At 50.6% G+C, this 107,348-nt stretch overlaps 1 long non-coding RNA gene across 1 annotated transcript; it reads right to left on the bottom strand.

Annotated features, from left to right (window-relative positions):
* Positions 1-28,833: 28,833 nt before the first annotated feature.
* LOC311188076 lies at positions 28,834-93,285 on the bottom strand. Its single transcript, XR_014617112.1, has 3 exons — positions 92,928-93,285; positions 51,706-51,791; positions 28,834-30,196 (listed from the first exon to the last, which is right to left on the bottom strand). It is a non-coding gene; the product is annotated as an uncharacterized lncRNA (long non-coding RNA).
* Positions 93,286-107,348: the final 14,063 nt, after the last annotated feature.

Here is a 107,348-nt window from a genome sequence, read left to right as displayed (position 1 = left end):
AGAATTCATTTGTAAATCCATCAGGTCCAGGGCTTTTGTTTTTGGGGAGGTTTTTGATTACCATTTCAATTTCGCTAATTGTAATTGGTCTGTTTAGGTGTTCTATTTCTTCTTTATCTAGCTTTGGGTGATTGTAGAGTTGTAGGAATTTGTCCATCTCCTCTAGATTGTTAAACTTGTTTCCATATAACTGTTCATAGTAGTTACTGATTATTCTTTTGATTTCTGCTGTGTCCGTTGTGATTTCTCCTCTTTCATTGATGATCCTGTTTATTTGTGCTTTCTCCCTTTTTTCCTTTGTGAGCCTGGCTAGGGGTTTGTCTATTTTATTGATTTTTTCAAAGAAGCAGCTCTTGGTTTCATTGATCTTTTGGATTGTGTTTTTAGTTTCAATTTCATTTATTTCTGCTTTGGTTTTTATTATTTCTTTTCTTCTACTGGTTTTGGGGTTTTTTTGTGTGTTCTTTTTCTAGATATTTGAGCTTCGAGATGAGGTTGTTTCTTTGCGTTCTTTCTTGTTTCTTGATGTGAGCTTCTATTGCTATATATTTTCCTCTTATTACTGCTTTTGCTGCATCCCATACATTTAGGATATTGGTGTCCTCCTTGTCGTTCAATTCAAAAAATTTTTTAATTTCTTCTTTGATCTCCTCATTAGTCCAATGGTCTTCCAGTAGTGTGGTTTTTAATCTCCATGAGGTAGGAAAGTTCCTTGCCTTCTTTTTATGGTTTATTTCTAGTTTGATGCCTTCATGGTCAGAAAAGATGGTTGATATGATTTCAATCTTGGTGTATCTGTTGATGTTTGTCTTGTGCCCCAGTATGTGATCGATCCTGGAGAATGATCCGTGTGCGCTTGAGAAAAATGTGTACTCCGTTTTTTTGGGGTTTAGTGTTCTATAGATGTCTGTTAAGCCTAATTGCTCTAGGTCCTTATTTAGAGCTTTGGTTTCTTTACTTATTTTTTGTCTTGTTGATCTATCCATTGTTGATAGTGGTGTGTTGAAGTCTCCCACTACGTATGTGTTTTCTCTGATGTCTGTTTTCAGAGAGGACAACAGTTGTCTGATATATTTTGGTGCTCCTTCGTTTGGTGAGTATATGTTAATGAGTGTTATTTCTTCTTGAAGTATTGTCCCCTTGATCATAATGTAGTGACCATTGGGGTCTCTTTTTATCTTTTTGAGTTTGAAATCTGTTTTATCTGATATAAGTATAGCTGTTCCTGCTTTCTTTTTTGGTCCATTTGCTTGTAGGATTGTTTTCCATCCTTTAACTTTGAGCCTATTTTTATCTTTTGTAGCTAAATGTGTTTCCTGGAGACAGCAAAAGGTTGGGTTTTGTTTCTTAATCCAGGCTGCAACTCTGTGTCTTTTTATTGAAGAGTTTAGTCCATTTACATTTAGAGTTAATTTTGATATGTTAACATCTGTATTTGCCATTGTGTTTGTCTTTCCTTTGATTTTATTTATTTATTCTTTTAATAACTTTTTTTTTTTTGGCCTTCTTTCATTGTTATTCGTCCCTCTGAGGTTCTGGCTTTAGGACTCCTTGTAGTACTTTTTGGAGTGGGGGTTTTGTTGCAATGAAATTCCGGAGTTTCTGTTTGTCTGGGAAGGTCCATATTCTTTCTTCAAAGAGGAAGGAGAGCTTTGCGGGATAGAGTATTCTTGGTTGGCATCTGTTTTCCTGGAGTCTGTTGACTATGTCCCTCCACTCTCTCCTTGCCCGTAGTGTTTCTTCGGAGAAGTCTGATGTCAGCCTGATTGGTTTTCCTTTGAATGTTATCTGTTTCTTCCCTCTTGCCAGCTTCATTATTTTTTCCTTGTCCTGGATTCTTGGGAGCTTTACTATTATGTGTCTTGCTGTATTTTTCCTTTCATCGTGGAAGTTTGGTGTTCTTCTTGCTTCTTGTATATCAATTTTCAGCTCCTTCTTCACATTTGGGAAGTTCTCTTCAATTATCTCTTTGAATATTTTCTCTGTTCCTACATCTCTCTCCTCTCCTTCTGGTATTCCTATAACTCTTATATTTCCTTTCCTCATGGAGTCAGATAGTTCCCGAAGTCTTTCCTCGTTCTTTTTCCTTCGTACTTCTCTTTCCTTTTCTGTTTTGGTTCTTTTTATTTCTGTGTCTTCAAGATTACTTATTCGTTCTTCCATTTCATCTATTCTGCTTTCATTGCTTTTAACAGAATTCTTTTGTTCTTCCATTAATTCTTTGATCTCCTGCATTTCTTTTACTTCCCTCTTTAGGGACTCAATTTCTTTCTTCTGACCATTGTTTTCCCTCTCTAGGGACTCAATTGCATTCTTCTGATCGTTGATTATTTTTCCCTTATCATTGTTTTCCTTTATGACTTCTGTCAGTTTTTTAATCACGGCAATTTTAAATTCTCTTTCTGGAAGGCTCAGAAATTCTTCCAAGTTATTGTCGTTGCAATCTGGGGGCTGGCTTTCTTTTTGTGGTGTGCTTTTTCTCTGGAGAGTTGCTAGGTTGCGTGTGGTTCTTCTCCTCCCTACTGTCTGTTTTCTAATTTGCCGTATGCGTTGGGACACTGTGTTGTTGGGACTGGCCGGCATCTTGGGTGGGCTTCTCTGTTCCCCTCTGGTTCTTCCAGGAGTCATCTGTCAGTTTCAAGCAGTCTTTACTGGAGAAAGGCCCCTGTTCTATAATGCCGATGTGGGGAAACACTCCCCTGTGCGTCTGGTCTGCCCCGGCGGTGGGTTCCTGCTCCCCTCTGGGCTTGGACTGCAGGCCAGAGGGGGTCTGGCGTGGGCGAACTTCCCCCGCTCACCGCTGGCTCCTGAGGAAGCCTTCTGCAAGTAGTCTTTACTGAAGAAATGTCCCTGTTCTAAAATGGTGATGTGGGACACACTCCCTGCACGTCTGGTCTCAGGCACACTCTTCTGCGCGCCTGGTCTGCCCCGGCTGTGGGTTCTCGCTCTCCCTGTGGGCTCAGACAACTTGTTCGGAAGGAGCCCGGTGTGGGCTAACTCCCCAGCTGGCCACTAGCTCCTTCAGTAGCCTGTGCTGGGGTCAAGTCGCTAGGTGGCGCCAGAGATCTCTCCTAGAGCCCTTGGGGAGCTGATTTTCCACCCCGTGGGACAGGGAGCAGAGCGGGGATGGTAGGGTACTCCTCAAAGGCTTTGGGGTGCTGTGTCTGCCTTGTGCCCCACCGTCGTGGGGAACCCACGCCCCTAATTTCGTGCTCCGGGTCTCAGTTCCAAAGCCCTCAGTTCCAGGACGCGGGCTGTAGCCCAGATCAGTGGCGCGGGAATGGAGCCTTTTGAATCCCGCTCCCCTGCCTGGGCGCCTTGTTCCTGCTCACTCAGGGAGGGCCTCCGCCGTCTCCCCGCAAGCCTAGGTCGCAGGCGCGGGGACCTTGGCAGCTGCGATCCGGTCCGGATCCGCGCCACTTTCCGCGCAAGCTTACCGGGCGGCCGGGTCTGTGTGCTGGTGCTGGTCTCCTCCTGGGGGGCTGGGCTCTCTTTAATGGCGCCTGGAGCTCACCTCCGCGGCGGATCCTGCAGGGTTCTCCACAGCTCCCGTTCACGGGGTGTGGTGGCTGAAATAGTTCCTTTCCACTCACAGTCCCACTTGCTGCGTCCGTTTTTCTTGTTGGCCGTTTTGGTTTGTTGTTTCCCTCCTCTCTGCCGGTCGGAGAGTGCCGACTTTGTGGGCGGGGGAGAGGAGCAGGGTTCTGCGCTTCCCTCCCTTCTGGTCCTCTTTTATGGCAACTTTCTTCTTCGGGTATTTTGCTGGAGTCACCCGTTTATCTTCCGTGTCCCAGTTCTCACTGGGACCTGCCGCTTTTCCTCCCTATTAACTTTTTTAATGGGAGATCTTACTCGACGCGTCTCTTCGCCGCCATCTTGCTCCGCCCCTCCTTCTTCTGTTATTTCTGCTTGTTCGTCTTATTCTTCTGTTATTTCTAATTTTTCCTCTTATTCTTCTGTTTCTTCCTTTTGTTCTTCTTGTTCTTCAAGTTCTTATAGTTCTTCTTGTAGTTCTACATCTCCTTCTTCTTCTTTTTCATCTTCTTCTGTTTCTTCTGCATTTTTTCTATTTCAAGTACTTCTTCTTCTGCTTCTTTTTCAGCTTATTCTTCTGTTATTTCTGCTGTTTCGGCTTATTCTTCTGATTTTACTTCTTGCTCTTCTTGTTCTTCTTGTTCTACTTGTAGTTCTATATATCCTTCTTCTTTTTCTTCATCTTCTTCTGTTTCTTCTGCATTTTTTGCTTTTCAATTTCTTCTTCTTCTTCTTCTTCTTCTTCTTCTTCTGCTGCTGCTGCTGCTTCTTCTGCTTCATTCAGCTTATTCTTCTGTTATTTCTGCTTTTTCTGCTTATTCTTCTGTTATTTCTGCTGTTTCGTCTTATTCTTCTGTTATTTCTGCATTTTGGGCTTTTCTTCTCTTATATGTGCTTTTTCCTCTTATTCTTCTGTTTCTTCTTGTTGTTCTTGTTCTTCTAGTTCTTGTTGTTCTACATCTCCTTCATCTTCTTCTTCATCTTCTTCTGCTTTTTTTTGCTTTTTCAATTACTTCCTCTTCTTCTGCTTCTTCTGTTTCTTCAGGTTATTCTTCTGTTATTTCTTCTTTTTCTGGTTTTTCTTCTGTTATTTCTGCTTTTTCGGCTTATTCTTCTCTAATTTCTGCTTTTTCCTATTATACTTATGTTTCTTCTTCTTGTTCCTTTCGTTCTTCTAGTTCTTCTTGTTCTTCTTGTAGTTCTACCTCACCCTTTTCTTCTTCTTCTTCATCTTCTTCTGTTTCTTCTGCACTTTTTGTTTTTTCAATTACTTGTTCTTCTTCTGCTTCTTCTGCTTCTTCCTCAGCTGAATCTTCTCTTATTTCTGTTATTTCGCTTATTCTTCTCTCATTTCTGCTTTTTCGGCTTATTATACTGTTATTTCTACTTTCTCATTTATTCTTCTCTTTCTACTTCTTGTTCTTCTTTTTCTTCTTGTTGTTTTGTTCTTCTTGTAGTTCTACATCCCCCTCTTCTTCTTCATCATCTTCTTCTGTTTTTACTGCATTTTCTGCTTTTTCAATTACTTCTTCTTCTGCTTCTTCATCTTATTCTTCTGTTATTTCTGCTTTTTCGGCTAATTCTTCTGTTATTTCTGCTTTTTCGTCTTATTGTTCTGATTCTACTTCTTGCTCTTCTTGTTCTTCTAGTTCTTGTAGTTCTTCTTGTTCTTCTTGAAGTTCTACATATCCTTCTTGCTCTTCTTCATCCTCCTCTGTTTCTTCTGCATATTTCTTTTTCAAGTACTTCTTTTTCTTCTACTTCTTCTGCTTCTTTTTCAGCTTATTCTTCTCTTATTTCTTCTGTTTCTTCTTATTCTTCTGATATTTCTGCATTTTGGGATTATTCTTCTGTTATATCTGCTTTTTCCTCTTATTCTTCTGTTTCTTATTGTTGTTTTCTGGTTCTTCTAGTTGTTGTTCTACATCTGCTTCTTCTTCTTCATCTTCTTCTGTTTCTTCTGCATTTTTTGCTTTTACAATTACTTCCTCTTCTTCTGCTTCTTCTTCAACTTATTCTGTTATTTCTGCTTTTTCGGGTTATTCTTCTGTAATCTCTGCTTTTTCGGCTTATTCTTCTGTAATTTCTCCTTTTTCCTATTATACTTATATTTCTCCTACTTGTTCTTCTAGTTCTTCTTGTTCTACTTGTATGTCTACATCTCCTTCTTCTTCTTCATCTTCTTCTGTTTGTCCTACATTTTTTGCTTTTTCAATTACTTCCTCTTCTTCTGCTTTTTTTGCTTCTTCCTCAGCTGAATCTTCTGTTATTTCTGCCTTTACGGCTTATTCTTCTGTTATTTCTGCTATTTCGTCATATTCTTCTGTTATTTCTGCTTTTACGGCTTATTCTTCTCATTCTACTTCTTGTTCTTCTAGTTCTTCGTATTATTCTTGTAGTTCTACATCACCCTCCTCTTCTTCTTCATCTTCATCTGTTTCTTCTACACTTTTTGTTTTTTCACTTGGTTCTTCTTATTCTGCTTCTTCTGCTTCTTCTTCCGTTGATTCTTATGTTATTTCTGCTTTTTCGGCTTAATCTTCTTTTATTTTTGCTTGTTCGTCTTATTCTGTTATATCTACTTTTTCGTCTTATTCATCTGTTTCTACTTCTTGTTCTTCTTCTTCATCTAGTTCTTCTTGTTCTTCTTGTAGTTCTACGACACCCTCTTCTTATCTTCTTCTGTTTCTAATGCTTTTTCTGCTTTTTCAATTCTTTCTACTTCTTCTGCTTCTTCTGCTTCTTCTTCAGCTTATTCTTCTGTTATTTCTGCTGTTTCGTCTTATTGTTCTGTTATTTCTGCTTTTGGGGATTTTTCTTCTGTTATAACTGCTTTTTCCTCTTATTCTTCTGTTTCTTCTTGTTGTTATTCTTGTTCTTCTAGTTCTTGTTGTTCTACATCTGCTTCCTCTTCTTCATTCTCTTCTGTTTCTTCTGCATTTTTTTCTTTTTCAATTACTTCCTCTTCTGCTTTTTCTGCTTCTTCCTTAGCTGAATCTTCTGTTAAGTCTGCTTCTTTTGGCTTATTCTTCTGATATTTCTGCTATTTCGTCTTATTCTTCTGTTATTTCTGCTTTTTGGGCTTATTCTTCTGTATTTACTTCTTGTTCCTTCATTCTTCTAGTTCTTCTTTTCTTCTTGTAGTTCGACACCACCCTCCTCTTATTCATCTTCTTCTGTTTCTTCTGCACTTTTTGTTTTTTCAATTACTTCTTCTTCATCTGCTTCTTCTGCTTCTTCCTCAGCTGAATCATCTGTTATTTCTGCTTTTTCGGTTTATTCTTCTGTTATTTCTCCTTTTTCGGCTTATTCTTTTGTTATTTCTACGTTTTCCTCTTATTCTTCTGTTTCTAATTCTTGTTCTTCTTGTTCTTCTAGTTCTTCTTGTTCTTCTCGTAGTTCTACATCACCTAAGCCAGGTGAGGACTCTTCTCCTTTGAGTGGTGCTGGCTTGCCCGGGGCTCTCCGTGCCGGCCTGTGTGCCTGCAGTTTTGGAAGAGGCTGCGGTCGCCGCTTGTCCCTTGCTTACAAGGGGTGCTCTCCACTGACAGGGATCCCGGCCCACCGTCTAGGGCGTCTGCGGGTGCACAGCCCCGCCGCTGGGGCTGTGAGTGCGAGAGGAGGGTGCAGGCGTGCCCCGGGAGGAAGATTTGGGCTTCCGTGAAGGGGAAGAGGGCCCCGTTCCCCCATGTGGGAAGACAATCCCGTACCACCATGGGTGCAAAGGGGGCCACAGCCCCGTGGGGGCTGAGGGTCCCCGAACCCCCACACCGCACATCCTAGCGGTGGCCCTAGGTAGTGCACCAGTGCGCATGCAGAATCGGGGGGTGTGGTGAGGCTCCGGCCATGGGCGGAGCCTGGGGCTCATCAGCGCTGTTGGGCCAGGTGAGGACTCTTCCCCTTTGAGTGGTGCTAGCTTCCCTGGGGCTTTCTGCGCCGACCTGTGTGCCTGCAGTTTTGGAAGAGTCCGCGTTCGCCGCTGTCCCTGGCATACAGGGGATGCCCTCCCATGGCAGGGACCCCGGCCCTCCGTCTAAGGCGTCTGCGTGCGCAGGCCCGCCATTGGGGCTCTGAGTCTGAGAGGAGGTTGCAGGAGTGCACCGGGAGGAAGATTTTGGCTTCCCCCGAGGGGAAGAGAGCCCCGCTCCCCCATGGGGGAGGAAAGTTCCATACCCCCAAGGGTGCAGAGGTCCCTCTAGCCCCGAGGGGGCTGAGGGTCCCAGAACCACCTCACCAGCGCCACCTAGCGGCGGCCCTAGGAAGTGCACCTGGGAGCAGCCAGAGTCCTGTGGGCGGGGTCACGCTCCGGCGAGGGACTGAGTCTGGGGCTCATGAGCGCTGCTGGGCCAGGTGAGGACTCTTCCCCTTTGAGTGGTGCTGGCTTCCCCGGAGCTTTCCGCGCCGTCCTGTGTGCCTGCAGTTTTGGAAGAGGCCGCGGTCGCCGCTTGTCCCTGTCTTACCGGGGTTGCCCTCCCCGGACAGGGACTCCGGCCCTCCGTCTAGAGCGTCTGCGGGCGTACAGACCCGCCGCTGGGGCTGTGAGTGCGAGAGGAGGGTGCAGGTGTGCCCCGGGAGGAATATTTGGTTTGCCGCGAAGGAGAAGAGGGCCCCGTTCCCCCATAGGGGAAGACAATCCCGTAACCCCATGGGTGCAGAGGTAACCCCAGCCCCGAGGGGCTGAGGGTCCGCGAACCCTCTCAGCAGCGCCCACTAGAATCCGCCCTAGGAAGTGCACCTATACGCAGGCAGAATCGGGTGGGTGGTGTCAGGCTCCGTCCAGGGGCAGAGCCTGGGATTCATCAGCGCTGCTGGCCAGTTGTGGACTCTTCCCCTTTGAGTGGTGCTGGCTTGGCTGGGGCTTTCCTCGCCAGCTTAACTGCCTGCTGTTTTGGAAGAGGCTGAGGTCGCCGCTTATCCCAGGCTTACAGGGGGTGCCCTCCCAGGTTAGGGACCCCGGCCCTACTTCTAGGGCGTCTGCGGGCGCATGGCGCCACCGCTGGGGCTTTGAGTGTAAGAGGAGTGTGCAGGCATGCCCTGGGAGTAATATTTGGGCTTCCGTGAGGGGGAAGAGAGACCCGTTCCCCCATGGGGGAACATAATCCCGTACCCCCATGGGTGCAGAGGTGGCCCCAGCCCCGTGGGGGCTTAGGGTCCTGGAACCCACTCACTAGCGTCCCTAGCGTCGGCCCTAGGAAATGCACCTCTGCAAAGGCATAGTCGGTTGGGCAGGGTCAGGCTCCAGCCAGGGGCGGAGCCTGGGGCTCATCAGCACTGCTGGGCCAGGTGAGGACTCTTCCCCTTTGAGTGGTGCTGGCTTGCCCGGGGCTTTCCAAGCTGGCCTGTGTGCCTGCAGTTTTGGAAGAGGACGCTGTCCTCGCTTGTCCCTGGCTTACAGGGGGTGCCCTCCCCTGACAGGGACCTCGGCCCACTGTCTAGGGCGTCTGCGGGTGCACGGCCCACCGCTGGGGCTCTCAGTGGAAGAGAAGGGTACAGGAGTGCCCCGGGAGGAAGATTTGGGCTTCCCCCGAGGTGAAGAGAGTACCGTTCCCCCATGGGGGAGGAAATTTCCATACCCCAATGGGTGCAGAGTTCCCCCTATCCCCGAGGGGGCTGAGGGTTCCCGAACCCCCTCAAGAGCGCACCCGAGCTGCGGACCTAGGAAGTGCACCTGTGTGCAGGCAGAGTCGGGTGGGCGGGGTCAGGCTCCTCCCAGGGGCGGAGCCTGGGGCTCTTCACCGCGGCAGGGTCAGGTGAGGACTTCTCCCCTTTGAGTAGAGCTGGCTTGGCAGGGGCTTTCGGCACCGGCCTGTGTGCCTGCAATTTTGGAAGAGGCTCGGTCTCCGCTTGTCCCTGGCTTACAGGGGGTGTCCTCACCTGACAGGGACCGCACCCTCCGTCTAGGGCGTCTGGGGGCACTCGGCCCGCCGTGGGGCTGTCAGTGCAAGAGGAGGGTGCAGGCGTTCCCCGGAAGGAAGGTTTGGGCTTCAGCGAGGGGGAACAGGGCCCCGTACGCCCATGGGGGAGGAAAGTTCTGTAACCCTTGGGGGCAGATGTGGCACCAGCCAGGTGGGGGCGGAGGGTCCACGAACCCCTCACCAGCGCACCCTATAGGAGGCCCTAGGAAGTGCACCTGTGCGCAGCCAGAGTCGGGTGGGCGGGGTAAGTCTCCGGCCAGGGGCGGAGCCTGGGGTTCATCAGCGCTGCTGGGACAGATGCAGACTCTTCCCCTTTGAGTGGTGCTGGCTTTCCCGGTGCTTTCCGCGCCGGCCTGTGTGCATGCAGTTTTGGAAGAGGCAGCGGTCGCAGCTTGTCCCTAGCTTACAGGGGGTGCCATCCCCTGACAGGGACCCCGGCCCTCTGTCTAGTGCATCTGCAGGTGCACGGCCCTGCCGCTGGGGTTGTGAATGCGAGAGGAGGGTGCAGGGGTGCCCCGGGAGAAAGATTTGGGCTTCCCCTGAGGGGAAGAGTGCCCCATTCCCGCAACGGGGAAGACAATCCCGTAACCCCATGGGTGCAGTGGTGGCCCCAGCCCCGTGGGTCTGCGGGTCCCCGCACCCCCTCACCAGCGCAACCTAGCGACGGTCCTAGGAAGTTCACTGGTGCGCAGCCAGAGTCGGGGTGGCGGGGTCAGGCTCCAGCCCGGGGCGGTGCCTGGAGCTCATCAGCGCAGCTGGGCCAGGTGGGGACTCTTCCCCTTTGATTGGTGCTGGCTTGTCTGTGGCTTTCCGTGCCGGCCTGTGTTCCTGCAGTTTTGGAAGAGGTCGCGGTCACCGCTTGTCCCTGGCTACCAGGGTGTGCCGTCCCCTGACCAGGACACCGGCCATCCGTCTAGGGCATCTGCGGGCGCTCGGCCCCGCCGCTGGGGCTGTGAGTGCGAGAGGAGGGTGCAGGCGTGTGCCGGGAGGAAGGTTTTGGCTTCCGGCAAGGGTAAGATGGCCCCGTTCCCCCATGGGGGAAGACAATCCCGTACTCAACGGGTGCAGAGGTGGCTCCAGCCCCGTGGGGGCTGAGGGTCCCCGAATTCCCTCACCAGCGCCCCCTAGCTGCGGCCCTAGGAAGTGCACCTAGAGTCGGGTGGGCGGGGTCAGGCTCCGGCCAGGGGCGGAGTCTGGGGCTCATCAGTGCTGCTGGGCCAAGTGCAGACTCTTCCCTTTTGAGTGGTGCTGGCTTGCCCGTGGCATTCCGCGCCAGCCTGTGTGCCTGCAGTTTTGGAAGAGGGCGCAGTCGCCGCTCGTCCCTGGCTTCCAGCTTGAGCCCTCCCCTGACCGGGTACCCGGCCCTCTGTCTAGAGCGTGTGCGGGTGCACGGCCCCGCCGCTGGGGCTGTGACTGCGAGAGGAGGGTGCAGGCGTGCCCCGGGAGGAAGGTTTGGGCTACCGCAAAGGGGAAGAGGGCCCCGTTCCCCCATGGGGGAGGACAATCCCGTACCCCCATGGGTGCAGGTGTGGCCCCAGCCCGTTGGGGGCTGATGGTCCCCAAAACCCCACACCAGGGCCCCTAGTGGCGGCCCTAGGAAGTGTACCTCTGCGCAGCCAGAGTCGGGTGGGCGGGGTCAGGCTCTGTCCAGAGGCGGAGCCTGGGGCTCATCATGGGCTATTGGGCCAAGTGCGGACTCTTCCCCTCCCTTTGACTGGTGCTGGCTTACCCGGGGATATTTTCCGCGCCGGCCTGTGGGCCTGCAGTTTTGGAAGACGCCGAGGTCGCCGCTTGTGCCTGGCTTCCGGGGGGTGCCCTCCCCTGACCGGGACACAGGCCCTCCGTCTCGGGCGTCTGAGGGCACAAGGCCCCGCCTCTGGGGCTGTGAGTGCGAGAGGAGGGTGCAGGCGTGCCCGAGGAGGAAAGATTGGGATACAGCGAAGGGGAAGAGGGCCCCGTTCCCCCATCGGGGAGGACAATCCCGTACCTCTATGGGTGCAGGGGTGGCCCCAGGCCGGTGGTGCCTGAGGGTCCCGAACCACCTCACCAGCGCCCCCTAGCGGCGGCCCTAGGAAGTGCACCTGTGTGCAGCCAGAGTCAGGTGGGCGGGGTCAGGCTCTGTCCAGAGGCGGAGCCTGGGGCTCATCATGGGCTATTGGGCCAAGTGCGGACTCTTCCCCTTTGACTGGTGCTGGCTTGCTCGGGGCTTTTTTCCGCGACGGCCTGTGTGCCTGCAGTTTTGGAAGAGGCCGCGTTCGCCGCTCGTCCCTGATTCCAGTGGGTGCCCTCCCCTGACCGGACCCCGGCCGTCCGTCTGAGGCGTCTGCGGGCACACGGCCCCGCCGCTGGGGCTGTGATTGCAAGAGGAGGGTGCAGGCGTGCCGCGGGAGGATGGTCTGGCTATCCGCGAAGGGGAAGAGGGCCCCGTTCCCCATGGGGGACGACAATCCCGAACGCCCATGGGTGCAGGTTTGGCCCCGGCCCTTGTGGGCTGAGGGTCCACGAACCCCCTAACGAGCGCCCCCTAGCGGCGGCCCTTGGAAGTGCAACTCTGCACAGCCAGAGTCGGGTGGGCGGGTCCAGGCTCCGGCCAGGGGCGGAGCCTGTGGCTCATCAGCCCTGCTGGGCCAGGTGAGGACTCTTCCCCTTTGAGTGGTGCTGGCTTGTCCGGGGCTTTTTTCCGCGCCGGCCTGTGTGCCTGTGTTTTGTAAGAGGCCGCAGTCGCCGCTTCTCCCTGGCTTCCAGGGGTGCCCTCGACTGACCGAGAACCCGGCCCTCCGTCTAGGGCGTCTGCGGGCTCACGGCCCCGCCGCTGGGACTGTGATTGCGAGAGAAGGGTGCAGGCGTGCCCCGGGAGGAAGTTCTGGCCTTCCGCGAAGGGGAAGAGGGACCCATTCCCCCATGGGGGAGGACAATCCCGTACCCCCATGGGTGCAGGTGTGGCCCCGGCCCTTTTGGGCTGAGGGTCCCCGAACCCCCTCACCAGCGCCCCCTAGGGGCGAACCTAGGAAGTGCACCTGTGCGCAGCCAGAGTCGGGTGGGCGGGGTAAGGCTCAGGCCAGGGTCGTGCCTGGGGCTCATTAGCGCTGCTGTGCCAGGTGCGGACTCTTCCACTTTGTGTGGTGCTGGCTTTCCCGGGGCTTTTTTCTGCGCCGGCCCGTGTGCCTGCAGTTTTGGAAGAGGCCGCGGTCGCCGCTTGTCCCTGGCTTCAAGGGGGTGCCCTCCCCTGACCGGGACTCTGACCCTCCGTCTAGGGCGTCTGTGGGCTTAAGGCCCCGCCGCTGGGGCTGTGAGTGTAGAGGAGGGTGCAGTCGTGTCCCAAAAGGAATTTCTCGCCTTCCGCGAAGGGTCAGAAGGCCCCGTTCCCCCATGGGGGAGGACAATCCCGTATCCCCATGGGTGCTTGTGTGGCCCGGGCCTTTGTGGGCTGAGGGTTCCCGAACGCCCTCACCAGCGCCCCCTAGCGGCGGCCCTAGGAAGTGCACCTGTGTGCAGCCAGAGTTGGATGGGTGGGGTCAGGTTCCGTACGTGGGAGGAGCCTGTGGCTCATCAGCGCTGCTCTGACAGGTGCGGACACTTCCCCTTTGAGTGGTGCTGGTTTGCACGGGGCTTTTTACCGTGCCGGCCTGTGTGCCTGCAGTTTTGGAAGAGGCCGCAGTCGCCGCTTGTCCCTGGCTTCCAGGGGGTGCCCTCCCGTCACCGGGACCCCGGCTCTCCGTCTAGGGCCTCTGCGGGCCCTCGGCCCTGCCGCTGGGGCTGTGAGTGCAAGAGGAGGGTGCATGCGTGCCCTGGGAGGAAGTTCTGGCCTTCCGCGAAGGGGAATAGGGTCCTGTTCCCCATGGGGGAGGACAATCCCATACCCCCATGGGTGCAGGTGTGGCCCCGGCCCTTATGGGCTGAGGGACCCCGAACCCGCCCCTCACAAGCGCCCCCTAGGAGCGGCCCTAGGAAGTGCACCTGTGCGCAGCCAAAGACGGGTGGATGGGGTCAGGCTCCGGCCAGGGGCGGAGCCTGGGGCTCATCAGCGCTGCTGGGCCAGGTGCGGACTCTTCCCCTTTGAGTGGTGCTGGCTTGCCCGGGGCGTTTTTCTGCGCCGGCCTGTGTGCCTGCAGTTTTGGTAGAGGCCGCGTTCGCCGCTTGTCCCTGATTCCAGGGGGTGCCCTCCCCTGACCGGACCCCGGCCGTCCGTCTAGGGCGTCTGCGGGCGCACGGCTCCGCCGCTGGGGCTGTGAGTGCAAGAGGAGGGTGCAGGCGTGCCGCGGGAACATGGTCTGGCTATCCGCGAAGGGGAAGAGGGCCCCGTTCCCCCATGGGGGACGACAATCCCGAACGCCCATGGGTGCAAGTGTGGCCCCGGCCCTGGTGGGCTGAGGGTCCCCGAACCCCCTAACGAGCGCCCCCTAGCGGCGGCCCTAGGAAGTGCAACTCTGCACAGCCAGAGTCGGGTGTGCGGGTCCAGGCTCCGGCCAGGGGCGGAGACAGGCTCATCAGCTCTGCTGGTCCAGGTGCGGACTCTTCCCCTTGAGTGGTGCTGGCTTGCCCGGGGCTTTATTCCGCGCCGGCCTGTGTGCCTGCAGTTTTGGAAGAGGCCGCAGTCGCCGCTTGTCCCTGGCTTCCAGGGGGTGCCCTCCCCTGACCGGGACCCTGGCCCACCGTCTAGGACTTCTGCAGGCGCACTGCCCCAACGCTGGGGCTGTGAGTTCGAGAGGAGTGTGCAGTCGTGCCCCGGGAGGAAGATCTGGCCTTCCGCGTAGGGAAAGAGGGCCCCGTTCCCCCATGGGAGGACAATCCCGTACCCCCATTTGTGCAGGTGTGGCCCCGGCCCTTGTGGGCTGAGAGTCCCCGAACCCACTCACCAGCGCCCCCTAGCGACGGCCCTAGGAAGTGCACCTGTGCGCAACCAGATTCGGGTGGGCGGGGTCAGGCTCTGGCCAGGGGCGGAGCCTGGGGCTCACCAGCGCTGCTGGGACAGGTGCGGACTCTTCCCCTTTGAGTGGTGCTGACTTGCCCGGGGCTTTTTTCCGCGCCGGCCTGTGTGCCTGCAGTTTTGGAAGAGGCCACGGTCGCCGCTTGTCCCTGGCTTCCAGGGTGTGCCCTCGCCTGACCGGGACCCGGCCCTCAGTCTAGGGCCTCTGCGGGCCCACGGCCCCGCCGCTGGGGCTGTGAGTGCGAGAGGAGGGTGCAGGCGTGCCCCGGGAGGATGTTCTGGCCTTCCGTGAAGGGGAATAGGGTCCTGTACCCATGGGGGAGGACAATCCCGTACCCCCATGGGTGCATGTGTGGCCCGTACTTTGTGGGCTGAGGCACCCCGAACCCCCTCACCAGCGACCCCTAGCGGCGGCCCAAGGAAGTGCAACAGTGCGAAGCCAGAGTCGGGTGGGTGGGGTCAGGCTCCGGGAAGGGGCGGAGCCTGGGGCTCATCAGCGCTGCTGGGCCAGGTGCGGACTCTTCCCCTTTGAGTGGTGCTGGCTTGCCCGGGTCTTTTTTCCGCGCCGGCCTGTGTGCCTGCAGTTTTGGTAGAGGCCGCGTTCGCCGCTCGTCCCTGATTCCAGCGGGTGCCCTCCCCTGACCGGACCCCGGCCGTCCGTCTAAGGCGTCTGCGGGCACACGGCCCCGCCGCTGGGGCTGTGATTGCAAGAGGAGGGTGCAGGCGTGCCGCGGGAGGATGGTCTGGCTATCCGCGAAGGGGAAGAGGGCCCCGTTCCCCATGGGGGACGACAATCCCGAACGCCCATGGGTGCAGGTTTGGCCCCGGCCCTTGTGGGCTGAGGGTCCACGAACCCCCTAACGAGCGCCCCCTAGCGGCGGCCCTTGGAAGTGCAACTCTGCACAGCCAGAGTCGGGTGGGCGGGTCCAGGCTCCGGCCAGGGGCGGAGCCTGTGGCTCATCAAACCTGCTGGGCCAGGTGCGGACTCTTCCCCTTTGAGTGGTGCTGGCTTGTCCGGGGCTTTTTTCCGCGCCGGCCTGTGTGCCTGTGTTTTGTAAGAGGCCGCAGTCGCCGCTTCTCCCTGGCTTCCAGGGGTGCCCTCGCCTGACCGGGAACCCGGCCCTCCGTCTAGGGCGTCTGCGGGCTCACGGCCCCGCCGCTGGGACTGTGATTGCGAGAGAAGGGTGCAGGCGTGCCCCGGGAGGAAGTTCTGGCCTTCCGCGAAGGGGAAGAGGGACCCGTTCCCCCATGGGGGAGGACAATCCCGTACCCCCATGGGTGCAGGTGTGGCCCCGGCCCTTTTGGGCTGAGGGACCTCGATCCCCCTCAACAGCGCCCCCTAGCGGCGGCCCTAGGAAGTGCACCTGGGCGCAGCCAGAGTCGGGTGGGTGGGGTCAGGCTCCGGCCACGGGCGGAGCCTGGGGCTCATGAGCGCTGCTGGGCCAGGTGCGGACTCTTCCCCTTTGAGTGGTGCTGGCTTACCCGGGGCTTTTTTCAGCGCAGGCCTGTGTGCTTGCAGTTTTGGAAGAGGCCGCGGTCGCCGCTTGTCCCTGGCTTCCAGGGGGTGCCCTCCCCTGATCGGGAACCCGGCCCTCCGTCTAGGGCATCTGCGGGCGCAAGGCCCTACCGCTGGGGCTGTGAGTGAGAGAGGAGGGTGCAGGCGTGCCCCGGGAGGATGTTCTGGCCTTCCGCGAAGGGGAAGAGGGCCCCGTTCCCCCATGGGGGAGGACAATTACGTACCCCCATGGGTGCCGGTGTGGCCCCTTCCCTTGTGGGCTGAGGTTCCCCGAACCGCTCACCAGCGCCCCCTAGCGGCGGCCCTAGGAAGTGCACCTGTGCGCAGCCAGAATCGGGTGGGCGGGGTCAGGCTCCGGCCCGGGCCGGAGCCTGGGGCTCATCAGCGCTGCTGGGCCAGGTGCAGACTCTTCCCCTTTGAGTGGTGCTGGCTTGCCAGGGGCTTTTTTCCGCGCCGGCCTTTGTGCCTGCAGTTTTAGAAGAGACCGCGTCTGCCGCTGTCCCTGGCTTCCAGGGGGTGCCCTCCCCTTACCGGGACCCTGTCCCTCCGTCTAGGGCGTCTGCGGGCGCACGGCCCCGCCGCTGGGGCTGTCAGTGCGAGAGGAGGGTGTAGGCGTGCCCCGGGGGAAATGTCTGGCCTTCCGCGAAGGGGAAGAGGGCCCCGTTCCCCCAATGGGGAAGATCATCCCGTACCCCGATGGGTGCGGGTGTGGTCCCGGCCCCTGTGGGCTAAGGGTCCCGAACCCCCTCACCAGCACCCCCTAGCGGCGGCCCTAGGAAGTGCACCTTTTCGCAGCCAGAGTCGTGTGGGCGGGTCAGGCTCGGCCAGGGGCGGAGCCTGGAGCTCATCAGCGCTGCTGTGCCAGGTGCGGACTCTTCCCCTTTGAGTGGTGCTGGCTTGCCAGGGGCTTTTTCCCGCGCCGGCATGTGTGCCTGCAGTTTTAGAAGAGGCCGCGTTCGCCGGTTGTCCCTGGCTTCCAGGGGGTGCCCTCCCCTGACCGAGACCCCGGCCCTCCGTCTAGGGCGTATGCAGGCACACGGCCCCGCCGCTGGGGCTGTGAGTGCGAGAGGAGGGTGCAGGCGTGCCGCGGGAGTAAGGTTGGCCGTCCCGAATGGGAAGAGGTCCCCGTTCCCCCATGGGGTCGACAATCCCGTATCCCCATGGGTGCATGTGTAGCCCCGGCCCTTGTGGGCTGAGGGTCCCCGAACCCCCTCACCAGCGCCGACTAGCGGCGTTCCCAGGAACTGCAACTCTGCGCAGCCAGAGTAGGGTGGGCGGGGTCAGGCTCCGGCCAGGGGCGGAGCCTGGGGCTCATTAGCGCTGCTGGGCCAGGTGCGGACTCTTCCCCTTTGAGTGGTGCTGGCTTGCCCGGGGCTTTTTTCCGCGCCGGCCTGTGTGCCTGCAATTTTGGAAGAGGCCACGGTCGCCGCTTTTCCCTGGCTTCCACGGGGTGCCCTCACATGACCGGGAACCCGGCCCTCCGTCTAGGGTGTCTGCAGACGCAAGGCCCCGCCGCTGGGGCTGTGAGTGCGATAGGAGGGTGCAGGCGTGCCCCGGGAGGAAGTTCTGGCCTTACGCGTAGGGGAAGAGAGCCCCGTTCCCCCATCGGGGAGGAAAATCCCGTACCCCCATGGGTGCAGGTGTGGGCCCGGCCCTTGTGGGCTGAGGGTCCCCGAACACCCTCACCAGCGCCACCTTGCGGCGGCCCTAGGAAGTGCACCTCCGCGCAGCCAGAGTCTGGTGGGCGGGGTAAGGCTCCGGCCAGGGGCGGAGCCTGGGGCCCATCAACGCTGCTGGGCCAGGTGCGGACTCTTCCCCTTTGAGTGGTGCTGGCTTGCCCGGGGCTTTTTTCCGCGCCGGCCTGTGTGCCTGCAGTTTTGGAAGAGGCCGCATTCGCTTCTTTTCCATGGCTTCCAGGGGGTGCCCTCCCCTGATCGGGACCCCGGACCTCCGTCTAGGACGTCTGTGGGCGCACGACCCCGCCGCTGGGGCTGTGAGTGCGAGAGGAGGGTGCAGCCGTGGGAGGAAGTTCTGGCCGTCCGTGAAGGGGAAGAGGGCCCCGTTCCCCATGGGGGACAAAAATCCCGAACCCCATGGGTGCAGGTGTGGCACCGGCCCTTGTGGGCTGAGGGTCCCCGAAGCCCCTCACACCGCCCCCTAGCGGCTGCCCTAGGAAGTGCACCTATGCGGAGCAAGAGTCGGGTGGGCGGGGTCAGGCTCCGGCCAGGGGCGGAGCGCTGGGCTCATCAGCGATGCTGGGCCAGGTGCGGCCTCTTCGCCTTGGAGTGGTGCTGGCTTGCCCGGGGCTTTTTTTCCGCGCCGGCCTGTGTGCCTGCAGTTTTGGAAGAGGCCGCAGTCGCCGCTTGTCCCTGGCTTCCAGGGGGTGCCCTCCCCTTACCGTGAACCCGGCCCTCCGTCTAGGGCTTCTGCGGGCGCACGGCCCCTCTGCTGGGGCTGTGAGTGCGAGAGGAGGGTGCAGGCGTGCCCCGGGGGAAATGTCATGCCTTCCGCGAAGGGGAAGAGGGTCCCGTTCCCCCATGGGGGAGGACAATCCCGTACCCCATGGGTGCAGGTGTGGCCCCGGCCCTTGTGGGCTGAGGGTCCCTGAACCCCGTCACCAGCGCTCCCTAGCGGCGGCCCTAGGAAGTGCAACTCTGCGCAGCCAGAGTAGGGTGGGCGGGGTCAGACTCCGGCCAGGGCGGGATCCTGGGGCTCATCAGCGCTGTTGGGCCAGGTGCGGACTTTTCCCCTTTGAGTGGTGCTGGCTTGCCCGGGGCTTTTTCCCGCGCCCGCCTGTGTGCCTGCAGTTTTGGAAGAGGCCGCGTTCACCGATTGTCCCTGTATTCCTGGGGGTGCCCTCCCCTGACCGAGACCCCGGCCCTCCGTATAGGGCGTCTCCGGGCGCACGGCCCTGCCGCTGAGGCTGTGACTGCGAGAGAAGGGTGCAGGCGTGCCCCGGGGGAAAGGTCTGTCCTTCCGCGAAGGGGAAGAGGGCCCCGTTCCCCAATGGAGGACGACAATCCCGAACCCCCATGGGTGCAGGTGTGGCATAGGCCCTTGTGGGCGCGAGGGTCCCAGAACCACCTCACCAGCGCCCCCTAGCGGCGGCCCAAGGAATTTTCCTGTGCGCAGCAAGAGTGGGTGGGCGGGGTCAGGCTCCAGCCTGAGGCGGAGCCTGGGGCTCATCAGCGCTGCTGGGCCAGGTGCGGACTCTTCCCCTTTGAGTGGTGCTGGTTTGCCCGAGGCTTTTTCCGCGACGGCCTGTGTGCATGCAGTTTTGGAAGACGCCTCGTCGCCGCTTGTCCCTGGCTTCCAGGGGGTGCCCTCCCCTGACCGGGAACCCATCCCTCCGTCTAGGGCGTCTGCGGGCGCACGACCCCGCCGCTGGGGCTGTTAGTGCGAGAAGAGGGTGCAGGCATGTCCCGGGAGGAACGTTTGGGCTTCCGCGAAGAGGAAGAGGGCCCCGTTCCCCGATGGGGCATGACAATCCCGTTCCCCCATGGGTGCAGGGGTGGCCCCAGCCCGGTGCCGGCTGAGGGTCCCCGAACCACCTCACCAGCGCCCCCTAGCCGCGGCCCTAAGAAGTGCACGTGTGCGCAGCCAGAGTCGGGTGGGCGGGGTCATGCTCCGGCCAGGGGCGGAGCCAGGGGCTCATCAGCGCAGCTGGGCCAGGTGCGGACTCTTCGCCTTTGAGGGGTGCCTGCTTGCCAGGGCCTTTTTTCAGCGCCGGCCTGTGTGCCTGCAGTTTTGGAAGAGGCCGCGGTCGCCGCTTGTCCCTGGCTTCCAGGGGGTGCCCTCCCCTGACCGGGAACCCGGCCCTCCGTCTAGCGCGTCTGTGGGCCCACGGCCCCACCGCTGGGGCTGTGAGTATGAGAGTAGAGTGCAGGCGTGCCCGTGGAGGATTGTTTCCACTTCCGCGAAGGGGAAGAGGGCCCCGTTCCCACATGGGGGAGTACAATCCCGTACCTCCATGGGTGCAGGGGTAGTCCCCGCCCGGTGGGGGCTGAGGGTCCCCGAACCCCCTCACCAGTGCCCCTAGCGGCGACCCTAGGAAGTGCACCTGTGTGCAGCCAGAGTTGGTTCCAAGGGGTCAGGCTCCATCCAGGCGCGGAGCCTGGGGCTCATCAAGCGCTGCTGGGCCTGTTGCGGACCCTTCCCCTCTGAGTGGTGCTGTCTTGCCCGGGATTTTTTCCGCGCCGGCCTGTGTGCCTGCCGTTTTGGAAGAGGCCGCGTTCGCCGCTTTTCCCTGGCTTCCAGGTTGTGCCCTCCCCTGACCGGGAGCCGGCCCTCTGTCTAGGGCGTCTGCGGGCGCACGGCCCTGCCGCTGGGGCTGTGAGTGTGAGAGGAGGGTGCAGGCGTGCCCCAGGAGGAATGTTTGGGCTTCCGTGAAGGGGAAGAGGGCCCCGCTCCCCCATGGGGGAGGACAATCGCGTACCCCCATGGGTGCAGGGTTGGCCCCAGCCCGGTGGCGCTGAGATTCCCCGAACCATCTCACCAGCGCCCCCTAGCGGCGGCCCTAGGAAGTGCACCTGTGCGCAGCCAGAGTCGGGTGGGCAGTGTCAGGCTCCAGCCAGGGGCGGAGCCTTGGGCTCATCAGCGCTGCTGGGCTAGGTGCGGACTCTTCCCCTTTGAGTTGTGCTGGCTTGCCCGGGGTTTTTTCCGCGCCGGCATGTGTTCCTCCAGTTTTGGTAGAGGCCGCGGTGGCCGCTTGTCCCTGGCTTCCAGGGGTTGCCCTCCCCTGACCGGGACACTGCCCTCTGTCTAGGGCGTCTGCGGGCTCATGGCCCCGCCGCTGTATCTGTGACTGCGGGAGGAGGGTGCAGACATGCCTCGGGAGGAAGGTTTGGGATTCCATGAAGGGGAAGAAGGCCCCGATCCCCCATGGGGTAGGACAATCCCGTACCCCCATGGGTGCAGGGGTGGCGCAAGCCCGGTGGGGGCTGAGGGTCCCCAAATCCCCTCACCAGCGCCCCCTAGCGGCGGCCCTAAGAAGTGCATCTGTGTTCATCCAGAGTCGGTGGGCGTGGTCAGTATCCGGCTAAGGATGGAGCATGTGGCTCATCAGCGCTGCTGGGCCAGGTGCGGACTCTTCCCCTTTGAGTGGTGCTGCCTTGCCCGGTGCGTTTTTCTCCGCCGACTTGTGGGCCTGCAGTTTTGAAGAGGCCGCTGTCGCCACTTATCCCTGGCTTCCATGGGGTGCCCTCCCCTGACCAGGACCCCTGCCCTCCATCTAGGGCGTCTCTGGGCGCACGGCCCCGCCATTGGGGCTGTGAGTGTGAGAGGAGGGTGCAGGCGTGCCCCAGGAGGAAGGTTTGGGCTTCCGCAAAGGGGAAGAGGGCCCCGTTCCCCCATGGGGGAGGACAATCCCGTACCCCCATGGGTGCAGTGGTGGCCCCATCCCAGTAGGGCCTGAGGGTCCCTGAACCACCTCACCAGCGCCACCTAGCGGCGGCCCTAGCAAGTGCACCTGTGCGCAGCCAGACTCGGGTGGGTGGGGCTCATCAGCGCTCCTGGGGCAGGTGCGGACTCTTCCCCTTTGAGTGGTGCTGACTTGCCCAGAGATATTTTCCGCGCCAGCCTGTGTGCCTGCAGTTTTGGAAGAGGCCGCGGTCGCCGCTTGTCCCTGGTGTCCAGGGGGTGCCCTCCCCTGTCCGGGACCTCAGCCCTCCGTTTAGGGCCTCTGCGGGCGCACGGCCCCACTGCTGTGGCTGTGAATGCGTGAAGAGTGTGCAGGCATATGCCGGGAGGAAGGTTTGGGCTTCCGCGAAGGGGAAGAGGGCCCCGTTCCCCCATGGGGTAGACAATCCCGTACCCCCATGGGTGCAGAGGTGGCCCCAGCACCGTGTGGGCTGGGGTCCCCGAACCCCCTCACCAGCGCAACCTTGCGGCTACTCTAGGAAGTACACCTGTGCGCTGGAAGTGTCGGGTGGTCGGGGTCAGGATCCGGCCAGGGGCGGAGCCGGGGCTCATCAGTGCTGCTGGGCCAGGTGCGGACTCTTCCCCTTTAAGTGGTGCTTGCTTTCCATGGGCTTTCCTTGCCGGCCGGTGTGCCTGCAATTTTGGAAGAGGCGGCGGTCGCCGCTTTTCCCTGGCTTACAGGGGGTGCACTCCCCTGACAGGGAACCCGGCCCTCCGTCGAGGGTGTCTGCTGCTGCACGTCCCCGTCACTGGGGCTGTGAGTGCGAGAGGAGGGTGCAGGCGTGCCTCCGGAGGTAGTTTTGGGCTTCCCCCGAGAGGAAGAGAGCCCGTTACCCCATGGGGGAGGAAAGTTCCGTACCCCCATGGATGCAGCGGAGGCCCCAGCTCAGTGGGTGCATAGGGTCCACAAACCCCCTCTCCAGTGCTCCGTAGCGGCCCCGCTGCTGGGGCTCTGAGTGCGAGAGGAGGGTGCAGGCGTACCCTGGGAGAAAGATTTGGGCTTCCCGCGATGGGAAGTGAGCCCCATTCCCCCATGGGGGGTGAAAGTTCCATACCGCGGTCGCCGCTTGTCCCTGGCTTACAGGGGGTGCCCTCCACTGACAGGGAACCTGGACTCCGTCTAGGGCATCAGCGGGCGCAAGGCCCCGTCGCTGGGGCTGTGTGTTGGAGAGGAGGGTGCGGCGTGCCCCGGGAGGAATATTTTGGCTTCCCCCGAGGGGAAGAGAGCCCCGTTCGCCCATTGGGGAGGAAAGTTCCGTTACCCCATGGGTGCAGAAGTGGCCCCAGCACGGTGGGGGCGGAGGGTCCCAGATCCCCCTCACCGGCGCCCCCTAGCGGCGGCCCTAGGAAGCGCAATAGTGCGCAGGCAGAGTCGGCTGGGCGGGGTCAGGCTCCGTCCAGGGGCGGAGCCTGGGGATCATCAGCGCTGCATGGCTAGGTGCTGACTCTTCCCCTTTGAGTGGTGTTGGCTTGCCCGGCGCTTTCCACGTCAGCCTGTGTGCCTGCAGTTTTGGAAGAGGCCGCGGTCGCCGCTTGTCCCTGGATTACAGGTGGTGCCCTCCCCAGGCAGGGACCCCGACCCTCTGTCTAGGGCGTCTGCTGGCGCACGGCCCCGCCGCTGGGCTGTGAGTGCGAGAGGATGGTGCAGGGGTGTGCCGGGAGGAAGATTTGGGCTTGTGGGAAGGGGAAGAGGGCCACGTTCCCCCATGGGGGAAGACAATCCCGTACCCCCATGGGTGCAGAGGTGGCCCCAGCCCCGTGGGGGCTGAGGGTCCCCGAACCCCTTCATGAGCGCCCCTTAGCGGCGGCCCTAGAATGTACTCCTGTGCGCAGGCAGAGTCGGGTCCCCAAACCCCTTCACCAGCGACCCTTAGCGGCGGCCGTAGGAAGTACACCTGTGCACAGGCAGAGACGGGTGGGCGGTGTCAGGCTCCGGCCAGGGGCGGAGCCTGGGGCTTATCACTGCAGCTGGGACAAGTGCGGACTCTTCCCCTTTGAGTGGTGATGGCTTGCCAGAGGCTCTCCGTGCTAGCCTGTGTGCCTGCAGTTTTGGAAAGAGGCCGCGGTCGCCGCTAGTCCCTGGCTTACAGGAGGTGCCCTCCCCAAAAAGGGACCCCGGCCATCCATCTAGGGCGTCTGCGTGTGCACGGACCCGCCGTTGGGGGCTGTGAATGTGAGAGTAGGTTGCAGGCGTGCCCCGGGGGATTTGGGCTTCCTCAGAGGGGAAGAGTGCCCCGATCGCCCATGGGGGAAGACAATCCGGTACCCCCATGGGTGCAGAAGTGGCCCCAGCCCTGTGGGGGCTGAGGGTCCCCAAACCGCCTCACCAGCGCCCCTTAGCGGCGGCCCTAAGAAGTGCACCTCTGCGCAGCCAGAGTCGGGTGGGCGGGGTCAGGCTCCGGCCAGGGGTGGAGCCCAGGGCTCATCAGCGCTGCTGGGCCAGGTGCGGACTCTTCCCCTTTGAGTGGTGATGGCTTGCCAGGGGCTATCCGCGCCGGCCTGTTTGCCTGCTTTTGGAAGAGGCCACGGTCGCCGCTTGTCCCTGGCTTACAGGGGGTGCCCTCCCCTGTTAGGGACCCCGGCCCTCCGTCTAGGGCTTCTGCGGGCGCACAGCCAGGCCGCTGGGGCTGTGCGTGTGAGAGGAGGGTGCAAGCGTTTGTCGGAGGAAGATTTGGGCTTCCCCCGGGGGGAAGAAGAAGAGAGAGTTCTTCTTGTTCTTCTTGTAGTTCTACATCTCCTTCTTCTTCTTCTTCAATTCCTCTCTTTCTTCAGCATTTTCTGCTTTTTCAATTACTTCTTCGTTTTCTGTTTCTTCTGTTTCTTCTTCAGCTAATTCTTCTGTCATTTCTGCCTTTTCGACTTATGCTTCTCTTATTTCTACCTTTTTTGGCTTATTCTGTTATTTCTACTTTTTCGTCTTATTATTCTGTTTCTACTTCTTGTTCTTCTTGTTCTTCTATTTCTTCTAGTTCTTCTTGTAGTTCTACAGCTCCTTCTTCTTCTACTTCATCTTCTTCTGTTCTGCATTTTCAGCTTTTTCGATTCCTTATGCTTCTTCTGCTTCTTATTCAGCTTATTCTTCTATTATTTCTGCTTTTTTGTCTTATTCTTCTGTTTCTCCTTCTTGTTCTTATTGTTCTGCCATTTCTTCTTGTTCTTCTTGTAGTTCTACATCTCCTTCTGCTTCTTCTACATCTTCCTGTGTTTTTTCAGAATTTCCTGCTTTTTCAATTACTTCTTCGTTTTCTACTACTTCTGTTTCTTCTTCCGCTTATTCTTCTGTCAATTCAGCTTTTCGGCTTATGCATCTGTTATTTCGACCTTTTTGGCTTCTTCTTCTGTTATTTCTACTTATTCAGCTTATTCTTCTGTTATTTCTGCTTTTTCGACTTATTCTTCTGTTTCTCCTTCTTATTCTTCTTGTTCTTTTAGTTCTTCTTTTTCTTCTTGTAGTTCTACATCTCCTTCTTCTTCTTCATCTTCCTCCGTTTCTTCTGCATTTTCTGGTTTTTCAATTACTTCTTCGTTTTTTGCTTCTGTTTCTTCTTCAGCTTATTTTTCTGTCATCTCTGCCTTTTCGGCTTATTCTTCTGTTATTTCTACCTTTTTGGCTTATTCTTCTGCTATTTCTACGTATTCAGCTTATTCTTCTCTTATTTCTGCTTTTTCGACTTATTCTTCAGTATCTCCTTCTTGCACTTCTAGTTCTTCTAGTTCTTCTTGTTATTCTTGTACTTCTACATATCCTTTTTCTTCATCTTCCTCTGTTTCATCTGCATTTTCTGCTTTTTCAGTATCTTCTTCGTTTTCTGCTTCTGTTTCTCTTCAGCTTATTCCTCTCTCATTTCTGTCTTGTCGGCTTCTTCTTCTGTTATTTCTACCTTTTTGGCTTATTCTTCTTTTATTTCTAGTTTTTCAGCTTATTCTTCTCTTATATCTCATTTTTCGTCTTATTCTTCTGTTTCTACTTCTTGTTCTTCTTGTTCTTCTAGTTCTTCTTGTTCTTCTTGTAGTTCTACATCTCCTTCCTCTCCTTCTTCATCTTCCTCTGTTTATTCTGCATTTTCTGGTTTATCAATTACTTCGTTTTCTGTGTCTTCTATTTCTTCTTCAGCTTATTCTTCTGTCATTTCTGCCTTTTCGGCTTATGCTTCTGTTATTTCTACCTTTTTGGCTTATTCTTCAGTTATTTCTGCTTTTTTGTCTTATTCTTCTGTTTCTCCTTCTGTTCTTCTTGTTCTTCTACTTCTTCTAGTTCTTCTTGTAGTTCTACATCCCCTTCTTCTTCTTCTTCATCTTCTTCTGTTCTGCATTTTCTGCTTTTTCAATTACTTCTGCTTCTTCTGCTTCTTATTCAGATTATTCTTCTATTATTTCTGCTTTTTCGTCTTATTCTTCTGTTTTTCCTCTTGTTCTTCATTTTCTGATAGTTCTTCTTGTTCTTCTTGAAGTTCTACATCTCCTTTTTCTTCTTCTTCATCTTCCTCTCTTTCCTCAGCATTTTCTGTTTTTTAATTACTTCTTCATTTTCTGCTTCTTCTGTTTCTTTTTCAGCTCATTCTTTTTCATTTCTGCCTTTTTGACTTATGCTTCTGTTATTTCTACTTTTTGGATCCTTCTTCTGTTATTTCTACATATTCAGCTTATTTTTCTGTTATTTCTGCTTTTTCATCGTATTCTTCTGATTCTCCTTCTTGTTCTTCTTGTTCTTCTAGTTTTTCTAGTTCTTCTCGTTCTACATCTCCTTCTTCCTCTTCTTCATCTTCCTCTGTTTCTTCTGTATTTTCTGCTTTTTCAATTACTCCTTCTTTTTCTGCTTCTTCTGTTTCTTCTTCAGCTTATTCTTCTGTATTTTTACCTTTGTTGCTTATTCTTCTGTTATTTCTTCTTTTTCAGCTTATTCTTCTGTTATTTCTGCTTTGTCGTCTTATTCTTTTGTTTCTCCTTCTTGTTTTTCTTGTTCTTCTAGTTCTTCTTGTTCTTCTTGTAGTTCTACATCTCCTTCTTCTTCTTCTTCCTCTTCTTCTGATTCTTCTGCATTTTCTGCTTTTACAATTACTTCGTTTTCTGCTTCTTCTGTTTCTTCTTCAGCTTATTCTTCTGTCACTTCTGCCTTTTCGGCTTACGCTTCTGTTATTTCTACCTTTTTCGCTTATTCTTCTTTTATTTCTTCTTATTCATCTTATTCTTCTGTTGTTTCTGCTTTTTCATCTTATTCTTCTGTTTCTCCTTCTTATTCTTCTTGTTCTTCAAGTTCTTCTTGTTCTTTCTAGTTCTACATCTCTTCTTCTTCTTCTTCATCCTCCTCTGTTTCTTCTGCAATTTTTCTTTTTCGATTCCTTCTTCGTTTTCTGCTTCTTCTGTTTATATTTCAGCTTATTCTTCTGGCATTTCTGCCTTTTCGGCTTATGCTGCTGTTATTTCTAATATTTTGGCTTATTCTTCTGTTATTTCTGCTTTTTCGTCTTATTCTTCTGTTTCTCTTTCTTGTTCATCTTGTTCTTCTAGTTCTTCTTGTTCTTCTTGTAGTTTTAAATCTCCTTTTTCTTCTTCTTCATCTACTTCTGTTCTGCATTTTCTGCTTTTTCAATTACTTATGCCTCTTCTGCTTCTTATTCAGCTTATTCTTCTGTTATTTCAGCTCTTTCGCCTTATTGTTCTGTTTCTACTTCTTGTTATTCTTGTTCTTCTAGTTATTCTTGTTCTTCTTGTAGTTCTGCATCTCCTTCTTCTTCATCTTCCTCTGTTTCTTCTGCATTTTCTGCTTTTTCAATTACTTCTTCGTTTTCTGCTTCTTCTCTTTCTTCTTCAGCTTATTCTTCTGTCACTTCTGCCTTTTCGGCTTATGCTTCTGTTATTTCTATCTTTTTGGCTTATTCTTCTGTTATTTCTACTTTTTCAGCTTATTCTTCTGTTTCACCTTGTTTTTCTTGTTCTTATAGTTCTTCTTTTGGCTTATTCTTCTGATATTTCTACTTTTTCGTCTTATTCTTCTGTTTCTACTTCTTTTTCTTCTTGTTCTTCTAGTTCTTCTTGTTCTTCTTGTAGTTCCTCATCTCCTTCTTCTTCTTCATCTTCTTCTGTTTCTTCTGCATTTTCTGGTTTTTCAATTACTTCTTCTTTTTTGCTTCTGTTTCTTCTTTAGCTTATTCTTCTGTCATTTCTGCCTTTTCGGCTTATTCTTCTGTTATTTCTATCTTTTTGGCTTATTCTTCTGTTATTTCTATATATTCAGCTTATTCTTCTGATATTACTGGTTTTTCGTCTTATTCTTCTGTTTCTCCTTTTTTTTCTTCAGTTCTTCTAGTTCTTCTTTTTCTTCCTGTAGTTCTACATCTCCTTCTTCTTCATCTTCCTCTGTTTTTTCTGCATTTTCTGCTTTTTCAATTACTTCTTCGTTTTCAGCTTCTTCTGTTTATTCCTCAGCTTAAACTTCTGTCATTTCTGCTTATTCGGCTTATGCTTCTGTTATTTCTACCTTTTTGGCTTATTCTTCTGTTATTTCTACTTTTTCAGCTTATTCTTCTGTTATTACTGCTTTTTCGTCTTATTCTTCTTTTTCTAATTATTTTTCTTTTTGCTCTTCTAATTATTCTGGTACTTCTTGTAGTTCTACATCTCCTTCTTCTTCTTCTTCTTCATCTTCTTCTGTTCTGCTTTTTCAATTACTGATGCATCTTCTGCTTCTTATTCAGGTTATTCTTCTGTTATTTCTACCTTTGTAGCTTATTTTTCTTTTATATCTACTTTTTCAGCTTATTCTTCTGTTATTTCTTCTTTTTCATCTTATTCTTCTGTTTCTACTTCTTGTTCTTCTTGTTCTTCTAGTTCTTCTTGTTCTTCTTGTAGTTCTACATCTCCTTCTTCTTCTTCATCATCTTCTTCTGTTTCTTCTGCATTTTCTGCTTTTTCAATTACTTCTTCGTTTTCTGCTTCTTCTGTTTCTTCTTCAACTTATTCTTCTGTCAGTTCTTCCTTTTTGTCTTATGCTTTTGTTATTTCTACCTTTTTGGATTATGCTTCTGTTATTTCTGCTTTTTCGTCTTATTCTTCTGTTTCTACTTCTTCTTCTTCTTGTTCTTCTAGTTCTTCTTGTTCTTCTTGAAGTCTCCATCTCCATCTTCTTCTTCTTCATCTTCATCTTTTCTGCATTTTCTGGTTTTTCAATTACTTAGGCTTCTTCTGCTTCTTATTCAGCTTATTCTTCTGTTATTTCTCCTTTTTCTTCTTATTATTCTCTTTCTACTTCTTGTTCTTCTTGTTCTTCTAGTTCTTCTTGTAGGACTACATCTCCTTTTCTTCTTCTTCATATTCCTCACTTTCTTCAGCATTTTTTGCTTTTTCAATTACTTCTTCTTTTTATGCTTCTTCTGTTTCCTCTTCAGCTTATTCTTCTGTCACTTCTGCCTTTTCGGATTATGCTTCTGTTATTTTTACCTTTTTGGCTTATTTTTCTGTTATTTCTAATTTTTCAGCTTATTCTTCTGTTACATCTGATTTTTCGTCCTATTCTTCTGTTTCTACTTCTTGTTCTTCCTGTTCTTCTAGTTCTACGTGGTCTTCTTTTAGTTCTACATCTCCATTTTCTCCTTCTGATTCTTCCTCTGTTTCCTCTGCATTGTCTGCTTTTTCAATTACTTCTTCTTTTTCTGCTTTTTCTGTTTCTTCTTCAGCTTATTCTTCTGTCATTTCAACCTTTTCGGCTTATGTTTCTGTTATTTCTACCTTTTTGGCTTATTCTTCTGTTATTTCTGTTTTTTCATTTTATTCTTCTATTTCTCCTTTTTCTTCTTGTTCTTCTAGTTCTTCTTATAGTTCTACATCTCCTTTTTCTTCTTCACCATGTTCTTCCGTTCCGTATTATATTTTTCAATTACGTATGTTTGTTCTGCTTCTTATTCAGCTTATACTTCTGTTTTTTCTGCTTTTACGGCTTATTCTTCTCATTCTACTTCTTGTTCCTCTTGTTTTTCTAGTTCTTCGTGTTCTTCTTGTAGTTCTACATGACCCTCCTCTTCATCTTCTTCATCTGTTTCTTCTGCCCTTTTTTCTTTTTTCACTTACTTCTTCTTCTTCTGCTTCTTCTGCTTCTTCTTCCGCAGATTCTTATGTTATTTCTGCTTTTTCGGCTTAATCTTCTGTTATTTTTGCTTGTTCGTCTTATTCTTCTGTTATTTCTACTTTTTCGTCTTATTCATCTGTTTCTACTTCTTGTTCTACTTGTTCTTCTAGTTCTCCTTGTTCTTCTTGTAGTTCTACATCACCCTCTTCTTCTTCATCTTCTTCTGTTTCTAATGCATTTTCTGCTTTTTCAATTACTTCTGCTTCTTCTGCTTCTTCTGCTTCTTCTTCAGCTTATTCTTCTGTTATTTCTGCTGTTTCGTCTTATTGTTTTTTTTTTTTTTTTGCTTTTGGGGATTTTTCTTCCGTTTTAACTGCTTTTTCCACTTATTCTTCTGTTTCTTCTTCTTGTTATTCTTGTTCTTCTAGTTCTTGTTGTTCTACATCTGCTTCCTCTTATTCATTTTCTTCTGTTTCTTCTGCATTTTTTTCTTTTTCGTTTACTTCCTCTTCTGCTTTTTCTGCTTCTTCCTCAGCTGAATCTTCTGTTAAGTCTGCTTTTTTTGGATTATTCTTCTGATATTTCTGCTATTTCGTCTTATTCTTCTGTTATTTCTGCTTTTTAGGCTTATTCTTCTGTTTCTAATTCTTGTTCCTTTCGTTTTTCTAGTTCTTCTTGTTCTTCTTGTAGTTCTACATCACCCTCCTCTTCTTCATCTTCTTCTTTTTCTTCTGCACTTTTTGTTTTTTCAATTACTTCTTAGTCTGAATCTTCTGCTTCTTCCTCAGCTGAATCTTCTGTTATTTCTGCTTTTTCAGTTTATTCTTCTGTTATTTCTGCTTTTTCGAAATATTCTTCTGTTATTTCTACTTTTTCGGCTTATTCTTCCATTTCTAATTCTTATTCTTCTTGTTCTTCTAGATCTTCTGTTCTTCTTGTAGTTCTACATCACCTGAGCCAGGTGAGGACTCTTCTCCTTTGAGTGGCGCTGGCTTGCCTGGGGCTATCCACGCCGGCCTGTGTGCCTGCAGTTTTGGAAGGGGTCGAGGTCGCTGCTTGTCCCTTGCTTACAAGGGGTGCTCTCCACTGACAAGGATGCCGGCCCACCGTCTAGGGCGTCTGCGGGCACACTGCCCCGACGCTGGGGCTGTGAGTGCGAGAGGAGGGTGCAGCCATTCCCCGGGAGGAAGATTTGGGCTTCCGTGAAGGGGAAGTGGGACCCGTTCCCCCAGTGGGAAGAAAATCCAGTACCCCCATGGGTGCAAAGGGGGCCACATCCCGTGGGGGCTGAGGGTCCCCGAACCCCCACATCAGCACATCCTAGCGGCGGCCCTAGGTAGTGCACCAGTGCGCATGCAGAATCGGGGGGTGTGGTGAGGCTCCGGCCATGGGCGGAGCCTGGGGCTCATCAGCGCTGTTGGGCCAGGTGAGGACTCTTCCACTTTGAGTGGTGCTTGCTTCCCCGGGGCTTTCTGCGCCGACCTGTGTGCCTGCATTTTTCGAAGAGTCCGCGGTCGCCGCTGTCCCTGGCATACGGGGGATGCCCTCCACTGACAGGTAACTCGACCCTCCCTCTAGGGCTTCTGCGGGCGCTGGGCCCGCCATTGGGGCTGTGAGTCTGAGAGGAGGGTGCAGTAGTGCACCAGGAGGAAGATTTGGTTTTCCACGAAGGAGAAGAGGGCCCCGTTCCCCCATAGGAGAAGACAATCCCGTAATCCCATGGGTGCAGATGTAACCCCAGCCCCGAGGGGCTGAGGGTCCCCGAACCCTCTCACCGCCCCCCCTACCTTCCACCCTAGGAAGTGCACCTCTGTGCAGGCAGAGTCGATTAGGCGTGGTCAGGCTCTGTCCAGGGGCGGAGCCTGGGGCTCATCAGCGCTGCTGGGCCAGGTGCGGACACTTCCCCTTTGAGTCGTGCTGGCTTGCCCGGGGCTTTTTTCCGCGCCGGCCTGTGTGCCTGCAGTTTTGGAAGAACCCCGGTCGCCGCTTGTCCCTGGCTTCCAAGGGGTGCGCTCCCCTGACCGGGACCCAGGCCCTCCGTCTAGGGCGTCTGCGGGCGCACGGCCCCGCCACTGGGGCTGTGAGTGCGAGAGGAGGGTGCAGGCGTGCCCCGGGAGGAAGTTCTGGCCTTCCCCGAAGGGGAAGAGGGCACCGTTCCCCCATGGGGGAGGACAATCCCGTATCCTCATGGGTGCAGGTGTGGCCCCAGGCCTTCTGGGCTGAGGGTCCCCGAACCCCCTCACCAGCGCCCCCTAGCGGCGGCCCTAGGAAGTGCAAATCTGCGCAGCCAGACTCGGGTAGGCGGGGTCAGGCTCCGGCCAGGGACGGAGCCTGGGCCTCCTCAGCGCTGCTGGGCCAGGGGCGGACTCTTCCCCTTTGAGTGGTGCTGGCTTGCCCGGGGCTTTTTTCCGCGCCGGTCTGTGTGCCTGCAGTTTTGGAAGAGGCCGCGGTCGCCGCTTGTCCATGGCTTCCAGGGGGTGCCCTCCCCTGACCAGGACCCCGGCCCTCCGTCTAGAGCATCTGCGGGCGCACGGCCCCACCGTTGGGGATGTGAGTACGAGAGGAACGTCCAGGCGTGCCCCGGGAGGATGTTCTGGCCTTCCGCGAAGGTGAAGAGGGCCCCGTTCCCCATGGTTGAGGACAATCCCGTACACCCATGGGTGCAGGTGTGCCCCGGCGCTTGTGGGCTGAGGGACCCGAACCCCCTCACCAGCGCTCCCTAGCGGCGGCCCTAGAAAGTGCACCTGAGCGCAGCCAGAGTCGGGTGGGCGGGGTCAGTCTCCGGCCAGGGCCGGAGCCTGGGGCTCATCAGCGCTGCTGGGCCAGGTGCGGAGACTTCCCCTGTGAGTGGTGCTGGCTTGCCCGGGGCTTTTTTCCGCGCAGGCCTGTGTGCCAGCAGTTTTGGAAGAGGCCGCGGTCGCCGCTTGTCCCTGGCTTCCAGTGGGTGCCCTCCCCTGACTGGGACCCCGGCCCTCCGTCTAGGGCGTCTGCCGGCGCACGACCGACCGCTGGGGCTTTGAGTGCGAGAGGAGGTTGCAGGAGTGCCCCGGGAGGATGTTCTGGCCTTCCGCGAAGGGGAAGAGGGCCCCGTTCCCCATGGGGGACGACAATCCCGAACCCCCATGGGTGCAGATGTGGCCCCAGCCATTGTGTGCTGAGGGTTCCCGAAAACCCTCACCAGCACCCCCTTGCGGCGGCCCTAGGAAGTGAAACTCTGCGCAGCCAGAGTCGGGTGGGCGGGGTCAGGCTCCGGCCAGGGGCGGAGCCTGGGGCTCATCAGCGCTGCTGGGCCAGGTGCGGAGACTTCCCCTGTGAGTGGTGCTGGCTTGCCCAGGGCTTTTTTCCGCGCCGGCCTGTGTGCCTGCAGTTTTGGAAGAGGCCGCGGTCTCCGCTTCTCCCTGGCTTTCAGGGGGTGCCCTCCCCTGACCGGGACCCCGGCCCTCGGTCTAGGGCGTCTGCGGGCGCACGGACCCGCCGCTGGGTCGGTGAGTGCGAGAGTAGGGTACAGGCGTGCCACGGGAGCAAGGTCTGGCCGTCCGCGGAGGGGAAGAGTGCACCGTTCCCACATGGTGGACGACAATCCCGAACCCCCAATGGTTAAGGAGTGGTCCGGCCCTTGTGGGCTGAGGGTCCCCGAACCCCATCACCAGCGCCCACTAGCTGCGGCCATAGGAAGTGCACCTATTCGCAGCCAGAGTTTGCTGGGCGGGGTCAGGCTCCGGCCAGGGGTGGAGCCTGGGGCTCATCAGCACTGCTGGGCCAGGTGTGGACTCTTACCCTTTGAGTCATGCTGGCTTGCCCGGGGCTTTTTTCCGCGCCGGCCTGTGTGCCAGCAGTTTTGGAAGCACCGCGGTCGCCGCTTGTCCATGGCTTCCAGGGGGTGCGCTCCCCTGACCGGGACCCAGGCCCTCCGTCTAGGGCGTCTGCGGGCACACGGCCCCGGCGCTGGGGCTGTGAGTGTGAGAGGAGGGTGCAGGCGTGCCCCGGGAGGAAGTTCTGGCCTTCCGCAAAGGGGAAGAGGGCCCCGTTCCCCCATGGGGGAGGACAATCCCGGACCCCCATGGGTGCAGATGTGGCTCCGGCCCTTGTGGGCTGAGGGTCCCCGAACCCCCTCACCAGCGCCCCCTAGCGGCGGCCCTAGGAAGTGCATCTGTGCGCAGCCTGAGTCGGGTGGGCTGGGTCAGGCTCCAGCCAGGGGCAGAGCCTGGGGCTCATTAGCGCTGCTGGCCAGGTGCGGACTCTTCCCCTTTGAGTGGTGCTGGCTTGCCCTGGGCTTTTTTCCGCTCCAGCCTGTGTGCCTGCAGTTTTGGAAGAGGCCGCGTTCGCGGCTTGTCCCTGGATTCCAGGGGGTGCCCTCCCCTGACTGAGACCCCGGCCCTCCGTCTAGGGCGTCTGCGGGCGCACGGCCCTGCCGCTGAGGCTGTTGTTGCGAGAGGAGGGTGCAGGCGTGCCCCGGGGGAAAGGTCTGTACTTCCGCGAATGGGAAGAGGGCCCCGTTCCCCAATGGGGGACGACAATCCCGTACCCCCATGCGAGCAGGTGTGGCCCAGGCCCTTGTGGGCTGAGGGTCCCCGATCCCACTCACCAGCGCACCCTAGCGGCGGCCCTAGGAAGTGCACCTGTGCGCAGCCAGAGTCGGGTGGGTGGGGTCAGGCTCCAGCCAGGGGCAGAGCCTGGGGCTCATCAGCGCTGCTGGGCCAGGTGCAAGACTCTTCCCCTTTGAGTCATGCTGGCTTGCCTGGGGCTTTTTTCCGCGCCGGCCTGTGTGCCTGCAGTTTTGGAAGAGGCCGCAGTCGCCGCTTGTCCCTGGCTTAAAGGGGGTGCCCTCCCCTGACTTTGGACCCCGGCCCTCCGTCTAGGGCGTCTGCCGGCGCACGACCGACCGCTGGGGCTGTGAGTGCGAGAGGAGGTTGCAGGCGTGCCCCGGGAGGATGTTCTGGCCTTCCGCGAAGGGGAAGAGGGCCCCGTTCCCCATGGGGGACGACAATCCCGAACCCCCATGGGTGCAGATATGGCCCCGGCCCTTGTGTGCTGAGGGTCCCCGAACACCCTCACCAGCGACCCCTAGCGGCGGCCCTAGGAAGTGCAACTCTGCCCAGCCAGAGTCGGGTGGGCGGGGCCAGGCTCCGGCCAGGGGCGGAGCCTGGGGCACATAAGCTATGCTGGGCCAGGTGCGGACTCTTCCCCTTTGAGTGGTGCTGGCTTGCCCGGGGCTTTTTTCCGCGCCGGCCTGTGTGCCTGCAGTTTTGGAAGAGGCCGTGGTCGCCGCTTGTCCCTGGCTTTCAGGGGGTGCCCTCCCTTGACCGGGACCCCGGCGCTCTGTCTAGTGCGTCTGCGGGCGCATGGACCCGCCGCTGGGTCTGTGAGTGCGAGAGTAGGGTGCAGGCGTGCCACAGGAGAAAGGTCTGGCCGTCCGCGGAGGGGAAGAGGGAACCGTTCCCACATGTTGGACGACAATCCCGAACCCCCAAAGGTGAAGGTGTGGCCCCGGCCCTTGTGGGCTGAGGGTCCCCGAACCCCATCACCAGCGCCCCCTATCGGCGGCCCTAAGAAGTGCACATGTGCGCAGCCAGAGTCGGGTGGGCGGGGTCAGGCTCCGGACAGGGTCGGAGCCTGGGGCTCATCAGCGCTGCAGGGCCAGGTGCGGACTCTTCCCCTTTGAGTCGTGCTGGCTTGCCCGGGGCTTTATTCCGCGCAGGCCTGTGTGCCTGCAGTTTAGGAAGAGCCGCGGTCGCCACTTGTCCCTGGCTTCCAGGTGGTGCCTCCCCTGACCGGGACCCCGGCCCTCCGTCTAGGGCGTCTGCGGGCGCACGGCCGTGCCGCTGGGGCTGTGAGTGCGAGAGGAGGGTGCAGGCGTGCCCTGGGAGGAAGTTCTGGCCTTCCGCGAAGGGGAAGAGGGCCCCGTTCCCCCATGGGGTAGGACAATCCCGTACCCACATGGGTGCAGGTGTGGCCCCGGACCTTGTGGGCTGAGTGTCCCCGAACCCCCTCACCAGCACCCACTAGCTGCGGCCGTAGGAAGTGCACCTATACGCAGCCAGAGTTTGCTGGGCGGGGTCAGGCTCCGGCCAGGGGCGGAGCCTGGGGCTCATCAGCGCTGCTGGGCCAGGTGCGGACTCTTCCCCTTTGAGTCATGCTTGCTAGCCCGGGGCTTTTTTCCGCGCCAGCCTGTGTGCCTGCAGTTTTGGAAGAACCCCGGTCGCCGCTTGTCCCTGGCTTCCAGGGGGTGCGCTCCCCTGACCGGGACCCAGGCCCTCCGTCTCCGGCTTCTGCGGGCGCACGGCCCCGCCGCTGGGGCTGTGAGTGTGAGAGGAGGGTGCAGGCGTGCCACGGGAGGAAGTTCTGGACTTCCGCGAAGGGGAAGAGGGCCCCGTTCCCCAATGGGGCTGGACAATCACGGTCCCCCATGGGTGCAGGTGTGGCTCCAGCCCTTGTGGGCTGAGGGTACCCGAATACCCTCATCGGCGCCCCCTAGCGGCGGCCCTAGGAAGTGCACCTGTGCGTGGCCTGAGTCGGGTGGGCTGGGTCAGGCTCCGGCCAGGGGCAGAGCCTGGGGCTCATCAGCGCTGCTGGGCCAGGTGCGGACTCTTCCCCTTTGAGTGGTGCTGGCTTGCCCTGGGCTTTTTTCCGCTCCAGCCTGTGTGCCTGCAGTTTTGGAAGAGGCCGCGTTCACGGCTTGTCCCTGGATTCCAGGGGGTGCCCTCCCCTGACCGAGACCCCGGCCCTCCGTCTAGGGCATCTGCGGGCACACGGCCCCGCCGCTGGGGCTGTGAGTTTGAGAGGAGGGTGCAGGCGTGCCCCGGTAGGAAGTTCTGGCCTTCCGCGAATGGGAAGAGGGCCCCGTTCCCCAATGGGGGACGACAATCCCGTACCCCCATGGGAGCAGGTGTGGCCCAGGCCCTTGTGGGCTGAGGGTCCCCGAACCCCCTCACCAGCGCACCCTAGCTGCGGCCCTAGGAAGTGCACCTGTGCGCAGCCAGAGTCGGGTGGGTGGGGTCAGGCTCCGGCCAGGATCGAAGCCTGGGGCTCATCAGCGCTGCTGGTACAGGTGCGGACTCTTCCCCTTTGAGTCATGCTGGCTTGCCCGGGGCTTTTTTCCGCGCCGGCCTGTGTGACTGCAGTTTTGGAAGAACCGCGGTCGCTGCTTGTCCCTGGGTTCCAGGGGGTGCGCTCCCCTGACTGGGACCCCGGCCCTCCGTCTAGGGCGTCTGCGGGCACACGGACCCGCCGCTGGGTCTGTGAGTGTGAGAGGAGGTTGCAGGCGTGCCCGGGAGGAAGTTCTGGCCTTCCGCGAAGGGGAAGAGGGCCCCGTTCCCCCATGGGGGAGGACAATCCCGGACCCCCATGGGTGCATATTTGGCCCCGGCCCTTGTTGGCTGAGGGTCCCCGAACCCCCTCAGCAGCGCCGCCTAGCGGCGGCCCTAGGAAGTGCACATGTGTGCAGCCAGATTCGGGTGCGTGGGGTCAGTCTCCGGCCAGGGTGGAGCCTGGAGCTCATCAGCCCTGCTGGGCCAGGTACGGACTCTTCCCCTTTGAGTGGTGCTGGCTTGCCCGGGGCTTTTTTCCGCGCCGGCCTGTGTGCCTGCAGTTTTGGAAGAGGCCGCGGTCGCCGCTTGTCCCTGGCTTCCAGGGGGTGCGCTCCCCTGACCGGGACCCGGGCCCTCCGTCTAGGCTGCCTACGGGCGCACAGCTCCGCCGCTGGGGCCGAGTGCGAGATGATTGTGCAGGCGTGCCCCGGGAGGCAGTTCTGGTCTTCCTCGAAGGGAAAGAGGGCCCCGTTCCCCCATGGGGGAGGAAAATCCCGTACCACCATGGGTGCAGGTGTGGCCAAGGCCCTTGTGGGCTGAGGGTCCCCGAACCCGCTCACGGCGCCCCCTAGCGGCGGCCTTTAGAATTGCACCTGTGCGCAGCCAGAGTGGGTAGGCGGGGTCAGGCTCCGGCCAGGGGCGGAGCCTGGGGCTCATCAGCGCTGCTGGGCCAGGTGCGGACTCTTCCCCTTTGAGTCGTGCTGGCTTGCCCAGGGATTTTTTCGCGCCGGCATGTGTGCCTGCAGTTTTGAAAGAGCCGCGGTCTCCGCTTGGCCCTGGCTTCCAGAGGGTGCCCTACCCTGACCTTGACCCCGGCCCTCCGTCTAGGCCGTCTGCGGGTGCTCGGCCCCGCCGCTGGGGCTGTGAATGTTAGAGGAGGGTGCAGGCGTTCCGCGGGAGGAAGTTCTGGCCTTCCGCGAAGGGGAAGAGGGACCTGTTCCCCCATGGGGGAGGACAATCCCGTACCCCCATGGGTGCAGATGTGGCCCCTTACTGTGTGGGCTGAGGGTCCCCGAACCCCTTCACCAGCGCCCCCTAGGGGGGCCCTAGGATGTGCACCTGTGCGCAGCCAGAGTCGGGTGGGTGGGGTCAGGCTCCGGCCAGGGGCGGAGCCTGGGGCTCATCAGCGGTGCTGGGCCAGATGCGGACTCTTCCCCTTTGAGTCGTGCTGCTTGCACGGGGCTTTTTTCCGCGCCGGCCTGTGTACCTGCAGTTTTGGAAGAGGCCGCGGTCGCCGCTTGTCCCCGGCTTCCAGGGGGAGCCCTCCCCTGACCGGGACCACGGACCTCCGTCAAGGGTGCCTGCGGACGCACCGCCCCTCCGCTGGGGCGCTGAGTGCGAGACGAGGGTACAGGCGTGCCCCGGGAGGAAGTTCTGGCCTTCTGCGAAAGGGAATAGGGACCCGTTCCCACATGGGGGAGGACAATCCCGTACCCCCATGGGTGCAGGTGTGGCCCAGGCCCTTGTGGGCTGAGGGTCCTCGAATCCCCTCACCAGCGCCCCCTAGCGGCGGAGGTACGAAGTGCACCTGAGTGCAGCCAGAGTTGGGTTGGTGGGGTCAGGCTCCGCCAGTGGCGGAGCCTGGGGCTTATCAGCGCTGCTGGGCCAGTTGCAGACTCTTCCCCTTTGAGTCGTGCTGGCTTGCCCAGGGATTTTTTCCGTGCCGGCCTGTGTGCCTGCATTTTTGGAAGAGGCCTAGTACGCCGCTTGTCACTGGCTTCCAGGCGGTGCCCTCCCCTGACCGGGACCACGGCCCTCCGTCTAGGGCGCCTGCGGGCGCACCGCCCCGCCGCTGGGGCGTTGATTGCGAGAGGAGGGTGCAGGCGTGCCCCGGGAGGAATTTCTGTCCTTCCGCTAAGGGGAAGAGGGACCCCTTCCCCCATGGGGGAGGACAATCCCGTATCCCATGGTTGCAGATGTGGCCCCGGCCCTTGTGGGTTGAGGGTCCCCGAACCCCCCTCACCAGCGCCCCCTAGCGGCGGCCGTACGAAGTGCACCTGTGTGCAGCCAGAGTTGGGTGGGTGGGGTCAGGCTCAGTCCAGGGGCGGAGCCTGGGGCTCATCAGCGCTGCTGGCCAGGTGCGGACTCTTCCCCTTTGAGTGATGCTGGCTTACCCTGGGCTTTTTTCCGCGCCGGACTGTGTGCCTGCAATTTTGGAAGAGCCGCGGTCGCCGCTTGTCCCTGGCTTCCAGGGGGTGTCCTCCCCTGACCGGGACCACGGCCCTCCGTCTAGGGCGTCTGCGGGCGCACGGCCCCGCCGCTGGGGCTGTGAGTGCGAGAGGAGGGTGCAGGCGTGCCCCGGGGGAAAGGTCTGGCCTTCCGCGAAGGGGAAGGGCGCCCCGTTCCCCCAAGGGGGACGACAATCCCGTACCTTCATGGGTAGAGGTGTGGGCCCGGCCCTTGTGGGCTGAGGTTCCCCGAACAACCTTACCAGCGCCCCCTAGCGGGCGCCATAGGAAGTACACCTGTGCGTAGCCAGAGTCGGGTGGGCAGTGTCAGGCTCCGGCCAGGGGCGGAGCCTGGGGCTCATCAGCGCTGCTGGGCCAGGTGCGGACTCTTCCCCTTTGAGTCGTGCTCGCTTGCCCAGGGATTTTTTTCCGCGACGGCCTGTGTGCCTGCAGTTTTGGAAGAGCCACGGTCGCCGCTTGTCCCTGGATTCCAGGGGGTGCCCTACCCTGACCGGGACCCCGTCCCTCCGTCTAGGGCGTCTTTGCGCGCACGGCCCAACCCCTGGGGCTGTGAGTGCGAGAGGAGAGTGCAGGCGTGCCCCAGGAGGAAGTTCTGGTCTTCCGCGAAGGGGAAGAGGGCCCCGTTCCCCCATGGGGGAGGACAATCCCGTACCCCCATGGGTGCAGGTGTGGCCCCGGCCCTTGTGGGCTGAGGGTCCCCGAACCCCCTCTCCAACGCTCCCTAGCGGCGGCCCTAGGAAGTGCACAGGTGCGAAGCCAGATCCCAGGGGCGGAGCCTTTGGCTCCTCAGCGCTGCTGGGCCAGGTGCGGACTCTTCCCCTTTGAGTGATGCTGGCTTGCCCGGGGCTTTTTTCCGCCCCGGCCTGTGTGCCTGCAGTTTTGAAAGAGGCCGCGGTCGCCGCTTGTCCCTGGCTTCAGGGGGTTCCCTCCCCTGACCGGGACCCCGGCCCTCCGTCTAGGGCATCTGCGGGCGGACGGCCCTGCCGCTGGGGCTGTGAGTGCGAGAGGACGGTGCAGGTGTGCCGCAGGAGGAAGGTCTGGCCGTCTGAGAAGGGGAAGAGGGCCCCGTTCCCCCATGGGGGCGATAATCCCGAAACCCCATGCGTGCAGGTGTGGCCCCAGCCCTTGTGGGCTGAAGGTCCACGAACCCCCTCACCAGCGCCCCCTAGCTGCGAACTTAGGAAGTGCACCTGTGCGCAGCCAGAGTCGTGTGGGCGGGGTAAGGCTCCGGCCAGGGGCGTGCCTGGGGCTCATTAGCGCTGCTGTGCCAGGTGCGGACTCTTCCACTTTGTGTGGTGCTGGCTTTCCCGGGGCTTTTTTCTGCGCCGGCCTGTGTGCCTGCAGTTTTGGAAGAGGCCGCGGTCGCCGCTTGTCCCTGGCTTCAAGGGGGTGCCCTCCCCTGACCGGGACTCTGGCCCTCCGTCTAGGGCGTCTGTGGGCTTAAGGCCCCGCCGCTGGGGCTCTGAGTGTAGAGGAGGGTGCAGTCGTTTCCCAAGAGGAAGTTCTCGCCTTCCGCGAAGGGTCAGAGGGCCCCGTTCCCCCATGGGGGAGGACAATCCCGTATCCCCATGGGTGCTTGTGTGGCCCGGGCCTTTGTGGGCTGAGGGTTCCCGAACGCCCTCACCAGCGCCCCCTAGCGGCGGCCCTAGGTAGTGCACCTGTGCGCAGCCAGAGTCGGGAGGGCGGGGTCAGGCTCCGGCCACGGGCGGAGACCGGGGCTCATCATCGTTGAGGTGCCAGGTGCGGACTCTTCCCCTTTGAATGGTGCTGGCTTGCCAGGGGCTTTTATCCCCGCCGGCCTGTGTGCCTGCAGTTTTAGTAGAGGCCGCGGTCGCCGCTTGTCCCTGGCTTCCAGGGGGTGCCCTCCCCTGAACGGGACCCCGGCCCTCCGTCTAGGGTGTCTGCGGGCGCACGGCTCCGCCGCTGGGGCTGTGATTGCGAGAGGAGGGTGCAGGCGTGCCACGGGAGGAAGTTCTGGCCTTCGGCGAAGGGACAGAGGGCCCCGTTCCCCCATGGGGGAGGACAATCCCGTACCCCCATGGGTGCAGGTGTGGCCCCGGCCCTTTTGGGCTGAGGGTCCGCAAACCCCCTCACCAGCGCCCCCTAGCGGCGGCCCTAGGAAGTGCACCTGTGCGCAGCAAGAGTCGGGTGTGCGGGGTAGGTCTCCGGCCCGGGGCGGAGCCTGGGGCTCATCAGCGCTGCTGGGACAGGTGCGGACTCTTCCCCTTTGAGTCGTGCTGGCTTGCCCGGGGCTTTTTTTCCGCGCCGGCCTGTGTGCCTGCAGTTTTAAAAGAGGCCACGGTCGCCGCTTGTCCCTGGCTTCCAGGGGGTGCCCTCCCCTGAACGGGACCCCGGCCCTCCGTCTAGGGTGTCTCCTGGCGCACGGCACCGCCGATGGGGCAGTGAGTGGGAGAGGAGTGTGCAGGCGTGCCCCGCGAGGAAGTTCTGGCCTTCAGCGAGGGGAAGAGGGCCCCGGTCCCCATGGGGTAGGACAATCCCGTACCCCAATGGGGGCATGTGTGGCCCCGGCCCTTTTGGGCTGAGGGTCCCCGAACCCACTCACCAGCGCCCCCTAGATGCGGCCCTAGGAAGTGCACCTGTGCGCAGCCAGAGTCAGGTGGGCGGGGTCAGGCTCAGGCCAGGGGTAGAGCCTGGGGCTCATCAGCGCTGCTGGGCCAGGTGCGCACTCTTCCCCTTTGAGTGGTGCTGGCTTGCCCGGGGCTTTTTTCCATGCCGGCCTGTGTGCCTGCTTTTTGGAAGTGTCCGTGGTCGCCACTAGTCCCTGGCTTCCAGGGGGTGCCCTCCCCTGAACGGGACCCAGGCCCTCTGTCTAGGGCGTCTGCGGGCGCACGGCCCCGCCGCTGGGGCTGTGAGTGCGAGAGGAGTGTGCAGGCGTGCCCCGGGAGGAAGTTCTGGCCTTCCACGAAGGGTCAGAGAGCCCCGTTCCCCCAATGGGGAGGACAATCCAGTACCCCCGTAGGAGCAGGTGTGGCCCCGGCCCTTGTCGGCTGAGGGACCCCGAACCCTCTCACCTGCGCCACCTAGCGGCGGCCCTAGGAAATGCAACTCTGCGCAACCAGAGTCAGGTGGGCGGGGACAGGCTGCGGCCATCGGTAGAGCCTGGGGCTCATCAGCGCTGCTGGGCCAGGTGCGGACTCTTCCCCTTTGAGTGGTGCTGGCTTGCCCGGGGCTTTTTTCGTGCCGGCCTATGTGCCTGCAGTTTTGGAAGAGGCTGCAGTCGCTGCTTGTACCTGGCTTCCAGGGGGTGCCCTCGTCTGACCGGGAACCCGGCCCTACGTCTAGGGCGTCTGCGGGCGCACGGACCCGCCGCTGGGGCTGTGAGTGCGAGAGGAGGGTGCAGGCGTGCCCCGGGAGGAAGTTCTGGCCTTCTGCGAAGGGGAAGAGGGCCCCGTTCCCCCATGGGGGAGGACAATACCGTACCCCCATGGGTGCAGTTGTGGCCCCGGCCCTTTTGGGCTGATGGTCCCCGAAACCCCCTCACCAGGGCCCCCTAGCGGCGGCCCTAGGAAGTGCACCAGTGGGCAGCCAGAGTGGGTGGGCGGGGTCAGGCTCCGGCTAGTGGCGGAGAATGGGGCTCATCAGCGCTGCTGGGCCAGGTGCGGACTCTTGCCCTTTGAGTGCTGCTGGCTTGCCTGGGGCATTTTTCCGCGCCGGCCTGTTTGCCTGCAGTTTTGGAAGATGCCGTGGTTGCCGCTTGTCCCTGGCTTCCAGGGGGTGCCCTCCCCTGACCGGGACCGCGGCCCTCCATCTAGGGCGTTTGCGGGCGCTCGGCCCCGCTGCTTGGGCGTTGAGTGCGTGAGTAGGGTTCAGGCGTGCCCCAAGAGGAAGTTCTGGACTTCTGCAAAGGGTCAGAGGACCCCGTTACCCCATGGTGGAGGACAATCCCATACAACCATGGGTGCAGGTGTGGCCCTAGCCCTTGTGGGCTGAGGGTCCCCGAACCCCCTCACTGCGCCGCCTAGCGGCGGCCCTAGGAAGTGCAACTCTGCGCAGCCAGAGTCGGGTGGGCGGGTTCAGGCTCCGGCCGGTGCGGAGCCTGGGGCTCATCAGCGCTGCTGGGTCAGGTGCGGACTCTTCCCCTTTGAGTGGTTTGCTGGCTTGCCCGGGGCTTTTTTCCGCGCCGGCCTGTGTCCCTGCAGTTTTGGAAGAGGCCACGGTTGCCGCTTGTCCCTGGCTTGCAGGGGGTGCCCTCCCCTGACCGGGACCGCGGCCCTCCATCTAGGGCGTCTGCGGGCGCACGGCCCCGCGCTGGGGCTGTGAGTGCGAGAGGAGTGTGCAGGCGTGCCCCGGGAGGAAGATCTGGCCTTCCGCGTACGGAAAGAGGGCCCCGTTCCCCCATGGGGGAGTACAATCCTGTACCCCCATTTGTGCAGTTGTGACCCCGGCCCTTGTGGGCTGAGGGTCCCCGAACCCCATCACCAGCCCCCCCTAGCGGCGGCCCTAGGAAGTGCACCTGTGCGCAGCCAGAGTCGGGTGGGTGGGGTCAGGCTCCGGCCAGGGGCGGAGCCTGGGGCTCATCAGCGCTGCTGGGCCAGGTGCGCACTCTTCCCCTTTGAGTGGTGCTGGCTTGCCCGGGGCTTTTTTCCATGCCGGCCTGTGTGCCTGCTTTTTGGAAGTGGCCGCGGTCGCCACTAGTCCCTGGCTTCCAGGGGGTGCCCTCCCCTGACCGGGACCCCGGCCCACCGACTAGGGCGTCTGCAGGCGCACGGCCAGGCCGCTGGGGCTGTGAGTGCGAGAGGAGGGTGCAGGCGTGCCCCGGGGGAAAGGTCTGGACTTCCGCGAAGGGGAAGAGGGCCCCATTCCCCCATGGGGGAGGGCAATCCCGTACCCCCATGGGTGCAGGTGTGGCCCCGGCCCTTGTGGGCTGAGGGTCCCCGAGCCCCATCACCAGCCCCCCCTAGCGGCGGCCCAAGTATGTGCACCTGTGCGCAGCCAGAGTCGGGTGGGCGGGGTCAGGCTCTGGCTAGGGGCGGAGAATGGGGCTCATCAGTCCTGCTGGGCCAGGTGCGGACTCTTGCCCTTTGAGTGGTGCTGGCTTGCCTGGGGCTTTTTTCCGCGCTGGCCTGTGTGCCTGCAGTTTTGGTAGAGGCCGCGGTCGCCGCTAGCCCTGGCTTCCAGGGGGTGCCCTCCACTGACCGGGACCCCGGCCCTCCGTCTAGGGCGTCTGCGGGTGCACCGCCCCGCTGCTGGGGCTGTGAGTGCGAGAGGAGGGTGTAGGCGTGCCCCGGAAGGAAGGTCTGGCCGTCCGCGAAGGGGAAGAGGGCACCGTTCTCCCATGGGGGAGGAAAATCCCGTACCCCCATGGGTGAAGGTGTGGCCCCGGCCCTTGTGGGCTGAGGGTCTCCGAACCCCCTAACGTGCGCCCCCTAGCGGCGGCCCTAGGAAGTGCAACTCTGCGCAGCCAGAGTCGGGTGTGCGGGTACAGGCTCCGACCAGGGGCGGAGCCCGTGGCTCATCAGCCCTGCTGGGCCAGGTGCGGACTATTCCCCTTTGAGTGGTGCTGGCTTGTCCTGGGCTTTTCTCGGCGCCGGCCTGTGTGCCTGTGTTTTGTAAGTGGCCGCAGTCGCCACTTCTCCATGGCTTCCAGGGGTGCCCTCGCCTGACCGGGACCCCGGCCTTCCTTAGGGCGTCTGCGGGCTCACGGCCCCGCCGCTGGGACTGTGAGTGCGAGAGAAGGGTGCAGGCGTGCCCCGGGAGGAAGTTCTGGCCTTCCGCGTAGGGGAAGAAGGCCCCTTTCCCCCATGGGGGAGGACAATCCCGTACCCCCATGGGTGCAGGTGTGGCCCCGGCCCTTTTCACTGAGGGTCCCGAACCCCCTCACCAGCGCCCCCTAGCGGCGGCCCTAGGAAGCGCACCTGTGCGCAGCCAGATTCGGGTGAGTGGGGTAAGGCTCCGGCCAGGGGCGTGCCTGGGGCTCATCAGCGCTGCTGTGCCAGGTGCGGACTCTTCCACTTTGTGTGGTGCTGGCTTTCCCCGGGCTTTTTTCCTCGCCGGCCTGTGTGCCTGCAGTGTTGGAAGAGGCCGCGGTCGCCGCTTGTCCCTGGCTTCAAGGGGGTGCCTTCCCCTGACCGGGACTCCGGCCCTCCGTCTAGGGCCTCTGTGGGCTTACGGCCCCGCCACTGGGGCTGTGAGTGTAGAGGAGGGTGCAGGCGTGTCCCAATAGGAAGTTCTAGCCTACCGCGAATGGTCAGAGGCCCCATTCCCCCATGGGGTAAGGATAATCCCGTACCCCCATGGGTGCAGGTCTGGCCCGAGCCCTTGTGGACTGAGGGTCCCCGAACCCCTTCACCAGCGCCACCAAGCGGCGGCCCTAGGTAGTGCACCTGTGCGCATCCAGTGTTGGGTGGGCAGGGTCAGGCTCCGGCCAGGGGCGGAGCCTGGGGCTCATCAAGCGCTGCTGGGCCAGGTGCGGACTCTTCCCCTTTGAGTGGTGCTGACTTGCCCGGGGTTTTTTCCGCGCCAGCCTTGTTCCTGCAGTTTTGGAAGAGGCCGCGGTCGCCGCTTGTCCCTGGCTTCCAGGGGGTGCCCTTCCCTAACCGGGAACCCGGCCCTCTGTCTAGGGCGTCTGCGGGCGCACGGCCCCGCCGCTGGGGCTGTGAGTATGAGAGTAGAGTGCAGGCGTGCCCCTGGAGGAATGTTTCCGCTTTCGCGAAGGGGAAGAGGTCCCCGTTCCCACATGGGGGAGGACAATCCCGTACCTCTATGGGTGCAGGGGTAGTCCCCGCCCGGTGGGGGCTGATGGTCCCCGAATCCCCTCACCAGTGCCCCTAGCGGCGACCCTAGGAAGTGCACCTGTGTGCAGCCAGAGTCGGTTCCAAGGGGTCAGGCTCCATCCAGGCGCGGAGCCTGGGGCTCATCAAGCGCTGCTGGGCCAGGTGCGGACCCTTCCCATGTGAGTGGTGCTGTCTTGCCCGGGATTTTTTCCGCGCCGGCCTGTGTGCCTGCAGTTTTGGAGAGGCCGCGTTCGCCGCTTTTCCCTGGCTTCCACGATGTGCCCTTCCCTGACCGGGTGCCGGCCCTCTGTCTAGGGCGTCTGCGGGCGCACGGCCCCGCCGCTGGGGCTGTGAGTGCGAGAGAAGGGTGCAGGCATGCCCCGGGAAGGAATATTTGTGATACCATGAAGGGGAAGAGGTCACTGTTCCCCCATGGGGGAGGATAATCCCGTACCCCCATGGGTGTAGGTTTGGCCCCAGCACGGAGGGGGCTGAGGGTCCCCGAACCCCCTCACCAGCGCCCCTAGCGGCGGCCCAGGAAGTGCACCTGTGCGCCGCCAGAGTCGGGTGCACGGGGTCAGGCTCCGGCCAAGGGCGGAGCCTGGGGCTCATCAAGCGCTGCTGGGCCAGGTGCAGACCCTTCCACTCTGAGTGATGCTGGCTTGCCCGGGGATTTTTTCTGCGCCGGAATGTGTGCAAGTAGTTTTGGAAGAGGCCGCGGTCGCTGCTTGTCCCTAGCTTCCAGGGGGTGCCCTCCCCTGACCGGGACACCTGCCCTCCGTCTAGGGCGTCTGCGGACGCACGGCCCTGCCCCTGGGGCTGTGAGTGTGAGAGGAGGGTACAGGCATGCCCCAGGAGGAAGGTTTGGGCTTCCGCGAAGGGGAAGAGGGCCCCGTTCCCCCATGGGGGAGGACAATCCCTTATCCCCAAGGGTGCAGTGGTGGCCCCATCCCAGTAGGGCCTGAGGGTCACCGAACCACCTCACCAGCGCCACCTAGCGGCGGCCCTAGCAAGTGCACCTGTGCGCAGCCAGACTCTGGTGGGCGGGGTCAGGCTACGGCCAGGGGCGGAGCCTGGGGCTCATCAGCGCTGCTGGGGCAGGTGCGGACACTTCCCCTTTGAGTGGTGCTGCCTTGCCGGGGATATTTTCCGCGCCAGCCTGTGTGCCTGCAGTTTTGGAAGAGGCCGCGGTCGCCGCTAGTCCCTGGTGTCCAGGGGGTGCCCTCCCCTGACCGGGACCTCGGCCCTCCGATTAAGGCCTCTGCGGGCGCACGGCCCCGCTGCTGTGGCTGTGAATGCGTGAAGAGTGTGCAGGCATATGCCGGGAGGAAGGTTTGGGCTTCCGCGAAGTGGAAGAGGGCCCCGTTCCCTCATGGGGTAGACAATCCCGTACCCCCATGGGTGCAGAGGTGGCCCCAGCATCGTGCGTGCTGGGGGTCCCCGAACCCCCTCACCAGCACAACCTTGCGGCTACTCTAGGAAGTACACCTGTGCGCAGGAAGAGTCGTGTGGGCGGGGTCAGGATCCGGCCAGGGGCGGAGCCGGTGTTCATCAGTGCTGCTGGGCCAGGTGCGGTCTCTTCCCCTTTGAGTGGTGCTCGCTTTCCATGGGCTTTCCTTGCGGCCGGTGTGCCTGCAATTTTGGAAGAGGCAGCGGTCGCCGCTTGTCCCTGGCTTACAGGGGGTGCCCTCCCCTGACCGGGAACCCGGCCCTCCCTCGAGGGCGTCTGCTGCTGCACGTCCCCGTCTCTGGGGCTGTGAGTGCGAGAGGAGGGTGCAGGCGTGCCTCCGGAGGTATTTTTGGGCTTCCCCCTAGAGGAAGAGAGCCCGTTACCCCATGGGGGAGGAAAGTTCCGTATCCCCATGGATGCAGCGGAGGCCCCAGCTTGGTGGGTGCATAGGGTCCATGAACCCCCTCTCCAGTGCTCCGTAGCGGCCCCGCTGCTGGGGCTCTGAGTGCGAGAGGAGGGTGCAGGCGTGCCTGGGGAGAAAGATTTGGGCTTCCAGCGAGGGGAAGTGAGCCCCATTCCCCCATGGGGGATGAAAGTTCCATACCGCGGTCGCCGCTTGTCCCTGGCTTACAGGGGGTGCCCTCCACTGACAGGGAACCTGGACTCCGTCTAGGGCATCAGCGGGCGCAAGGCCCCGTCGCTGGGGTTGTGTGTTGGAGAGGAGGGTGCGGCGTGCACCGGGAGGAATATTTTGGCTTCCCCCGAGGGGAAGAGAGCCCCGTTCCCCCATTGGGGAGGAAAGTTCCGTTACCCCAAGGGTGCAGAAATGGCCCCAGCACGGTGGGGGTGGAGGGTCCCAGAACCCCCTCACCGGTGGCCCTAGGAAGCGCAATAGTGCGCAGGCAGAGTCGGCTGGGCGGGGTCAGGCTCCGTCCAGTGGCGGAGCCTGGGGATCATCAGCGCTGCATGGCTAGGTGCTGACTCTTCCCCTTTGAGTGGTGTTGGCTTGCCCGGCGCTTTCCGCATCAGCCTGTGTGCCTGCAGTTTTGGAAGAGGCCGCGGTCGCCGCTTGTCCCTGGATTACAGGGGGTGGGTGCCCTCCCCAGACAGGGACCCCGACCCTCTGTCTAGGGCGTCTGCTGGCGCACGGCCCCGCCCCTGGGGCTGTGAGTGTGAGAGGAGGGTGCAGGGGTGTGCCGGGAGGAAGATTTGGGCTTGTGGGAAGGAGAAGAGGGCCACGTTCCCCCATGGGGGAAGACAATCCCGTACCCCCATGGGTGCAGAGGTGGCCCCAGCCCCGTGGGGGCTGAGGGTCCCGAATCCCTTCACGAGCACCCCTTAGAGGCGGCCCTAGAAAGTACTCCTGTGCGCAGGCAGAGTCGGGTCCCCAAACCCCTTCACCAGCGACCCTTAGTGGCGGCCCTAGGAAGTACACCTGTGCACAGGCAGAGACGGGTGTGCGGTGTCAGGCTCCGGCCAGGGGCGGAGCCTGGGGCTTCTCACTGCAGCTGGGACAGGTGCGGACTCTTCCCCTTTGAGTGGTGATGGCTTGCCAGAGGCTCTCCGTGCTGGCCTGTGTGCCTGCAGTTTTGGAAAGAGGCCGCGGTCGCCGCTAGTCCCTGGCTTACAGGAGGTGCCCTCCCCAAAAAGGGACCCCGGCCATCGGTCTAGGGCGTCTGCGTGTGCACGGACCCACCGTTGGGGGCTGTGAATGTGAGAGTAGGTTGCAGGCGTGCCCCGGGGGGATTTGGGCTTCCTCAGAGTGGAAGAGTGCCCCGATCGCCCATGGGGGAAGACAATCCGTTACCCCCATGGGTGCAGAAGTGGCCCCAGCCCTGTGGGGGCTGAGGGTCCCCAAACCGCCTCACCAGCGCCCCTTAGCGGCGGCCCTAAGAAGTGCACCTCTGCGCAGCCAGAGTCGGGTGGGCGGGGTCAGGCTCCGGCCAGGGGTGGAGCCCAGGGCTCATCAGCGCTGCTGGGCCAGGTGTGGACTCTTCCCCTTTGAGTGGTGATGGCTTGCCAGGGGCTATCCGCGCCGGCCTGTTTGCCTGCTTTTGGAAGAGGCCACGGTCGCCGCTTGTCCCTGGCTTACAGGGGGTGCCCTCCCCTGTTAGGGACCCCGGCCCTCCGTCTAGGGCGTCTGCGGGCGCATTTCCAGGCCGCTGGGGCTGTGAGTGCGAGAGGAGGGTGCAAGCGTGTCCCGGAGGAAGATTTGGGCTTCCCCCGAGGGGAAGAAGAAGAGAGAGTTCTTCTTGTTCTTCTTGTAGTTCTACATCTCCTTCTTCTTCTTCTTCAATTCCTCTCTTTCTTCAGCATTTTCTGCTTTTTCAATTACTTCTTCGTTTTCTGTTTCTCTGTTTCTTCTTCAGCTAATTCTTCTGTCATTTCTGCCTTTTCGACTTATGCTTCTCTTATTTCTACCTTTTTGGCTTATTCTGTTATTTCTACTTTTCATCTTATTATTCTGTTTCTACTTCTTGTTCTTCTTGTTCTTCTAGTTCTTCTTGTAGTTCTACATCTCCTTCTACTTTTACTTCATCTTCTTCTGTTCTGCATTTTCAGCTTTTTCGATTCCTTATGCTTCTTCTGCTTCTTATTCAGCTTATTCTATTATTTCTGCTTTTTCGTCTTATTCTTCTGTTTCTCCTTCTTGTTCTTATTGTTCTGCCAGTTCTTCTTGTTCTTCTTGTAGTTCTACATCTCCTTCTGCTTCTTCTTCATCTTCCTGTGTTTCTTCAGAATTTCCTGCTTTTTCAATTACTTCTTCGTTTTCTTCTTCTTCTGTTTCTTCTTCCGCTTATTCTTCTGTCACTTCAGCTTTTCGGCTTCTGTTATTTCGACCTTTTTGGCTTCTTCTTCTGTTATTTCTACTTATTCAGCTTATTCTTCTGTTATTTCTGCTTTTTTGACTTATTCTTCTGTTTCTGCTTCTTATTCTTCTTGTTCTTCTAGTTCTTCTTTTTCTTCTTCTTGTAGTTCTACATCTCCTTCTTTTCTTCTTCATCATCCTCCGTTTCTTCTGCATTTTCTGGTTTTTCAATTACTTGTTCGTTTTTTGCTTCTGTTTCTTCTTCAGCTTATTTTTCTGTCATCTCTGCCTTTTTGGCTTATTCTTCTGTTATTTCTACCTTTTTGGCTTATTCTTCTGTTATTTCTACGTATTCAGGTTATTCTTCTCTTATTTCTGCTTTTTCGTCTTATTCTTCTGTTTCTCCTTCTTGTTCTTCTAGTTCTTCATGTTCTTCTTGTAGTTCTACATCTCCTTCTTTTTCTTCTTCATCTTCCTCTGTTTCTACTGCATTTACTCTTTTTTCGATTACTTCTTCGTATTTTGATTCTGTTTCTTCTTTAGCTTATTCTTCTGTCATTTCTGCCTTTTCGGCTTATTCTTTTGTTACTTCTAACTTTTTGGCTTATTCTTCTGTTATTTCTACTTATTTAGCTTATTCTTCTGTTATTTCTGATTTTTCGTCTTATTCTTCAGTGTCTCCTTCTTGCACTTCTAGTTCTTCTAGTTCTTCTTGTTATTCTTGTACTTCTACATATCCTTTTTCTTCATCTTCCTCTGTTTAGTCTGCATTTTTTGGTTTTTCAATTACTTCTTCGTTTTCTGCGTCTTCTATTTCTTCTTCAGCTTATTCTTCTGTCAGTTCTGCCTTTTCGGCTTATGCTTCTGTTATTTCTACCTTTTTGGCTTATTCTTCATTTATTTCTGCTTTTTCGTCTTATTCTTCTGTTTCTACTTCTGTTCTTCTTGTTCTTCTACTTCTTCTAGTTCTTCTTGTAGTTCTACATCCCCTTCTTCTTCTTCTTCTGTTCTGCATTTTCTGCTTTTTCAATTACTTATGCTTCTTCTGCTTCTTATTCAGCTTATTCTTCTATTATTTCTGCTTTTTCGTCTTATTCTTCTGTTTCTCCTCTTGTTCTTCATTTTCTGCTAGTTCTTCTTGTTCTTCTTGAAGTTCTACATCTCCTTTTTCTTCTTCTTCATCTTCCTCTCTTTCCTGAGCATTTTCTGTTTTTTAATTACTTCTTCGTTTTCTGCTGCTCCTGTTTCTTTTTCAGCTCATTCTTTTTCATTTCTGCCTTTTCGACTTATGCTTCTGTTATTTCTACTTTTTGGATCCTTCTTCTGTTATTTCTACATATTCAGCTTATTTTTCTGTTATTTCTGCTTTTTCATCGTATTCTTCTGATTCTCCTTCTTGTTCTTCTTGTTCTTCTAGTTTTTCTAGTTCTTCTAGTTCTACATCTCCTTCTTCCTCTTCTTCATCTTCCTCTGTTTATTCTGCATTTTCTGCTTTTTCAATTACTCCTTCTTTTTCTGCTTCTTCTGTTTCTTCTTTAGCTTATTCTTATGTATTTCTACCTTTGTTGCTTATTCTTCTGTTATTTCTTCTTTTTTGGCTTATTCTTCTGTTATTTCTGCTTTGTCATCTTATTCTTTTGTTTCTCCTTCTTGTTTTTCTTGTTCTTCTAGTTCTTCTTGTTCTTCTTGTAGTTCTACATCTCCTTCTTCTTCTTCTTCCTCTTCTTCTGATTCTTCTGCATTTTCTGCTTTTACAATTACTTCGTTTTCTGCTTCTTCTGTTTCTTCTTCAGCTTATTCTTCTGTCACTTCTGCTTTTCGGCTTACGCTTCTGTTATTTCTACCTTTTTGGCTTATTCTTCTTTTATTTCTACTTATTCATCTTATTCTTCTGTTATTTCTGCTTTTTCGTCTTATTCTTCTGTTTCTCCTTCTTATTCTTCTTGTTCTTCAAGTTCTTCTTGTTCTTTCTAGTTCTACATCTCTTCTTCTTCTTCTTCATCCTCCTCTGTTTCTTCTGCACTTTTTCTTTTTCAATTACTTCTTCGTTTTCTGCTTCTTCTGTTTATTTTTCAGCTTATTCTTCTGGCATTTCTGCCTTTTCGGCTTATGCTTCTGTTATTTCTAACATTTTGGCTTATTCTTCTGTTATTTCTGCTTTTTCGTCTTTTCTTCTGTTTCTCTTTCTTGTTCATCTTGTTCTTCTAGTTCTTCTTGTTCTTCTTGTAGTTCTAAATCTCCTTTTTCTTCTTCTTCATCTACTTCTGTTCTGCATTTTCTGCTTTTTCAATTACTTATGCCTCTTCTGCTTCTTATTCAGCTTATTCTTCTGTTATTTCAGCTCTTTCGCCTTATTGTTCTGTTTCTACTTCTTGTTACTCTTGTTCTTCTAGTTATTCTTGTTCTTCTTGTAGTTCTGCATCTCCTTCTTCTTCATCTTCCTCTGTTTCTTCTGCATTTTCTGCTTTTTCAATTACTTCTTCGTTTTCTGCTTCTTCTCTTTCTTCTTCAGCTTATTCTTTTGTCACTTCTGCCTTTTTGGCTTATGCTTCTGTTATTTCTACCTTTTTGGCTTATTCTTCTGTTATTTCTACTTTTTCAGCTTATTCTTCTGTTTCACCTTGTTTTTCTTGTTCTTATATTTCTTCTTTTGGCTTATTCTTCTGTTATATCTACTTTTTCGTCTTATTCTTCTGTTTCTACTTCTTGTTCTTCTATTTCTTCTTGTAGTTCCTCATCTCGTTCTTCTTCTTCATCTTCCTCTGTTTCTTCTGCATTTTCTGGTTTTTCAATTACTTCTTCTTTTTTGCTTCTGTTTCTTCTTTAGCTTATTCTTCTGTCATTTCTGCCTTTTCGGCTTATTCTTCTGTTATTTCTAACTTTTTGGCTTATTCTTCTGTTATTTCTACTTATTCAGCTTATTCTTCTGATATTTCTGCTTTTTCGTCTTATTCTTCTGTTTCTCCTTTTTTTTCTTCAATTCTTCTCGTTCTTCTTGTTCTTCCTGTATTTCTACATCTCCTTCTTCTTCGTCTTCCTCTGTTTTTTCTGCATTTTCTGCTTTTTCAATTACTTCTTCGTTTTCAGCTTCTTCTGTTTATTCCTCAGCTTAATCTTCTGTCATTTCTGCTTTTTCGGCTTATGCTTCTGTTATTTCTACCTTTTTGGCTTATTCTTCTGTTATTTCTACTTTTTCAGCTTATTCTTCTGTTATTACTGCTTTTTCGTCTTATTCTTCTTTTTTTAATTATTGTTCTTTTTGTTGTTCTAATTATTCTGGTACTTCTTGTAGTTCTACATCTCCTTCTTCTTCTTCTTCTTCTTCATCTTCTTCTGTTCTGCATTTTCAATTACTGATGCATCTTCTGCTTCTTATTCAGGTTAATCTTCTGTTATTTCTACCTTTGTATCTTATTTTTCTTTTATGTCTACTTTTTCAGCTTATTCTTCTGTTATTTCTGCTTTTTCGTCTTATTCTTCTGTTTCTACTTCTTCTTCTTCTTGTTCTTCTAGTTCTTTTTGTTCTTCTTGAAGTCTCCATCTCCATCTTCTTCTTCTTCATCTTCATCTTTTCTGCATTTTCTGCTTTTTCAATTACTTATGGTTCTTGTGCTTCTTATTCAGCTTATTCTTCTGTTATTTCTGCTTTTTCGTCTTATTATTCTCTTTCTACTTCTTGTTATTCTTGTTCTTCTAGTTCTTCTTGTAGGACTACATCTCCTTTTCTTCTTCTTCATATTCCTCACTTTTTTCAGCATTTTTTGCTTTTTCAATTACTTCTTCTTTTTATGCTTCTTCTGTTTCCTCTTCAGCTTATTCTTCTGTCACTTCTGCGTTTTCGGATTATGCTTCTGTTATTTTTACCTTTTTGGCTTATTCTTCTGTTATTTCTAATTTTTCAGCTTATTCTTCTGTTATATCTGATTTTTCGTCCTATTCTTCTGTTTCTACTTCTTGTTCTTCCTGTTCTTCTAAATCTACGTGTTCTTCTTTTAGTTCTACATCTCCATTTTCTCCTTTTGATTCTTCCTCACCAGCTCCCCCTTGTGGCGGCCCCATAAGTGCACCTGTGAGCACCCAGATTCGGGTGGGCTCATCAGCGCTGCTGGGCCAGGTGCGGATTCGTCCCCTTTGAGTGGTTCTGCTTGCCTGGGGCATTTTTCATGCCGGCCCGTGTGCCTGCAGTTTTGGAACAGTTCGGGTCACCACTTCACCCGGCTTCCAGGGGGTGCCCTCACCTGACCGGGACCCCTGCCCTCCGTCAACGGCGTCTTTGGGCGCACGGCCCCGCCGCTGGGGCTGTGAGTGCAAGAGGAGGTTGCAGGCGTGCCCCGGGAGGAAGATTTGGGCTTCCGCGAATGGAAAGAGGGCCCCGTTCCCTCATGGGTTAGGACAATCCCGTACCCCCATGGGTGCAGGTGTGTCACCAGCCCGGTGAGGGCTGAGTGTCCCCGAACCTCCTCACCAGCGCCCCCTAGCGCCGGCCCTAAGAAGTGCACCTGTGTGCAGCCAGGTGCGGTCTCTTCCCCTTTGAGTGGTGCTGCCTTCCCGGGGCTTTTTTCCTCACCGGCCTGTGTGCCTGCAATTTTGGAAGATGCCGCGGTCGCCACTTGTCCATGGCTTCCGTCAAGCGTGTCTGCGGGAGCACGGCCCCGCCGCTGGGTTTGTGAGTGTGATAGGATGGTGCAGGCGTTTCCTGGGAGGAAGTTTTGGGCTTCCGCGAAAGGGAAGAAGGCCCAGTTCTCCCATGGTGGAGGATAATCCCGTACCCCCATGGGTGCAGTGGTGGCCCCAGCCCTGTGGGGGCTGAGGGTCCCAAAACCCCTAACAAGCGCCCCCTAGCGGCGGCCCTGGGAAGTGCACCTGTGCGCAGCCAGAGTCGGGTGGGCGGGGTCAGGCTCCGGCCAGGGGCTGAGCCTTGGCTCATCAGCGCTTCTGGGCCAGGTGCGTACTCTTCCCCTTTGAGTGATCCTGGCTTGCCCAGGGCTTTTTCCGCGCCGGACTGTGTGCCTGCAGTTTTCGAGAGGCCGCGGTCGCCGCTTGTCCTTGGCTTCCATCGGGTGCCCTCCCCTGACCGGGACCCCGGCCCTCCGTCTAGGGCGTCTGCGGGCGCACGGCCCCGCCGCTGGGGCTGTGAGTGCTAGAGGAGGGTGCAGGCATGCCCCGGGAGGAAGGATTGGTCTTTCGCAATGGAGAAGAGTGCCCCATTCCCCCTTGGGGGAGGACAATCCCGGACCCACATTGGTGCTGGGGTGGCTCCAGCCCTGGGCGGGCTGAGGGTCCCCAAGCCCCTTCACCCGCGCCCCCTAGCGGCTGCCCTAGGAAGCGCCCCTGTGCGCAGCCAGAGTCGGGTAGGCGGGGTCAGGCTCTGGCCCGGGGCGGAGCCTGGGGCTCATCAGCGCTGCTGGGCCAGGTGCGGACTCTTCCCCTTTGAGTGGTGCTGGCTTGCCCGGGGCTTTTTTCCGCGCCGGCCTGTGTGCCTGCAGTTTTGGAAGAGGCCGCGGTCGCCGCTTGTCCCTGGCTTCCTGGGGGTGCCCTCACCTGACCGGGACCCCGGCCCTCCGTCTAGGGCGTCTGTGGCCGCACGGCCCCGTCGTTGGGGCTGTGAGTGCGAAAGGAGTGTGCAGGCGTGCCCCGGGAGGAAGGTTTGGGCTTCCTTGAAGGGGAAGAAGGCCCCGTTCCCCCATGGGGGAGGACAATCCCGTACCGCCTTGGGTGCAGTGTTGGCCCCAGCCCGGTGGGTTCTGAGGGTCACCGAACCCCCTCACCAGTTCCCCCTAGCGTCCGCCCTAGGAATTGCACCTGTGCGCAGCCAGAGTCGGGTGGGCCTTGTCAGGCTCCAGACAGGGGCGGAGCCTGGGGCTCATCAGCGCTGCTGGGCCAGGTGCGGACTCTTCCCATTTGAGTTGTGCTGCCTTCCCGGGGCTTTTTTCCGCGCTGGCTGTGTGCCACCTATTTTGGAAGGGGCCGCGGTCGCCGCTTGTCCCTGGCTTCCAGGGTGTGCCCTCCCCTGACCGGGACCCCGGCCCTCCGTCTAGGGCGTCTGCGGGCGCACGGCCCCGCCGCTGGGGCTGTGAGTGCCAGAGGAGGGTGCAGGCATGCCCCGGGAAGAAGGTTTGGGATTCCGCGAAGGGGAAGAGGGCCCCGTTCCCCCATGGGTGAGGACAATCTCGTACCCTCATGGGTGCAGTGTTGGCCCCAGCCCGGTGGGGGCTGAGTGTCCCCGAAACCCCTCACCGGCGCCCTCTAGCGGCATCCCTAGGAAGTGCACCTTTGCACAGCCAGAGTCGAGTGGGCGGGGTAAGGCTCCGGCCAGGGGCGGAGACTGGGGCTCATCAGTCCTGCTGGGCCAGTTGCGGACTCTTCCCCTTTGAGTGGTGCTGCCTTCCCTGGGCTTTTTTCCGCGCCAGCCTTTGTGCCTGCAGTTTTGTAAGAGGCAGCGGTCGCCGCTTTTCCCTGGCTTCCAGGGTGTGCCCTCCCCTGACCGGGACCCCGGCCTCCGTCTAGCGCGTCTGCGGGCGCACGGCCCGCCGCTGGGGCTGTGAGTGCGAGAGGAGGGTTCAGGCGTGACCCGGGAGGAAGTTTTGGTCTTCCGCGAAGGGGAAGACAGCCAGTTCCCCCATGGGGGAGGACAATCCCATACCCCAATGGGTGCAGGGGTGGCCCCAGCCCGGTGGGGGCTGAGGGTCCCCGTACTCCCTCACAAGCGCCCCTAGCGGCGGCCATAGCAAGTGCACCTGTGCGCAGCTAGAGATCGGGAGGGCGGGGTCAGTCTCCGGCCAAGGGCGGAACCTGGTGCTCATCAGCGCTGCTAGGCCCGGTGCGGATCTTCCCCTTTGAGTTGTGCTGGCTTGCCGGGCGCTTTCCGCGCCGGCCTGTGTGCCCGCAGTTTTGGAAGTGGCCTCGGTCGCCGCTTCTCCAGGGCTTCCAACCGGAGCCCTCCGCTGACCGGGACCCCGGCCCTCCATCTAGGGCGTCTGCGGGCGCACGGCCCCGCCGCTGCAGCTGTGAGTGCGATAGGATGGTTCAGGCGTGCCCCGGGAGGAAGGTTTGGGCTTCCGTGAAGGGCATGTGGGCCCCGTACCCCCAATGTGTGCAGGGGAGGCCCCAGACCCGTGGGGGCAGTGGGTCCCCGAACCCCCTCACCGGCGCTCCCTAGCGGCGGACCTAGGAAGTTCCCTTGTGCGTAGTAGGGTGGGCGGAGTCAGGCTCCGACAGGGCCAGAGCCTGGGGCTCATCAGCGCTGCCGGGCCAGGCGCGGTTCTTCCCCTTTGAGTGGTGCTGGCTTGCGGGGGGCTTTTTTCCGCGCCGACCTGTGTGCCTGCAGTTTTAGAGGAGGTCCCGGTCGCCGCTTATCCCTGGTTTCCAGGGTGTGCCCTCCCCCGACCGGGACAACGGCCCTCCGTCTAGGGCTTCGGCGGGCGCACGGCCTCGCCGCTGGGGTTGTGAGTGCGAGAGGAGGGTGCTGGCCTGCCTCGGGAGGAAGGTTTGGGCTTCCCCCTAGGGAACGATGGCCCCGTTCCCTCATGGGGGAAGAAAGTTCCGTTCCCCCATTGGTGCAGATTTCCCCCTAGCCCCAAGGGGGCTGAGGGTCCACGAACATCCTCACCATCGTCCCCTAGCGGCGGCCCTAGGAAGTGCACCTGTGCGCATTTTTTTATTTCTGCATTTTTGGCTTACTCTTCTGTTATTTCTTTCTAACTTTGTGGCTTATTCTTCTGTTATTTCTGCTTTTTCGTCTTATTCTTCTGTTTCTCATTCTTGGTCTTCTAGTTCTTCTAGTTCTTCTAGTTCTTCTTGTAGTTCTATCTCTCCTTCTTCTTCATCTTCCTCTGTTTCCCCAGCATTTTCTGCTATTTCAATTACTTCTTCGCTTTCTGCTTCTTCTTTTCTTCTTCAGCTTATTCTTTTGTCATTTCTGCATTTTCGGCCTGTGCTTCTGTTATTTCTAACTTTTTGTCTTATTCTCCTGTTATTTCTACTTATTCAGCTTATTCTTCTGTTATTTCTGCTTTTTCGTCTTCTTCATCTGTTTCTCCTTCTTGTTCTTTTAGTTCTTCTTGTTATTCTTGTAGTTCTACATATCCTTCTTCTTCTTCTTCTTCTTCTTCTTCTTCTTCTTCATCTTCTACTATTTCCTCTGCATTTTCTGGTTTTTCAATTATTTCTTCGTTTTCTACTTCTTCTGTTTCTTCTTCAGCTTATTCTTCTGTCATTTCTGCCTTTTTGTCTTATGCTTCTGTTATCTCTACCTTTTTGGCTTATTCTTCTGTTAGTTCTGCTTTTTCATCTTATTCTTCTGTTTCTACTTCTTGTTCTTCTAGTTGTTCTTGATCTTCTGGTAGTTCTACATCTCCTTCTGCTCCTTTTTCATCTTCCTCTGTTTCTTCTGCATTTTCTGGTTTTTCAATTACTTCCTCGTTTTCTACTTCTTCTGTTTCTTCCTCAGCTTATTCTTTTGTCATTTCTGCCTTTTTGTCTTATGCTTCTGTTCTTTCTACCTTTTTGGCTTATTCTTCTGTTATTTCTGCTTTTTCATCTTATTCTTCTGTTTCTACTTCTTGTTCTTCTTGTTTTTCTAGTTCTTCGTGTTCTTCTTGTAGTTCTACATATCCTTCTGCCTCTTTTTCATCTTCCTCTGTTTCTTCTGAATTTTCTGGTTTTTCAATTACTTCTTCGTTTTCTACTTCTTCTGTTTCTTCTTCAGCTTATTCTTCTGTCATTTCTGCCTTTTTGTCTTATGCTTCTATTTTCTCTACCTTTTTGGCTTATTCTTCTGATATTTCTGCTTTTTCCATCTTATTCTTCTGTTTCTACTTCTTGGTCTTCTTGTTTTTCCAGTTCTTCGTGTTCTTCTTGTAGTTCTATATCCTTCTGCTCCTTTTTCATCTTCCTCTTTTTTTCTGCAATTTCTGTTTTTTCAATTACTTCTTCGTTTTCTACTTCTTCTGTTTCTCCTTCAGCTTATTCTTCTGTCATTTCTGATTTTTCGGCTTATGGTTCTGTTATTTCTAACTTTGTGGATTATTCTTCTGTTATTTCGGCTTTTTCGTCTTATTCTTCTGTTTCTCCTTCTTGTTCTTCTAGTTCTTCTAGTTCTTCTTGTAGTTCTACCTCTCCTTCTTCTTCATCTTCCTCTGTTTCCCCTGCATTTTCTGCTTTTTTAATTACTTCTTCATTCTCTGCGTCTTCCTTTTCTTCTTCAGCTTATTCTTTTGTCATTTCTGCATTTTCGGCTTGTGCTTCTGTTAATTCTACCTTTTGTCTTATTCTCCTGTTATTTCTACTTATTCAGCTTATTCTTCTGTTATTTCTGCTTTTTCGTCTTATTCTTCTGTTTTTCCTTCTTGTTCTTTTAGTTCTTCTTGTTCTTCTTGTAGTTCTACATCTCATTCTTCTTCCTGTTCTTCATCTTCTACTATTTCTTCTGCATTTTCTGGTTTTTCAATTACTTCTTCGTTTTCTACTTCTTCTGTTTCTTCTTCAGCTTATTCTTCTGTCATTTCTGCCTTTTTGTCTTCTGCTTCTGTTATTTCTACCCTTTTGGCTTATTCTTCTGTTATTTCTTCTTTTTCATCTTATTCTTCTGTTTCTACTTCTTGTTCTTCTTCTTTTCCTAGTTCTTCGTGTTCTTCTTGTAGTTCTACATATTCTTCTGCTCCTTTTTCATCTTCATCTTTTTTTCTGCATTTTCTGTTTTTTCAATTACATCTTCGTTTTCTGCTTCTTCTGTTTCTTCTTCAGCTTATTCTTCTGTCATTTCTGATTTTTCGGTTTATGATTCTGTTATTTCTAACTTTGTGGTTTATTCTTCTGTTATTTCTGCTTTTTCGTCTTATTCTTCTGTTTCTCTTTCTTGGTCTTCTAGTTCTTCTAGTTCTTCTTGTAGTTCTACCTCTTCTTCTTCATCTTCCTCTGTTTCCCCTGTATTTTCTGCTTTTTCAATTACTTCTTCGTTCTCTGCTTCTTCTTTTTCTTCGTCTGCTTATTCTCTTTTCATTTCTGCATTTTCTGCTTGTGCTTCTGTTATTTCTACCTTTTTGTCTTATTCTCCTGTTATTACTACATATTCAGCTTATTCTTCTGTTATTTCTGCTTTTTCGTCTTATTCTTCTGTTTCTCCTTCTTCTTCTTTTAGTTCTTCTTGTTCTTCTTATAGTTCTACATCTCCTTCTTCTTCTTCTTCTTCATCTTCTACTATTGCTTCTACATTTTCTGGTTTTTCAATTACTTCTTCGTTTTCTACTTCTTCTGTTTCTTCTTCAGCTTTTTCTTTGGTGATTTCTGCATTTTCGGTTTGTGCTTCAGTTTTTCTACCTTTTTGGCTTATTCTCCTGTTATCTACTTATTCAGCTTATTCTTCTGTTATTTCTGCTTTTTAGTCTTATTCTTCTTTTTCTCCTTCTTGTTCTTCTAGTTCTTTTTGTTCTTCTTGTAGTTCTACATATCCTTCTGCTCCTTTTTCATCTTCCTCTGTTTCTTCTGCATTGTATCGTTTTTCAATTTCTTCTTCCTTTTCTACTTCTTCTGTTTCTTCTTCAGCTTTTTCTTCTGTCATTTCTGCGTATCGGCTTTTGCTTCTGTTATTTCTAAATTTGTGGCTTATTCTTCTGTTATTTCTGCTTTTTCGTCTTATTCTTCTGTTTCTCCTTCTTGTTCTTCCAGTTCTTCTAGTTCTTCTCGTAGTTCTACATCTCCTTCTTCTTCATCTTCCTCTGTTTCCCCTGCATTTTCTGGTTTTTCAATTACTTCTTTGTTTTCTACTTCTTCTGTTTCTTCTTCAGCTTATTCTTCTGTCATTTCTGCATTTCCGACTTGTGCTTCTGTTATTTCTACCTATTTGGCTTATTCTCCTGTTATTTCTACTTATTCAGGTTATTCTTCTTTATTTCTGCTTTTTCGTCTTATTCATCTGTTTCTCCTTCTTGTTCTTTTAGTTCTTCTTATTCTTCTTGTAGTTCTGCATATCCTTCTTCTTCTTTTTCTTCATCTTCTACTATATCTTCTGCATTTTCTGGTTTTTCAATTACTTCTTCGTTTTCTACTTCTTCTGTTTCTTCTTCAGCTTATTCTTCTGTCATTTCTGCCTTTTTGTCTTATTTTTCTGATATTTCTAGCTTTTTGGCTTATTCTTCTGTTATTTCTGCTTTTTCATCTTATTCTTCTGTTTCTTCTTCTTGTTCTTCTTGTTTTTCTAGTTCTTCGTGTTCTTCTGTAGTTCTGCATATCCTTCTTTTTCTTCTTCCTCATCTTCTACTATTTCTTCTGCATTTTCTGGTTTTTCAATTACTTCTTCGTTTTCTACTTCTTCTGTTTCTTCTTCAGCTTATTTTTCTGTCATTTCTGCCTTTTTGTCTTCTGCTTCTGTTATTTCTACCTTTTTGGCTTATTCTTCTGTTATTTCTGCTTTTTCATCTTATTCTTCTGTTTCTTCTTCTTGTTCTTCTTGTTTTTCTAGTTCTTCGTGTTCTTCTTGTAGTTCTACATCTCCTTCTTCTTCATCTTCCTCTGTTTCCCCTGCATTTTCTGGTTTTTCAATTACTTCTTCGTTCTCTGCTTCTCCTTTTTCTTCTTCAGCTTATTCTTTTGTCATTTCTTCATTTTCGCCTTGTGCTTCTGTTATTTGTACCTTTTTGTCTTATTCTCCTGTTATTTCTACTTATTCAGCTTATTCTTCGGTTATTTCTTCTTTTTCGTCTTATTCTTCAGTTTCTCCTTCTCGTTCTTTTAGTTCTTCTTGTTCTTCTTGTAGTTCTACATCTCATTCTTCTTCCTCTTCTTCATCTTCTACTATTTCTTCTGCATTTTCTGGTTTTTCAATTACTTCTTCGTTTTCTACTTCTTCTGTTTCTTCTTCAGCTTATTCTTCTGTCATTTCTGCCTTTTTGTCTTCTGCTTCTGTTATTTCTACCTTTTTGGCTTATTCTTCTGTTATTTCTGCTTTTTCATCTTATTCTTCTGTTTCTTCTTCTTGTTCTTCTTGTTTTTCTAGTTCTTCGTGTTCTTCTGTAGTTCTGCATATACTTCTTTTTCTTCTTCCTCATCTTCTACTATTTCTTCTGCATTTTCTGGTTTTTCAATTACTTCTTCGTTTTCTACTTCTTCTGTTTCTTCTTCAGCTTATTCTTCTCTCATTTCTACCTTTTTGTCTTATGCTTCTGTTATTTCTAACTTTTTGGCTTGCTCTTCTGTTATTTCTGCTTTTTCGTCTTATTCTTCTGTTTCTCCTTCTTGTTCTTCTACTTCTTCTAGTTCTTCTTGTAGTTCTACCTCTCCTTCTTCTTCATCTTCTTCTGTTTCCCCTGCAATTTCTGCTTTTTCAATTACTTCTTCGTTCCCTGCTTCTTTTTTTTTTCTTCAGCTTACTCTTTTGTCATTTCTGCGTTTTCGATTGAGCTTCTGTTATTTCTACCTTTTTGTCTTATTCTCCTGTTATTTCTACTTATTCAGCTTATTCTTCTTTTATTTCTGCTTTTTCGTCTTATTCATCTGTTTCTCCATCTTTTTCTTTGAGTTCTTCTTGTTCTTGTAGTTCTCCATCTCCTTCTTCTTCTCCTTCTCCTTCTCCTTCTCCTTCTCCTTCTCCTTCTCCTTCTCCTTCTCCTTCTCCTTCTCCTTCTCCTTCTCCTTCTCCTTCTCCTTCTCCTTCTCCTTCTTCTTCTTCTTCTTCTTCTTCTTCTTCTTCTTCTTCTTCTTCTTCTTCTTCTTCTTCTTCTACTATTTCTTCTGCATTTTCTGGTTTTTCAATTATTTCTTCGTTTTCTACTTCTTCTGTTTCTTCTTCAGCTTTTTCTTTTGTCATTTCTGCATTTTCGGCTTGTGCTTCTCTTATTTCTACCTTTTTGGCTTATTCTCCTGTTATTTCTACATATTCAGCTTATTCCTCTGTTATTTCCGCTTTTTCGTCTTATTCTTCTGTTTCTCCTTCTTGTTCTTCTAGTTCTTTTTGTTCTTCTTGTAGTTCTACATATCCTTCTGCTCCTTTTTCATCTTCTCTTTCTTCTGCATTGTCTGGTTTTTCAATTACTTCTTCGTTTTCTACTTCTTCTGTTTCTTCTTCAGCTTATTCTTCTGTCATTTCTTCGTATCGGCTTTTGCTTCTGTTATTTCTAACTTTGTGGCTTATTCTTCTGTTATTTCTGCTTTTTCGTCTTATTCTTCTGTTTGTCCTTCTTGTTATTCCAGTTCTTCTAATTCTTCTTTCTTCTGTTATTTCTGCTTTTTCATCTTATTCTTCTGTTTCTACTTCTTCTTCTTCTTGTTTTTCTACTTCTTCATGTTCTTCTTGTTTTTCTCTATATCCTTCTGCTCCTTTTCCATCTTCCTCTGTTTCTTCTGCATTTCTGGTTTTTCAATTACTTCTTCGTTTTCTACTTCTTCTGTTTCTTCTTCAGCTTATTCTTCTGTCATTTCTGCCTTTGTGTCTTCTGCTTCTGTTATTTCTACCTTTTTGGCTTATTCTTCTGTTATTTCTGCTTTTTCATCTTATTCTTCTGTTTCTTCTTCTTGTTCTTCTTGTTTTTCTAGTTCTTCGTGTTCTTCTTGTAGTTCTGCATATCCTTCTTCTTCTTCTTCCTCATCTTCTACTATTTCTTCTGCATTTTCTGGTTTTTCAATTACTTCTTCGTTTTCTACTTCTTCTGTTTCTTCTTCAGCTTATTCTTTTGTCATTTCTGCCTTTTCGGATTATGCTTCTGTTATTTCTACCTTTTTGTGTTATTCTCCTGTTATTTCTACTTATTCAGCTTATTCTTCTGTTATTTCTGTTTTTCGTCTTATTCTTCTGTTTCTCCTTCTTGTTCTTTTAGTTCTTCTTGTTCTTCTTGTAGTTCTACATCTCCTTCTTCCTCTTCTTCTTCATCTTCTACTATTTCTTCTGCATTTTCTGGTTTTTCAATTACTTCTTCGTTTTCTACTTCTTCTGTTTCTTCTTCAGCTTATTCTTTTGTCAATTCTGCCTTTTTGTCTTATGCTTCTGTTATTTCTACCTTTTTCGCTTAGTCTTCTGTTATTTCTTCTTTTTCATCTTATTCTTCTGTTTCTACTTCTTGTTCTTCTTCTTTTCCTAGTTCTTCGTGTTCTTCTTGTTTTTCTACATATTCTTCTGCTCCTTTTTCTTCTTCCTCTTTTTTTCTGGATTCTGTTTTTTAAATTACTTCTTCGTTTTCTGCTTCTTGTGTTTCTTCTTCAGCTTATTCTTCTGTCATTTCTGATTTTTCAGCTTATGCTTCTGTTATTTCTTACTTTGTGGCTTATTCTTCTGTTATTTCTGCTTTTTCATCTTATTCTTCTGTTTCTCCTTCTTGGTCTTCCAGTTCTTCTAGTTCTTCTTGTAGTTCTACATCTTCTTCTTCATCTTCCTCTGTTTCCCCTGCATTTTCTGCTTTTTCAATTACTTCTTCGTTCTCTGCTTGTTCTTTTTCTTCGTCAGCTTATTATCTTGTCATTTCTGAATTTTCGGCTTGTGCTTCTGTTATTTCTACCTTTTTGTCTTATTCTCTTGTTATTTCTACATATTCAGCTTATTCATCTGTTGTTTCTGATTTTTCGTCTTATTCTTCTGATTCTCCTTCTTGTTCTTTTAGTTATTCTTATTCTTCTTGTAGTTCTACATCTCCTTCTTCTTCTTCTTCTTCATCTTCTACTATTTCTTCTGCATTTTCTGGTTTTAAAATTACTTCTTCCTTTTCTACTTCTTCTGTTTCTTCTTCAGCTTATTCTTTTGTCATTTCTGCCTTTTCGGCTTGTGCTTCTGTTATTTCTAACTTTTTGGCTTATTCTCCTTTCTGTTATTTCTACTTATTCAGCTTATTCTTCTGTTATTTCTGCTTTTTCGTCTTATTCTTCTGATTCTCCTTCTTGTTCTTCTAGTTCTTTTTGTTCTTCTTGTAGTTCTACATATCCTTCTGCTCCATTTTCATCTTCCTCTGTTTCTTCTGCATTGTCTGGTTTTACAATTACTTCTTCTTTTTCTACTTCTTCTGTTTGTTCTTCAGCTTATTCTTCTGTCATTTCTGCTTATCGGCTTTTGCTTCTGTTATTTCTAACTTTGTGGCTTATTCTTCTGTTATTTCTGCTTTTTCGTCTTATTCTTCTGTTTCTCCTTCTTGTTCTTCTAGTTCTTCTTGTAGTTCTACCTCTCCTTCTACTTCATCTTCCTCTGTTTCCCCTGCATTTTCTGCTTTTTCAATTACTTCTTCGTTCTCTGCTTCTTCTTTTTCTTCTTCAGCTTATTATTTTGTCATTTCTGCATTTTCGGCTTTTGCTTCTGTATTTGTACCTTTTTGTCTTATTCTCCTGTTTTTTCTACTTATTCAGCTTATTCTTCTGTTATTTCTGCTTTTTCGTCTTATTCTTCTGTTTCTCCTTCTTGTTCTTTTAGTTCTTCTTGTTCTTCTTGTAGTTCTACATCTCATTCTTCTTCCTCTTCTTCATCTTCTACTATTTCTTCTGCATTTTCTGGTTTTTCAATTACTTCTTCGTTTTCTACTTCTTCTGTTTCTTCTTCAGCTTATTCTTCTGTCATTTTTGCTTATCGGCTTTTGCTTCTGTTATTTCTAACTTTGTGGCTTATTCTTCTGTTATTTCTGCTTTTTCGTCTTATTCTTCTTTTTCTCCTTCTCGTTCTTCTAGTTCTTCTAGTTCTTCTTGTAGTTCTACCTCTCCTTCTTCATCTTCCTCTCTTTCCCCTGCATTTTCTGCTCTTTCAATTACTTCTTCGTTCTCTGCTTCTTTTTTTTCTTCAGCTTATTCTTTTGTCATTTCTGCATTTTCGGCTTGTGCTTCCTTTATTTCTACCTTTTTGTCTTATTCTCCTGTTATTTCTACTTATTCAGCTTATTCTTCTTTTATTTCTGCTTTTTCGTCTTCTTCATCTGTTTCTCCTTCTTGTTCTTTTAGTTCTTCTTGTTCTCTTGTAGTTCTCCATCTCCTTCTTCTTCTTAATCTTCTTCTTCATCTTCTACTGTTTCTTCTGCATTTTCTGGTTTTTCAAATACTTCTTCGTTTTCTACTCCTTCTGTTTCTTCTTCAGCTTTTTCTTCTGTCATTTCTGCTTTTTTGTCTTATGCTTCTGTTATTTCTACCCTTTTGGCTTATTCTTCTGTTATTTCTGCTTTTCATCTTATTCTTCTGTTTCTACTTCTTGTTCTTCTTGTTTTTCTAGTTCTTCGTGTTCTTCTTGTAGTTCTACATATCCTTCTGATCCTTTTTCATCTTCCTCTGTTTCTTCTGCATTTTCTGATTTTTCAATTACTTCTTCGTTTTCTACTTCTTCTGTTTCTTCTTCAGCTTATTCTTCTGTCATTTCTGCATTTTTGTTTTTTGCTTCTGTTATTTCTAGCTTTTTGTCTTATTCTTCTGTTATTTCTGCTTTTTCATCTTATTCTTCTGTTTCTACTTCTTGTTCTTTTTGTTTTTTAGTTCTTCGTGTTCTTCTTGTAGTTCTGCATATCCTTCTTCTTCTTCTTCTTCATCTTCTTCTATTACTTTTGCATTTTCAGGTTTTTCAATAACTTCTTAGTTTTCTACTTCTTCTGTTTCTTCTCCAGCTTATTCTTCTGACAATTCTGCCTTTTTGTCTTATGCTTCTGTTATTTCTACCTTTGTGGCTTAGTCTTCTGTTATTACTTCTTTTTCATCTTATTCTTCAGTTTCTACTTTTAGTTCTTCTTCTTTTCCTAGTTCTTCGTGCTCTTCTTGTAGTTCTACTTATTCTTCTGCTCCTTTTTCATCTTCCTCTTTTTTTCTGCATTTTCTGTTTTTTCAATTACTTCTTCGTTTTCTGCTTCTTCTGTTTCTTCTTCAGCTTACTCTTCTGTCATTTCTGATTTTTCAGCTTATGCTTCTGTTATTTCTAACTTTGTGGCTTATTCTTCTGTTATTTCTGCTTTTTCGTCTTATTCTTCTGTTTCTCCTTCTAGGTCTTCTAGTTCTTCTAGTTCTTCCTGTAGTTCTACCTCTTCTTCATCTTCCTCTGTTTCCCCTGCATTTTCTGCTTTTTCAAATACTTCTCTGTTCTCTGCTTCTTCTTTCTCTTCTTCAGTTTATTCTCTTGTCATTTCTGCATTTTCGGCTTTTGCTACTGTTATTACTACCTTTTTGTCTTATTCTCCTTTTATTTCTATATATTCAGCTTATTCTTCTGTTATTTCTGCTTTTTCGTCTTATTCTTCTGTTTCTCCTTCTTGTTCTTTTAGTTCTTCTCGTTCTTCTTGTAGTTCTACATCTCATTCTTCTTCCTCTTCTTCATCTTCTACTATTTCTTCTGCATTTTCTGGTTTTTCAATTACTTCTTCGTTTTCTACTTCTGTTTCTTCTTCAGCTTATTCTTCTGTCATTTCTCCTTTTTTCTTATGCTTCTGTTATTTCTACCTTTTGGCTTATTCTTCTGTTATCTTCTCTTTCCTATTATTCTTCTGTTTCTAACTCTTGTTCTTCTTCTTTTCCTAGTTCTTCGTATTCTTCTGTAGTTCTACATATTCTTCTGCTCCTTTTTCATCTTCCTCTTTTTTTCTGCATTTTCTGGTTTTTCAATTACTTCTTCGTTTTCTACTTCTTCTGTTTCTTCTTCAGCTTATTCTTCTGTCATTTCTGCCTTTTTGTCTTATGCTTCTGTTATTTCTACCTTTTTGGCATATTCTTCTGTTATTTCTGCTTTTTCATCTTATTCTTCTGTTTCTATTTCCTGTTCTTCTTCTTTTTCTAGCTCTTCGTATTTTTCTTGTAGTTCTGCTATCCTTCTTCTTCTTCTGCTTCATCTTCTACTATTTCTTCTGTATTTTCTGGTTTTTCAATTACTTCTTCATTTTCTACTTCTTCTGTTTCTTCTTCAGCTTTTTCTTTTGTCATTTCTGCATTTTCGGCTTGTTCTTCTGTTATTTCTAGCTTTTTGGCTTATTCTCCTGTTATTTCTACTTATTCAGCTTATTCTTCTGTTATTTCTGCTTTTTCGTCTTATTCTTCTGTTTCTCCTTCTTGTTCTTTTAGTTCTTCTTGTTCTTCTTGTAGTTCTACATCTCCTTCTTCCTCTTCTTCTTCATCTTCTACTATTTCTTCTGCATTTTCTGGTTTTTCAATTACTTCTTCGTTTTCTACTTCTTCTGTTTCTTCTTCAGCTTATTCTTTTGTCAATTCTGCCTTTTTGTCTTATGCTTCTGTTATTTCTACCTTTTTCGCTTAGTCTTCTGTTATTTCTTCTTTTTCATCTTATTCTTCTGTTTCTACTTCTTGTTCTTCTTCTTTTCCTAGTTCTTCGTGTTCTTCTTGTTTTTCTACATATTCTTCTGCTCCTTTTTCTTCTTCCTCTTTTTTTCTGCATTTCTGTTTTTTAAATTACTTCTTCGTTTTCTGCTTCTTTTGTTTCTTCTTCAGCTTATTCTTCTGTCATTTCTGATTTTTCAGCTTATGCTTCTGTTATTTCTTACTTTGTGGCTTATTCTTCTGTTATTTCTGCTTTTTCATCTTATTCTTCTGTTTCTCCTTCTTAGTCTTCTAGTTCTTCTTGTAGTTCTACCTCTTCTTCATCTTCCTCTGTTTCCCCTGCATTTTCTGCTTTTTCAATTAGTTCTTCGTTCTCTGCTTGTTCTTTTTCTTCGTCAGCTTATTATCTTGTCATTTCTGAATTTTCGGCTTGTGCTTCTGTTATTTCTACCTTTTTGTCTTATTTTCCTGTTATTTCTACATATTCAGCTTATTCATCTGTTGTTTCTGATTTTTCGTCTTATTCTTCTGTTTCTCCTTCTTGTTCTTTTAGTTATTCTTATTCTTCTTGTAGTTCTACATCTCCTTCTTCTTCTTCTTCTTCATCTTCTACTATTTCTTCTGCATTTTCTGGTTTTAAAATTACTTCTTCCTTTTCTAATTCTTCTGTTTCTTCTTCAGCTTATTCTTTTGTCATTTCTGCCTTTTCGGCTTGTGCTTCTGTTATTTCTAACTTTTTGGCTTATTCTCCTTTCTGTTATTTCTACTTATTCAGCTTATTCTTCTGTTATTTCTGCTTTTTCGTCTTATTCTTCTGATTCTCCTTCTTGTTCTTCTAGTTCTTTTTGTTCTTCTTGTAGTTCTACATATCCTTCTGCTCCATTTTCATCTTCCTCTGTTTCTTCTGCATTGTCTGGTTTTACAATTACTTCTTCTTTTTCTACTTCTTCTGTTTGTTCTTCAGCTTATTCTTCTGTCATTTCTGCTTATCGGCTTTTGCTTCTGTTATTTCTAAATTTGTGGCTTATTCTTCTGTTATTTCTGCTTTTTCGTCTTATTCTTCTGTTTCTCCTTCTTGTTCTTCTAGTTCTTCTTGTAGTTCTACCTCTCCTTCTACTTCATCTTCCTCTGTTTCCCCTGCATTTTCTGCTTTTTCAATTACTTCTTCGTTCTCTGCTTCTTCTTTTTCTTCTTCAGCTTATTATTTTGTCATTTCTGCATTTTCGGCTTTTGCTTCTGTATTTGTACCTTTTTGTCTTATTCTCCTGTTTTTTCTACTTATTCAGCTTATTCTTCTGTTATTTCTGCTTTTTCGTCTTATTCTTCTGTCTCCTTCTTGTTCTTTTAGTTCTTCTTGTTCTTCTTGTAGTTCTACATCTCATTCTTCTTCCTCTTCTTCATCTTCTACTATTTCTTCTGCATTTTCTGGTTTTTCAATTACTTCTTCGTTTTCTACTTCTTCTGTTTCTTCTTCAGCTTATTCTTCTGTCATTTCTGCCTTTTTGTTTTTTGCTTCTGTTATTTCTAGCTTTTTGTCTTATTCTTCTGTTATTTCTGCTTTTTCATCTTATTCTTCTGTTTCTACTTCTTGTTCTTTTTGTTTTTTAGTTTTTCGTGTTCTTCTTGTAGTTCTGCATATCCTTCTTCTTCTTCTTCTTCATCTTCTTCTATTACTTTTGCATTTTCAGGATTTTCAATAACTTCTTAGTTTCCTACTTCTTCTGTTTCTTCTCCAGCTTATTCTTCTGACAATTCTGCCTTTTTGTCTTATGCTTCTGTTATTTCTACCTTTTTGGCTTAGTCTTCTGTTATTACTTCTTTTTCATCTTATTCTTCAGTTTCTACTTTTAGTTCTTCTTCTTTTCCTAGTTCTTTGTGCTCTTCTTGTAGTTCTACATATTCTTCTGCTCCTTTTTCATCTTCCTCTTTTTTTCTGCATTTTCTGTTTTTTCAATTACTTCTTCGTTTTCTGCTTCTTCTGTTTCTTTTCAGCTTACTCTTCTGTCATTTCTGATTTTTCAGCTTATGCTTCTGTTATTTCTAACTTTGTGGCTTATTCTTCTGTTATTTCTGCTTTTTCGTCTTATTCTTCTGTTTCTCCTTCTTGTTCTTTTAGTTCTTCTTGTTCTTCTTGTAGTTCTACATATCCTTCTTCTTCTTGCTCTTCATCGTCTACTATTTCTTCTGCATTTTCTGGTTTGAAAATTACTTCTTCGTTTTCTACTTCTTCTGTTTCTTCGTCAGCTTATTCTTCTGTCATTTCTGCCTTTTTGTCTTATGCTTCTGTTATTTCTACCGTTTTGGCTTATTTCTGTTATTTCTGCTTTTCATCTTATTCTTCTGTTTCTACTTCTTGTTCTTCTTGTTTTTCTAGTTCTTCTTGTTCTTCTTGTAGTTCTACATATCCTTCTGCTCCTTTTTCATCTTCCTCTGTTTCTTCTGCATTGTCTGGTTTTTCAATTCTTCGTTTTCTACTTCTTCTGTTTCTTCTTCAGCTTATTCTTCTGTCATTTCGCCTTTTTGTCTTATGCTTCTGTTATTTCTACATTTTTGGCTTATTCTTCTGTTATTTCTGCTTTTTCGTCTTATTCTTCTGTTTCTCCTTCTTGTTCTTCTACTTCTTCTAGTTCTTCTTGTAGTTATAAGTCTCCTTCTTCTTCATCTTCCTCTGTTTCCCCTTCATTTTCTGCTTTTTCAATTACTTCTTCGTTCTCTGCTTCTTTTTTTATTCAGCTTATTCTTTTGTCATTTCTGCATTTTCGATTGTGCTTCTGTTATTTCTACCTTTTTGTCTTATTCTCCTGTTATTTCTACTTATTCAGCTTATTCTTCTTTTATTTCTGCTTCTTCGTCTTATTCATCTGTTTCTCCTTCTTGTTCTTTTAGTTCTTCTTGTTCTCTTGTAGTTCTCCATCTTCTTCTTCTTCTTCTTCTTCTTCTTCTTCTTCTTCTTCTTCTTCTTCTTCTTCTTCTTCTTCTTCTTCTTCTTCTTCTTCTTCTTCTTCTTCTACTATTTCTTCTGCATTTTCTGGTTTTTCAATTACTTCTTTGTTTTCTACTTCTTCTGTTTCTTCTTCAGCTTATTCTTCTGTCATTTCTGCATTTCCGACTTGTGCTTCTGTTATTTCTACCTATTTGGCTTATTCTCCTGTTATTTCTACTTATTCAGGTTATTCTTCTTTATTTCTGCTTTTTCGTCTTATTCATCTGTTTCTCCTTCTTGTTCTTTTAGTTCTTCTTATTCTTCTTGTAGTTCTGCATATCCTTCTTCTTCTTTTTCTTCATCTTCTACTATATCTTCTGCATTTTCTGGTTTTTCAATTACTTCTTCGTTTTCTACTTCTTCTGTTTCTTCTTCAGCTTATTCTTCTGTCATTTCTGCCTTTTTGTCTTATTTTTCTGATATTTCTAGCTTTTTGGCTTATTCTTCTGTTATTTCTGCTTTTTCACCTTATTCTTCTGTTTCTACTTCTTGTTCTTCTTGTTTTTCTAGTTCTTCGTGTTCTTCTTGTAGTTCTACATATCCTTCTGTTACTTTCATATTCCTCTGTTTCTTCTGCATTTTCTGGTTTTTCAATTACTTCTTCGTTTTCTACTTCTTCTGTTTCTTCTTCAGCTTATTCTTCTGTCATTTTTTCCTTTTTGTCTTATGCTTCTGTTATTTCTACCTTTTTGGCTTATTCTTCTGTTATTTCTGCTTTTTCATCTTTCTTCTGTTTCTACTTCTTGTTCTTCTTGTTTTTTTAGTTCTTCCTGTTCTTCTTGTAGTTCTACATATCCTTCTGCTCCTTTTTCTCTTCCTATGTTTCTTCTGCATTTTCTGTCTTTTCAAATACTTCTTCATTTTCTACTTCTTCTGTTTCTTCTTCAGCTTATTCTTCTCTCATTTCTGCAGAATAAACAGAAGAAGATGAAGAAGAAGAAGGAGATGTAGAACTACAAGAAGAATAAGAAGAACTTGAAAAACAAGAAGAACAAGAAGGAGAAACTGAAGAAAAAGACGGAAAAGCAGAAATAACAGAAGAATAAATTGGATAAGTAGAAATAACAGAAGAATAAGCCAAAAAGGTAGAAAAAACAGAAGCATAAGCCGAAAAGGTAAAAGTGACAGAAGAATAATCTGAAGAAGGAACAGAAGAAGCAGAAAAGGAAGATGTAATTGAAAAAGGAGAAAATGCTGCAGAAAGAGCGGAAGATGAAGAGGAAGAAGGACATGTAGAACTTCAAGAAGAACAAGAAGAACAAGAAAGAGAAACAGAAGAATAAGACGAAAAAGCAGAAATAATAGAAGAATACGCTGAATAAGAAGCAGAAGAAGCATAAGTAATTTAAAAAGCAGAAAATGCAGAAGAACATGATGAAGAAGTAGAAGGAGATGTAGAACTACACGAAGAACTAGAAGAACTAAAGAACAAGAAGAACAAGAAGGAGAAACAGAAGAATATGACGAAAAAGCAGAAATAACAGAAGAATAAGCTGAATAAGTAGAAATAAGAGAACACTAAGCAAAAAAGGGAGAAATAACAGAAGCAAAAGCCGAAAAGGCAGAAGTGACAGAAGAATAATCTGAAGAAGAAACAGAAGAAGCAAAAAACGAAGAAGTAATTGAAAAAGCAGAAAATGCAGAAGAAACAGAAGAAGAATAAGAAAAAGAAAAAGGAGATGTATAACTACAAGAAGAACAAGAAGAACTAGAAGAACAAGAAGGAGAAACAGAAGAAAAAGACGGAAAAGCAGAAATAACAGAAGAATAAGCTGAATAAGTAGAAATAACAGAACAATAAGACAAAAAGGTAGAAATAACAGAAGCAAAAGCCGGAAAGGCAGAAGTGACTAAAGAATAATCTGAAGAAGAAACAGAAGATGCAGAAAATGAAGAAGTAATTGAAAAAGCAGAGAATGCAGAAGAAACAGAAGAAGATGAAGAAGAAGGAGATGTAGAACTACAAGAGGAACTAGAAGAACAAGAAGAACAAGAAAGAGAAACAGAAGAATAAGACGAAAAAGCAGAAATAACAGAAGAATAAGCAAAAAGGTAGAAATAACTGAAGCCTAAGCCGAAAAGTCAGAAATGACAGAAGAATAAGCTGAAGCACAAAGAGAAGAAGCAGAAAACGAAGAAGTAATTGAAAAATCATAAAATGAAGAACAAACAGAAGAAGATGAAGATGAAGGAGATGTAGAACTACAAGAAGAACAAGAAAAACAAGAAGAACAAGAAGAAGAAACAGAAGAAAAAGACAGAAAAGCAGAAATATCAGAGGAATCAATTGGATAAGTAGAAATAACAGAAGAATAAGCCAAAAAGGCAGAAAAAAACAGAAGCATAAGCCGAAAAGGTAAAAGTGACGGAAAAATAATCTGAAGAAGAAACAGAAGAAGCAGAAAAGGAAGATGTACTTGAAAAATGAGAAAATGCTGCAGAAAGAGCGGAAGACGAAGAAGAAGAAGGAGATGTAGAACTTCAAGAAGAACAAGAACAAGTAGAACAAGAAAGAGAAACAGAAGAATAAGACGAAAAAGCAGAAATAACAGAAGAATAAGCAAAATGGTAGAAATAACAGAAGCAAAAGCCGAAAAGGCAGATGTGACAGAAGAATAATCTGAAGAAGAAACAGAAGAAGCAGAAAACGAAGAAGTAATTGAAAAAGCAGAAAATGCCGAAGAAACAGAAGAAGATGAAGAAGGAGATGTAGAACTACAAGAAGAACAAGAAGAACTAGAAGAAGAAGAACAAGAAGGAGAAACAGAAGAAAAAGATGGAAAAGCAGAAATAATAAAAAAAGAATAAGCTGAATAAGAATAAGCAGAAGGAATAAGCTGAATAAGAAGCAGAAGAAGCATAAGTAATTTAAAAAACAGAAAATGCAGAAAAGAAGATGATGAAGAAGAAGAAGGAGATGTAGAACTACACGAAGAAGTAGAAGAACTAAAGAACAAGAAGAACAAGAAGGAGAAACAGAAGATATGACGAAAAAGCAGAAAAAACAGAAGAATAAGCTGAATAAGTAGAAATAACAGGACAATAAGACAAAAAGGTAGAAATAACAGAAGCAAAAGCCGAAAAGGCAGATGTGACAGAAGAATATGCTGAAGAAGAAACAGAAGAAGCAAAAAACGAGAAATAATTGAAAAAGCAGTAAATGAAGAAGAAACAGAGGAATATGAATAAGAAAGAGATGCAGAAATAAGAACAAGAAAAACTGGAAGAACAAGAAGAACAAGAAGTAGATAAAGAATAATACGACGAAAAAGCAGAATTAACAGAAGACTAAGCTGAATGAGAAGCAGAACAAACATAAGTAATTGAAAACACATAATACAGAACAGAAACATGAAGAAGAAAAAAAGGAGATGTAGAACTACAAGAAGAACAAGAAGAACTAGAAGAACAAGAAGAAAAAGAAGGAGAAACAGAAAATAAGACGAAAAAGCAGAAATAACAGAAGAATAAGCCAAAAAGTTATAAATAACAGAAGCATAAGCCGATAAGGTAGAAATAACAGAAGAATAGCTGAAGAAGAAACAGAAGAAGCAGAAAACGAAGACATAAATGAAAAAGCAGAAAATGCAGAAGAAACAGAGGAAGATGAAGAAGGAGATGAAGGAGATGTAGAACTACAATAAGAACACGTAGTACTAGAAGAACAAGAAGAACAAGAAGAGGAAAGAGAAGAATAAGATGAAAAAGCAGAAATAACGGAAGTATAAGCCAAAAAGGTAGAAATAACAGAAGCATAAGCCGAAAGGCAGAAATGACAGAGGAATAAGCTGAATAAGAAACAGAAGAAGCAGAAAATGAAGAAGTAATTGTAAAAGCAGTAAAAGCAGAAGAAACAGAGGAAGATGATGAAGAAGAAGGAGATGTAGAAGAAAATGAAGAATTAGAAGAACTAGAAGAACAAGAAGAAACAGAAGGAGGAACAGAACAATAAGAAGAAAAATCAGAAATAACAAAAGAATAAGTGGAATAAGTAGAAATAACAGAAGAATGAGCCAAAGAGGTAGAAATAACAGACGCAAAAGCCGAAAAGGCAGAAGTGACAGAAGAATAAGCTGAAGAAGAAACAGAAGATGCAGAAAAAGAAGAAGTAATTGAGAAAGCAGAAAATGCAGAAGAAACAGAAGAACATGAAGAAGAAGGAGATGTAGAACTACAAGAAGAACAAGAAGAACTAGAAGAACAAGAAGAACAAGAAGGAGAAACAGAAGAATAAGACGAAAAAGCAGAAATAACAGAAGAATAAGCTGAAAAAGTAGAAATAACAGAAGAATAAGCTACAAAGGTAGAAATAACAGAAGAATAATCTGAATAAGAAGCACAAGAAGGATAAGTAATTGAAGAAGCAGAAAATGCACAACAGAAGAAGATGAAGAAGTAGAAGAAGGAGATGTAGAACTACAAGAAATACCAGAAATTAGAAGAACAAAAAGAACAAGAAGTAGAAAAAGAAGAATAAGACGAAAAAGCAGAAATAACAGAAGAATAAGCCAAAAAGTTAGAAATAACGAAGCATAAGCCGAAAAGGTAGAAATAGCAGAAGAATAGCTGAAGAAGAAACAGAAGAAACAGAAAACGAAGAAGTAAATGAAAAATCAGAAAATGCAGAAGAAACAGAGGAAGATGAAGAAGGAGATGAAGGAGATGTAGAACAAAAAGAAGAATAAGAAGAATTAGAACAAGAAGAAACAGAAGGAGAAACAGAACAATAAGGCGAAAAAGCAGATATAACAAAAGAATAAGTTGAATAAGTGAAATAAAAGGAGAATGAGCCAAAGAGGTAGAAATAACAGAAGCATAAGACGAAAAGGCAGAAATCACAGAAGAAAAAGCTGAAAAAGAAACAGGAGAAGCGGAAAATGAAGAAGTAATTGAAAAAGGAGAAAAAGGAGAAGAAACATAAGAGGATGAATAATAAGAAGGAGATGTAGAACTACAAGAAGAACTAGAAGAACTAAAGAACAAGAAGAACAAGAAGGAGAAACAGAAGAATATGACGAAAAAGCAGAAATAACAGAAGAATAAGCTGAATAAGTAGAAATAACAGAAAAATAATCCAAAAAGGTAGAAATAACAGAAGCAAAAGCCGAAAAGGCAGAAGTGACTGAAGAATAAACTAAAGAAGAAACAGAAGAAGCACAAATCGAAGAAGTATTGAAAAAGCAGTAAATGAAGAAGATACTGAGGAATATGAATAAGAAGGAGATGCAGAACTACAAGAAGGACAAGAGGAACTAGAAGAACAAGAAGAACAAGAAGTAGATAAAGAATAAGACGAAAAAGAAGAAATAACAGAAGAATAAGCCAAAAAGATAGAAATAACAGAAGCATAAGCCGAAAAGTCATAAATGACAGAAGAATAAGCTAAAGAAGAAACAGAAGAAGCAGAAAACGAAAGTAATTGAAAAAGCAGAAAATGCAGAATAAACAGAGGAAGATGAAGAAGAAGAAAGAGATGCAGAACTACAAGAAGGACAAGAAGAACTAGAAGAAGAAGAAGAACAAGAAGTAGAACCAGAAGAATAAGACGAAAAAGCAGAAATAACAGAAGAATAAGCCAAAAAGTTAAAAATAACGGAAGCATAAGCCGAAAAGTCATAAATGACAGAAGAATAAGCTGAAGAAGAAACAGAAGAAGCAGAAAACGAAAGTAATTGAAAAAGCAGAAAGTGCAGAATAAACAGAGGAAAATGAAGAAGAAGAAGGAGATGCAGAACGACAAGAAGGACAAGAAGAACTAGAAGAACAAGAAGAACAAGAAGTAGAACCAGAAGAATAAGACGAAAAAGCAGAAATAACAGAAGAATAAGCCAAAAAGTTAGAAATAAAAGAAGCATAAGCTGAAAAGGTAGAAATAGCAGAAGAATAGCTGAAGAAGAAACAGAAGAAGCAGAAAACGAAGAAGTAAATGAAAAAGCAGAAAATGCAGAAGAAACAGAGGAAGATGAAGAAGGAAATGAAGGAGATGTAGAACAAAAAGAAGAATAAGAAGAACTAGAAGAACAAGAAGAAACAGAAGGAGAAACAGAACAATAAGGCGAAAAAGCAGAAATAACAGAAGAATAAGCTAAAAAAGCAGAAATAACAAAAGAATAAGACGAAACAGCAGAAATAACAGAAGAAAAAGCCAAAAAACAGAAATAACAGAATATTCAATTGATGAAGAAGCAGATATAGCAGAAGAAGAAGTAATGGAAAAAGCAAGAGGCAGAAGAAACAAGAAGATGAAGAAGAAGAAGGAGATGCAGAACTACAAGAAGAACTAGACGAACTAAAAGATCTAGAAGAAACAGAAGAATAAGAGGAAAAAGCAGAAATAACAGAAGAATAAGCCCAAAAAGAAGAAATAACAGAAGAATAGGCTGAAGATGAATCAGAAAAAGAAGAAGAAGAAGATATTGAAAAAGCAAAAAATGCAGAAGAAACAGAATGAGATGATGAAAAAGAAGAAGGACATGTAGAACTAGAAGAAGAACAAGAAGAAATAGAAGAACAAGAAGAAGAAACAGAAGAATAAGAGGAAAAAGCAGAAATAACAGAAGAATAAGCCGAAAAAGCAGAAGTAACAGAAGAAGAAGATGAAGAACAAGCAGAAGCAGAACAAGAAGAAGTAATTGAAAAAGCAGAAAGTGCAGTAGAAATAGAAGATTAAGAAGAAGAAGAGGGTGATGTAGAACGGCAAGAAGAACAAGAAGAACTAGAAGAACAAGAAGAACAAGAATTAGAAACAGAAGAATAAGACGATAAAGTAGAAATAAAAGAAGAATAAGACAAAAAAGCAGAAATAACAGAAGAATAAGCAGAAAAAGCAAAAATAACAGAAGAATAAGCTGAAGAAGAAGCAGAAGATGCAGAAGAAGTAATTGAAAAAACTAAAAGTGCAGAAGAAACAGAGGAAGATGAAGAAGAAGAAGAAAGACATTAGAACTACAAGACGAACAAGAAGAAAAAGAAGAACCAGAGGAAGAAACAAAAGAATAATAGGAAAAAGCAGAAATAACAGAAGAAAAAGCCGAAAAACCAGAAATAACAGAAGATTCACCTGAAGAAGAAGCAGAAGAAGCAGAAGAAGCAGAAGTAATTGAAAAAACTAAAAGTGCAGAAGAAACTAAAGAAGTGAAGAAGAAGAAGTAGGACATGTAGAACTACAAGACGAACAAGAAGAAAGAGATAAAAAGAAGAACCAGAAGAAGAAGAAACAGAGGAATAATAGGAAAAAGCAGAAATAATAGAAGAAGCCGAAAAAGCAGAAATAACAGAAGAAGAAGCTGAAGAAGCAGAAGCAGAAGAAGAAGTAATTGAAAAAGCAGAAAATGCAGGAGAAACAGAAGAAGATAAAGAAGAAGTAGAGGGTGATGTAGAACTGCAAGAAGAACTAGAAGAACAAGAAGAACAAGAAGTAGAAACAGAAGAATAAGACGAAAAAGCAGAAATAAAAGAAGCTTACGCTGAAGATGAAGCAGAAGAAGCACAAGAAGAAGAAGTAATTGATAAAACTAAAAGTGCAGAAAAAACAGAGGAAGATAAAGAAGAAGGACATGTAGAACCGCAAGAAGAACAAGAAGAAATAGAAGAAAAAGAAGAACCAAAAGAAGAAACAGAAGAATAAGAGGAAAAAGCAGAAATAACAGAAGAATAAGCCAAAAAAGCAGAAATAACAGAAGAATAAGCTGAAGAAGAAGCAGAAGAAGAAGAAATTAAAATAATAAAAGTGCAGAAAAAACAGAAGAAAATGAAGAAGAAGAAGAAGTTATAGAACTACAAGAAGAACATGAAGAACTAGAAGAACAAGAACCAGAAGAAGAAATAGAAGAATAATATGAAAAAGAAGAAATAACAGAAGAATAAACCAAAAAAGCAGAAATAACAGAAGATTCAGCTGAAGAAGAAGCAGAAGAAGCAGAAGAAGAAGAAGTAATTGAAAAAACTAAAAGTGCAGAAAAAACAGAAGAAGAGGAAAAAAAGTAGAAGAAGATATAGAACAACAATAAGAACAAGAAGAACTAGAAGAACAAGAAGAGCTAGAAGTAGAATAGGAAGAATAGGATGAAAAAGCAGAAATAACTGACGAATAAGCTGAAAAAACAGAAATAACAGAAGAATAAGACGAAAGAGCAGAAATAACATCAGATTAAGCTGAAGAAGAAGCAGAAGAAGAAGAAGAAGTAATTGAAAAAGGAGAAAATGCAGTAGAAACAGAAGAAGATGAAGAAGAAAAAGAGGGTGATGTAGAACTACAAGAAGAGCAAGAAGAACTAGAAGAAAAATAAGAACAATAAGAACAAGAAGTAGAAACAGAAGAATAAGACGAAAAAGTAGATATAACAGAAGAATAAGACGAAAAAGCAGAAATAACAGAATAGGCCGAAAAAGCAGAAATAACAGGATATTCAGAAGAAGAAGAAGCATAAGAAGCAGAAGAAGAAGTAATTGAAAAAACAAAAAATGCAGACAAAACAGAAGAAGATGAAGAAGTAGAAGGACATGTAGAACTACAAGAAGAACAAGAAGAACTAGAAGACAAGAAGAAGAAGAAGAAACAGAAGAATAAGAGGAAAAAGCAGAAATAACAGAAGAATAAGACGAAACAGCAGAAAAAACAGAATAAGCCAAAAAAGCAGAAATAACAGAAGATTCAGTTGATGAAGAATCAGAAATAGCAGAAGAAGTAATTGAAAAAGCAAGAAATGCAGAAGAAACAAGAAGATGAAGAAGAAGAAGGAGATGTACAACTACAAGAAGCACTAGAAGAACTAGAAGAGCTAGAAGAAACAGAAGAATAAGCGGATAAAGCAGAAATAACAGAAGAATAAGCCCAAAAAGAAGAATAATAGAAGAATAAGCTGAAGATGAAGAAGAAGAAGAAGAAGAAGAAGAAGAAGAAGAAGAAGAAGAAGAAGAAGAAGAAGAAGAAGAAGAAGAAGAAGAAGAAGAAGAAGAAGAAGAAGAGGAAGAAGAAGAAGAAGAAGAAATTGAAAAAGCAAAAATGCAGAAGAAACAGAAGATGGAGAAGGAGATGTAGAACTACAAGTAGAACAAGAACTAGAAGAAAAAGAGGAACAAGAAGAAACATAAGTATAATAGGAAAAAGCAGAAATAACAGAAGAATAAGCCGAAAAAGCAGAGATAACAGAATAAGCCGAAAAAGCAGAAATAAAAGAAGAATAAGCTGAAGAAGATGTAGAATTAGAGGAAGTAATTGAAAAAGCAGAACAAGATGAAGAAGAAGAATAAGGAGATGTAGGACAACAAAAAGTACTAGAAGAACAAGAAGAACAACAAGAAGAAACAGAAGAATAAGAGGAAAAAGCAGAAAAAAATAGAAGAATAAGTCAAAAAAGCAGTACTTCTTCTTCTGCTTCTTCTGCTTTTCTTCAGCTTATTCTTCTGTTATTTCTGATTTTCATCTTATTCTTCGGTGATTTCTGCTTTTTCCTCTTATCTTCTCTTTCTTCTTATTGTTCTTCTAGTTCTTCTAGTTCTTCTTGTTCTTCTTCTAGTTCTACATGTCCTTCTTCTTCTTCTTAATCTTTTTCTGTTTCTACTGCACTTTTTGTTTTTTCAATTACTTCTTCTTCTGCGTCTTCTGGTTCTTCCTCAGCTGAATCTTCTGTTATTTCTGCTGTTTCGGCTTATTCTTCTATTATTTCTGCTTTTTTCGTCATATTCTTCTGTTTTTTCTTGTTGTTCTTGTTCTTCTAGTTCTTCTGGTTATTCTACATCTCCTTCCTCTTCTTCTTAATCTTCTTCTGCTTTTTTTTTTGCTTTTTCAATTACTTCCTCTTCTTCTGCTTCTTCTTCAGCTTATTCTTCTGTTATTCTGTATTTTCGGCTTATTCTTCTGTTATTTCTGCTTTTTCGGGTTATTCTTCTGTTATTTCTGATTTTTCGGCTTATTCTTCTGTTATCTCTGCTTTTTCCTCTTATTCTTCTGTTTCTACTTCTTGTTCTTCTTGATCTTTTAGATCTTATTGTTCTTCTTGTAGTTCTACTTCACCCTCTTCTTCTTCATCTTCTTCTGTTTCTACTGAATTTTCTGCTTTTTCAATTTCTTCGTCTTCTTCTGTTTCTACTGCATTTTCTGCTTTTTCAATTACTTCTTCTTCTGCTTCTTCTGCTTCTTCTTCAGCTTTTTCTTCTGTTATTTCTGCTTTTTTGTCTTATTTTTCTTGTTCTACTTCTTGCTCTTCTTGTTCTTCTAGTTCTTCTTGTTCTTCTTGTAATTGTAGTTCTACATATCCTTCTTCTTATTAATTACCTTCTTCTGTTTCTTCTGCATTTTTTTGCTTTTTCAATTTCTTCTTCTTCTTCTTCTTCTTCTTCTTCTTCTTCTTCTTCTTCTTCTTCTTCTTCTTCTTCTTCTTCTTCTTCTTCTTCTTCTTCTGCTTCTTCTTCTGCTTCTTCTGCTTCTTCTGCTTCTTCTGCTTCTTCTTCAGCTTATACTTCTATTTTTTCTGCTTTTTCTGCTTATTCTTCTGTTATTTCAGCGGTTTCGTCTTATTCTTCTGTTATTTCTGCTTTTTGGGCTTATTCTTCTCTTATATCTGTTTTTCCTCTTATTCTACTGTTTTTTCTTGTTGTTCTTGTTCTTCTAGTTCTTCTGGTTATTCTACATCTCCTTCCTCTTCTTCTTAATCTTCTTCTGCTTTTTTTTTTGCTTTTTCAATTACTTCCTCTTCTTCTGCTTCTTCTTCAGCTTATTCTTCTGTTATTTCTGTATTTTCGGCTTATTCTTCTGTTATTTCTGCTTTTTCGGGTTATTCTTCTGTTATTTCTGATTTTTCGGCTTATTCTTCTGTTATCTCTGCTTTTTCCTCTTATTCTTCTGTTTCTACTTCTTGTTCTTCTTGATCTTTTAGATCTTATTGTTCTTCTTGTAGTTCTACTTCACCCTCTTCTTCTTCATCTTCTTCTGTTTCTACTGAATTTTCTGCTTTTTCAATTTCTTCGTCTTCTTCTGTTTCTACTGCATTTTCTGCTTTTTCAATTACTTCTTCTTCTGCTCCTTCTGCTTCTTCTTCAGCTTTTTCTTCTGTTATTTCTGCTTTTTTGTCTTATTTTTCTTGTTCTACTTCTTGCTCTTCTTGTTCTTCTAGTTCTTCTTGTTCTTCTTGTAATTGTAGTTCTACATATCCTTCTTCTTATTAATTACCTTCTTCTGTTTCTTCTGCATTTTTTTGCTTTTTCAATTTCTTCTTCTTCTTCTTCTTCTTCTTCTTCTTCTTCTTCTTCTTCTTCTTCTTCTTCTTCTTCTTCTTCTTCTTCTTCTTCTTCTTCTTCTTCTTCTTCTTCTTCTTCTTCTTCTTCTGCTTCTTCTTCTTCTGCTTCTTCTTCTGCTTCTTCTGCTTCTTCTGCTTCTTCTGCTTCTTCTTCAGCTTATACTTCTATTTTTTCTGCTTTTTCTGCTTATTCTTCTGTTATTTCAGCGGTTTCGTCTTATTCTTCTGTTATTTCTGCTTTTTGGGCTTATTCTTCTCTTATATCTGTTTTTCCTCTTATTCTACTGTTTCTTCTTGTTGTTCTTGTTCTTCTAGTTCTTCTTGTTGTTCTACATCTCCTTGTTCTTCTTTTTCTTCTTCATCTTCTGCATTTTTTGCTTTTACAATTACTTCCTCTTCTTCTGCTTCTTCTTCAACTTATTCTGTTATTTCTGCTTTTTCGGGTTATTCTTCTGTTATCTCTGCTTTATCGGCTTATTCTTCTGTTATTTCTGCTTTTTCCTATTATACTTATGTTTCTTCTTCTTGTTCTTCTTGTTCTTCTAGTTCTTCTTGTTCTACTGGTAGTTCTACATCTCCTTCTTCTTCTTCATCTTCTTCTGTTTCTTCTACATTTTTTGCTTTTTCATGTACTTCTTCTGCTTTTTCCTCTTATTCTTCTGTTTCTTCTTTTTGTTCTTGTTCTTCTAGTTTTTCTTGTTGTTCTACATCACCTTCCTCTTCTTCTTCATCTTCTTTTGCATTTTTTGATTTTTCAATTACTTCCTCTTCTTCTGCTTCTTCTTCAGCTTATTCTCTTATTTCTGCTTTTTCGGGTTATTCTTCTGTTATTTCGTCTTATTCTTCTGTTATTGCTTTTTCGACTTATTTTTCCCCTTCTACTTCTTGTTCTTCATGTTCTTCTAGTTATTCATGTTCTTCTTGTAGTTCTACATCACCCTCCTCTTCTTCATCTTCTTCTGTTTCTTCTGCACATTTGTTTTTTCAATTACTTCTTCTTCTTCTGCATCTTCTGCTTCTTCTTCAGCTGATTCTTCTGTTATTTCTGCTTTTTCGGCTTATTCTTCTGTTATTTCTAATTTTTCCTCTTATTCTTCTGTTTCTTCCTTTTGTTCTTCTTGTTCTTCAAGTTCTTATAGTTCTTCTTGTAGTTCTACATCTCCTTCTTATTCTTCTTCATCTTCTTCTGTTTCTTCTGCATTTTTTCTATTTCAATTACATCTTCTTCTGCTTCTTTTTCAGCTTATTCTTCTGTTATTTCTGCTGTTTCGGCTTATTCTTCTGATTCTACTTCTTGCTCTTCTTGTTCTTCTTGTTCTGCTTGTAGTTCTATATATCCTTCTTCTTATTCTTCATCTTCTTCTGTTTCTTCTGCATTTTTTGCTTTTTCAATTTCTTCTTCTTCTTCTTCTTCTTCTTCTTCTTCTTCTTCTTCTTCTTCTTCTTCTTCTTCTTCTTCTTCTTCTTCTTCTTCTTCTTCTTCTTCTGCTTCTTCTGCTTCATTCAGCTTATTCTTCTGTTATTTCTGCTTTTTCTGCTTATTCTTCTGTTATTTCTGCTGTTTCGTCTTATTCTTCTGTTATTTCTGTATTTTGGGCTTTTCTTCTCTTATATGTGCTTTTTCCTCTTATTCTTCTGTTTCTTTTTTTTTCTTTTTTTTTTAAAATTTTATTGTTATATTCCCCATACAATTGCAGCCCCCCCATTCTGACCCCAATCCCTCCCCTCCCACCCCCGCCCCCCTAAAAGTGTCTCTGGTTCATAGTTTTTTGTTGATTTTGATTTTCACTTTCTTATATTCATTTTCCTGGTCCCTTATTTAAGTTTTCTAGATTCCTGCTATGAGTGAGACCATCCGGTATTTTTCTTTTTCTTTTTGGCTTATTTCGCTGAGCATGATCCCTTCCAGCGCCATCCATGTTGCTGCAAATTGCATGTGTTTATCTTTTTTGAATGCTGAGTAATATTCCATGGTATATATGTACCACATCTTCTTGATCCAGTCATCTATTTTTGGGCATTTGGGTTGTTTCCAAAGCTTAGCTATTGTAAACAGTGCTGCTATAAACATAGGGGTGCAGGTGTTCTTTGGAATTGATGTTTCTGTGTCCTTTGGGTAAATACCTAGGAGTGGAATTGCTGGATCATATGGAAGCTCTATGTTTAGTAGGTCCAGAAATCTCCACACAGCTGTCCACAGTGGTTGGACCAGTTTGCACTCCCACCAACAGTGCAGAAGAGTTCCTTTTTCTCCACACCCTCGCCAACATTTGTTGTTGCTAGTTTTTTTAATATGTGCCATTCTCACTGGTGTAAGATGGTATCTCATGGTAGTTTTGATTTGCATTTCCCTGATGACAAGTGATGTTGAACATTTTTTCATATGCCTGTTGCCCATTTGCATTTCCTCTTCAGAGAAGTTTCTTTTAAGCTCTTCTGCCCATTTTTTGACTGGATTATTTTCTTTGTTGTTGTTGAGTCTCATCAGCTCTTTGCAGATTTTTGTGATCAGTCCTTTATCATTAGTGTTGGGTGCAAAAATGTTCTCCCAGTTGGTGGGGTTTCTCTTTGTTTTTGTTATTGTCTCTTTTGCTGTGCAAAAGCTCTTTAATTTGATGTAGTCCCAGCTGTTTATCTTTGCCTTCACTATCACTGCTTTGGGTGATGTGTCTGTAAAGATATCTTTGATGTGCAAATCACGTAGTGTTTCGCCTATATTTCCTTCTATATATTTTATGGTTTCAGGTCTTATGTCTAGTTCTTTAATCCATTTTGAGTTGATTTTTGTGTATGGTGTGAGGTGGTGGTCAAGCTTCATTCTTTTGCATGTAGCGACCCAGTTTTCCCAGCACCATTTATTGAACTAACTTTCTTTGCTCCAATGCATATTCTTTGCTCCTTTGTCAAAGATTAGTTGACCATAAATCTGTGGGTTTATTTCTGGATTTTCTATTCGATTCCATTGGTCTGTATGTCTGTTCTTGTTCCAATACCATGCAGTTTTGATGATTATGGCTTTGTAGTATAGTTTGAAGTCTGGGAGTCTGATGCCTCCATTCCCGTTTTTTTTTTCAGGAGAGCTTTGGCTATTCGGGGTTTTTGGTGATTCCATATGAATTTCATCAATAATTGTTCTATTTCTTTGAAGAATGACATTGAAATTTTGATTGGAATAGCATTGAATCTGTATATTGCTTTTGGTAGGATGGCCATTTTAATAATGTTTATTCTTCCAATCCATGAGCAGGGGATGTCTCTCCATTTCTTTGTGTCTTCTTCTATTTCTTTTAACAGTGTTTTATAGTTTTCTTTGTATAGGTCCTTTACCTCTTTTGTTAGATTTATTCCCAAATATTTGATTTTTTTTGTTTCAATAACAAAAGGGATGGTCTTTTTGATTTCTTCTTCTTCAGATTTATTGTTTGTGTATAGGAAGGCTACTGACTTTTGCGTGTTGATTTTATATCCTGCCACTTTACTGAACTGATTGATGAGTTGAATTAGCTTTTCTGTGGAGTTTTTGGGGTTCTCTATGTATAATATCATATCGTCTGCAAATAGTGATAGTTTGACTTCTTCTTTTCCTATTTGGATTCCTTGGATGTCTTTCTCTTGTCTTATTGCCCTGGCTAGGACTTCCAGTATTATATTGAAAAGCAATAGTGAGAGTGGACATCCTTGTCTTGTTCCAGATCTTAATGGCATTGCTTTCAGCTTTTCACCATTGAGAATGATACTGGCTGTTGGCTTGTCATAGATGGCCTTTATGATGTTGAGGTATGTTCCTTGTATCCCCAGAATTTCAAGGGCTTTTATCATGAATGGGTGTTGCACTTTGTCGAAAGCTTTCTCAGCATCTATTGATATTATCATATGGTTTTTATATTTCTTTTTGTTGATGTGTTGGATAACGTTGATTGATTTTCGGATGTTAAACCATCCTTGTGCCCCTGGAATGAATCCAACTTGGTCGTGGTGAATTATCTTATGGATACATTGTTGGATTCTGATAGCTAAAATTTTATTGAGGATTGTTGCATCAGTGTTCATTAGGGAGATTGGCCTGTAGTTTTCCTTTTTTGTGTTTTCCTTGTTCGGTTTTGGTATTAGTGTAATGTTGGCTTCATAAAACGTGTTTGGTATTGTCCCTTCCTTCTCAATTTTTTGGAAGAGTTTGTGAAGGATAGGCACTAATTCGTCTCTGAATGTTTGGTAGAATTCATTTGTAAATCCATCAGGTCCAGAGCTTTTGTTTTTGGGGAGGTTTTTTATTACCATTTCAATTTCGCTAATTGTAATTGGTCTGTTTAGGTGTTCTATTTCTTCTTTATCTAGCTTTGGGTGATTGTAGAGTTGTAGGAATTTGTCCATCTCCTCTAGATTGTTAAACTTGTTTCCATATAACTGTTCATAGTAGTTACTGATTATTCTTTTGATTTCTGCTGTGTCCGTTGTGATTTCTCCTCTTTCATTGATGATCCTGTTTATTTGTGCTTTCTCCCTTTTTTCCTTTGTGAGCCTGGCTAGGGGTTTGTCTATTTTATTGATTTTTTCAAAGAACCAGCTCTTGGTTTCATTGATCTTTTGGATTGTTTTTTTAGTTTCAATTTCATTTATTTCTGCTTTGGTTTTTATTATTTCTTTTCTTCTACTGGTTTTGGGGTTTTTTTGTTGTTCTTTTTCTAGATCTTTGAGCTTCGAGATTAGGTTGTTTCTTTGAGTTCTTTCTTGTTTCTTGATGTGAGCTTCTATTGCTATATATTTTCCTCTTATTACTGCTTTTGCTGCATCCCATACATTTAGGATATTGGTGTCCTCCTTGTCGTTCAATTCAAAAAATTTTTTAATTTCTTCTTTGATCTCCTCATTAGTCCAGTGGTCTTCCAGTAGTGTGGTTTTTAATCTCCATGAGGTAGGAAAGTTCCTTGCCTTCTTTTTATGGTTTATTTCTAGTTTGATGCCTTCATGGTCAGAAAAGATGGTTGATATGATTTCAATCTTGGTGTATCTGTTGATGTTTGTCTTGTGCCCCAGTATGTGATCGATCCTGGAGAATGATCCGTGTGCGCTTGAGAAAAATGTGTACTCCGTTTTTTTGGGGTTTAGTGTTCTATAGATGTCTGTTAAGCCTAATTGCTCTAGGTCCTTATTTAGAGCTTTGGTTTCTTTACTTATTTTTTGTCTTGTTGATCTATCCATTGTTGATAGTGGTGTGTTGAAGTCTCCCACTACGTATGTGTTTTCACTGATGTCTGTTTTCAGAGAGGACAACAGTTGTCTGATATATTTTGGTGCTCCTTCGTTTGGTGAGTATATGTTAATGAGTGTTATTTCTTCTTGAAGTATTGTCCCCTTGATCATAATGTAGTGACCATTGGGGTCTCTTTTTATCTTTTTGAGTTTGAAATCTGTTTTATCTGATATAAGTATAGCTGTTCCTGCTTTCTTTTTTGGTCCATTTGCTTGTAGGATTGTTTTCCATCCTTTAACTTTGAGCCTATTTTTATCTTTTGTAGCTAAATGTGTTTCCTGGAGACAGCAAAAGGTTGGGTTTTGTTTCTTAATCCAGGCTGCAACTCTGTGTCTTTTTATTGAAGAGTTTAGTCCATTTACATTTAGAGTTAATATTGATATGTTAACATCTGTATTTGCCATTGTGTTTGTCTTTCCTTTGATTTTATTTATTTATTTTTTTAATAACTTTTTTTTTGGCCTTCTTTCATTGTTATTCGTCCCTCTGAGGTTCTGGCTGTAGGACTCCTTGTAGTATTTTTTGGAGTGGGGGTTTAGTTGCAATGAAATTCCGGAGTTTCTGTTTGTCTGGGAAGGTCCATATTCTTTCTTCAAAGAGGAAGGAGAGCTTTGCGGGATAGAGTATTCTTGGTTGGCATCTGTTTTCATGGAGTCTTTTGACTATGTCCCTCCACTCTCTCCTTGCCCGTAGTGTTTCTTCGGAGAAGTCTGATGTCAGCCTGATTGGTTTTCCTTTGAATGTTATCTGTTTCTTCCCTCTTGCCAGCTTCATTATTTTTTCCTTGTCCTGGATTCTTGGGAGCTTTACTATTATGTGTCTTGCTGTATTTTTCTTTTCGTCGTGGAAGTTTGGTGTTCTTCTTGCTTCTTGTATATCAATTTTCAGCTCCTTCTTCACATTTGGGAAGTTCTCTTCAATTATCTCTTTGAATATTTTCTCTGTTCCTACATCTCTCTCCTCTCCTTCTGGTATTCCTATAACTCTTATATTTCCTTTCCTCATGGAGTCAGATAGTTCCCGAAGTCTTTCCTCGTTCTTTTTCCTTCGTACTTCTCTTTCCTTTTCTGTTTTGGTTCTTTTTATTTCTGTGTCTTCAAGATTACTTATTCGTTCTTCCATTTCATCTATTCTGCTTTCATTGCTTTTCCCAGAATTCTTTAGTTCTTCCATTAATTCTTTGATCTCCTGCATTTCTTTTACTTCCCTCTTTAGGGACTCAATTTCTTTCTTCTGACCATTGTTTTCCCTCTCTAGGGACTCAATTGCATTCTTCTGATCGTTGATTATTTTTCCCTTATCATTGTTTTCCTTTATGACTTCTGTCAGTTTTTTAATCACGGCAATTTTAAATTCTCTTTCTGGAAGGCTCAGAAATTCTTCCAAGTTATTGTCTTTGCAATCTGGGGGCTGGCTTTGTTTTTGTGGTGTGCTTTTTCTCTGGAGAGTTGCTAGGTTGCGTGTGGTTCTTCTCCTCCCTACTGTCTGTTTTCTAATTTGCCGTATGCGTTGGGACACTGTGTTGTTGGGACTGGCCGGCATCTTGGGTGGGCTTCTCTGTTCCCCTCTGGTTCTTCCAGGAGTCATCTGTCAGTTTCAAGCAGTCTTTACTGGAGAAAGGCCCCTGTTCTAAAATGCCGATGTGGGGACACACTCCCCTGTGCGCCTGGTCTGCCCCGCCGGTGGGTTCCTGCTCCCCTCTGGGCTTGGACTGCAGGCCAGAGGGGGTCTGGCGTGGGCGAACTTCCCCCGCTCACCGCTGGCTCCTGAGGAAGCCTTCTGCAAGTAGTCTTTACTGAAGAAATGTCCCTGTTCTAAAATGGTGATGTGGGACACACTCCCTGCACGTCTGGTCTCAGGCACAGTCTTCTGCGCGCCTGGTCTGCCCCGGCTGTGGGTGCTCGCTCTCCCTGTGGGCTCAGACTACTTGTTCGGAAGGAGCCCGGTGTGGGCTAACTCCCCAGCTGGCCACTAGCTCCTTCAGTAGCCTGTGCTGGGGTCAAGTCGCTAGGTGGCGCCAGAGATCTCTCCTAGAGCCCTTGGGAAGATGATTTTCCACCCCGTGGGACAGGGAGCAGAGCAGGGATGGTAGGGTACACCTCAACGGCTTTGGGGTGCTGTGTCTGCCTTGTGCCCCACCGTCGTGGGGAACCCACGCCCCTAATTTCGTGCCCCGGGTCTCAGTTCCAAAGCCCTCAGTTCCAGGACGCGGGCTGTAGTCCAGATCAGTGGCGCGGGAATGGCGCCTTTTGAATCCCGCTCCCCTGCCTGGGCGCCTTGTTCCTGCTCACTCAGGGAGGGCCTCCGCTGTCTCCCCGCAAGCCTAGGTCGCAGGCGCGGGGACCTTGGCAGCTGCGATCCGGTCCGGATCCGCGCCACTTTCCGCGCAAGCTTACCGGGAGGCCGGGGCTGTGTGCTGGTGCTGGTCTCCTCCTGGGGGGCGGGGCTCTCTTTAATGGCGCCTGGAGCTCACCTCCGCGGCGGATCCTGCAGGGTTCTCCACAGCTCCCGTTCACGGGGTGTGGTGGCTGAAATAGTTCCTTTCCACTCACAGTCCCACTTGCTGCGTCCGTTTTTCTTGTTGGCCGTTTTGGTTTGTTGTTTCCCTCCTCTCTGCCGGTCGGAGAGTGCCGACTTTGTGGGCGGGGGAGGGGAGCAGGGTTCTGCGCTTCCCTCCCTTCTGGTCCTCTTTTATGGCAACTTTCTTCTTCGGGTAGTTTGCTGGAGTCACCCGTTTATCTTCCGTGTCCCAGTTCTCACTGGGACCTGCCGCTTTTCCTCCCTATTAACTTTTTTAATGGGAGATCTTACTCGACGCGTCTCCTCGCCACCATGTTGCTCCGCCCCTCCTTCTTCTGTTATTTCTGCTTGTTCGTCTTATTCTTCTGTTATTTCTAATTTTTCCTCTTATTCTTCTGTTTCTTCCTTTTGTTCTTCTTGTTCTTCAAGTTCTTATAGTTCTTCTTGTAGTTCTACATCTCCTTCTTCTTCTTTTTCATCTTCTTCTGTTTCTTCTGCATTTTTTCTATTTCAAGTACTTCTTCTTCTGCTTCTTTTTCAGCTTATTCTTCTGTTATTTCTGCTGTTTCGGCTTATTCTTCTGATTCTACTTCTTGCTCTTCTTGTTCTTCTTGTTCTACTTGTAGTTCTATATATCCTTCTTCTTCTTCTTCATCTTCTTCTGTTTCTTCTGCATTTTTTGCTTTTTCAATTTCTTCTTCTTCTTCTTCTTCTTCTTCTTCTTCTTCTTCTTCTTCTTCTTCTTCTTCTTCTTCTTCTTCTTCTTCTTCTGCTGCTGCTTCTTCTGCTTCATTCAGCTTATTCTTCTGTTATTTCTGCTTTTTCTGCTTATTCTTCTGTTATTTCTGCTGTTTCGTCTTATTCTTCTGTTATTTCTGCATTTTGGGCTTTTCTTCTCTTATATGTGCTTTTTCCTCTTATTCTTCTGTTTCTTCTTGTTGTTCTTGTTCTTCTAGTTCTTGTTGTTCTACATCTCCTTCATCTTCTTCTTCATCTTCTTCTGCTTTTTTTTGCTTTTTCAATTACTTCCTCTTCTTCTGCTTCTTCTTCTGTTTCTTCAGGTTATTCTTCTGTTATTTCTTCTTTTTCGGGTTTTTCTTCTGTATTTCTGCTTTTTCGGCTTATTCTTCTCTAATTTCTGCTTTTTCCTATTATACTTATGTTTCTTCTTCTTGTTCCTTTCGTTCTTCTAGTTCTTCTTGTTCTTCTTGTAGTTCTACCTCACCCTCTTCTTCTTCTTCTTCATCTTCTTCTGTTTCTTCTGCACTTTTTGTTTTTTCAATTACTTGTTCTTCTTCTGCTTCTTCTGCTTCTTCCTCAGCTGAATCTTCTGTTATTTCTGTTATTTCGGCTTATTCTTCTCTCATTTCTGCTTTTTCGGCTTATTATACTGTTATTTCTACTTTCTCATTTATTCTTCTCTTTCTACTTCTTGTTCTTCTTTTTCTTCTTGATGTTTTGTTCTTCTTGTAGTTCTACATCCCCCTCTTCTTCTTCATCATCTTCTTCTGTTTCTACTGCATTTTCTGCTTTTTCAATTACTTCTTCTTCTGCTTCTTCTGCTTCTTCATCTTATTCTTCTGTTATTTCTGCTTTTTCGGCTAATTCTTCTGTTATTTCTGCTTTTTCGTCTTATTGTTCTGATTCTACTTCTTGCTCTTCTTGTTCTTCTAGTTCTTGTAGTTCTTCTTGTTCTTCTTGAAGTTCTACATATCCTTCTTGCTCTTCTTCATCCTCCTCTGTTTCTTCTGCATATTTCTTTTTCAAGTACTTCTTTTTCTTCTACTTCTTCTGCTTCTTTTTCAGCTTATTCTTCTCTTATTTCTTCTGTTTCTTCTTATTCTTCTGATATTTCTGCATTTTGGGATTATTCTTCTGTTATATCTGCTTTTTCCTCTTATTCTTCTGTTTCTTATTGTTGTTTTCTGGTTCTTCTAGTTGTTGTTCTACATCTGCTTCTTCTTCTTCATCTTCTTCTGTTTCTTCTGCATTTTTTGCTTTTTCAATTACTTCCTCTTCTGCTTTTTCTGCTTTTTCCTCACCTGAATCTTCTGTTATTTCTGCTTTTTCCGCTTATTCTTCTGTAATCTCTGCTTTTTCGGCTTATTCTTCTGTAATTTCTCCTTTTTCCTATTATACTTATATTTCTCCTACTTGTTCTTCTAGTTCTTCTTGTTCTACTTGTAGGTCTACATCTCCTTCTTCTTCTTCATCTTCTTCTGTTTGTTCTACATTTTTTGCTTTTTCAATTACTTCCTCTTCTTCTGCTTTTTTTGCTTCTTCCTCAGCTGAATCTTCTGTTATTTCTGCCTTTACGGCTTGTTCTTCTGTTATTTCTGCTATTTCGTCATATTCTTCTGTTATTTCTGCTTTTACGGCTTATTCTTCTCATTCTACTTCTTGTTCTTCTTGTTCTTCTAGTTCTTCGTATTATTCTTGTAGTTCTACATCACCCTCCTCTTCTTCTTCATCTTCATCTGTTTCTTCTGCACTTTTTGTTTTTTCACTTGGTTCTTCTTATTCTGCTTCTTCTGCTTCTTCTTCCGCTGATTCTTATGTTATTTCTGCTTTTTCGGCTTAATCTTCTGTTATTTTTGCTTGTTCGTCTTATTCTGTTATATCTACTTTTTCGTCTTATTCATCTGTTTCTACTTCTTGTTCTTCTTCTTCATCTAGTTCTTCTTGTTCTTCTTGTAGTTCTACGACACCCTCTTCTTCATCTTCTTCTGTTTCTAATGCTTTTTCTGCTTTTTCAATTATTTCTACTTCTTCTGCTTCTTCTGCTTCTTCTTCAGCTTATTCTTATGTTATTTCTGCTGTTTCGTCTTATTGTTCTGTTATTTCTGCTTTTGGGGATTTTTCTTCTGTTATAACTGCTTTTTCCCCTTATTCTTCTGTTTCTTCTTGTTGTTATTCTTGTTCTTCTAGTTCTTGTTGTTCTACATCTGCTTCCTCTTCTTCATTCTCTTCTGTTTCTTCTGCATTTTTTTCTTTTTCAATTACTTCCTCTTCTGCTTTTTCTGCTTCTTCCTCAGCTGAATCTTCCGTTTAGTCTGCTTTTTTTGGCTTATTCTTCTGATATTTCTGCTATTTCGTCTTATTCTTCTGTTATTTCTGCTTTTTTGGATTATTCTTCTGTATTTACTTCTTGTTCCTTCGTTCTTCTAGTTCTTCTTGTTCTTCTTGTAGTTCGACACCACACTACTCTTATTCATCTTCTTCTGTTTCTTCTGCACTTTTTGTGTTTTCAATTACTTCTTCTTCATCTGCTTCTTCTGCTTCTTCCTCAGCTGAATCATCTGTTATTTCTGCTTTTTCGGTTTATTCTTCTGTTATTTCTCCTTTTTCGGCTTATTCTTTTGTTATTTCTACGTTTTCCTCTTATTCTTCTGTTTCTAATTCTTATTCTTCTTGTTCTTCTAGTTCTTCATGTTCTTCTCGTAGTTCTACATCACCTAAGCCAGGTGAGGACTCTTCTCCTTTGAGTGGTGCTGGCTTGCCCGGGGGTATCTGCGCCGGCCTGTGTGCCTGCAGTTTTGGAAGAGGCTGTGGTCCCCGCTTGTCCCTTGCTTACAAGGGGTGCTCTCCACTGACAGGGATCCCGGCCCACCGTCTAGGGCGTCTGCGGGCGCACAGCCCCGCCGCTGGGGCTGTGAGTGCGAGAGGAGGGTGCAGTCGTGCCCAGGAGGAAGATTTGGGCTTCCGTGAAGGGGAAGAGGGCCCTGTTCCCCCATGTGGGAAGACAATCCCGTACCCCCATGGGTGCAAAGAGGGCCACAGCCCCGTGGGGGCTGAGGGTCCCCGAACCCCCACACCAGCACATCATAGCGGTGGCCCTAGGTAGTGCACCTGTGCGCATGCAGAATCGGGGGGTGTGGTGAGGCTCCGGCCATGGGCGGAGCCTGGGGCTCATCAGCGCTGTTGGGCCAGGTGAGGACTCTTCCCCTTTGAGTGGTGCTAGCTTCCCTGGGGCTTTCTGCGCCGACCTGTGTGCCTGCAGTTTTGGAGGAGTCCGCGGTCGCCGCTGTCCCTGGCATACAGGGGATGCCCTCCCCTGACAGGGACCCCGGCCCTCCGTCTAAGGCGTCTGCGGGCGCAGAGCCCGCCATTGGGGCTCTGAGTCTGAGAGGAGGTTGCAGGAGTGCACCTGGAGGAAGATTTTGGCTTCCCCCGAGGGGAAGAGAGCCCTGCTCCCCCATCGGGGAGGAAAGTTCCATACCCCCAATGGTGCAGAGGTCCCTCTAGCCCCGTGGGGGCTGAGGGTCCCAGAACCGCCTCACCAGCGCCACCTAGCGGCGGCCCTAGGAAGTGCACCTGGGAGCAGCCAGAGTCCTGTGGGCGGGGTCACGCTCCGGCGAGGGACTGAGTCTGGGGCTCATGAGCGCTGCTGGGCCAGGTGAGGACTCTTCCCCTTTGAGTGGTGCTGGCTTCCCCGGAGCTTTCCGCGCCGGCCTGTGTGCCTGCAGTTTTGGAAGAGGCCGCGGTCTCCGCTTGTCCCTGTCTTACCGGGGTTGCCCTCCCCGGACAGGGACTCCGGCCCTCCGTCTAGAGCGTCTGCGGGCGTACAGACCCGCCGCTGGGGCTGTGAGTGCGAGAGGAGGGTGCAGGTGTGCCCCGGAAGGAATATTTGGTTTGCCGCGAAGGAGAAGAGGGCCCCGTTCCCCCATAGGGGAAGACAATCCCGTAACCCCATGGGTGCAGAGGTAACCCCAGCCCCGAGGGGCTGAGGGTCCGCGAACCCTCTCAGCAGCGCCCACTAGAATCCGCCCTAGGAAGTGCACCTATACGCAGGCAGAATCGGGTGGGTGGTGTCAGGCTCCGTCCAGGGGCAGAGCCTGGGGTTCATCAGCGCTGCTGGCCAGTTGTGGACTCTTCCCCTTTGAGTGGTGCTGGCTTGGCTTGGGCTTTCCGCACCGGCTTAACTTCCTGCAGTTTTGGAAGAGGCTGCGGTCGCCGTTATCCCAGGCTTACAGGGGGTGCCCTCCCAGGTTAGGGACCCCGGCCCTCCTTCTAGGGCGTCTGCGGGCGCATGGCGCCGCCGCTGGGGCTTTGAGTGTAAGAGGAGTGTGCAGGCATGCACTGGGAGTAATATTTGGGCTTCCGTGAGGGGGAAGAGGGACCCGTTCCCCCTTGGGGGAACATAATCCCGTACCCCATTGGGTGCAGAGGAGGCCCCAGCCCCGTGGGGGCTTAGGGTCCCGGAACCCACTCACTAGCGTCCCTAGCGTCGGCCCTAGGAAATGCACCTCTGCAAAGGCATAGTCGGTTGGGCAGGGTCAGGCTCCAGCCAGGGGCGGAGCCTATGGCTCATCAGCACTGCTGGGCCAGGTGAGGACTCTTCCCCTTTGAGTGGTGCTGGCTTGCCCGGGGCTTTCCAAGCCGGCCTGTGTGCCTGCAGTTTTGGAAGAGGATGCGGTCCCCGCTTGTCCCTGGCTTACAGGGGGTGCCCTCCCCTGACAGGGACCTCGGCCCACTGTCTAGGGCGTCTGCGGGTGCACGGCCCACCGCTGGGGCTCTCAGTGGAAGATAAGGGTACAGGAGTGCCCCGGGAGGAAGATTTGGGCTTCCCCCGAGGTGAAGAGAGTACCGTTCCCCCATGGGGGAGGAAATTTCCATACCCCAATGGGTGCAGAGTTCCCCCTATCCCCGAGGGGGCTGAGGGTTCCCGAACCCCCTCAAGAGCGCACCCAAGCTGCGGACCTAGGAAGTGCACCTGTGTGCAGGCAGAGTCGGGTGGGCGGGGTCAGGCTCCTCCCAGGGGCGGAGCCTGGGGCTCTTCACCGTGGCAGGGTCAGGTGAGGACTTCTCACCTTTGAGTAGAGCTGGCTTGGCAGGGGCTTTCGGCACCGGCCTGTGTGCCTGCAATTTTGGAAGAGGCTCGGTCTCCGCTTGTCCCTGGCTTACAGGGGGTGTCCTCACCTGACAAGGACCGCACCCTCCGTCTAGGGCGTCTGGGGGCACTCAGCCCGCCGTGGGGCTGTCAGTGCAAGAGGAGGGTGCAGGCGTTCCCCGGGAGGAAGGTTTGGGCTTCAGCGAGGGGGAACAGGGCCCCGTACGCCCATGGGGGAGGAAAGTTCTGTAACCCTTGGGGGCAGATGTGGCACCAGCCAGGTGGGGGCGGAGGGTCCACGAACCCCTCACCAGCGCACCCTATAGGAGGCCCTAGGAAGTGCACCTGTGCGCAGCCAGAGTCGGGTGGGCGGGGTAAGTCTCCGGCCAGGGGCGGAGCCTGGGGTTCATCAGCGCTGCTGGGACAGATGCAGACTCTTCCCCTTTGAGTGGTGCTGGCTTTCCCGGTGCTTTCCATGCCGGCCTGTGTGCATGCAGTTTTGGAAGAGGCAGCGGTCGCAGCTTGTCCCTAGCTTACAGGGGGTGCCATCCCCTGACAGGGACCCCGGCCCTCTGTCTAGGGCATCTGCGGGTGCACGGCTCTTCTGCTGGGGTTGTGAATGCGAGAGGAGGGTGCAGGGGTGCCCCGGGAGAAAGATTTGGGCTTCCCCTGAGGGGAAGAGTGCCCCATTCCCGCAACGGGGAAGACAATCCCGTAACCCCATGGGTGCAGAGGTGGCCCCAGCCCCGTGGGTCTGAGGTCCCCGCACCCCCTCACCAGAGCACCCTAGCGACGGTCCTAGGAAGTTCACTGGTGCGCAGCCAGAGTCGGGGGGGCGGAGTCAGGCTCCGGCCCTGGGCGGAGCCTGGAGCTCATCAGCGCAGCTGGGCCAGGTGGGGACTCTTCCCCTTTGATTGGTGCTGGCTTGCCTGTGGCTTTCCGCGCCGGCTTGTGTTCCTGCAGTTTTGGAAGAGGTCGCGGTCACCGCTTGTCCCTGGCTTCCAGGGTGTGCCGTCCCCTGACCAGGACACCGGCCATCCGTCTAGGGCTTCTGCGGGCGCTCGGCCACGCCGCTGGGGCTGTGAGTGCGAGAGGAGGGTGCAGGCGTGTGCCGGGAGGAAAGTTTGGGCTTCCGCCAAGGTTAAGAGGGCCCCGTTCCCCCATGGGGGAAAACAATCCTGTACTCAACGGGTACAGAGGTGGCTCCAGCCCCGTGGGGGCTGAGGGTCCCCGAATTCCCTCACCAGCGCCCCCTAGCTGTGGCCCTAGGAAGTGCACCTATGCGCACCTAGAGTCCGGTGGGTGGGGTCAGGCTCCGGCCAGGGGCGGAGTCTGGGGCTCATCAGTGCTGCTGGGCCAGGTGCAGACTCTTGCCTTTTGAGTGGTGCTGGCTTGCCCGTGGCATTCTTCACTGGCCTGTGTGCCTGCAGTTTTGGAAGAGGGCGCAGTAGCCACTTGTCCCTGGCTTCCAGCGTGAGCCCTCCCCTGACCGGGTCCCCGGCCCTCTGTCTAGAGCGTGTGCGGGTGCACGGCCTCGCCGCTGGGGCTATGACTGCAAGAGGAGGGTGCAGGCGTGCCCCGGGAGGAAGGATTGGGATACCGCAAAGGGGAAGAGGGCCACGTTCCCCCATGGGGGAGGACAATGTCGTACCCCCATGGGTGCAGGTGTGGCCCCAGCCCGGTGGGGGCTGATGGTCCCCAAAACACCACACCAGGGCCCCTAGCAGCGGCCCTAGGAAGTGCACCTCGGCGCAGCCTGTGTCGGGTGGGCGGGGTCAGGCTCCGGCCAGGGGCGGAGCCCGGGGCTCAACAAGCTCTGCTGGGCCAGGTGCGGACTCTTCCCCTTTGAGTGGTGCTGGCTTGCCCAGGGATATTTTCCGCGCCGGCCTGTGGGCCTGCAGTTTTGGAAGAGGTCGAGGTCGCCGCTTGTGCCTGGCTTCTGGGGGGTGCCCTCCCCTGACCGGGACACAGACCCTCCGTCTCGGGTGTCTGAGAGCACACGGCCACGCCTCTGGGGCTGTGAGTGCGAGAGGAGGGTGCAGGCGTGCCCGGGGAGGAAGGATTGGGATACAGCGAAGGGGAAGAGGGCCCCGTTCCCCCATGGGAGAGGACAATCCCATACCCCCATGGGTGCAGGGGTAGCCCCAGCCCGGTGGTGCCTGAGGGTCCCCGAACCACCTCACCAGTGCCCCCTAGCGGCGGCCCTAGGAAGTGCACCTGTGTGCAGCCAGAGTCAGGTGGGCGGGGTCAGGCTCTGTCCAGAGGCGGAGCCTGGGGCTCATCATGGGCTATTGGGCCAAGTGCGGACTCTTCCCCTTTGAGTGGTGCTGGCTTGCCCGGGGCTTTTTTCCGCGCCAGCCTGTGTGCCTGCAGTTTTGGAAGAGGCCGCGGTCGCCGCTTACCCTGGCTTCCAGGGTGTGCCCTCCCCTTATCGGGACCCCGGCCCTCTGTCTAGTACGTCAGCGGGCGCACGGCCCCGCCGCTGGGGCTGTAAGTGCGACAGGAGAGTGCAGGCGTGCCCCGGAAGGAAGGTTTGGGCTTCCGCGAAGGGGAAGAGGGAGCCGTTCCTCCATGGGGGTGGACAATCCCGTACCCCCATGGGTGCAGTGGTGGCCCCAGCCCGGTGCGGGCTGGGGGTCCCCGAACCACCTCACCAATGCCCCCTAGCTGCGGCCCTAACAAGTGCACGTGTGCGCAGCCAGAGTCTGGTGGGCAGGGTCATGCTCTGGCCAGGGGCGGAGCCAGGGGCTCTCAGCGCTGCTGGGCCAAGTGCGGTCTCTTCGCCTCTGGGTGGTGCTGGCTTGCCAGGGGCTTTTTTCAGCGCCGGCCTCTATGCCTGCAGTTTTGGAAGAGGCCGTGGTTGCCGCTTGTCCCTGGCTTCCAGGGAGTGCCCTCCCCTGACCGGGACACCTGCCTTCCGTCTAGGGCGTCTGCGGGTGCACGGCCCCGCTGCTGGTTTTGTGAGTGCAAGAGGAGGGTGCAGTCGTGCCCCGGGTGGATGGTTTGGGCTTCCGCAAAGGGGAAGAGGGCCCCGTTCCCCCATGGGGGAGGACAATCCCGTACCCCCATAGGTGCAGTGGTGGCCCCAGCCCAGTAGGGCCTGAGGGACCCAAATCCCCTCACCAGCGCCCCATATTGGCGGCCCTAGCAGGTGCACCTGTGCCAAGCCAGACACGGTTGGGCAGGGTCAGGCTCCGTCCAGGGGCGGAGCCTGGGGCTCATGAAGCGCTGCTGGGCTAGGTGCGGACTCTTCCCCTTTGAGTGGTGCTGGCTTGCCCGGGGCATTTTTCCGCGCCTCCCTGTGTGCCTGCAATTTTGGAAGAGGCCGCGTTCGCCGCTTGTCCCTGGCTTCCAGGGGATGCCCTCCGTTGACCGGGAAACCGGCCCTCTGTCTAGGACGTCTGCGGGCGCACGGCCCCGCCGCTGGGGCTGTGAGTGCGAGAGGAGGGTGCAGGCTTGCCCCGGGTGGAAGGTTTGGGCTTCCGCGAAGGGGAAGAGGGCTCTGTTCCCCGATGGCAGAGGACAATCCCATACCCCCATGGGTTCAGTGTTGGCCCCAGCCTGGTGGGGGCTGAGGGTCCCTGAACACTTCACCAGCGCCCCTAGCGGCGGCCCTAGGAAGTGCACCTGTGCGCAGCAAGAGTCGGGTGGGCAGGGTCAGGCTCCGGCCAGGGGCGGAGCCTGGGGGTCATCAGCGCTGCTGGCCCAGTTGCGGACTATTCCCCTTTGAGTGGTGCTGGCTTGGCCGCGGCGTTTTTCCGCGACGGCCTGTGTGCCTGCAGTTTTGGAAGAGGCTGCGGTCGCCGCTTGTCCCTGGCTACCACGGGGTGCACTCCCCAACCGGGTCACTGGCCCTCTCTCTAGTGCGTCTGCAGGCGCACGGCCTTGCCGCTCGGGCTGTGAGTGCGAGAGGAGGATGCAGACGTGACCCGGGAGGAAGGTTTGGGCTTCCGCGAAGGGGAAGAGGGCCCCATTCCCCCATGGGGGAGGACAATCTCGTACTCCCATGGGTGCAGGGGTAGCCCCACCCCGGTGGAGGCTGAGGGTACCCGAACTCCCTCGCCAGCGCCCCCTAGCGGCACCCTAAGAAGTGCACCTGTTCGCAGCCTGAGTCTGGTGGGCGGGGTCCGGCTCCGGCCAGGGGCGGCGACAGGGGCTCATCAGCAGTGCTGGGCCAGGTGCGACTCTTCCCCTTTAAGTGGTGCTGGCTTGCACGGGGCTTTTTTCCGCGCCAGCCTGTGTGCCTGCAGTTTTGGAAGAGGCCGCGGTTGCCACTTGTCCCTGGCTTCCATGGGGTGCCCTCTGACCGGGATGCCGGCCCTCCGCCTAGGGTATCTGGGTGCCACGGCCCTGCCACTGGGGCTGTGTGTGCGAGAGGAGGGTGCAGGCGTGCCCCGGGAGGAAGGTTTGGGCTTCCGCGAAGGGGAAGAGGGTCCCATTCCCCCATGGGGGAGGACAATCCCATACCCCCATGGGTGCAGGGGTGGCCCCAGCGCGGTGGGGGCTGATGTTACCCGAACCTACACACCAGCGCCCCCTAGCGGCGGCCATAGGAAGTGCACCAGTTCGCAGCCAGAGTCGGGTGGGCGGGGTCAGTCTCCGGCCAGGGGAGGAGCCTGGGGCTCATCAGCGCTGCAGGGCCAGGTGCGGACTCTTCCCCTTTGAGTGGTGCTGGCTTGCCCGGGGCTTTTTTCCGCGCCGGCCTGTGTGCCTGCAGTTTTGGAAGAGGCCGCGGTCGCCGATTGTCCCTGGATTCCAGGGGGTGCCCTCCCCTGACCGGGAACCCGGACCTCCGTCTAGGGCGTCTGCGGGCGCACGGCCAAGCCGCTGGGGCTGTGAATGCGAGAGTAGTGTGCAGGCGTGCCCCGGGAGGAAGTTCTTGCCTTCCGCGAAGGGGAAGAGGGCCCCGTTCCCCCATGGGGGAGGACAATCCCATACCCACATGGGTGCAGGTGTGGCCCCGGCCCTTGTGGGCTGAGGGTCCCCTAACCCCCTCACCAGCGACCCCTAGCGATGGCCCTAGGAAGTGCACCTGTGCACAGCCAGAGTCGGGTGGGCGGGGTTAGGCTCCGGCCAGGGGCGGAGCACGGGCTCATCAGCGCTGCTGGGCCAGGTGCGGAGTCTTCCCATTTGAGTGGTGCTGGCTTGCCCGGGGCTTTTTTCTGCGCCGGCCTGTGTGCCTGTAGTTTTGGACGAGGCCGTTGTCGCCGATTGTCCCTGGCTTCCAGGGGGTGCCCTCCCCTGACCGGGACCCCGGCCCTCCATCTAGGGCGTCTGCGGGAGCACGGTCCTGCCGCTGGGGCTGTGAGTGCGAGAGGAGGGTGCAGGCGTGCCCCGGAGGAAAGGTGTGGCCTTCCGCGAAGGGGAAGAGGACCCCGTTCCCCCATGTGAGAGGACAATCCCGTACCCCATGGGTACAGGTGTGGCACTGGCCCTTTTGGGCTGAGGGTCCCCGAACCCCATCACCAGTGACCCCTAGCGGCGGCCCTAGGAAGTGCAACTGTACGCAGCCAGAGTCGGGTGGGCGGTTTCAGGCTCCGACCAGGGGCGGAGCCAGGGGCTCATCAGCACTGCTGGGCTAGGTGCGGACTCTTCCCCTTTGAGTGGTGCTGGCTTGCCCGGGGTTTTTCTCCGCGCCGGCCTGTGTGCCTGCAGTTTTGGAAGAGGCCGCAGTTGCCGCTTCTCCGTGGCTTCCAGGGGCTGCCCTCGCCTGACGGGGACCCGGCCCTCCGTTTAGGGCGTCTGCGGGGGCACGGCTCCGCGGCTGGGGCTGTGAGTGCTAGAAGAGGGTGCAGGCGTTCCCCGGAAGGAAGTTCTGGCCTTCCGCAAAGGGGAAGAGGGCCCAGTTCCCCCATGGGGGAGGACAATCCCGTACCCCCATGGGTGCAGGTGTGGCACCGGCCCTTGTGGGCTGAGGGTCCCCGAACCCCCTCACCAGGGCCCCCTAGCAGCGGCCCTAGGAAGTGCTCCTGTGGGCAGCCAGACTCAGGTGGACGTGGTCAGGCTCCGGCCAGGGGCGGAGCCTGGGGCTCATCAGCGATGCTGGGCCAGGTGCCGACTCTTCCCCTTTGAGTAGTGCTGGGCTGCCGGGGCTTTTTTCCGCGCCGGCCTGTGTGCCTGCAGTTTTGGAAGAGGCCAGTGTCGCCGCTTATCCCTGGCTTCCAGGGGGTGCCATCCCCTGAGCGGCACCCCGGCCCTCCGTCTAGGGCGTCTGCGGGCGCACGCCCCGCCGCTGGGGCGGTGAGTGCGAGAGGAGGGTTCAGGCGAGCCCCAAGAGGAAGTTCCGGCCTTCCGCAAAGGGTCAGAGGCCCCCGTTACCCCATGGGGGAGGACAATCCCGTACCACCATGGGTGCAGGTGTGGCCTCGGCCCTTGTGGGCTGAGGGTCCCCGAACCTCCTTACCAGCGCCCCCTAGCGGCTGCCCTAGGAAGTACACCTATGCGCAGCCAGAGTCGGGTGGGCAGCGTCAGGCTCCAGCCAGGGGCGGAGCCTGGCGCTCATCAGCGCTGCTGGGCCAGGTGCAGACTCTTCCCCTTTGAGTGGTGCTGGCTTGCCCGGGGCTTTTTACCGCGCAGGCCTGTGTGCCTGCAGTTTTGGAAGAGGCCGTGGTCGCCGCTTGTCCCTGGCTTCCAGGGGGTGCCCTCCCCTGACCGGGACCCTGGCCCTCCAACTAGGGCGTCTGCGGGCGCACCGCCCCGCTCCTGGGGCTGTGAGTGCGAGAGTAGGGTGCAGGCGTGAGGCGGGAGGAAGGTCTGGCCGTCCGCGAAGGGGAAGAGGGCCCCGTTCCCCAATTGGGGAGGACAATCCCGTACCCCCATGGGTGCAGGTGTGGCCCCGGCCTTTGTGGGCTGAGGGTCCCCGAACCCCCTCACCTGCGCCCCCTAGCGGCGGCCCTAGGAAGTGCACCTGTGTGCAGCCAGAGTTGGGTGGGCGGGGTCAGGCTCCGGCCAATTGCGGAGCTTGTGGCTCATCAGTGCTTCTGGGCCAGGTGCGGACTCTTCCCCTTTGAGTGGTGCTGGCTTGCCTGGGGTTTTTTCCGCATCGGCCTGTGTGCCTGCAGTTATGAAAGAGGCCGCGGTCGCCGATTGTCCCTGCCTTCCAGGGCGTGCCCTCCCCTGACCGGGACCCCGACCCTCCATCTAGTGCGTCTGTGGGTGCACGGCCCCTCCGCTGGGGCTGTGAGTGTGAGAGGAGTTTGCAGGCGTGCCCCGGGAGGAAGTCCTGGTCTTCCGCAAACGTGAAGAGGGCCCCGTTCCCCCATGGTGGAGGACAATTCCGTACCCCCATGGGTACAGGTGTGGCCCTGGCCCTTGTGGGCTGAGGGTCCCCGGACCCCTCTCCAGCGCCCCCTAGCGGCGGCCCTAGGAAGTGCACCTGTGCGCAGCCAGAGTCCGGGGGCGGGATCAGGCTCCGGCCAGGGGCAGAGCCTGGGGCTCATCATTGCTTCTGGGCCAGGTGCGGACTCTTCCCCTTTGAGAGGTGCTGGCTTGCCCGGGGCTTATTTCCGCGCCGGCCTGTGTGCCTGCAGTTTTGGAAGTGGCCGCGGTCGCCTCTTATCCCTGGCTTCCAGGTGGTTCCCTCCCCTGACCAGGACCCGGCCCTCCGTCCAGGGCGTTTGCGGGCGCACGGCCCCGCCGCTGGGGCTGTGAGTGCGACAGGAGGGTGCAGGCGTGCCCCGGGGGAAATGTCTGGCCTTCCGCGAAGGGGAAGAGGGTCCCGTTCCCCCATGGGGAAGGACAATCCCGTACCCCCATGGGTGTAGGTGTGGCCCCGGCCCTTGTGGGCTGAGGGTACCCGAACCCCCTCACCAGCGCCCCCTAGCGGCGGCCCTAGGAAGTGCACCTTTGCGCAGCCAGAGTCGGGTGGGCGGGGTCAGGCTCCGGCCAGGCGCGGAGCCTGGGGCTCATCAGCGCTGCTCTGCCAGGTGCGGACTCTTCCCATTTGAGTGGTGCTGGCTTGCCCGGGGCTTTTTTCCGCGCCGGCCTGTGTGCCTGCAGTTTTGGAAGATGCCGCGTTCGCCGCTTGTCCCTGGCTTCCAGGGGGTGCCCTCCCCTGACCGGGACCGCGGCCCTCCGTCTAGGGCGTCTGCGGGCGCACGGCTCCACCGCTGGGACTGTGAGTGCGAGAGGAGCGTGCAGGCGTACCCCGGGAGGTAGTTCTGGCCTTCAGCGAAGGGGAAGAGGGCCCCGTTCCCCCATGGGTGAGGAAAATAACGTATCCCATGGATGCAGGTGTGGCCCCGACCCTTGTGGGCTGAGGGTCCCCGAACCCCCTCACCAGCGCCCCCTAGCGGCGGCCCTAGGAAGTGCACCTGTGCGCAGCCAGAGTCCGGTGGCGGGATCAGGCTCCGGTCAAGGGCAGAGCCTGGGGCTCATCATTGCTTCTGGGCCAGGTGCGGACTCTTCCCCTTTGAGAGGTGCTGGCTTGCCCAGGGCTTATTTCCGCGCCGGCCTGCGTGCCTGCAGTTTTGGAAGTGGCCGCGGTCGCCGCTTATCCCTGGCATCCAGGTGTTTCCCTCCGCTGACCGGGACCCAGGCCTTCCGTCTAGGGCGTCTGCGGGCGCACGGCCCCGACACGGGGGCTGTGAGTGCGAGAGGAGGTTGCAGGCGTGCCGCGGGAGGAATGTCTGGCCGTCCGCGAAGGGGAAGAGGGCCCTGTTCCCCCATTGGGGAGGACCATCCCGTACCCCCATGGGTGCAGGTGTGGCCCCGGCCCTTGTGTGTGAGGGTCCCCGAACCCCCTCACCAGCGCCTCCTAGCGGCGGCCCGAGGAAGTGCACCTGTGCGCAGCCAGAGTCGGGTGGGCGGGGTCACGCTCCGGCCAGGGGCGGAGCCTGGGTCTCATCAGCGCTGCTGGAGCATGTGCGGACCTTCCCCTTTGAGTGGTGCTGGCTTGCCCGGGGCTTTTTTCCACTCCGGCCTGTGTGCCTGCAGTTTTGGAAGTGGTCGCGGTCGCCGCTTGTCCCTGGCTTCCAGGGGTTGCCCTCCCCTGACCAGGACCCCGCCCTCCATCTAGGGCGTCTGCGGGCGCACAGCCCCACCGCTGGGGCTGAGAGTGTGAGAGGAGTTTGCAGGCGTGCCCCGGCGGAAGTCCTGGCCTTCCGCAAACGGGAAGAGGGCCCCGTTCCCCCATGGTGGAGGACAATTCCGTACCCCCCTGGGTGCAGGTGTGGCCCTGGCCCTTGTGGGCTGAGGGTCCCCGGACCCCTCACCAGCGCCCCCTAGCGGCGCCCCTAGGAAGTGCATCTGTGCGCAGCAAGAGTCGGGTTGGCGTGGTCAGGCTCCGGCCAGGGGCGGAGCCCGGGGCTCATCAGCGATGCTGGGCCAGGTGCGGACTCTTCCCCTTTGAGTGGTGCTGGCTTGCCCGGGGCTTTTTTCCGCGCCGGCCTGTGACTGCAGTTTCCGAAGAGGCGATGGTCGCCGCTTGTCCCTGGCTTCCAGGGGGTGCGCTCCCTGACCAGGACCCGGCCCTCCGTCCAGGGCGTTTGCGGGCGCACGGCCCCGCCGCTGGGGCTGTGAGTGCCACAGGAGGGTGCAGGCGTGCCCCGGGGGAAATATCTGGCCTTCCGCGAAGGGGAAGAGGGTCCCGTTCCCCCATGGGGAAGGACAATCCCGTACCCCCATGGGTGCAGGTGTGGCCCCGGCCCTTGTGGGCTGAGGGTCCCCGAACCCCCTCACCAGCGCCCCCTAGCGGCGGCCCTAGGAAGTGCACCTTTGCGCAGCCAGAGTCGGGTGGACGGGGTCAGGCTCCGGCCAGGCGCGGAGCCTGGGGCTCATCAGCGCTGCTCTGCCAGGTGCGGACTCTTCCCATTTGAGTGGTGCTGGCTTGCCCGGGGCTTTTTTCCGCGCCGGCCTGTGTGCCTGCAGTTTTGGAAGATGCCGCGTTCGCCGCTTGTCCCTGGCTTCCAGGGGGTGCCCTCCCCTGACCGGGACCGCGGACCTCCGTCTAGGGCGTCTGCGGGCGTACGGCCCCGCCGCTGGAGCTGTGATTGCGAGAGGAGTGTGCAGGCGTGCCCCGGGATGAAGTTTTGGATTTCCGCGAAGGGGAAGAGGGCCCCGTTCGCCCAAGGGGGAGGACAGTCCTGTACCCCATTGGGTGCAGGTGTGGCCCTGGCCCTTGTGGGTTGAGGGTCCCCGAACCCCCTCACCAGATGCAGAACTACACGAAGAACTGGAAGAACAAGAAGAACAAGAAGGAGAAGCAGAAGAATAAGACGAAAAAGCAGAAATAACAGAATAATAAGCTATACAGTTAGAAATAACAGAAGAATAAACTGAATAATAAGCAGAAGAAGCATAGGTAATTGAAAAAGCAGAAAATGCTGAACAGAATTAGATGAAGAGGAAGAAGAAGATGTAGAACTACAAGAAATACCAGAAAAATTAGAAGAACAAAAATAACAAGAAGTAGAAAAAGAAGAATAAGATGAAAAAGCAGAAATAACTTGAGAATAAGCTGAAAAAGTAGAAATAACTGAAGAATAACACAAAAAGTAAGAAATTTTTTTTTCAATATAGACATATAATTTTTAATATTTAATTTAAATAAAATCAAGGCTGGATTGGATTGGAAGAGATTATCTGATTTGTAGAAGGGGATTTTTTCTTAAAATCATGATATTACAAGTCATTGGTGAGAACAGCCTGCTATTTTCCTCAGGTTCCTTACAGAGCCTGCTTAGGAAATGAGAGGTGAATCATCTCCCTTAGCTCCTCCCCACCAGGGCTTGGCTCTCCCCAAAACCTAAAGGAGTAAATCCTTCACTGCCTCTTCCCATCTCTACCAAGAGTCAGCTTCTAGCCCCAGCCAGGGAGTCCATATCAAGTCCAAGCTCCTGAGATAATGATGGTCTTTTGGTTCCCTACTGAGGTTGGGCACATCTGGTTAGAGAAATCTCAAGGAAGATCACAGACACTGTGACCTTCTACTATTCAAACTCATTGTCAGGGTTCCCAGGTGCAGCTACCTTACAAAACACATCTATAGTCGAAGGGAAGGGGAAGGATGGAAACCCTGAGCAGAACCAGGCCCTACCACCTTATTATGGCCGTACCAAAGTCTCTCTCCCAGGGGCTCATTGGCAGAGAGCTGCCAGTTCTCTCAATCGGTCACTGGGGCAGCAGGCAAGGCCTGGGTAGGGAAAAGCTGGTCCTTAGAGAGGTATGAACGTGCAGGTATAAGAGCAAGAAGAGCATCCTTATCTCCTTGCCTTGACTAAGGCACTGAGGGGAAAGAAAGGTAAGAATGATGAAGATGGGAAGAGAAGCAGAAAGGATCCCTTGGACCCACTAGCTTGGAGAAGGGGAAAAAAAAAGGAATGGAGGGAGATGAGGACTACCACATGGGTACCACAGCTGTGCAAAAAGGTGCATCTAAGAAGTAGGTTGGGCCACGCCAGCGTGTCCATCACATGATATTCCCTTCACCCTGCTCCAGAGTGCAAGGAAAATGGTTTGCAGGAGTC

This window comes from Talpa europaea (genome assembly GCF_964194135.1).
Source record: "Talpa europaea genome assembly, contig: HAP1_SCAFFOLD_160, whole genome shotgun sequence".
Taxonomy (NCBI): domain Eukaryota; kingdom Metazoa; phylum Chordata; class Mammalia; order Eulipotyphla; family Talpidae; genus Talpa; species Talpa europaea.
The sequence above is the reverse complement of the archived record's forward strand: the minus strand, read 5'-3'. Positions and strand labels throughout refer to the sequence as shown.